At 39.0% G+C, this 116,388-nt stretch overlaps 2 protein-coding genes across 5 annotated transcripts; one reads left to right on the top strand and one right to left on the bottom strand.

Annotated features, from left to right (window-relative positions):
- Window positions 1-3,096: 3,096 nt before the first annotated feature.
- Window positions 3,097-20,731, top strand: CA4 (carbonic anhydrase 4). Its single transcript, XM_084299970.1, has 8 exons — window positions 3,097-3,220; window positions 13,585-13,638; window positions 14,247-14,417; window positions 16,124-16,281; window positions 16,801-16,893; window positions 17,145-17,208; window positions 17,707-17,870; window positions 19,248-20,731. Exons 1-8 carry the CDS (start codon window positions 3,163-3,165, stop codon window positions 19,434-19,436), a joined length of 951 nt encoding a protein of 316 aa, XP_084156096.1. The 5' UTR covers window positions 3,097-3,162; the 3' UTR covers window positions 19,437-20,731.
- Window positions 20,732-38,787: 18,056 nt separating this feature from the next.
- Window positions 38,788-115,868, bottom strand: USP32 (ubiquitin specific peptidase 32). Of its 4 annotated transcripts, none has more exons than XM_084299608.1 (34): window positions 115,715-115,868; window positions 94,630-94,757; window positions 88,961-89,066; window positions 87,674-87,792; window positions 83,883-84,042; window positions 74,177-74,308; window positions 73,184-73,291; window positions 72,392-72,507; window positions 71,915-71,977; window positions 70,056-70,139; window positions 67,368-67,429; window positions 67,147-67,249; window positions 65,042-65,234; window positions 63,662-63,837; window positions 62,759-62,899; window positions 59,955-60,114; window positions 57,488-57,642; window positions 56,691-56,772; window positions 55,773-55,847; window positions 55,043-55,181; window positions 54,679-54,784; window positions 53,886-54,059; window positions 53,133-53,307; window positions 52,304-52,455; window positions 51,448-51,559; window positions 50,674-50,885; window positions 49,067-49,251; window positions 47,822-47,908; window positions 47,192-47,312; window positions 46,322-46,513; window positions 45,423-45,717; window positions 44,657-45,090; window positions 43,947-44,039; window positions 38,788-43,407 (listed from the first exon to the last, which is right to left on the bottom strand). In XM_084299608.1, the coding sequence occupies exons 1-34, from the start codon at window positions 115,770-115,772 to the stop codon at window positions 43,234-43,236; spliced, it is 4,872 nt and encodes a 1,623-aa protein (XP_084155734.1). In that variant the 5' UTR covers window positions 115,773-115,868; the 3' UTR covers window positions 38,788-43,233. The 4 variants fall into 4 exon arrangements, with proteins under 4 accessions (XP_084155734.1, XP_084155735.1, XP_084155736.1 ...); XM_084299609.1 differs by having other exon boundaries at window positions 59,997-60,114; XM_084299610.1 differs by having other exon boundaries at window positions 65,189-65,234.
- Window positions 115,869-116,388: the final 520 nt, after the last annotated feature.

Genomic DNA, 116,388 nt, shown 5'->3' with positions numbered 1-116,388 from the left:
CCTTAAGGTGTCAGGTTCACCAACAGTTACTGCTCACAAAATTCCAGATTTCCTGTTCAGTGGTCACGGAACTAATGAAGAAAATTACGACACATGATCCAATGTAGAGTACTTAGTGTGTTTTCTCACTTGGGTGGGTTTCCCAATCACCCAGACACTAATCATGAAATTCATCTTTGTTTTAAATCTCTTGTTAGTACTTCCCTCTCCCACTGCAAGGACACTTCCTCTCAGGTCAGCTCGTCTATGAACAGGATTTGGACTCAAATCAGTCTCACCTTGGCAAGCCTGAGATCTTCCTTCTAGGAGCAATTGTTTAACCCAGCTCCCCGGCACACAGCTGTGCCACCACCTTGACTTTGGCTGGGACTCTAACGCATTTGGACCCTGGAGTCAGACCCAACCTGCTCTCATCCCCTCCTGTCTGCGCTGCAGGGGCACGGAGGGACTGCAGCCGCTCAGCTGGAAGGCTGTGTGCCGCTCTGGGCTTCCTCCCTTCAGCACATGGTAGGATCATTTGGCTCAGACACATGTGAGCCTCATTGATGTCACGTCAGTCCCTCCGAATGTCCTGTGAAACCCTTCTGGAGTAGCAGGCTATGGTCAGATCTCACGCGTTTCAGAAACCAGGCTGAGAACATCTCCAAAATCTTTGCTGCTGTGCTCCACAGCTAGGCTACAAAGTCAATGCAGGTTGTACTGTTTCTGACAATCCCTCCTGCTCTTATCTATCCTGTAGCTACAGCACAACTGCAATCATTACGTCCAAAAAATAAATAATAACCCTGGGTTTAATGATCTGTAATAGGCTTCCTTCAGAACTCTGTCTCTCAGCTTCTCTGACCCACATCCGCACATGTATTAAGGTCCAATGTCCAAAGGCCTTTGTGAAAACCCACCTACACTGCAACTCCTTGTCAAAATATTCATAGGTGCAAAGATGCCAGTGAGAATTGATAACCAGGCACTGGTCAGGTAGATTTTTTTAGATTAAAAATGGAGATCAAATTATGGTTGTCCTGTTTATTTAGATTATAAAATTTATAAGGAAAAGGAATATCTTTCACTGAGTCTAAATACACTTGCTAGCACAAATTAAACCTAAAGATTTAATTAAACATGACTGCAGTGCAAATTATTACCACTTTAATAATGACAGTCTGGAAGGTTTATAAAAGGGAAAAAAAGAATGAATCCTGAATTTCAAGATCAAAATGTTTAATCCTCAGATATTTCAGCCTTAAACAGAAGGGCTCTAGAAAGCTCTTAGCTTTCAGGCAGCTAAACACGGGTAGGGTGAAAACAATTCATGCAAGAGCTTTGGTTAAACTCCCTCACTGAAGACCACCCCTGGAAAAAAAAAATAAATAGAAAAGCCCAAGAATAAAACGCCTTGTACATGCCCTTGAAGGCTGGCACCTGACACTGCCGTGTTCACGCCCCCCTGTCTCTCTACGTGCTCAGCATGCACCTTGCTTAGATAGCTCCTCAGAGATTGCTGAACTAGGAAGTCCAAAAATGCAACAAATTCCCTTATTGTTCTCGTCAATGCAGTAACTATTTTTCTTAGCACCATGTGCTAGGCAAATCATCATGTGTTCACATTTTAATCTATCTCATCCAGCATGGAAAAACACTACCCAGCATATCTTCATTGTTGGAATGTTATTTATAGCCATCCTTTTTATGAATAAAGACCTGCTCCTAAGTCAGCTGTCAGATTTCCCATTGTTATTACAGTTGTGATCCTCTGCGACCCCACTACTGACGCTGTAGTAGCCTTCACCTGGGGGCCTGCAACTGTTGGTAAAGGCACGAGCATTTATTAGGCTCCTTTTTAACTTCATCCCTCTGCAGAGACCAGGCTTTGCTGGAGGATCAGGCTTGCTCAGGGCAGCCAACATAATGCCACTCCACAACATTTATACCCCTTCACGGAGGGGCACTGGGTCAAGCAGCCTGCTCCTCTTGCACCCAGTGCAGGATTTGGGTTGTATGCCCACGGACAGAGAAGTATCTGGGGGAAGGGGAGAAGCTGTACTTCCTCCTCAGCTGTATCGAAATCCAGCCCTGAATGAAAAATAGAAAATGTATATATAACAGAAACTGTAGAACAAAAAGCAGCCACAGCACTTTTCTGTGCACACCTTTGTTTGTTGAACATAAAGCCTGAATTGCAGTGAATCAGGCATGTGAAATCGAAGTGTTCAGATAGGAAGAGGGGACAGAAAAAAAAAAGTATCTGTACCTTATACTGTAGTACCAGAATCAGGAAAGTCAAGAAAAAGTGCTTAAAGTGGGAAAAAAGAAAAAGAAAAAGAAAAAGAGGAAAAGGAAAAGGAAAAAGGAAAAAAAAAAAAAAGGAAAAGGAAAAAGGAAAAGAGAAAAGGAAAAAAGAAAAAAAAAGAAAGAAAAAAAAAGAAAAAGAAAAAAAAAGAAAAAGAAAAAAAAAGAAAAAGAAAAAAAAAAGAGAAAGAAAAAGAAAAAAAAAAGAGAAAGAAAAAGAAAAAAAAAAAGAGAAAGAAAAAGAAAAAAAAAAGAGAGGGAGAGAGAGAAAGTGCAATCTCAGTTAATTCACTAAGTGCAAAATCCTGTGTAAGTAAAGTGCTGGCATGCCACCTAATAAACCTTTCCTGTTACTGCACGCAGAAATCACATTTTTCAGTCTCACCAATCTGGGCTTGAGGGTTGCTGGCTAGGGTTTTGCAGGGGGAGGGAGGATTTTTTATTTGTTTGTTTGTTTCATAGGCTTTTTTTGAAACAAAATGCTAACCTGAATATACAAATTCACAAATAATCTGAAAGTCATGTGGACTGTCAGAGAAAAAGCTGCCAGTAAATAAAAATGTAACATTTTACTAAAAGGTTTCTAGATGTGCATAGGTTGCAAAGTATTATCTATTTATTACAGGATAGTTGTTCAGAGCTAGAAAACCCTTTTCCTTTTGACATTCATTTTGGAGAAATGAATAAATTTAGGCAAATCAGGAGTAGGGTAAATCTGGAGAAATTACAAAGGGGAGGAGTTCACCTTCCTGGCTATGGCTTTCAGGTCTGTCCAGGACTACTTACTCCAGTATAAAACTGAGAGCAGAAATATGATCACATACTAAGGAGTCTAATCAATCCTGGTTTCAACACTGAGCCTATTTAAAATAGATAATGGAATTGCTGTTCCTTGTTCTATTCTCTGTGCACATTCTCAAGACAGAGGCAGTAGGTAAGTCCTTGCCTGTTCTTTCTAACCCCATATAACAAGGTTACTCTTATTTATGATTTATTTCTGAGTGTCAGTGCCTACAGGGCAAACTCTCTAGTCCTTCTATTTGAAAAATGAAGAATGTTTTATTTGTTTCTCTGCCTTTCTCATTTGTGGGAAAATATCAAATATAGATTTCTCTCATGAATGACTGAGTGTGTTTTTTTTTTCACCTTTAGAGATTCTAGTTGCCTTACTTGTCCAATAAAAATCAATGGGGTTTGACTTGATCTCTGTGGTTACTTATGTATGTAAATTCAAAACATTAACAAGTATAATATTTTTTTTTGTCCAAAAACTTCTTAAAATTTCAAATAGCTTGTTTTAGATTTCTACTCATATTGCTTTGCCATTTGTAAGATTAAATTCTCATAGTTGCCTACTGAGGGAGAAAGAACAGTATGTCTTTTGCTGCATTAGCCCAGCAGATCCATCTATTTTTGCACTCTGTGCACCATGTACATAAGTGCAGTATGCACTTATGATGACTAGATTAAATCACAATCAATAATTAGTATTGAAAAACACAGCAGGTATTTTTATGCTTCTATTAGGTCAGCAATATTGTAACATTGAATAAATAGTCTTTCCTATGTGAATATTAGCACACAGTCTCAAAATTAAAAATAAACACTGCAGTCCTTAATGGTAACGAAGGGTCTATTGTTTGCACTAAAATAGACTAGACTGCATTAAGGGAAAAAAAGAGATACAATATTATCAGAGGTATCAGAGGGAAGCACTGCACCAAGAGCCTGTTAAAGGGACATGGTTTTAAGGCATCTCAAGATTCAGCTGCCAGACTTAAAGTAACAGAGGTTTGAGGTGCTCAGAAAGTGCCTTGAACATCGCATAAGCACTGGGGTAAGAGGGGTGTTTCCCTCATTTTATTTCTCTGTTCTTAACTAATTCTCTAAATCCATGACTCGGTAATTTGGCTTTTCCAGATTCATACCTTACAGTTAAATATCCCCCTCTTCTTTAGTCCATATGTTTTAGATGTTCCGTCTCTGGAGGCTTCCCACATGTGTTACAGGTACACACAGACACAAAGAACCTTTGCTCTTCCAAAGTCTACAACTATTGTTTGCTTGATAGAAAATGATTACTGATTAATTAATACTTAGCTAAATTTACTGCTCTGTTAAGGCATTTATTACAGGATCCTAAAAGGCCACTTAGAAAACACATACAGGTTGTGTTAAATCAGTGTTAGTAATTAGAGTTTTAACGGAAGTAGTAATACAGGGAATGCATGAATCAATTTATTGATTTTTTTTCTAGCCACAATCACTTTCTTCCCTAAGTATAGAGGCAAACGGCACAGTCATTAATACTCCAGAAACTTGCTCTCCTCCCACCTTCCTTTTCAAACCTTTTCCCAATGTAGAAGCTTTACTGGGTACATTGCACTAAGTTAAAGGCTAGACATTTTAAGAAACCATGACTTTTGAGCATCAGCCCAAATTATTCTAAGTATCTGTTTTTCTATAAAAAGGAAAAATTTATTTCATTTCTATCTTTGAGTGATACCCACTTATCAGCTCATTTAACATATCTGCACCATACCTGCTTTCTCTGCTGAGTAGCCTGCCAATTCACCACACTTAGATAGTCAATATAGATCCTTGCTAGTCTTTTAAGTTGCTTTCAGCCTTGACCTGTCTTAATACCATAGCACCTATTTTTTTAATTTATTACTAGTAGTCCTTACAGGGCTTTATAAAGAAGCAAGCCTCATTATCCCTAGGCTACCAAATGGGAACAAGTGCACTGGTGCAGCCACCTGCCCTTTCTGTCTTGAAACTCTGTTCAGCATCTCATCCGCTGATTTATATGCATCTCAGCATATTCCATTAACAGGGCATCGATGCACCTCAGATGCCTGCTTGATTCCTCTGAGAGATCAATGACCCTCTGGAACTGCTATTAGACAGGCAGTAGTGAGGTGAAATGTCTGCAGTGTTCCAATGGGATCGTCCCAAACCTGAGAGAGAGGTTTTATTAATGGTAAATTCAGTCCAGTGCCATCCAGAGAACAGCAATTGTAGAGGACAGTAATATACTTCCGTCTAGAAGTTTTTTAGTGGAGTTACAGCCAGCTCCATGCATTACTGAAAAATAATCTGCTTTAACAGGAATGGAGTATGGCATTATCTCAAATTAGTCACCTTTCTGTCTCAGTACAGATTGACTTTTGATCTCAACTTATGACTGTTATGCAGGATATATTACTTAGAGCTTCCTTCTCTTTCTTCCTTTGACTTATTCAAACTTCCAAAATAGATTTAAAGCCTTATCTGTGTCTGCTTGCTCTTGCCCATACGTATCAGTGTATGCCATCATCGTCAGATCCACTTTGCAAGAAGAAACAAGAGGTCACATTTAGCAAGCTGCTGAGCGTGCACTGAGAGCAAAAGATGCCCATTAATGCTGCTGTCAGCTCTCCTCTCTCCACATAGCTACAAAAAACTGCACAGGCAGGCTTCAGATGGCAGAGAGCTCTCTAGCTCCATCATTTGTGCCGAACCAGTAACAGCACGTTGTGCTCACTATCTTCAAAACTGAAAAATATTTACTAACAAACTTTCCCATTAAACGTGAAACTTGGAATTAAATTTTAGCAGATGAGCTCTCTAAGAGGGATTGTTATGGTCAACAGAGGTGTAGCTTTAGATAAGATCATCCGCTGCCATGCTCACTGCTATATGTGGCTTATAATTGGAGGGGTTTTATGGATGAGAGAAGAATGGACATGAACTGCATGGCCAGGATATCTAAGGATGCAAATCCAGTAATCTCCGAGTACACCTATTTCCTTCCATGGTTTATGATAAAGGCACAAAGGGGTATAGCACTGCAGCAATTTCCTTCTTATTCCCTCTTTGACATTAAAATTCAGCAAAAGACAGAAAAGCATTTGTGGCAGAGCAGCATATGAGAAAGAAAACAGCTCTTAATTAGCTGTAACAGCCTGTTATGTTTTAGGGAGATGGAACTAAGCTCAGTGGGCAAAGAAGCAACATTGCATATTATGGGAAGACTCCTGAAAGGCAGCTACAAGACAACGTTAAGGCCATATATGGGATAAACCTTGAAATATTTTTAACTTTTTACCTTTCTGTAGCCAGACAGGTATGGCACCCAGGTATATCTGCATTGCACAGATTTGTGTGCAGATCTGTGCACAGGAATGCTTTGATTCTCTTCACATTAGTCTATGTGTGAAGTTATTCAGGAGCGTGTACTATGCAGTCATACCTTGCTGTAATTTAAATCAATCTGCACATCCTGACTTCCTCTTAAAGAATTACACATGTAAGTAAGATCGCCTCTGCTGTCTCCACTGCATATGAAAACAAAAACTGACCCTCAGCCCCATGCAAGACTGCCTGAACTGCTGAGGAGTAATTGCATGTAGCAAGTAGCAATGAATGACTGATACCCCACATGACACAAATCCTGCTTTGTTATATTTTATTGTGCTAAGTCAGTGGGAGCTGGAGTTCTCGAGCATCCAGCCTTTCTACTAGGTTGATGCTTCAAAGGGCATCACAGCTACAAGTCCAAATAACATTGGTCACTAGTTTGCAGCCTGGTTCTGGTGATACACAATGAATGGGCAATTTTCTATATACAAAGTGGACCCAGTCACATAATTAATGTTCAATTTAAGGATCAACCTGACCAGAGTGAGTATGCCACATTGTCACTGTTTGTATTAACTCACTATTTAGCTGATCCTCACACAGAACTGCAATGTGCTGCATCACCTGGTCCTTCTCCAGCATTCAAGCCAGGGTGCCTTCCTGCTGCTCTTCACTTCAGTTCCACGGGAAGGAAAGGAACGTGGTAGAAGCCATTCATAGGAGCCATTCACAGGTGGCAAGTGACATTACCTCAGCTTACAAATTATTCTTCTTTCTCCTACAGCAAAAGATATCAGCATAAGAATTGGAATATCCTTTATATGATGCGAGTTGTACAGTGATACCTAAAACTGGAATCATGGCTTCTCATAGACCTTACATTTAGATTTTGAAAACTGGAAGCAGTCGAGCATTTCCAGAGACAGGGCCTGCTGTGAGACACCTTCCTCTTAGCTGTCCAGGTAACCAGTACAAACCTTTTGGCCTCCAAGGCAAGCTGTGAGGTCCAGGTTCTCAGCTAGTTGTCTGTCTCCATACTGGTATGTTTTTTTCCCCTGTTTGTGGTATTGCAGGAGATGCTTTGTTAATAAGACACAGGATGTATCAAATGGCCTGGTATTAGATTACTACTCACTTTTCTACCCATAGGATCAGTCATCATAAACCCAGCATAGGAGACTACAACAAGAACAGTAAAGCCAGAAAGTAGTTTGTTTGAATTAAATTTTTAAAGTACTTTAAAAAGGGATTTCTTGAATTTTGTTTGACACTGCCTCTGCGGCAAAGCAAATACCCACAGAAGCAATTCACCTTAGCCCTGGACACCCTATTCTTGTTAAAAGCCAGCTTCCTTTTTTGATACAGCAAATTTATGAGGACAGATATATATGACAGAGGCTATGACAGTACCACAGGTCACAGCTGAAATTATTTTCCTCGCTCTTTGACACAAAGGAAGTAATTTGCAAGTGTTTATAGAGCAAATCTAGAATCTTCTCAAGCTCTTTAGATTCTTCCTTTAGCTTGTGTGTGTAACAGACTAAGACCTCATTGAGCATGTGATTTATGTATAAATGTGCAAATTATAAACACCATGCACAAAACAGATGTAGGTAGCGTGCAATGCTCCATTATTACAATAAAGTTTATCTTCAAGACTAAGTCCAATGGATTGGAAGGCACATACATATATTTTATGTATAGATAAAATATAAAATATATCTCTACAAAATATAGATAAAATTTCCAGGCAAAAGTGGATAGATCACAAACGTTTGTTTTTACAAGGTTAGAGATACGTGTACCTAAAGATAAACATTTGGAACTGATTTTGCCTGTCAAAGTGGTTGACCGGCACTTCCTAAGGATGTGTAATACTTAAAAATGTACAAATAGATGGACGTATACATGTTTAGTTTGTGTTCAGCAACCTCATTAATTAGGAAGACAGACTTAGATTCCACTTGCTCTTAAGTTGCTCAGTCTTTTGTACTAAAGATAATAAGCTTCACAAAGCCAGCTAAAAATAGAAGCCCAACACAAACCAATGCTAAAAATACACTGCATGCAAAACCAGCATTTGTAATTTACATAGAAAAGGCCAGCCTGACCTCCGCTGCAACACCAGTGTTTACAGCAGGCTTTAGGGATGAGTGTGGATCAGGTGGACAAGAGAGCAGCAATGGGAACTCTGGCATTCAGGGCAGCCTCGGCTTTCTGTGAAGCAGGAGAGCAGTGGGAGCATTATCAGCTGTATGTCTCAGAAAACAAGGAATTGTCAGAGAGAATGCGGCTGAAAGAGCGTGATGAGATCTAAAGAGGCAAACAAAGGAGTCAGTCAGTGAAAGAGAGAGAGATTTTACCTGAAGAGCAGCAGAGGATGTTGTTACTGTCTCAGTACTTTGGCTATTATTGGTGGCATAAAGGTTATCCAGGCTTCGAGAGATTAAATATGTTTACCAGAAACAGCGAACAGTCAGTATATAAAATTCTTAGATTTCCAAGCACTTTATTCAGAAGGTCAAAAACTGTTTTAGTAACTCTTCTGGAGATGGACAGATGAGAAGAGTGAATTTCAGTTATGCTGAGCACCACCTGTCTCACTGCCTGGGCTTCCAAGCAGCAGCTCAGCAGGTCCAAGTAGGGCAGTAAGCAGGGGACAAGTAGGACAAAGTAGATTTAGGAACTTTTACGGAATTCAAGCAATCTGACCGCGGTCCAAAGAGCTTAAGGGTCTTTTCCTAGATCACACAATAGCACATTAGCAAACTGCTAGCACCCTGGCTTCCAGCCAGAAGCAGTCCTCCATCCAGCTGCGTAAGTGAACAGAAGAGGGAGTTCTCAACTGAAGGAATTTTTCCCCCAGGCTTCCCAGCTAGGCTTGATAGCTAAAACAATTGAAAACATTTACAATAAAATGAAAACAATACGTAATTGTATTGTTTTGAAGCTGTTCTGGTGCCAAGAAACAGCTTCAGTCAGGAAACCAGTTGTAAATTTGACAAGGAAGAAGCAAAGATAAGTAGGATGGGTTACTTGCCAGGAGAGACTCCCTAAATTTAACTGTCTTGAACTTTGTGAAGGAAGAGGAGGCCTTCAGCTCAGCTCTGCCCTGCTCTAAATGAAAACCCAGCGAAGTCAAGGTGCCACCTATTATAAGGTGCATTGTGACTTAAAACATCCATAATACAGTACAAGAGTCAGATATGGATGATAACAGCAGTTTTAAGTCTAGGCGTGTTATGTATACTGAATGTTTATGTACACTGAATTTTATTCTGGTGACAACAACAAAAAAAAATCCCTACCTAATATCAATAAGCAAAGGAGCTTTTGGAAATTCTGGCTTGTATTGAATACTGTCTGAGTAAAGTATATACTTTACTGAGTAAAGTATGGATGCTCATGGCTTTGTGGGTCACAGGCTCATGTCACAAGCTAATTGTGAGCTCATGGCTCACAAGCTAATAAAATCTGTGACAGTAAGCTGTAACAACCTCCAGGGCAGCTGTTATCAGAGCAATGGTTTCAGCACTCAACTGCAAAAACACAAATGAAACCCACAAAACAAACAACAAAACAACATTCATCTGCATGCTTCTTAGCAATAAAATAAACCACATGAATGAAATTGGAGGGCTGAGGTTTGATTGAAAGAGGAAGGGGTCAGAGGAATGCAAGAAAGGACCTTCAGAGAAAGAGAGGGGAAAGGCTTTGCAGTGGAAAGGTGAAGGGGAGGTTGACATGAGATGGGACAAAGGATGGATGAAGCAAGAACAGGAATTACAGATTATGAAGGAATTATCTGAGTGCTGTAAACACCAGGGAGGGAAAAGAATTGTTTAGGGTGGTTCAGTGATATTTCTAGGAGTGATGGGATGCAGATAAGCAAGTGGAAAATGTAAATTATAAAACAGGAAACATTTCCTGACAGTGAAGTCTAATAGACTGTGGAAAGTCTCCTGCGGGAAGTGGCAGGGGCCGCTTAGACAATTAAAACTAGACTAGACAACATGCCTTAGGGCATAATCATACCTCAGAGCACAGACAACTGACTGGATGTGACAAGTATCTTTCCTACTTGCTTCAGAAATGAAGTCCAGAGGAAAAAAAGGACCATTGTAAACGCAAGGTCAGTATACATAGGGAGGAATCACACCTGAGTCAAACACAATACAAATACAAATTTTCCTTGTAAGTGACATAGGGTATGGCAGTTTGGTTTTTCCCGAGCCATATCTACACAAACATCCTGCTCTCTAATGTTACGCTACCACCACCCAAAAAAAATCTTATTTACAATAAACATTAATTCATTATTTGCTCAGGAATTCTGCAATGTTTAATTGACTCATTGTTTAAGTTTTAACAGCTTTAAGGACTTCTTTTTTTAAGGATTGTTGCATTTATGTCCTCATTTTGCTGATACCATCCAGCTTTCTAAACCACAGCTATGATAACTACTTGACAGAAAGCCACTATTTTCTTATTATTTTGTAGACGCTATGAGTTTTGCAAAAAGTCTGCAAAAATTAGACACTGTTTATTTGGTGTAGGATGTTGAATCTGTCAAACACCTACCAACTGGCTATCAGTTTTGTGGTTGCTTTACTCGAGAAGGGTTGGACTCAGACTTAGCCACGAAAGGCTCCCTAACCCACTCCCATTTCACTCCTCTGCTACAGAGGCACTGTATCAGGACCACTGACAGTACTACTTGATCACAGTTATCTTCACTCCGTGCTTCCCTTGGTCTCCTTTGATTTTCATGCTTCCACACTCACAGCCTAAAAGCTTCACAGCCTTGCACCCAATGAACAATGTACTTGCTGCACTTACTCCTGGGTGTGAATCATATTGACCGTAAAATTTAATTTGCACTGCGGTAATGCCTTGATGTCTAATTCATTGTACAAGGTAGTATACAATCCCAGAACAGCAAACCTTGTTCTGTGGTTTACAGTAAACAGCTTGGAATACCTCACATGACCTTGCTTTCTCACCTCACAACTTTCCTCTCTGCTCTAGCTCACACCCCAAAGAGTCTGAGGCAAGATCTTCGCCGGTGGTTAACTTCTCGTGCTGCATAAATGCTACCATCTTTGAACATTTGCAATCAGGTCATGTCCACAGTCCAGTGTTTTTACCCCTGAAGGCTCACACACATATAACTTGCAAAGAAAGCCCACTCCTGACACAGAGTGCTGGCACAGAGACTGTTAAAGCTTATAAATATACCTATATTGAAGCATATGCATATGCTTTTAACAATCTAGCCACTGGAATAAAGCGGAGTCCATAAACTTGTTTCCAGTCATTCATCTATGCAAACAGTAATCTAATCAAGCATTGCCAAGATTGGCTCACCCAGTATTTGCTAGGCATTTATTGATTAAAATATCAGTTAAAGCACTTGGTGACACTCTGTGCTTGGAACTTGTGGTTTTACTGTTTCCCAGTGAAGAAAAGAAATCACTCCGTGCCGCTGAAGGCTTGGCCATGGGATTGTGTACACAGGCCTGAAAAAATGCAACAATCAATTTTAGAAATGACAGGCTTAAAGTTAAGTCTTTTATATGTTTAGAAGTGTGTCAAAAAAAAAAAAAAAAAAAAAAAACTTTACTGAAACCATGTTTTTTATAATTACAAAATCTTAATGGAACGACAATGTAGAAATCAGTATCTTGCAGTATGAATGTAGCAGTATGCCTTGTTTTCTTGTCTTCTCAATATTACTAACCATTTGCTAAACTAGAACATGAGTCAACATTATTTGTAGTTTCCAGCACAAATTTAATTTTTGTGAGAGATGAACTTAAACAGCATAATTTTTTCAAGATTAAATTCTTTGCCACACGCTCATCCAAGATTCTGTCTCTGTTAGTACTGCTAGCCACACGTTACAGCCAGGTTCTATTTATAACTTTTCTAAATACTAAGTAGGAGAATGGCACTGCTATGCTATTGATGCGAAGATAAGGTGTTAAAAGCAGCTACGAGCCTTCTAGCAGATGTGTTATAAAAGGTCACAGATTACGGTAATTAGCAGTCTAACAACATGTAGGACTCCAAAACAACGCCTATAAATTGATTAGCCTACTTACTACGTTGTATGTCATTTACTAATAACAGACAAACAGAAATTATAATACTAATCATGATTATTATAGCTTTTGAATTGTTATTGATCAAAGGTAAATAGGCAAAGAAAACCATTCCCATTAAAATCCATTTACAATGTATTATTGTCATAAATAACCATTGAAGCATGCTGCTATAAACAAAACAGTCCTTATTTTCCCAAGCAGATCAACTCAGAGTTCATTTAAATCAGCTCTCTTCCTCTGAAATTCCCATTTCAGGTGACAATGAAAAAGCAAGATTAAGATGTTCTATTGAAAAATTCTGCAACCCTCTGTGGGGAATCACAGTTGTGTTAGAATGAGGACTACTAATTTTTTATGAAAAATGAGACCCTTTGTTTCTTAAAACTTCTCACTGCATGAGCTATCTTTAAAATTGTTTGTGGAACAGTGAGACACGTCATCTTACATAAGTGAATTTCCAAATAAATGAAACAATGACAAGTACAGATAAGATTATTTATTTTTTTTTTAACGCTACATAACTTCAGGTGTGGAACCTTTGCCTCAAGGATTTGCTGAAGCTCAGTTTTCAAAAACAGATTATTCAGAACCACAACCCATCCAGAGTTCTAATACTTCATGCTAGCACAGTTTTTGGAAGGAGTATCAACAGGTGTAAAGTGATTCATTTAAGACTAGAAGGAGATCTAAAGAGGACAGAGCTGCTGGCTGCAGGATTTTTATGGTCTCTTCTGCAGTATTTGATATTAGAAACCAGCTGGACTCACTGGATGGTGAGCTCCATATTGCTAAGAAATCTCTAGCAACATGTTAAAGATTTATTTACAAGCAAAGCACTCACCTCTTACCAGCCATTGACATTTTTATGTGTAAGAGATGAGACTGGGACTTCTTATCCTAATAAAATTGGTCAGACAAAACTAAAAAGTTGACAAAACTGCATGGCCAATCATAACTTCATCACTCCCAAAGGATCCCAAGTTGTGAATCCATTTCACATCTGCTTTTTGGAGGGACAATCTGTACAGTTTTCACTCATCTAATTCTGAATGTCTTTTTTTTTCTTCAGTAGGATACCACTGGTGCTATCAGTCTCAGAAGGATGAGCAGCCAACCTGTAAAGGTACTGATAAACCATTTATTCTTGTAACCACATTAGTGGTTGAACTCTTCTGTTTTGCAAAAGGACTCTATAGCAATAATGCAAAAATGCATCCAACTCAGCATTTGATGCTGCACAATCATATTGTATGTAAACAGAAGTGCAAATAGAATATCTAAAGAGGGGTATTTTGAAAAAGGCAGGGCTTGCTCTACTTGTTTCGTTTCAGCGCAGGATGATGTTGCAATTAGAAATATGTAATCCAGAGATAATCATTCCAGTGTGTTGGGTATAGACACCTGTTTAGATTCTTAAGGACAGAGTTACGAAAGTTTCTGATCAACCAGTTAACCTCAGTGATAGTTCACTTTTTATTTTACAGCCACTTGTATGTGCACATTCTCTTACTAAGAACATTCTTGAAGCATATTAATATTTTTCAAAACTACACAAATTATGTGCCAAGAAAGTTCCTTTTTTAAATTCCCACTACCCAAGGACCTTTCTTTTGAAGATATCTTTATTTTCCCAAGCAAGAATATATATCTGTTGGCTGTTTTGGCTTAATTGAGCATTTGCAGTCTAAAAAAAAAAAAAAAACACAACATATTTTCTTTGTATTTGAATAGATCCTCGACAATGGCATTTAATAGATGCCACCTGCAAAGGAAGATATCAGTCTCCTATCAATATTGTCACCAAAAATGTCATTTATGACAAGAGCCTGCAGCCACTGAATTTTGAAGGTTACGATGTGAAGGGGTCTTCCAAATGGAACATCGAGAACAACGGACACACAGGCAAGTACTGTCTAATACATCCTTACAGGACTTGTGCCTTCACTCTGAACCTTCCATTCATTTCTTCCATGTCTTGGGCAAGTTGTTAGATATCACTACTGCTATTTAGAAGAAAGAAAGAAGATGGTATCCCTATATTTCAAACAACTAGCTGAAATCTTTATAGATTGCCACCTGTTTTCTTCACGTGCAGCAGTAATGTAATGTGAGGTTGTTGATCAGCTATTTACTGATTCAGTAAACAGTGAATCTGTGAACAGCAAACCCCTGAACCCACTGATTCACTTCCTCTTCTTTGCTAGAGGCATTATTAATGATGATGCTTTATAATATTACACCAAATTACTTTAAAAACAGCAACAACAACATATGACAAAACACCAGTTGTCTTTTTTTAAGTTATCTATAGGCATTATTAAAATCTTAGATGCGTTGTTTCACCTGCCAAATTCTTAAAATGGGAAGTTGCAAGTGCTAAATATATTTGTAACTTAAAACTGAGGGGTAGGTACAGAGACAGCTGAATAGATTTTTCAAAACCAGATTCTAGTTTAAATCACCAGTATTTTGACAAACCACAAGAAAAATCCATGACTGATTTTTCACTAATGTACGGGTTAATGACTTTTGCATTACAGAATGATGTTTTAGAATCTCTCTATCAGGGTCACTGTGTACAGTAGTGTCTTTTACACACAAAACTGTATTCTTAAAGATAGGTCAGAATTTTCAGCTCAAAACACACAAAAGGATCAGGGTTTTCATCTCAGCTTTTTAGATTTCTTTCAAATGCAACCAATTCCTGTGCTACAACAAGAACAGTGACAGCGCTATTGCTTAAATTACAGCAGCAATTAGAAGCTCTCTGGGAGATTATCATTATGTTCACTGATGTGCAGATTGTAAAGGTCAGTCTCTCCAAGGTCTTACAATCTCAATAAACCAATCCAACAAAGATATGTTAACATGCATTTACAAATAAAAAAGTCAAGTAACTAAGTGACACAGAAGCTTCCAGCTCATTTGGAATTCAGAATCAAAATGAAATCTCCAGGGTTTTAATCCAGGTCAAAACAATCTTCCCTGGAGGGGGGGAAAAAAAAAAAAAAAGTACTGGACTCACTGTAGAGAACTTAGTCATATTTTAAAGCATAGCCCAGATGTCTCAAGCACATAATGTACTTTACACGTGATGGTGGTTTACAGATACAAAATATTTTCTTCTAAGAAAATTTTACTTTGCTGTTAACAAAGAAAGACATGAAAGTCAAAAAACACCTTCCCAAGCCACAGCACTGCTCTGCCTTTTTCCTCCATTTTACAGACAGAAACAAGGATCATCAAATGCATTTTCTTACAGCTGCAACCGAAGTCATGGGTCAGCCAGCTCTCCAGGTTCACAGAGCAAATCCTAGGTTGAAAAGGGAACAGAAGCTCCAAGTACTATTCCACAGATGAGGGATGCCCAAATGCTGTTGCATATTACTGGAAAGTGGGCCGTGATATTTCTCCTTTTCATCTCTAATTAATCTCAGCTAACATTTTTTAAGAATTCAGTTTCTGTAGGGTGAAACTTCTAGGAAACTTGGTATGAAAAACCAAGCCAGAACTTCAGGATAAATTTGAATCACGGGAACATGCATCTATTTAGTCAAGTAATGTATGACTTGGATATATTTTTTAAACTATTTATTTGTTTTCTCCAGTTAAAATAACATTGAGCACATCCCCTAAAATCGGAGGTGGAGGTCTGAGACGAAAATACAGAGCAATAGAACTTCACTTCCACTGGGGAGCCCCAGAAACGCTGTATTACCTTCCTGGGTCAGAGCACAGCATAGATGGAGAAAAACAAGCTATGGAGGTAGGTGGCACTATCTGTGGGTTTGGGCCATAACTCAAGAGCTCTACCTCTATATTTTCAAGATACTATTGGAAGAAAAGCATTGGCCAGTTCTCCTATGAATGCCCAGCAGTGGAAATAAAGAACTGATGACACATTGCTTACTAATCAGAGCACACAGGAAAACCTACTGGGTTCATACAGCAAAGGCACAAAAAGATAACTGATTTGCACTTTTATAGCCTTTTGGAATATTTTAAAGCCTGTGCAGCTTGAATACCCTCTCATGCTGCTTATTCAGACTACATATCCATTTCTGGGACTGTAACCATGAATTGACCTATACAACTGAGAAAAGAAGTATTTTCTCCAAGTTCAGTTGCAGGTGCTGGTAGGAATGGATGGGTAGGTTCAGAGCCTTGGACTGTCTCTCCCCAGCCCGCGGGCAACAAAGCAGCTCTGGTTCCACAGCCTAAGTACAGAGAAGCAGGCAGGTTACACTGAAATAACACATAATTGTCTTCAACTATTTTGTTACAGCTTCACATTGTCCACATAAGAGAAGATGCTTTGGATATAAATGATGCAAAGAAAATTTCAGATGGGATAGCTGTGTTAGGATTCTTCATAAAGGTAGGTGCCCAAAATTAAAATTCATTATCTCAACTGTACTGGTAAGTTGGCTGAGTTGTGTCAATGTTACATTATTCCTAAACCTTTTGCACTTCTACAGAAGTACAGTGGCAGCACCTAGCTCCTTTATCTTTTCCTCCATTCTGTTTGCTGCTGTTAGCTTTGTAGTTCTCGTCTGTTTTGTTCATTTTATTTAAAATAACCTGTTGCTGAGAAGTGCATGATATGGAGTAAAAATATTTCTATTTCAGGTTGATGAAGAAAATAAAAACTACGCTACTCTAATAAATGAATTAGATAATGTTCAATACAAAGGTAAGACATGGGCTGCTCAAAAAACAGTGTATATATACTTCGAGCACACATACTACAAAGTAATTCAACATCCAATCCTGTTCTAATTATAGTAGAGATTGTCACATGAAATTCAAAGCTGAAGGATAAAGTTTAGTCTGTCAGGTACTCAGAGCGTTACAGGCAGGAGGAAATCTGGTTCTTCCTATTTGCAGATGAAGAACACTGAAGCACCACAATGAGCATTTCTTCCTCTGCAGAAGGAAGCAAAGTGAGAAGAAAAATATGCAGAACATTTTAACAAAGATAAAATGTTTTTAACAGAAGAGGTGTTCAGAATCTTCAGCTGGTAGTCAGGGATTCCACAAGCAAGGCAGCGTGGCTGCCCCAGTCAGCCTGGGAAGAAAGCAGGGGATGTGGTTTTACATAGCCACTAGCTGCAGTCACATTTGCAGTCAGGTGTGAACAATACCTTCAGCTGCACATGTTAAAAGCAACGTTTCTGCATGCTTTGCCTAGGGAAAACATCACAGATGGACCCTTTGCCACTGAGTTCCCTTATTCCACCTGAAGACGATCTTAGAATTTACTATCGGTATGACGGCTCCCTCACCACTCCTGACTGCCACGAGGGTGTCATCTGGACAGTGTTTAAGAAGCCAATTGAACTCAGTATTTTCCAGGTAAGTTACAGAGGGATGTTCTGAAAGATTTCAGGTTAGAGGTTGGACTTGATGATCATGAGGTCTCTTCGAACCTAGACAATTCTGTGATTCTGTGATCTGGTTGCAGTGATTTTACCCTGTGCCTACCTGCTCTCTCAGATGATTTAAAATAGACCTGTTAGCTGCTCCACTGCTCAGAGAATCACAGCACAGAATACGACAGAGCATCCCGAGCTGGAAGGGACCCACAAGGCTCCAACTTCTTGCTCCACGCAGGACCAACCAAAAATCAACCCCTGTGTCTGAGAGCACTGTCCAAACACTTCTTGAACTCCGGCAGGGTTAGTGCTGTGACCACTGCCCTGGGGAGCCTGTTCCAGTGCCCAACTTTCCCCTTAGTGAAGAACCTTTTCCAGCGCTGTGTTGCTATGACAAACATACGTATGCTTGGCATTAATCTAAACCCACACACTCTCTAGTGCCAGTTATGACAACATCACTTTATAACCCTGTTAAATCATCTCAGAAAATGGCAGGAAAGGGGAAGGAAGGGGAAATGATGACATGAAAAGCAAACCAAATAACCCCATAGGTAAACACCTTGTTCAGTGCTTTGTCAAGAGCACTTCCCCTGTATTCATCTGCTTGCCCCAAATTTCACTGCCTTTCTTGTCTTATAAGTATTAGGATACCAGAAAAGTCCAAACTTTGAATCTATCAGCATCAGCTTTATGCAACCCATTTTTGTCCTACAAAGAGGAACAGGAGACTGAATCACGACTGCCTCTAAAATATAGATTTTTCAGCTGACAGAGTACACAGTCAAACAATTAAGATGTCCTGGAGTGGGTTCTGAGCAATACTATTTGGGCAAGAGCCAGCAATTTTAGTTTAGTTCCTTATTTGCAGTGTACTCACAGTCACTTCAGTCAAAGGGCAATGCTCAGCCATATACAATGCTAAGCCACATGGTACAGGAGTGAGCATCTGCTCACTCCGTGCCAACTTCTAAGCAGTTAGAAATTTGGAGCAAGGAAAGAAATGAGGCACGTAATCCTAGCCCTCTTACTTCGTGTCTCTGTGATGTGACGGACAAGGACAGGGCTGTGCGTCAGGAGGACTGCTCTAATGAAGTCCTTGAGCTGGACAAAGCATTCAGCTCACACAGAAAGGAAGCTCACGTTATTTCCGAGGTTAAAAGAAGTTGGTGGCTTCTGGCAGTAGCCTCCATCATGATGTTTCCTGCAAGATTTAATGCATCCATACAGGTCAAAACAATGCCACGAAGTAAGGCACAGCAGCTCTAAAACATCACAATTTTCACTGTTTCACAGGAAAACAATTTAACAATTTTTTTTTTATTTTTTTTTTTTCTCTTTCTTTCAATGTCTGCAGGTTTCTCAGTTCGCAACAGTTCACTTTGATGGGAAGAACTCAACATACATGATTGAAAATTTTCGGCCTACTCAGTTACTTAATGAACGATCTGTATATTGGTCCAGTGCCAGCACCCTCCTGCCTCCTGCTAAGGTTTTAATGTTGGTCCTGACCCTTACGTACATCCTGAGTTCTCTTTTCCAGTGAACACTTCTCCCTTTTTTTTTTGGCCAGTTGTTTTTTCTATCAAGTCTTCTCTTTAACTGCCAACTCCTGAATTAGACCTGAATACAGAATGTTACCTTTTTTCCTCCATACACTAAACAACAACCCCTGTTGCTGCTATCACATAAAAATTAAATCCATTGCACTAAATTGCAAGAATTCTAAGGAACTGTAAGAGAAAACTATGAAGAGTCTAATTTAAAAACCACTTAAAAAAATATTAGGATGGATTATCTTCTGTATATCCTGTAACACAACACTGGAAGGACACTTTACATCTCTATGGAGGACTTTCTGGAGGAATCTGTTCTTAAGTGCCTGTGAAGGTTTTTGTCTGGAGTACGTTTACATTCAACACTGCAAGTCAGGGGGACAAACATCTGGAGTAATTCTTATCATGCCTACATTGTCCTATGTGAAGGTACAATACAGAGCATAAAAATGCTCACACAGTTGAGCAACATTTGGGTCATTCTACCTAGCAATGTGGCAAATTTCATCTGTACTACCACATTTTTTCCACCTTCTTCTTTCAGAATATCTAAAGTTAACTCTTAGGTAAGGATACCGGATTCCTTGTATCTAAGCTACTGATTCTGGATTTCAATTTCTCTACTAAGCCTATTTATTCAGCCTAGTACTGCATCCTGTTTCAGGATGCCCATGGTAGATTGATGTGCCAGAAGGAAAAAGGGGAGCTCGTCCGCATATACCAATTGCACACCTGTGGAAATTCTCTCTTAGGAGGGCCATGGTTGAAGCCTGAGACTTTGATGCTCATTTACATTTTTCTTTTGCATAACAAAATGGGACAGCTCAAGTAAAGTCTCTTTCCCATATCACATTTTAGAAGCTTTTAAATTTCAGTTTGAACATTTCAGTGTGAATATTTCCACATGATTTGTTTTTAGAATAACAAGCCTGTAAAATATTTACATATGGTTAACATTCATAGTTTTTGCAAGAAGATTTTGATTTGAATTGATTTCTTCAGATCTCACCCAGTTACTTACAGAAAAGCTCAATATATTGGGAAATGGGATTTCCTTGTGCTATTCTAGTTACCTCTCTGAAAACAACTGTAACTGACTGTTTTCTTAGCTAATGCCATACAACATGTTGCAGCTACTTTGAGAATTCTAAGTTTTGGCTATGCCAAAATAGAATTTTATGCTAGTGGACTTGTACTATTTTCTTTAGAGCAATGTTTGCAGGGATGACTCTATGCTATGGCTATATAGTCATTTTCAGGAAAATCACGACAGTGTGACTAACCACAGCGCACCAAAGGAGAAAAAATATTTTCATATTTAACAATCAATAATATAAGCTTGAACAATGTAAAAGCAAATGCACCTTGTTACATTTAGAGGAATGGTTAGGACTAACTGTATTTTTAGATAACTGAAAACTTTTGAGAAGCAGACATAAAAGATTAAAACTGAACAGACCTACTATATTCTCATTGCCTTGAGTTTTTATTTATTTTGTCCATGCTGAAGAAGACCCCACACAACATGCATTGAGAAAAGGAATGTGACTTTTTTCGATTTTCTCCACAAGAATAAGGGTTGGGCTTCCTTTTTCTCAGGGTGGTTTGGGGGAAAGTAGGAATTTAAACTACAGTGGGATGCTATTGCTGTCAACAGGCTTCTGGAGCTTTTACTTCATAGTGGTCACCAGATTATCACTCTTCCCCTGACAAAATTGCTTCAAGTAGAGCACCTTGCTAACCAGACCTGGTGCACACTTCCAGCCCATTAGGTAGAGGTCAATCAAGTTTCTTTCAGGAAACAGTACCATGGATTTACCCAGTATAACTTCACCTCTGTACAACTTACCTACTTATCTCTCTTTGTTGAGCATCTCTATGATATCTATTTTCATTGCATTCTTCAACATCCTGCAAGTACAGAATGTGCCAAGAAATTAAGAGGGAAGACGTTTTGTTTTGAGGTTGGTTTCCAAGATGTAATAAAAAGACATATTCTGAAAGGCTCACATTTTATTGCTCTTTCAAGGTTTTAGAGCAACATCATATACACCATGATCACATACATTAAGTCCCATAGAACTGGGATCTCCTATTTTAAAAGCCAGAAATGTGAATACTGCTCAGGCCGCCGCCACTGAGAACAATACCTTTTGCATTAAACAAGCCCCCTGTATCTGCTAGGAGTACTGAGTAAGAGCCCATCATCCCTCTTCATTCAGATTATTTCCTAAATTCAATAAATAATTCTCATTTCACAGGCAGTTCCCTTAAGGTTGATCACAAAAACTAAAGAGCACCTGGGTCAATTGCCATTTATTGCCAGTAATTCACAGAGCAAATTCCCACTATTTTGAGCCTCAGTTTATGATGCGGATACTGAGGAGCAGTTACTTTACAGCACTTACTTACTACGAGGGAGGATCTTATTTGCTATGAAACATAATAAAAGATGACTAAGAGGAAGAAATGAAAAAAAAAAAAATCTGCTGAAAAGGTTAGTTCCCTGTAAGTACACTTCTGCATAAACCCCAGCATGAATAAAATCTAAATCAACAACCATTTTTACTGAGTGCATCTGAATTCTTTGACAATGAAGAAAAGGGAATGCAGGTTTTTGTTGTTGTTGCTTGTTTTTATATTGTCTAGCTGCAATTTCTTCCAAAAAGCAAATCCAAATCTTAAAAAAAGACAATCAAACAACATCAAAAGAAAAAAACTCTAGATATTTGTAAAAGTTCCTTGCAGATGGAGCATTAAAATTGCTCTCTCAAAATCACTTTTACCAAAAAAAAAAAAAAAAAGAAAAGAAAAAAAAAGTTTGTTTAAGCTCCCAGTCTATCTATGCAGATTCTGCATATCTTTACTGACTGCATACTCGGCAACGTCCTCTTCTCTTCCGGACAAAAGTTTTCTCATGTTTTTAGCATGATCCACATAGCTGTAGTATATGATATTTTTGTTTCATAAAGATTAAAGCATAGGGGTCCCATTCATTTCCATTTGTGCAATATAGATTATTAATCCCCTCTAACTGAGGGTTCTCTGACAACAGCTCCAGGTCCATATACCTAGACTTTTCAGACACTCACGTACATCTGTTTATCTCAGCTGTTACAGTAGTTCACGATGACAGAAGCCTTTAAGCAGTCTAAACCTCACAAGGCTTCACAAGTTCAAGCCAATCTGTGAACATCAACTGTGTTCAAACTGGAAATTGGTAAAATGCATGCAGCACAAACAGCAGTGGCCCACGGGAGCTACAATCTGCATCTGTGTCAATGATCTAGTTCAATTTGTTCTTTGTCAGAGGCTGCTCTTTGCAACCAGATAGACACATGCTGTTCTGGTTCTGAATATGACAATTACAGGGCTAGAATTAATGCAGTAAGTCAATACAAATTGACAGCAAAAGCTGTTCAATTAAAAGCAGTAAAAGACAAGAGGGACATTTGGTTTTCTTTTGTGAAGGTAGTTATGCAAAAGCAGTTTGTTATTCAGGTAACCTCAGGCACAGATTTTCAAGAACCGTATCAGCACTGAATTTGCCATGAACTATCTTCCATTGCAAATAAAATAGTTCTACTCCCGAAGAACTAATAGCCAAGCTGTGATATTATAGGAAAGGACTGGGGGATGAATACAGGTATTTAGCAAGACCCATACAGAATAGTATTTTTCCACTTAGAGAGACGTTAACACAAAACTATGCTAACACATTTTATACATACTGGGACCAGAGTTGAAGACCACTTAGCTTACGAGACTAAAAACTGGGGTATAATAGAAAATGAAACAATACTGAAAACTAAAATTTGCTAGAGTAGTGTATTTTAGGTTTAAAAGAAAACAGACAAGCAGAGGCTTTGTCAGTTTAGACTACCATTTGCATTTCAGAGCACTGGAGAAATGAATTTAGCATGTTCAACAGTGAAAAGTCCTCTCATAAAACATTCTGGGAGATTACAACAAGACTGGAAGTAGATTTGCTTATGAGAACTCTGTCCTTTGGAGGCAGCAGCATTATGGCTCATGGTTTGCCTGTAATGGCTTTCACGATTGAATCTATTTAACCATAAGCGTGAACAACAGTTAGGAACTCACCAGACTTCAGCAGGTCTTCTCCATTTCTAAAAGTCCAAAGCAGTCCTTCTCCAGTTTTGATCAGACTTTGATCTGGAGGAGGTCTGCCTTCTTCAGTCTGCCTTTGGAGGTCTGAGAGATGGAGAAACAGATCTGCCACATGAAAACAGGTCCAGCTTCACAACTCCGTGACAATCGGTGGAGAGAGGGCGGCTGCTAAAAATAAATAAATGAAAAAAATCCTAATACTGTACATTTTCAGCAAGGTATTTTCTCAGGAAGTATAAAGAGACAAGGAAACCTACTCATTGCTCATAAGAACCTTATTTACATGATCCACAACAAATTTTAACAAACTTGCCAGCTTCATAGTATGGTTACCTCTTCCCTGCTGACAATACAAAAGTTCAAAATGAACTTTAATTCTGTACAGAATTAATTTTCCAGGCTTTTTGCTTTTTTCTTTCCTCCCTCATCCATCTAGACGTGGACTTCACAGGAAGGACGACAACATTTGCCTGCACAGCTAGCAGCTTTTCATTTAAATGAATGCCATATAAAATATTCCTCCATCTGAACCCCCTCCCAAAAAAAATAAAATAAAAAGCTTAACTAACTTCACAGACTGATTCTAAATTTTAATAAATGCATTAGTATGAGGGGTAATATAAATCATCTCTGATCCAGAAATGAGGAGGCCCATTTTCTGCCACTGTACATTGCACCCGGGATAAAACTCTGTGCTGAAAAGGGTGACACTTGAAGACATAAGGCTCTATTGAACTGAGTTAAAAGTGTACTTGGTGATTTTCTTCCACTAAACACCACAAATGACATGGGATTTAGAGAAAATATAGTTACTGGGAAACAAATGCCACAATAGCTCCATCAAGCCAAAGACAGCTGTGAGAATAACTTCACGTAGGAGCAAATTATTTGTTTGTGCGCATGTGTACGTGTATTTGTGTAAAAGCCAAGAAGTTTCTAGTCAAGATGCACTAAAGAAATCCATGATGAACTTGAGAGCTGTAGAATCCCACCGTGTCACCCAGTCTGAGGGGCTGCACCCCACCAACATAGGGGGACTGACCAAGACCCTGAGGGGAGAAGCACCACACATGGAAACATGCCTCAAAAGGATCTGAAAACTGCCTCACTCTTATGCTGCATTTGCTGCTTGCTGCTTACAGTGTCTTACAAAAGAGGTGAGAGTCACTGTGGCTGTTTCAACACGAAAAGGTGTGCTGTGAGGAAGCAGCAAAAGGCACCAGGATGTCCATCTGGGAATGGGACACTCAGTCCCCGAGGCAGTGCTCTGCCTGACGTGTCTTTTTGAACCTTGTTTTTGTCAGTATTATTTCCCCATCTGTAATCTCCTTTGCTGACAGGAATGACTCACCATTTTGCCGGTCACAGGCTGTGGGAAGTGGTGGCACGGTCAGGCTGGGCTGTGCCTGGCGTGAGGTGGGCATGGCGGTGAGGCAGGCAGGTGGGCTGCAGTACCCACTGCCACCAAAGCTGGGATCAAAAGCCAGGTAGGGCAGCCCTGCCACTTACAAAATGAAGTGAAAGGGGAAAAAAAAAAAGGGGGGGGGAAAGAAAAATAAAGGAAATATCCTTTCAAAATGGCTGTGCAGGGGGTGGCACCAGCAGGCCTCAAGTACAGCCAGCAGCCATTTTCTGAGGGTCCCCTCCAGGCAGGCTGAGGGGAGACCCCGGCTGCATCCACACCAACCCCTCACTGCAGGCCTCAGCCGCGGCTTACCTCAGACAACAAAACCACCACGGCTTCTCCATCTCGTTTCAGGTATTGTAACCCCACAGCTTCGGGTGACAAAAACATGGCAGCAAACATCAAACATCAAAAATTCCCCCTGGAATAGCAAACATTGGCTCAGGCTGGGAGGCAAGCGATGGCTCTGGTAAAGGGAGGGGACATCTCCAGTGTACTTTTAGCACTGTGTTGCTGGAGGAGGCCAACACCTCAGGGATATGAATACCAGTGCCCACCACCATGGGCTGCCTCTTATTTTCACCCGTTTTCAAACTGCTTAGCACTAGGGCTGCTGCGTTACAGAAAACTTACCAGAGCCCCAAAGCAAACCGTGCTGCCAAGGGTCCTCTTCTTCCAAACTCCAAAACTAAATGGAGCTGTGAGAGACACTGACTCTATTAGAGATGCTCGTTGGGGATTTTGAACCTGAAACATTTGCAGGTTAAAAAGCAATCAAAAAAAAGTCTGGAGCAGTGAAAAGTCACCAGGAGTAAGAGGGCAGCATGAGCAGTGGGCATGGTGACCTTGGCAAGGCGGGTTAAAGCCGGGGTGGTTTGCCTGTTGTTGCCCTCCACACGTTTTCTGAACGCAGATATCATTCATCCAAGCCAACCACTGAGGATGGGAAAATGCAGTTTTCAATATAAAGTTTAAATTTCCTAAAAATAACCCCCTGGTTTGAGGCTTTTAATATCAGAAATAAATCCACTTATATCCATAAAACCTGATTATAATTAGTCGTACAAGTAAAATTATGAGTGTAATTAACTACAGCTATTAATTGAAATGCCTTCGGGACATTATTTCCCTTCTTGCAGTTGAATGCAATTTGCATTTAAAGTTATAATGTAAAGGATATAAGATTTTTAGAGATTGCGATAAATTCAGATTATTTTCTTATCTTTTACCTCTTAAAGTCTTCTGAAGTGATTTAGACCTTTAGTACTCAAACAAATCTGATATGAAAATAACAAACGGCTAACACTATTTTAATACCTGTGGTATTTGCTTCCTTATAATCTATTTCCATGTACTTAGGATTTCTCCACGCCTTTTCTTTTTTATTATGTGAAGGAAACCTCAAAAAAAAAATATTACTTTGCATCTACTGAAATTACCTTTATGACAACACCCATTCACTTTCCAGGTTACTGAGACTGCTCACTGTTCCCAGCACGTAGGAGAAATACCTTGATTAGTTTATAGCTATGTGTGGTTATGAGGAATTTATGTGAGAGAAAGACATTTTGCTGATTATGTTGATGTTGAGATTAAGGCTTTTATAAATCAGAATGTTGTTTTTTTTTCTATCAAGAAAGCTGTATCTTTGAAAACCTACAATCATCTGAGTTTGTTGCACATTACATAAAATGCTTTCTTACGTGCAGTAGGCACAATGTTGTGTGCCCTGGAATCCAACAGTCCCTGTTGAACCTAGGAATAATCCTAAGAGAAAAACAGTAACCTACCTAAGTTGAAGGAAAACTGTTGCTTAAAAAGGGAGGATGAAGGCATGAATTCAACCACCAAGATGCTGACATTTTCCTCCATCCTGTTCAGCTGAAACTCTCTGCAACTGACAGCTGCTAAGGTTTCTGTGCAGCACTTAGTTTCAAACACAAATAAACAAAAGGGAGGATTCAGTACTAACTCTCATGTCCTCAGAGAACTGCAGTGCCCCAAATCATTGATATAACTAAAACATTTTGGGGAACTGGATGTTATGACAGTCAGATGAAGACTATAAAGGAGGTTGTAAGCAGAAAACTTGCCAAAACTCCTTTTACTTCCCTAGCTTTACAGAAGTTGGAGCAGCAGAGAACACAGTGTCTTATCTAGCCGTGCAAAAAGGACTCCGGTGTCACTCATATAAAAGAAAAAAAATGAAATGGGTTTCTATTGTCCTGATTGTTATTATTGCAGTGCCAGAGCATAAATGGGATGCTAGGGTTTCTGATCCTACAGATATCAATGCACATGTGATAAAATGTATACTGATACTGATTTATTTTTAAAAACAGCTATTAAAGCTTATAAACAGCATACATTCCGGTCACATGGGAATACATTTAGAAAGTCTGTGCAATTTCTGTTGCAACCACAGAAATATTTCAAGATTGTGACAGATAAGAGCTTGTAGGATAACAGATAATGATTTACAAATGCCTCATATAAAGCCTATTTTTAAAAAAAAAAAAAAAAAAAAGCATGCCTGAGTGTTTCTCAGCAAGTACCGAATGACCTCAGTAGCAGATCCAGCTGTTAGATAGAGATGTCAGTTTGGTGAAACCTAGTGGCTTGTTTCAGTAACATGAGGCAATGCATGCAGAGGTTTGTAAAAGGGCTGTGCAACAGAAGCAGACACAGAAACAACTCTGACAGATAAATCTGTTTACGAGGGAAAAAGAGCACAAACACTAAGCTGCATGAGATGGAATTAAGTCTTCCAATAGCTCATTTTCTCCCTTTGACTAAGATATATATGGCTAAGTCAGCCTCAACTTCTCCAGAAGATAGACCTTACTAGAGTTTTCAACTTTCTGGTTAACCAGATTAAATAGAGGCTGAGAAAAAAAAAATAGTAAAGAAAGAAGACTGAGGTAGAAGTTGAGAGAGAGATAAAGTTTCTGTTACAAAAGTTATTTTGCAAAAGTTGCTCCCAGCAGGGCACATGAAAGTGGCAGAGTAATTTGCTTCTCCATTCAGAAAATCAGGAAGAACAGTACAATAATAAAACCTGCCGGTCGCATGGGCAATGGTAATAAAAACTTAAATATCCATGCCTGCCTTGCTGCAAGCAACTGCCAAGTTCCTGCCAAGAAAGCTGAAATGGAATGATTAACGCATCCTGTGCCCTCGTTACAGTGCATTCAATTATCCCAGGATACTCCATGGCAAATAGATCATTTTCAGTACAACATCGTATCACGCTCTCTGCATTGCACACTCCCTAAAAGCTTATCTAGCGACAGCCTGCTTATCTGCACCTGATCCTGATGCTAGGATGTTTGCTTGTTTTCTTTCTCTGCTTGTCTTCAAACTTCATTTAAAGGGAATTTAAGAAAAGGCAGTGCTCTTGTACCACTGATTTTAACACTCCTCAGTTACAATTTGTGCTCAGCAAGTTCTGAAAGAAGCTCCTGGCAGCATGTTCTAGATCTACATCACTATTTATTCTTATTAAGAGGAATTTGGTTGTAACTGATGACTTCTAAGAGTATTATACTATAGGTATACTAAGGTATTATGCTATAGGTAACATGATTTCTAACTTTAACTGGAAGAACAGTAGTTTCCTCTCTGCCTACCCCTTGCTCCCCCAACCTGTGTAAAACATCCCAGGATTACAGATGGCATCCAGCACCATGCAGCATTACCAGCCTTTAGTGTGGGTAAACCAGCTGTGCAACCCAATCCTTGACTCCTAAACGCATGCAAAGATGCAAATTGTAAATTGTAAATCAAGATCCTAGCAGCGTCCCACAATAGTAAAATAGGCTTTTAATTCAGTGAACTTTTTGAAACGTTAGTCTGAAGTTTGCTGTAAGGATTAAAAATAGTCTGTAAAGCAAAATCAGAAAATGAATTTGCATTTTTTTTAAACAAATGAAGTATATGGCAAAATTTAGCAGTCGTGTACCATGTCAGTAGGAACCCTTTATTCAACTCTTCATGTTAAGAAGAGTTAAGATTCGCTCAGCTGTGAATTTCCAAAAGGAGGAGAACATTTTTGCTCAAAAAGATGAAGTCAAATAGCAAGCCAGCCTGGAAGAAACTGGCCTCCACAAAAACTACCATAAAGGCAACTTTTAAAATTGATCTGCAACAATTTCCATTACAAATTATTTTAAGTTCATATTTAAGTTTTAATCTTTGTCATGGAAGAAGGCCAGGAGTGAGACTTGTTATTGTGATGGCAGTTTGCATTTTTCACTAGCACAGTGATGTGTGTTGGGTTCCTGAAGCTGAGTTCCTCACACCTACATCAGATGCTAGCAGAAAATCAAGAAATTTCATAGCTGGCTTTGTAAATCACAGGTTAGTGCCACTTCCTCTCAGACCATCCCTTGCTAGAAAGTCAGACATTCGGGCTCAAGGCATCGATACCACTTTAAACCCAATCAATGTGGAACACTGTTTGTTCAAGTGGGATGTTCTTTGCACATTAGATCAGGGTGATTTACTGTGTGAATCTGTAACCCAGACAGGATCATCTATGCAAAGTGCAAAAGTCCAGATCTGACAGACTGAAGCGCCCAGCCGGGGAATAACCTACATAAAGGTATCTCCAGCAGGTAAGTGCAAAGGCTGCACTGAAATACTAATATTCTGAAATAAAGCTTCAGTTATGGCCCTAACAGAAGAAAAAAAAAAAGTTCAGTGTCGCACCCAGAAGTTAGCACGAGCACGTAGTGCATGAAGGTTACGAGCTCCCTCAAAGCAGAGGGCAGAGCTTTACAGTCACCCTACTGGCACTTGCATCACGTGCTGTGACAAGCTGGAGTACCTAAGACATTTTTCAGAGTGACCTTATAACATTTATCAGAGTGCTGTGCCTTTGAGGAAACGCGCGCACAAAACACAAGGCTCGCTGTTAACTCCAAGAATAGACAGCAGCAACCATTTAAAGAACCACAGCAGAAAAAGAGGCTGCGAGGACACTCGACAACTGGTTCACCCTGGGTCTATTCATCCTGAGCCAGGGTGTGTAACTGTGGATGTGGAGAAACTACAAATAGTGCCTGTGACCTGCCCGTAACACACTCTTGTTTTGCTTTTGGTATCCCAGTTATCTGGGGGATTTAAGTAGTAAAATTACTTGAAAAAAAATCATATCTATTTCAAGTAGTTATCAGCATATTCAGTCCATTAACATGGATTTTCTACATTAAAAGTGTTTGTGGCAAAGGCACCTGTAAGCAGTTCGAAGCCCTCTGTAAATTGTACAGTGTTTTTTTAGCTGATAAACCAGAACGGACAACCAAAATAAAGCTGGCTTCTCTCTGCAAGTATTCTTCCTCAAATACCTTCCTTTGGAGTAATCTTTTGTTTTAAGCAAAATACATAAACAATAGAAAATAATGTCAGTGCTTTACTATTGTATACACAAACCCGAAATACCTTTTATAGCCATCACAAAAATACTGTACTGGTTTGAAATGGTGGGAAACTTACTTTTTTCTTTCATCGAGATGGAGAACTTTAACGTTTTGTAGTAAGACATTCCTCTGGAATAATATATATTTCATGGAATCAGGTAAAAGATATGATACATTTTTTCATATCAAGGCTATAGACATTAAATTTAATATTGTGGGAAACAGCAAAAGAGCCTGATCAGAATCCAAAGTTATTCTTTTTATGCAACAAAAAATGAACAAAGCAAATCCCAATGGCTCTTGCAAGCATCCCTTGAAACAACCAGCTTTCCACAAACACCTGAAAACAAAATTGCAGGTATTTGTGCAAAGAACCTTTTTTCACATTTAAGTGACTGTAGGCCTCTCTCAGTAGGCTAGTAACTCTGTGGCAGTTTACAGTTGAATTATAAGACAGATCCAGCTAAGAAAACACTCCCCTGACCCATTTTTTCCTCCTTTTTCCTTTTTTTTTTTTTTTCTTTTTTAAACCACAAAGCAAAGAAAAAGAAGTTTTGTTCAACAGACTGGAGCGATCTGAAAAAATCAGAGCTCAGGTTGCATACGTGTCAGCTTTTCCATTCCTGATACTGTTTCCTTCAGCTATTCTGCATTTATTTTTAAAAGGTCATTAAGCAAGATACAAAAGGTGAAGTGCAAAGTTACAGATTTATAACCTGCCCGAGCACTTGTTAGACAAAGGGTCAGTGCTGCCTCGAACACAAAAGCTGAGGTAAAGGAGGTGTCTGCTTTCTACCCTGAAACATCAAAACCCAGCTGTTAAAGGAAGCGAGACCAAGCCCAGCCATGAGTGAAACGTTAGGAGGGGATATTCACATCTGCATTCTATCCCTTACCCTCCTTTAATCAATTCCTGATATTTTTTATTAATTTATTTGAACCCTACCCCTCTTCACACTCAGCCTTTTGCTATATTGGCCTGCCTGTCATTCACATGAAAGAGGCTACTTTAAAATACAGCTAATGTTTTTTCCCCAGTTAAATGAAAATAGGTGAAACAACAAGTCAAGCTTCTTGTTCCTACAGATTCTGTGCTAAAAGCCAGTGATTCTTCAGGCCACTCTTAATTCTTACCACTTTAAACTGCTGCTTGTTTGCCTCATGGCTCACTGAGCAGTCAAAACTCTGGATTATGCTAAAAGCAGAATTTAATGACTTGGCTAACTGACTTACTACTTGAAAATATCACATACCCTAAAGGTAATAGCATGATAGCTTGTATTTCACTCAGTCATTTAAAGATATGTAACTAGGGGGAAAGGTAAGAAGTTTAAGGACCCAGTGTGGCATCTTTGTTCACATCTCATGGTCAAATTGGTCCTCTGATATGCTGCCAAAATTTTATCAAAAAGCTTCCACTGCAGTTCTCTTTGTTACAAGCACTGGGGCTGCCTAGGCTCAAAGAGGCCGTGGGCCCAACGGTTTATTCCCTTGTGTATGTCTTTTAAACAGGAACATTTTCATAATCAAAACCGAAGATAAAAAGGATAAAAAGGAAAGACCACATGGCAAGCAAACATTTCCAATTCACTTGCTCATGAGCAAGGTTGTAAACACGAGCATGCACTAACAGTCGATATGCATCACTCGGGCCTTCCTGTGTGGAATCCTTTCCTGTCCCTTGGACAGGCACACTCACGTAATGCGACTATTTTTGCTTAAAAAGTAGCCAAAGCAGTTTTATTACATATCAAAAGGAAAATGTAATCTAACAAAAATTCACCTAACTTTCTGTTCTGCTTGCTGGTGGATCTGAACGCAAAATAAAACACCCAGAATCCAGATGAAGGATTGGTTTAGATTGCGGCATAAACAGCTAAACATCAGAGCTTAAAACTCCAGCCAGTTCTACCCTTGTCAATTTGGAAATGCATTCAAATCATATGAAAATTCAGTCTGGAAGGGCTCTCGGAAGTCTCCGGCCCAGCACCCTGCTCAGAGCAGGCTCGGTGTGCGGTCAGACTGGGCTGCTGAGGGTTTGACCCAGGTGGGTGCTGAAACCTGCAGGGCTGGGGACTCACAGCCTGCCCCGCGGCTGCGCTGCCTCCTGGGGAGCGAGCTTCTCCTTTCCTATCAGCTCAGCACCACTCTTACTGAAACCGGTCTGCGTGCTCCTGCCTCGCACCACTTCAGAGGCTGGCTCCATCTTTGCAATTAGTTCCTTCTACGTCTCCAAGTGGAAGGGGTTTGGGGGAAGCGGACACCGTACTGGAGACATCTGGATGTGTTCATCCACTGCCCGCTGCTGAACTCTTCCTCCTAACTCGGGCAAGACTTCATGACCAAATTCTGCACGCTTTTTTCTCCTCATAGTACACTTCTGTGTGGCACTGGCACCACGAGCAGCACGCGGGGGCAATTGTCAGACTGTCAGTCGAGCACTTTGGAGGAGGGATCTAACAATATAAGGGCCCGACTTCTGTAATCACATTGTTCCTTGCATTGTCTCAGTGCTCCAAACATTGCAACACAAACATAATTTGTAAGACTTTCTTAATTAGGCACTGGTGGTGCTGGATCCTATTTCTGGCTCTGAAGCAGCAGTTTTCCTTTGTTGTTATCCAGTTATCAACATGAACTCTCTACTTTTCCTGCAGCTTCTCATTGGGAGGCCAAGGTTTATTTATAATGTGTAAATATTTTCTCCATCAAAATGCCGCACTAAATGAAGAGATAATTTTTAATCTGCAAACCATCTCAGCCACTGTATGCAAAACATAGAGGGCCTAAATGAATACTGGGCTTCCTATAACAAATATCAGCAAATTTTAAACGAGTAAAATTACCTGGCTGAGCTTCTCTCTGATGTTGCCCAGTAAGACTAAGTCAAGCCTGTTGTTTCAAACTATTTCTACGATTCAAATATAGCCAGCACATAACCCACCACCTTTCCAATTTATTTGCCAGTTTAGTTCATTTCTTCTACCTTAGTTTGACCAACCTGCCCTCAGCTGGATGTCGTAAATACAACAGAAGTCACAGGATACTTGGAAGAACTAAAAAGGCACAGAAGAATAAGCTAGAAGGGAGCTTGGACTAGCAGACAAGATCAGAAAGTCTGACCTGGCTGTGACAGAATACTGACAAACCAAAGTAAAAAGAAAGTACTTCAGACAAGAACGTCTTCATTTAACTTCTTATTAATACTTTTAAAATCAACCGTCTCTGGCAGTACTAGGCTATGCCTCAGCTCATTGCTGACGCAGCTTTGAGCAGAAGGCTCAATTAGATGTCCTGTCGAGGTTCTGGCCAACGTGAAACATTTATGATTCAATAGTTCTATGAAAAATAATAAAACACAGTTATTTCATTTGCATTAAGTCTACACTCACTGAAAACGTTCAAAGTGGCAATATGCAGAGCAGTTTGGCTCTGCTGTTTCTACAAACCAGAAAGCATCATCATCTCACATAAGAACTCTGTAAGCCATCTCCTTTGTACTTTGCACCCAATAAAAATCTGATGCTGAAAAATAATTTCAACAATACTAAGATAAATGACATTGCTTACTGAGTACAAGAAGACCTGTATTTTCAGGGATCAAACGTTTAACAAAGGCTGCGAAGCATCTGCTGCTCTATTTATTTATTTATTGCTGGGCTGGAACTACCTGAGCTCTGACAAACAAAAGCAGTATGTGACCCATCTTAGGACATCAGTTTGCTCTGTAGTCCTGAATTTTAAATGAAGTGTGAGAAGTTAGAATGCAAGGTTCAGAAAGCCAGGTAAAGGTACATTCTCTCAGCTCTGTTTTTATGATTTTATACTGGCAACAGACACGAAGAGCTGGAACCACTGTGGTGATGCTTGCACCCACAGACTAGAAGAATATCAGAATCAGAGAGTTCTCAAGGACTGCTGTTGTGTCATGCACGGTTCTATTACTGGCAAAAAAACACACGCTGCTTCTTCAAACCATGTGAATGCCACTTGTTTGACCATAAATATTGACCATGAAGTAAGTAATAACTTCCATGGAAGTTTACGCAATGTTAATCAGACCGAAAAGGTGCAGCAGGGTGCCAGCTTCAAATACATCTAAAAACATTTAACTGTTAGAGAGATCTGTTAGGCCTCAGAGCCTACTGCTACTGTTTGGACAGACAAAACTAACTTGCAAAAACTAGGGTATTTGGGTGCCTCTATCTTACCCATCTGCTTTATTTAATTTCTTTGTGAGCTACTGAGACTCATGCAGAGATAAACTGTCAGCAAGAGCAGCACTTCTCGATTCTACAAGCATGCTCAGAAAATACAGATTTAAATTAAATCTCAAAGTATCCTTAATATTATTTCTAGTTTGTGGCTGATTTTGCTGACCAGCCCTTATCAAACATTGCTTTTAATTTTCATTAACAGGAAATCTTTTACACATGAACAAGGAAGCTGGAGGCAGGTCCCAAACAAAAGGCGCGGTCTTCCAAGATTCTGTCAGGATTATTGTCATCAAACGATAAATCAGCAAGCATGGATGACTGCATTTTACTAACTTCTTGCTTCCATTTACTGGACCTAAGGGGAAAAAAGTATAACAAAAGCTGAAATTAATACATACGCTGATCCCGTGGGCGCTCAGCCAGCCGGGGGCAGCTGTGCCTGCGGTCCGTGCGCTTTCTCAGGACACTTCATGGCCCCAGCCTGCAGATAATGGACAAATGGTCTATACAGAGAAAATCAGTGACATAACCTCCTGTGCCAACCAAAGGGAGTGCAGGGACCAAGAGGATATGCTCCAGCCATAACTGGCAACTCCAGAACAGATGAAAGCAATTGAATAAAGGTAAAAATTACTTTTGGAGTTGGGCTTTTAAGATCTAGGGGGAAGTGACAGTGGTCAGCTGCTTTTGGCAGCAGGGCATTCGCAGCATTTGGTACCTCCGTGCTTCCCGTCAGGCTGTCAGCTTGAGGGAAACAGTATTTGCATACGAAGGTACTTCCCTTTCTGCTTCTTTCCCTCTCCCTCCCAGGAGAAAGACCAAACGCCCTTCAGCTCTTGGACTTGGCTCTTTGAAGAAAGGCTGTCTGCCTACCTTCAAGCCTAGGCCACGTATTTTTAGCTTGTCAGACACACATAGAGGGATCTGGGCAGAACTTCAGCACAGGTCACTTCACCACGGCAAGATGGGGTTTGGTGAATTCAGACTTCAAAATTGAATAGAGCTTTGTTACTGAAAATAGCACATCTGAACATCTTAGGTACCTAGATTATTTTTTCACTTTCAATACCTAAAAGCCTTAATAGGAGAAATTCACAACAGGAGCAACTAGAGATGCTATTCTTTGGTTCAAAGTAGTTTTTCAACACTGAAAACGCACAAATGACTCAAACATCACTGTGAATTTTTGCACTTGTGAAAAAGAATTGTTATGAATGCACCAGAAATGTATTACTAGGCAGTAAGGACAAGTGCATTGAGCAAGTGTCATCATTTAATGCTCCAATTGCACCTGATAAATAACAGCAAGAGACTGCTTCATTTCCACTGAGACGCTAACTTCTTAGGTACCATCCTCGGAAGATCCTCAGTGATACTGATGCACACTACTCCTTGGTTAAATATCCATTTAGCTCAAGGGCCATAAAATAAGAATAGTTCATTTCCAGCTAAACATGACCACAATATTGTTGGAAACATACAAAAAACAAACACACACCAAATGATATATGACTCCTGATAGGCCAGATTACTCTGGACTTTGGTCCAGTTGCCAGCTCAACCAGATTAACTTCCTTTTTGGAAAAAAACACATTATTTTAATTGCAGTATGTCTCATACTGCCAGTGTCTGCTCAGAGGAAATGTCTCAACATTATATATTGTCAAGAAAATACGTGAGCAAATGCTCATAGATGTGGAAGCAGTAGCTGGAACATAACAGTACGCCAAGACTGTACACCAAGTACTCAAAGCTCCTTGTTTCAGATGCTCCGTTTCCAAGAGCAAAACCTGTATGTACAAAAGAGATCATTTCACTTCTGAAATGGATTGTTGTCTAAGAATAAATGTAATTGCTATTAAACTGCACTACTGAACAAGGGATTGAGCTGAGAAAATACAGAGCCTACCTTTTGGAAACAACAGAACAGTTTAGGATGGAAATACAGTTCAGGTATAATCTGCTTATCAGAGCTATTAGAGTTATGGTTTCAGGGTGTTTTTTGTTTGTTTGTTTTGAGAAATTCCACAAACCAAGGACTGCATCCACATCCATCTGAAGTTTTATTCCACTTCTAAAGTGAAATCCATCTACAAATTCATATCCAAACAACACCAGGATGAATTCTGACCTCTTATTCCTGTAAGTTTGTCTCAGCATTGTTATCTCTCCAGTGATTAAACAAGACTTTTCCCTATGACTTTCCAGTAACTAATCTGAAGTCTTGCCTCATCTAAAACCCTACCAGTAGGGCACTGTGGCATGCATTAAAATAATAATAGTAAACAAGATTCTAGAGGAAATCTAATAATCGACCGAGTAAAAAGACCGCTATTTTCTCAAATATTCTTCATCTTTTCTTTGTAAATCTCTGTTATGGATCTGACACATGAAAGAAGTGCTTCCTCCAGCAGCAGCACATCAAACAAGCCAGCTCCCTGGTAGAATTTACCACATTAAGATCGTTTTGTATGCTGTGCATTTTTTCCCAAGGACTTTCTGCCATTAGCATTAACCTAGTAGTTAACTGGGATTCACGATGAAGTGCATGCTCCTAAAGAGCCATTCACAGCCTCTGTTTACCTGAAATTCCACTTTTTAGTACTACCTGAAGAAATAAGATGAGCTTCAGGATGGCTTCACGTTTTTTTTCCCTTTATAAATTGTTTGGAAAAGAAGGCAACCTACTGAGCTAGTGGTGCATAACAGCAAACACACTTGCTAAGACCCATAAAGGAAAGGAAAAGGTAACGGAAAACATCACCCTCTGTACTGACCACGTCCACAATACAGGGAGCTGGTACAATACCTGAAGCAAGGCCTACTTGTAACATTTGGAGGGAGCAGATGACCTCCTCTTTTCCAGACCAAGTTATTCTGTGATTTTACAGACGTAACAGGTTACAAAACAAAAGGAGAGGAAACTATGACTGCCTGTGCCACAGCATGTGACTCTCTTCCTTTAGCTACAGGAAAGAATTTCCTTTGCTGCAGCTTCATTCTCCACCTAGGCAAACTAATATCTGAAGAACAAACACCTACACAGCATAGTACAGACCTGTTATTTCTTGGCCTGTTCTTATGAACTGTATTTTTTTTTTTTAACTTGCTTCTTTCCTTTTGCTCGTATGTCTTTTGTACGAATTGTTTCCTTTTGCTTCTGTCTGATGGAAACTGGTACTCTGCTCAACCTGAAATGTCTATGATCAATTATACAAAAGTAATTAAATTAAGCACTAAGCAAGTAGGTACAAAGTTACTAAGCACCATTTACTTCAGGTTCTACCATAACACGAAGAGTTTTTTCAGAAATTGCTGGCTGGACAGGGCAGGCAGCGCTGCCACCCCGTGGAGCTGAGCACCACTGCATGGCCCCGGTGCCAACTGAAGGAAAAATTCAGCGTATGCCATTGAAAGCTGTGTCTCGACTTACTATCAAATTCACAAGTGATAGAAATCCTTGCATAATTGTCTTATAATTCTATTCTTTCCGGAACATTTTGAAGCAAAACCTTTATTTTATCTACTCTTTGTTAAAATCAAAAGGAGACATTACTGTATGAGACCCAGCAGATCCTTTACAGCTTGAGTTTTAATTGCCCAACTAAACCAACAAAAATAAAACAATATTAAAAAAGACTGATTTTCTTTTTTCTACTTTAATAACCTACACAGGGATTCTTAGGAGTAGGTAACTAGCATCTCCAGGTGCAGCCCCTGTGCTTTCAAGTCATCACTGATCTCATTTCAGGTCTACCAAAAATACAGCACAGAAAAATGAGGGAACCATTTCATTAAATGCAATTCAGTGTGCTGGTTCTTCAGACTTATTGCTAAGAAGGAGAGAGATGTCGTTCTCACTCTCTTTCTCTCACGTATACTGGCTTACATTTTAAATATGATTAAATGGACTAATTCTAAAAACCAATCAGAATGTCCTCAAAAAGAAAACTAAAATAAATTAAAATGTAGAAGTAACTGCAAAGATATTTCAGACCTGCTGAGAGCAATACTGGACAAATTGTGAAGACTTGCTGTATGCTTACACATTTCAACCTTTGGGATAGAAAAATACATTTAAGCTTAATGAAAACAGTACAGAAATTTCATAACAAAAAAATAGTAAAAAATTATCTGACAAGAAGTGACACTTTATCTGCATCCACAGTATTTAATTTGTTTGAATAATATAGTTACAGATAAACAGGTTCACTCCATATACAATTACCGATACCTTTTTTAATACAGCTCATATTCCAGTACATCAACACTATTTATTTACAAGGTATTTATGTACATTAACATCTTTCTAAAGTCAGTGCATTGTCAATAAGTTTTATACAATAATTTACAAAGTGAATATAGTTAATAGTTAACTTAATAAATTTACTACTAAATCATGAATTAATTTAATTTAAAAAATTAATTACAACCAATGTAACAAACACAAAAGATCAAATAACATTAGTAGATTGTGCTACCTGCTTAAATAAAACATTTTAAAGTAAAAATCAGATGAAAATCTTTCACTTTTCATGGAGTTTGCGCAGGGAGGAACAGACAAACGGGAACTGAAAAAAAACCTTCTAACCTAGAAACTCACAATTTGCGCCTTTCTTCTGTCTCAGTGTTTAGACCACTTTAAAGATAAAAGGGTGTATGGGTGTCCTGGTTTCAGCTGGGACAGAGGTAATGTTCCTCCTAGTAGCTGGCGTGGTGCTGCGGTTTGGATTTAGGATGAGAACAACCTGCTAAGCCCCCACGTTTAGGTGCTGCTGAGCAGTGCTTGCACAGGGCCAAGGACTCAGCTTCGTGCCTGGGGGTGCGTGAGGAGCAGGGAGGGGACGCGGCCGGGGGGGATATCCCGTACCAGGAGTGTCCTGCAAACATAAAACTGGGGGGGCTGGCCGGGGGGTACAGCCACTGCTTGGGGACGGGAGGTGAGCAATCGCATCACGTGTCACTTGTTTTACAGTCTTTTTTCTATTATTACTATTGTTTTCCCTTCCTTTTCTGTCCTATAAAACTGTCTTTATCTCAACCCATGAGCTTTTACCTTTTTTTTTTTTTCCCCTCAATTCCCACTCCCATCCCACTGTGGGGGGAGTGAGCAAACGGCTGCGTGGTGCTGAGCTGGCAGCTGGGTTAAACCACGGCCGTCCTTTTGGCACCCGACGTGGGGCATGAAGGGTTGAGGTAATGACAGAGCTGACCAGAGCACATTAAAACGAACTAACACAACGCTTATACCAATTTTAACAGCTGCTGGTCACACCATTGGAATTTTTGCTCTCAGAGCCGTGCTGTGTAACACCTCGCTTGCTGCCTACGCTCCCTGTCCCTGGGGAACATCCCTGGGGGCTGGTTTAAGGTTATCGCTTTGCTGTTCTGCGTAACAGTGGCTTAGGATGCGATAAAATTACTGGTTGTGAGATTAATCTGGTATTTGTACTCTACATTACCATCATCCTCATACTTCAGGAACCATCTCTCAGCAACTATAAATAATTACATTCTTTACCTTTTTTCCTAGAGAGACAATCTATGGGGGAGACGAGGGGGACACTTTCCCCACACTTCTTCCCCTTCCTTTTCTCCTTCATCTTCCCCTTTTCCTCCAGGCTAGTCACAATATCTCTTGAGAATTTCGAATAACCTTGGTATGTTCAAACCATCACGTTCCTATTGCTATGTCTCCTGAACACGTTTCTTGTTTTGTTCAAGGTTAAGCAGCTATTTAAGAATGCCACCCGGAGACAGCATAGTTAGGAGTGGCCGGCAGGTACGTGGGGCAGTGGGCACCTCCAGCGCTTTGGGACTTCACCCCTGAACAAGTGCAGAATCCTAAAAGCTAGGAAAATATTTGGAAAGAGCACGCTGTCACCTGGCGATTCCAGAGACACAGATTGCTGCCATGTGCTGGGACCTGGCCCGTGCCTACCAAGAGCCCTGTTCAACACGATTCAGCGCCCGCAAGGGGAAGGTCTCCGGATCTGACAACAAAACGCCAGACACTGCAGCTAATCCCACCCCACAACACGCACTGCAGCTGAAAACCGTGCCAGAATCAGCTGCTCCTCTTTTCAAGAAGCAGCAATGGACACAGGAGTTAGCTCGTTCACCAAGAGAAGAAACTCCCACTAAGAAGCGAAAGAAGCGGACGAGGCAAACTACTCCGAAGCAGGGCTACCACAGGAACACGAGGAAGAGGCAGACCTCACAAACAAGGCAGCAGACACCCAATTCCTACCCCTGAGTCAGCTGCAACTACCTCCCAAAGGGTTTCAGCCATCATCCAGGCAAGCACATCAACACCTGGCTGCTCTGACACTGGGAGAGCAGGACCTGTAGCCTGCAATCAGAGGGCAGGGAAGCCACTCAGCTATTAGGAGTAAGCGTTGCTCTGCTTAAGTGGGGGATATAGAGGGTGACACACCACGTGTCCCCCTGGTTTTACCTGCACAACCACGGAGAGGACATGAGGAATTTGGATGGAAAATCTACCTCGGCCCTAGTGGCTTGGGTATATGACTCGCAAAGAAGTGAGTGATGAATACTCTGATCAGGACCGGAGGGGCCCTCGGGGAGAACGGCCCCACCTGGAGCCTCTGGCAAAAAGAGCCCAGGGAGACCCGAGGCCAAGCCCTAGGGTTTTGGAGTTGGGGATTCTGAGGCCTAACTTCAGCTGAAAGAGCTACTGGCAGTGTATGAAGGGGTTCGAGCTGCGTCTGAAATGGCTGGTACTGAAACACAGCTCCTCCTGGCACAGCTCCTCCCCTTCCTTTTCTGTCCTATTAAACTGTCTTTATCTCAACCCATGAGCTTTTAACCATTTTTCAGATTCTCTCCCCCATCCCAGTGTGGGGGGAGCGAGCAAAAGGCTGCATGGTGCTGAGTTGCCTGCGGGATCAAACCACAACAACGGGACAGGGAGCAACACCTCACAAGTAAGACAATACTTAGGTGGGAACTCATCTGCTGTCCTGACAGAGACACAACCTCCAACAAAGACAGGGAAGTTCTTGCCAGAGTACAGACAGCAAGATCAGCTGATATAATTTTTTTTTAATGGAAATAAAACCCAGATCCTTCTGGAAATCATACAGTTACTGGTAGGCTTGGCATTCTTGTAAAACACATTAAAAAGAAGCCAAACGTTTATCTCAGAGATCAATGACATAAGTATCAATTGTTAGTGAAGCTACGAAATCTAAAGAATTTGGAAGATGACACATGGAATTAGTAAGCTTCTTAGACTCAGCTGAAGAACAAAAGGTGAAACATTTATCTTCATTCATATATGCAAACAATTTAACACTGAAAATGTTTAAAGAAATGCCTACTCAAAAAATAACCATCTCTTTCCCAGTCTCTGCTAAGACTTGCTCAGGCTTTCCTTCATGCAGTAAGCCCATTGACTCCAAAGAGCATCTTGCAAGGGCACGGAAAGCAATTTTGTTTTAATTGCAAGTATAAGCATAACCTGTTACAAGAAAGAAAATTTGAAAGGCAACCAACGTTTGAAAAGAGAAACCCTATTAAATTAAGAAATCAATAAAAAAATAATACAAATCCATGAATGCTACGATAGCTACCTGACAACCACAGCTTCTTATTTGTTTGAAATACACAGTGGATAATTCACAGCCATTCACTCCAGAGCCCTTACAACAACAAAAACAAACTATGTTTTTGAATTTAATTATACGAATTTTTAAAAGTGCAAATTTAAAAGCAACACCAGTTATGAAACATAAGCTCAAGCATCTTTCCTTCCAAAAGCTGGGAACATTTTGTGCAATGTGCACATTTTAAGACACCATGCGTGTAATCACAGCTACTCTCTTCAACCTGAAGTTTCTTAATGAGGCATCTCAAAAGTTTAAGATAGCACACTTCAGGCAGAAAAGCCATTCCTGAAACTTGTTGATCTGCACAGCCAACACGTGGAGAAAACACAGTTATAATAAACCATTTAAGAGTAGAAATTAATCTCACCTCAAATTATAATTTGGTTGTGCTCCCAACATACAGAAAGAAAGCAACTGACACGTTAGTGGCGGCAAAACTGGAAACTTTTCCTACTCACGATGTTCATTCTTTAAATTTGTGCACTTTCCATTCTCTTACTTTCCCTGTTTTGCCAATAAAATGCAATAAAACTGCAGGAAAAAGGAGGTAGCAATATCATGTTGTCCAAAGACAACACTACATTTTTTTCCCCATTATCTTAAATCTAAAGAGAGCTTTAGGGGGTTGTTAGAATAGTTGGTAAACTCTACACTACTTTGTTTAGCTCTTATTTGGACTATTAAATTTACCTCTTATTTGGTCCTAGTTGGCTTTTCTCAAACCATTTTATTTAAAGGCCAAATGGCAGTCTCAGCCTGATGTCTAACATCAGAAATGTTTAGAGCATGTAGTGAGATAACAGAACAAAACAATACTATCTTTATATTAACTGCTATTTAATTAGGGTTTTCTTTTTGTGCTTTCAGACCACAGGGTACGATAACTACACTTAGCTTATCTGTTTCAATAACATTTTTGCCAAATGTAAGTTTCAGGGTGTTATCCCTCACATTCTCAAAACAGTCCATGGAAGATCATCTGCTTACTGTAAAACACAGTACTTCTTATAGTCTGACTCAAAGTCTTCATCCATGCTGCTTGTGTCTGCCATCTTTTTGCCATCAATCTTTGGCAGAAATTGTGCATAGTCTACCCCCTGCTGCTCATAGAAAAGAATGTAGGCAGAGTCGGTGTCGATTTCATCAGGATGCAATTCCTGGAAAAAAAAAAACACAACAGAAAAACACGTTCTGAAATAGGCAGTGGTACAATTGTGTTACTGTCACTGAACTCAAAATGTACGCAATTGCCCTAGAAACGGTATTTTTAAGTGGCTGTTTACAAGAAGGATCAAGTTTTCTGTCTTCCTTATTACAGCTATCAGGTTCCATTATTTACTTGAAAAGTATGACATTTTAAAGTGTTAAATGCAAACACTTTGAAATATTGGAACTTAATTATTCAGTAATTGAATACAAAACAGCCAGTATCATGAAAAAATATTTTTGGACTTCCATTTTTAGTAACACTTCCATTTTGTACAAAACAAGCATCTTAACCACATTACAGCAGCTGATGAACAGATGTTAACTTGAAAAAAATCTCATGTACACTTTAGATTAAAAATGTAATATTTGTCTGAAATACTTTTGAAACGTTCATGATTTTTAAAAGAACGGTTCTCACAAAATGTAAGTTTCTTTGGCTCTAGGTACCCAAGGTAGTAATTATTTGATACAAAAACAAATGATTTACCTTACAGCTACTGTCGTTGTAGCAGTACCACTTGTTGTTTGGGTTTTTGGCATAAGTGACATAATGACCCCCTCCCATAATTCCTGAATGGCACTGAAGAAAATGAAGAAGAAAATTTTGGATCAAACATCAAAGCTGAGAATTCATGGAGCAGTATAAGAAATTCATGATTTTTAACTGAGCGACAATGGTCTGTGACAATCTATACATGCCGAAGATGCTTAAATGTTGCAGACTCTCTTAAACAAAACCTCTTTCCTCTGAAGTAACAGCACATTAAATATGACAAAAACATCTCATGCATGCTGAGCTTGGCAGTTCAACATGCCCGGTCCAAATGCAGCCTCCCTTTCACACCTCTTTCTGCCTTTTTCCTTTACCACCAAATTTTACTTAATTGTTTTCTAATCTCAGAAAAGCTAAAATGGTCACACAATCGATGTTGGTGCTAATTCTGACTGCGCTTCACTTTTTTCTTTCCTTTTAAAATACCTGGAGCTTGCTAAGCTTACATGCTCAAGAAGAAAAAACACACAGATACTTTTGAGCTGCATTCAGTTTTATACTAAATTGACTTTGCTGACAGTGGCTCTACTTTGTTCTTTTTTTTTTTTTTGATAAATCTCTACTTTTTTAATGTAAACAATAAAAAAATTTAGTCAAATTAATGCCACACAAAGATAGTTTACTCGCATAAAAAGCCAACTTACCGAAATTGCATATAGATTGTAAATAGGGTTAACACAAACGTCTTCTCTTTGGTCATCTGTAATATCATCCTCACTGTGGTTATCAATTTGACCGTTGATACTGCCATTACTATATGCATTCTGTTCACAAATATATCCGTTGGCTAGAGTCATCTCATTGTCCTGAGCAGTATACAGTTCACTCTGGCTACCACCCAAAATCTGCCCTCTGGTAAGAGCATCACTTCGATCAGAAGTAAATTTCTGTTCCTGGTCAGTACCATTCTCTTTACTTGCATCCAAATTTTCTTTGCTACTCGATAGTTTGTTTTTACCCAGTTGTGGTAGCCGCAAACGCCCTTTGCCTCTTCCTAAAGTCCTTGGGCTACTATTTGGGCTACTGTTTTTACTTGAAGGACAGCTGGTTCCACTTTTCCTCCCCAAAGATGGAGATGCTAGAATAGAAAATATGTGGACTATTAAGGTAAGTAAATACATGGTCTAGAATTTTTATTAAAAATTTTTGTTGAAAATTCCTCAGTCTTAATCCAGACCACTACCCTGAAGTAGACAGTCCCAATATTTGTTGTCGCTAATTTTTTAATTATTATTGTTTTTTTAAGTGGTGGAGTTTCACTAAGCTTTCCAGAGCAAACAACAACAGAAATGATCATTTTAGAGTAAGTGCAGAGCTTTGGCAAACAAGCAAACAAAAAAAGTCATAAAACTATTTTTTTTTTTCCCCAAGTAGCAGCATTTACTGGAATCTTCCCTAATTATTACCTACCTTTGATATTATTCAAGACATTAGTAGTGTTAAGGGACGATGGACTTCTGTTCAGTGCATCTCCTTCTGCTGTGTAAGTAATCTGCAGATCTACTTTTTTAGACTCCCCTTGGAGAGGGGTCCGTGGTTCAGGAAGGTCATCAAGTTGAGGAGTTAACTGCTTTCTTTGAAAATGACTTGGATCCCTTTGTACCAAAAAGGCACTTGGGTCAAAATTTTCTCGGGGAAACTTAACAATTTTCTGAGATTTTATCCAGCGGCCATTTACAAACTGAAATCTTTTCAGGTGAATGATCTAAAAACAAATATGTTAGAGAAAAATAAAGAATTATATCACAGTGAGTAGATTTAACTGTTAAAATATTTTTTTTCCTGAAGCATACACATTTTATCACATATTAATAAAAGGAGTAACCACATCGTATGTGACAATTTAGATTGTAGGATCAAGCTGGTAAAATATGGAACTAATGTTTTCATGGGGAAATGATGGAAAAGTTTGCTTCACTTCAGTGATCCATATTGTAGTGTTCTGAATAACCTACCAAGTTTCAAACCCAACAACAGCAGGTGTTACACAACTAGACAAAAGATCACATTGCCAGAAACACTGCCAAAGTGTGAACTCTGTCAGAACAGACAAAACCGAATGCAAAATGCCTCTTTTGCTGTATTAGCTAAAAAGATAAAAAAAAAAAAAAAAAAAAAAAAAAAAGCTTTTGAGGTTTGCTATTTTCCTGCAGTACAGAAATGCATGATGTGAACTAAGTCAATGCCCCTCCTGAGACTGTGAACAAAAGCAAATCTTATTCAGAACACGAAGAGGTAGTTAGCAATTCGAATTTGTAACCAATGCAGCTTGATTCTGCTGCTGTAGAGGAGTCAAAACAATATCATACCAAAATAGGAGGAAGCCTCCAAAGATCTAGTTTTTTTGTAGCCAGGCAATGGGTCTTGCATTTGGAACAGTAGTACATCTCATCCTCCCCCAGTTCTTCCTCACTGGTGAAGGCTCGAAGACAGCTATCCAGATTGATGGGCTCTGCTTGAGCTCGTCGGCTTTGTTCAACACTTTCATGTTCTTCTACAATCTGAAGTGAGATAGAACTGTTTCTGACTTGGAAACATACAAACTGCTCAGAGGAAGACTGTTCACAGTATTGTACAAATAACATCATATAGTTATATTTAGGATTAAGCTAAATGCACTAAGTTTTAGCAGATTTTTTCAGTTATGAAGAGGGAGACATACAAATAACGCAGTCCTTATTCTTGGGTTTTGTTTACAGAATCATCCATGAAGCACAAGGTTATAGATTCTGCTCGTAAATCTGAATAGCTATTCCAGTTGAACTCGGCCATGTATTTACCTTTAGATCTGTTTTGTAGACTCAATGAATCAAATGGATTTACTCATATGGATAACTGTTTATGGCACTGGCATCCTTAGAAAATCTATCAAATTAACATATTTTGTAAAATATTGTGGCTAGAACCAACACAACGGGCAATAAATACACTGCTGTGGCTTTTTAAAAGCTTCCCTTGCACATTATCGCTACGTAAGAGGTGTAACATTAAGAAATTAATTTATTCACAGAATATACTGTTCTACGATTACTGCTTTTAGTTTAACAGAAAATTGATACAGTAAGAATCAAATGCCTAATGAAAAAGAAAAAGGAGTGCCTTCGTAATTTAGTCTTAGTGAAAAAGGTTTTACTCCAGAACTATTAACAAACAATGAAGGGTTTGTGTAGCAATTTTACCCGTTCCTGTGATGTCTGGTAGCGTAGATGGAGTGCTGTTGGATCCCAGTCTACAGCAATGTAAGCATTACCAACAGAAGCTCTGTCCTCTGTGCACTCAATTTTACAGCCACGGCAAAATCTAAGACAAAAAGTTAGATGCAGTAAGTGAACTGTCCAAACCCTTTTTCGCTTTACCTTACTTCACGCTTTGGAAAAATTCCAAGCGCACTCTTAGGGTCCACTTTAGTTCTTACTCTCCAAATGGCAGAGAAACTAGTGAGGAGAGATGACCTACATCTAAAAATGTTTAGTTTTGTATGAAATCCCCACAAATCATCCAAATATGTACATGTACGTGCCTGCATGTAGGCACATATGCACACAGAAAATTGTAAGGGGTTAAGAGTTTTTTTGATAATCTCCTGTCTATCTCCTAATTTAAGGTTTCTGTCAGCGGGGCTTTCAGCTCTCCAAGTCATAAAAGCTATTCTGCAGTGAAAGTCTGCCATGTGAGGGTTTTGGTTAAATTAGATTCTAGATCCTTATTGATATTACCTCTGAAGTCTGAAACGTATCAAAAACCCATTACCATAAATTACATTTCTGCTGAAGTGATTCCTTTCCTTAAATCTAAAAAGGACAATTTACCTGTACCATGGACACCAAGCACAAGAATTTCCATCCTTCTGAACTACTCTTAGAGTGAATGGATACTGATATCCCATGCTATCATCACTGAAACAGAAGAAAACACAACATGAAACATAGGTATTCATTCAGACTGCCAATTAATTTTCACCTTCCTTCACTCTATTTGCTAAAACACCTAAAAAATCCAAATGATAATGAATATTAAGCATAAGATATTGAAATAAGACCTGCCTTTATGTCACCTAAATTCCAAGTACACATATCATAGCATTAGCTTTAAGTCTACTCATCAGGATCACCACTGAGCTATTAAAAAAAAAAAGGATATTTAAAGCTTTAGCAGGCACAGTCACACATTTTCATACTACCATCAGTACTACTTCATTTTATTAGCACACTAATATGACTGCAGAGGAATAGAAATGGAAATCCATTAAACAACTGCAGTTCCTCCTGCTTTGGAAATGAACTTTTTCATACAACCTTCTGAAAACTAAAATAATTGAAACACGTATAGTATCTGACCCTTGCCTCATGCCTTCTGAAGGCGTTCAAAAAATTGCCACATGCAGTGGCAATTACAGAAAATGAACAGTAATGCACTCACTGATTTTGAAAGAAACAGGACAACATCCTACCCTGTATCTCTTTTCTAGCCCAGTTAACTTGGACACAGGCTCGCTGGTTTAAATTGACTACATAAAATCAGTTAGTCTAGAGTCACGCTCACAGCTACTAATAATTGTCAAAATTCCCTGGCATACTGATGAATGAACAATGTAGTAATTCATTGTTAAATACATGAAATGTTATCATAGGACAGACTGTTCAATTATTTTTCCATTTGACGGATATAATGAGTTATCAATCAATGCATGAGAATGAGCCAATTAATTTGGGTAAAACCTATCTTTAAGCGCACCTGGAAGGAATACTATATTTAACTATACTAAAAGGCATTAAAAGGTATTTTTAATTATTGTCATTATAAAATTTTAGGACTCTAAAGTCACTTCTTAGAAAAAGAACCCACTAGATAGAATCTGCAGACAGAAAGCATTTGAGGAAAAACTGCACAAAATTGTTCCTAAAATTGCTGACATTTAAAAGCATATCTCCATTCAATAGAGCTATTATGAGAAGTTAAAATCAATGAAGTAATGAGTATTTTTAAAATTCTGTAAACAAGTCTAAGCTATTGTATTATGTAGTTCAAATCAACGGTTGGCCTGCCAAACTCACCAGTCTTGTGCATGATTACTAGCTTCCTGAGGTGGGAGAGGGCTTGCCAGCCTGGAAACCTGGATCCATACTGCATCATACAGGTCTTTTTTCCGTGTATGAACTGTACAAGGAACAATCAGTGGCATTCCAAAGAGGCTGGGGCGATTCTTCTGAGATGAAAGAAAATACAGTTCTGTCCGCATCTGCGAGTGTGAAATAAAAGAATGACTCAGATGCAAGTATGAATTAATTCACATTACCATAATTACTCGGATGCTGACCTTGGTTTATATTCTAGGTTTCAACAATTAAAACAAAAATTAATTCTATTCAAAGTATTTTATTTCAACATTTTTTTGATATAAAAAGCAGTAAAGTTTGATAACTGATTTGAAACTACCTGAAAACTTTCTTTTTGTATTTTCACAGCAATGTTGTTTAAGCCCTAGACTATATCAGCATAAATCTATTTCAACCATGTTCAATTTTTTGTATTTCATGATGGATATTTCTTACTTTTCCCACCAAATGGTAATGTTGTATTGCAGAAAGGCACCTAGTGATGTTACTACCTGTCCCCAAATGACCTCTATGCTTGGCAAGCTTACATTCTCTCCAGAAAGAAAACCTTCACATTTAAGGAGGCACTGCAGACTTGTACACAACTTACTCCAAGCAGACAAATTGGTCTTGTGCTACATCTCTCATTTATAAGTAAGATTTAACACAGTGACTGAATGACACTTAGGTACAGTAAACCACTACTGCCTTGCAAAAGTTTATTACAAATGAGCCTTTCCATCAATAAGCTTTTTGACAATGACAAGCACGGATTGCTGGAATTGCTTCCACACAACTCGTACTGTGAGCTGTAGAACTAGCAGACTGTAACAGCCCACAAGCATTGTACCGATCACATATGAAATTCTACCCAGCTTGAATCAAGATGGCAATGATAGAGGTGGTTAATGGCCACGATATGAGAGAATAAAGCAAAGCAGCCTCATACCAACACCCAGTGAAGAGGGAACTTAAAGAGCCTCCCAGCCCACATTCCCTAGGTTCTAAATGTCAGCAGAGTCTGAAGTCAGGAGACAGTGCATACTGAACACATGGCTATTTGAGGTGTTCAGTCACTCAACTTTGACATTTAGAGTGCAACACAACTACAGGTGCTTTTATCAAGAGCAGTTCATGCTAACAGAACGATCCACTAATGTACTATCTATCTTTACTCTGGTTCTGTGTAAGAAATGATGCTGTTCCACAGGCTGGGGAAGAAACGCATTTCAAGTAGTTCCTCTAATTAGATTTTTTTTTTCTGCTCAAAGAATCCTGGAACATTTAATCAGGGAGCTAGTGAGTGCCCAAGCATGCATCTCAGCGTTAAAGGACTGGGAAGCATGCCAATACTAAGGAAAGAAAAATATACCAACGTTAGACACTATAATTTAAATCTACATGAGCCGTGTGTCCGTATAACTTGGTGCATACATAATAGTGAAACATATTCATGTTCCCTCATAAGAAATACAGCTTAATTTATCATATGGACATAAAAAATACCCTCACTGACTTTCTCAGCGTTATGCGAATAATTTATAACAAATGCAAAATCCACGAACCATTTTTCTATGGACCGCAATTATATACCCTGTACACGGACTGTCAGAAATCAAGGGCACGTGACCGTTCAGAGTCCAGTTGGCAAGGTTCCGCTCTGTTCCACATGGCACTACAGTATTTGGCATTCCGTTGGGAATCAGGGTTGGTTTGGGAAGGTCCCCATTCATCATTATGTTGGGTGCTCCGTTAGTTGATGATCCAGTCGAGGTATCTGTAGACAGAAAATTACATTCTCACTTTTATCTACAGCATCTATAACTTATCACAAGTTCTTCATGCCTTCTGCTCTGTTCAATGCATTTCATGAAATATCTGCTACTCTCCTTCAGACCAATACATAATCTTTTATTTGCCTAAAACTTTGGAAAATCAGAGTATGCAAGAACAAGGAATAATAGAGGTGTTTACAATCCATACGTGAAAACACAGACAACAAAACAGAAGCCAAAACTGAACACCATACTTCCAGTATTTATACATCCTACTTTACAGCCAATCCACAAGCAAGAAAATATTTTGCATGTTTCTAACTAAAATGAGTATACAGTGATCTTTAGACTACTGCCCTGGGCACAACCCTAAAAAGAATCACAGGGCACCAGCAGGCACTGAGACTGTTCACAGCTTCTCTGTGCATCAAACTTGGACTTATCTGGCTTTTCTTTATGCCTGACTTTTTCAGTTGTATTTAGTAGTAAGGTTTTTCTCCTGAATTTCTGCAGTACCCAAGCACTGTACGTTTTAAGTGAACAGGAAAAAAAGTGTTCTTTTACCTGTCTGCACAGGACTTGATGCTGATGTAGGTGATCCTGGAATGGGTATTTCAAATGCACACAAAAACCCACTCACTGATAACCGGACTTTCTGGTTGTCTTGAGGAAAGTTCTTCATTGCAAACAGGGAAAAAGTTAGTCAGATATGTACATGCTTTTATCTGCAACTCCTTATATGCTTTGTTCTTTTGAAAAATCAGTACGCCTATCAGATCATCTCTTCCTTCCCATCTGCTTTTTTACTCCTTTCTTGATAAAGGAGAGCCAACAAGCACAAGACTTTGCAGACCGCCGCAGCAAGACCTGAGAGGCATTACTGGTTCTACACTGTAAGCCCCTAGCTTAAATCCTATTCAATAACAGCAAACAAAAATACAGATGTAAACACATACATAGCCAGTATACAGAACTAAGCCAGGTATCATTTATGTCTCCAACCTCTTGACGGTGTTTAAAGCTCATCATAGCACTCTACCTTGAGATTTATTATCTCAAGATGATTTTCTCATGTTTTCGTTAAATATCATTATTAATCAATTCAACTTCTGTGGGCTTCCACATCATTTTTCATTTTATTTACAGTTGAATTATTTTGGCTCAGTTTACTTGGTTTTAAAACTATTTGAAGTAAGCCAAATTACAGCTTAAAAGTGAAACATGAATTAAATAAAGTTCATATAGAGATAAAACCAAGCTCACTTTTTTAATCACACGTTCAGTTAAATTACTTCACATTTCTTGTGAGCAAAGCTTAATGTCAAAAAGCATGAAGACACTGCAGATATGTCAAAGAATAATCAGAAATGTGAGAAGTATTTTACAGCTTTTTTTTTTTTTTTTTTTTTTTTCTTTTTACCTTTATATTGGAGCTATGGACTTCTGCAAGGAGTATCTGTTCTGGTTTCAGCCCACAGAGTTCACTTAACTGTTTTTTCAAACCCGTATACTTTTCATCCATGTTCAATCTCAGGCCGTATCGAACAGGTGTAGTACCATCCAATTTGATTACTTTAAAGGGGAAAAAGAAACACACTGGTCAGCAAACCAGGAAAGATTCAATGAGAATAACACATTACACCTACTTACTTATTAGAAAGTATTTTTTTCCCACTCAAATCTGATTTTTATATTTTTTAATTTTATATATATATATTTTTTTATCATCAGGCAATTTTCAAGATCTGCAGACAAATGTCAGAAAATCCCTTGCTGCACCGGCAGTAGAAAATGGATTCAAATTTTCTTTATCTTTTTATCATTTTTCCTTTTGCCTGTTTTCCAACAATATATTGGTTGCTCATAGTGTAGTTCACAAACTGTGAAGTATTTTTGTTTGTCCACTCTCTTTTTCACCCTACACAGTTTTAGGACAATGTCCACAACACAGATTTTCAGTGAAAAGAAGTGAAGTTCTCAAAACCTCAATTTTACATGTTTCTGTTTTAAGTTTTTTAGTCAGGATAGGAAATGTATGGACCGTGTATGCTCTGTTTTTAAAGCTTTTATTTTAGTTTAACCAATGAGAATTCTTATTTCTTTTACATTAAAACAATGCTACTATTTTTAAAGTACAAATATTGACACAGAATTTGGATGTTTTAGAGCTGTTCCTTGAAAATCTGTTCTATATGCAGTTTTTAACTCCCTATAAACTTGTGTGTGCTACAACAAATACCATCACTCACCTGTAATTTCTAGGTGCATGTAGCTATCCATTGGCAAAGGCAAGGATAAAAAATTGAAAGGGTCAAACCTAACACTTATATGTCCACACGTTTTACACTTTACTTGTGACTTCAGCTGCCCATGAAATAAATCTACGACAATGGATCTGTTTCTTCTCAGATGGTTTTCCCAGGCCTAAAACAAATTGCAGGAAAACAACACAAAGTTAGAAACTGGACTACTTGCTTGAACTACAGGAAAGAGGATGCATTGGAAGACCAGCAAGTTTTGTCAACCTATGGAACTCAAATACTTTTCCACAGATGTGTCTTACTGATTTATAATAAAGAGTAAGTATTTAGTTTCAACAAGAATAAAGAAAATTTATTTTCCTTAACACAATAATCAAGGTATGACATCATTTCAAGTACTTCTGAAAGGATCATTACCTTGAAAAATTTTTGAAATTCATTACTTTGAATCATTCAAAATGATTGAAAGATTTTATCTTTATACGTTTATCATAATATTTAAACAAGCTCATTTTCAGATCAATGATGAAACTGACTCCTTAAATCATAATCTAACAAGTTTCAAAAGATGGTCCATTCCTTCAAGAGTATTGTCACATACTTGCTCAACAATAACTTCGGATTTCCTGAGAAACAAAGTTATTTCTAGCAACTTGGTGTTATGAGGGGGAAACAGAAACAAACAAACCAAACCAACAAACAAAAATCCAAAACAACAACAATAAAAGCTTTACCCCATACCTCAGCTGCTACTTCCCAGTCTGGTCGACCATCACTATCTTTCAGTTCAACATATGGTTTATCATGAACTCTATTCAAATCCTCATGAAGACCATCCAAAAGAAAAGCTAGAAGCTCCTGTGAGTCTTGCTGTTGAAAGCCATTAAACCTTGGAGCATATTTCGCTATTGTCCACTACAAAAAGGACAGAAAGTTACTTAACGTTACATGACAAAAGCTGTAAAAATAAATCAAAATATTGAAGAGAAGATGCACGCTGTCAACAAGCAGAAATGTAATTGCCAAGAGTTAGAGACAACTCCCTATGCTTTCAGAACAAAAGATCATTTACAGGTAAATGCATTATCTTCTGTTCCTAACAAGGGCTATAAAAATCCACATCTTACGCCACAACCTCTGATTCATATCAGTTAACTCTTTTGAGCTTACACCTGCTGAACCATGATTACATTCAACAGAAAGCTGTTCAAGTCCTGACCACCAGGACGCACACACCCTGACCTCCTCCACATGGGCATTTTGTCCTGACACAGCCCTTTCCTGAAAGATTAAATTCTGTGACCAGTTTGGAGCAATGCACATGATGACTGTCTTCCTAGCACATGCTTGTGGTTTCACAGCCAACTTCTAACACACAGAATGTGTGTCCATGTTTCCTTCTCCTCCTCTAGGGAGATAGCAACCTGAGTCCCAGAACCAATACAGCTAACATCAGGAAAAATTGCATTAAAAGATTTCCACTATTCAAAGAAATTCTTGCTTTCTACCTGTAAATAATACACATTGCACTTACCCGTAACTTTAATGGTGCTATATTCTTCTGAGTCCCACTCCACAACTCCTGAACCAAATCCCCATAGCACTTGGCCATGTGTCCTTTCATTCCTATTGGATTTGTCCTAGAATTTATGAAGTAATTAATACCATAAGCATGAGTTTTAAACAAGGAAGCACAAAGGCTTCATGCTGAACTGTTTCACCTCTTCCAGAAACAAAAGAGTTTATAGTTTCACGTATCCAAGCTAGTACCTGTTGTATAGCTGATAGTTGATAATACTAAACTTTAAAGAATTTATTCATATTGTCTACTTCTGAAAGTTGAAACTGATCTTAAATCAGCTACGATATCTAAATGCCAAAGGTCTCAAACAGATTACCTGTTAAGTTCATAAAGATGTCTTCCTGAGATGAAATACCGTGTCAGAGGTTGTGTATTACTGACACACTGGATACTGGAGTTCATGAAACATGTGTTACCCAGATTGCTTAATCCAGTTGCACCCTTTTCAGTAGGAACTGAGAAGAAGGAAACATAACTATGTCACTTCTGCAGATGTGAAAAATTAGTGAGGAATGGTATATCAGTGAAGCTGAGAATGTGACCTTTTCACTGCAACCATAACAATTTAACATGCTCCCACTTAGACTACAACTAGCACAGATGCTACAGAGGATCAGGCTGTTCAAAATATCTGCTCTCTCAACTCAAGTCAACAGAAATTGAGGTAATTGAGTATTTTGTTGGATTCCATCCACCATGAATATCAGTACAAGCCAGACAAACGACTGTCAGCTAAATAATTATGGTACTGCAACTTCTGGAGTCATTTATTAAAATCTTAACTATTCCTCACTTTAAAACAAAATAAAAATAAAAAATATAACAAACACTGAATCCAGAATTTGCTACTGCTGCATCTGAATATTCATCTATCTATACATCCAACCCTCACACTTTTTAGCAGCTATGTTAATAAACAGAAAGAACAAGCAAAGCTGCAAAGGCATAAAAGACCTCTTCCAATGTTAACAGCAATTTGATTAAAAAGACTTTCAACATAATACACCCTCTTGGATTTCTCTTCTCACCATACCTCAAGTACTTACCTTTATGTCTGTCTATTTTACTGCTGTTTGCTATAAAAGACATCTCTTCAGGCCAGCTCATGTCTTTGTTTCGAACTAGAAAGAGACATGGTATAAGATTTTTGTTTACTACTTATTCCAGAGAACTTATACAGCTAAAGAGACTTAAGTAAAATTTGCAAATATTTAAATTTAGATCATAAAATTATTTTCAGTAGGCACACTTTTGTTTCTCGAAATAAGAGTAGACAAGAAGTCAGGTCAAGCTAGTTAAAAAGTCAGCTGATCCATGCACCTCCAGCAAAGGCCTGATTCATTTGTGACTGAAACTACTCTGCCAGGCACAGTGTTGCATGGCAGAAGGATAAGATGCAACAGAAATTGAAAAAAGAAAGGTATTGATTGATTCTAAGGCATTTTCACCATGAGGACAGTCAGTCAAGCAGCCAAGTCCAAATGTGTTAGGTTCTTTCCAGACGAGAAAATAAAAGCAGCTTATAATGAATGAAATTCTTAGAAATGAACCTGGTATGGACTGCAACGTGCAGTTTTCTTCATCATTTGCTTTGTATGAATGCATTCGTGTAAAATCGGGGGGGGAGGGGGAGGGAACACAACAAAAAGCATCAGGTGCATCACACAGGTTTTGCTTTATCTCTGGTGTTCTAGTTACTACTATAGATATAGTACATTATTTGTAGCTTTGGTACTTCTTCCTATATTTTTCTCAGTATAAACAGACAGACAGAAATGTACACATACTATTCCTTCCCAAAATATTTCCAAAGATTAAATATTTGGGCACTAGGCTAACGTATTCGTATAGCAGTTTGGACAATTTCACAACTATGTACTTACACAGTCTATTAAGAATATATAGACTCATAAAAAAACTATTTGCTCTTAGTGTGTAAACAACTTTACATGCTCTTTTTATACCTTCTATTACTAAATGCTGCTCATCTTGGATTTTAAGGTACTCCAATCTGTGATCTTCATCATCGAGCAAAGTAAGATAGTTCTGCAAGAGAAAAATACTTCATATAGTTATTACTTCTAGATCGAAAATTCTCTAAGGATGTTTTAATCTCAAAGCAATGAAATTAAAATAGTATTAATATTTTTTTCACATAAATAAGAGTACTAGTTCCCTAATTAATTAAGCAAAATTAATTAAATACAGCAGTTCACTGATCTCCACAAGGATTTATTTCAGTGCTGTAGTTTTACATGGCATTCCTTTAGCATGACAAAACTATACACACTTCAGGGTTTGGAGGAATACATTCTACTTGCTCATTTGATTTCTTCACATACGCGTGTGAAGAGATCCTGAATGGCTGCTGGCTATGTCAACAGAAGCCTACAGCATCATGCAGGCCAATGAAAGCACAGATTTTTACTTTGATCTAAACCAGTTTCTATTAAACTCTATAGCAAGAGTATTATTCAGTAAGCCAACTGCCATTTTATAAACATATCACAGGATAAATTGATGTTTATCAGGCTAATGACGCAAAAACCTAAATTTCACTGCTTGGAGCACACAAAAATTAAAAACTGGCATGAGTAAAACCTTTACACATTTTGGCCCAAGTTTTCCAACCTGGGTGGTTAAATCTCAAAGAAAACTTATGTTTGTTTTTTTTTTCTGTGCATGTGTTTAATAGTATCTACAAAAGAATATGATATACAATATTCAAAAGATGTTAAAAACTAAAAAGACTGACATTTACCTCGCTGTTGTATAACCAGAGGCGCATATCTTCTTCTTTTATACGTAGCCTCTGAGAGAGGTATTCGTGTATCTCTTTAATCGTTTGCATTCGACTAAAGCAGCCAGTGTAAGCCAAGACTCTCTTTAAAGGAGCATTTGGTGAAGGTACATTCCCTGGATTTGCAACCATAAGAAAAGAGCAAGAGATAACATATATACCCATATGCACACTGAAATAAAACCCAGGTAAATAACAACTTACACACTATGCGGACTCTAAGTTGTTGGTTTTTTGGTGAAAAAGAAGTACACAGTTCTGCTTTTGTTTTCGGATAAAGTAATGAAATGAAAGCTAGCTGTTACCAACACTCGGGGATGTCTCACATCGGCACAGAACAAACTTGCTATTGCAAAGACAATAGACTCATCTCCCTTATTACCCAACCCTATTAGAAAACCGCTCCATTAAGATTCTCACAGGAAATAATTGAAAAGAAATTTTTAAATGTCTGGATTACTCTTTTTTTTTTCCTCTTAAAGACAAAGTATTGAAGAGGATAGTAATTTTCAAAATAAAGGGCTTAAAATATGTCACTGATATTTTCTTTTGAGAGCAAACTGTCAGTTAAAAATAAGGTTAAAATGCAATAAAAATCAGGCTGACTACTCTTGGGAGTAGCATGACTTTGCTCCAGCTCTTCTGTGGGATGAACTCTGACCTGCGAAGATGAAATCAGCCTGGCAGTTTGACAATAAAAGTACTCTTTGTAACTAAGAGCCTCAAATCATGTTCTATGAAGATGCCTATGATTTTCACCAGCATTCCTAAACAATCTCATCTTTGGAACACAAATAAATTCCATCAGTCAAGATTGTTGCTGTTTTCTATAAAACGAGCTCACCTTTAAACAAAACATTTAAAAAAATGCAGTTTGAAACAGATGAGACCAAATTTGTTTTATTTTCTGAGCTTCTTTAGTATAACCTAAGGGAGGGGAAGGAAGTTCCCCACTCCTACAAAGCCAGGTCCGTAGCGTGTTAATAAGAAGCTTGTGTTATAGAGCCTGGCTGGGCAATTGCTTTACTTCAATAATTACAGATTTGGCATTGTTCTATTTTCATCATTAAAAGAGTACAATGAAGTAGTACCGTATGAAAAGATGCAGTTATACATGCAATTTGACAAGAGAGTAAAACTATACTGTAATTGTAAGTCAGCAAAGCATCAGTTCTGTTTCAGGCTACGAGGCAAAATACTAATTTATTTATTTTTTAAAGGAACACAAAAAAGCATTTTCTGAGATTAAGGATCAGAGGATTAGTCGTAAGATTACAGCAAGAAAGCACATTTGAAAACTCAAAAAGATTAATAATTGATTGGGCAAATGAATTAGTGAAGAGCAAAATAATTGCAAATCAAGATCAAATTTGTCATGTCAGAAAGTTCCCTCTCTTTGACTTTCAGTCTTTTAGGAAGTCCAAACAAAACAATTTCTATTTTATTAGGTCAATACGAAAAATGAATTTGGTAGCAGGCAGTTTCTGTAGCGGAACTTGATCAAACAGGCAGCCACCATTTACAGGTTAAGTTTGAGATTCTATCAAAGCAGTGAAAAACTGAGCATCTGCATGAGATTTTTAAACATACACCAACAGTAATAAGGCAGAAGGATTTAGTTTTCAGTAGTCAGGTGAGCCCACTTCTGGATATATGTTACTGTGCATGCCCAATTTGTGTGTATCCAAATGCACGTAATATGTGGAAATAAGGTATTTCTTCAGACCTTTTGTATAAACCACGTATGTAACGACACACACAAACCAATTACTGAATATAAATCCCTGTAACACTTGCCAGCAGAGACATGCAAAGCTACAAGATAAAGACTATTCTTATAGCTTATTACTTGGACAATCTTTTGGTGAGCATTAACACCACAATTACGGTATTTTAGTGGGATGTTTACTTTCTTTTGAATGTCTTTCCAAACTGTATCAAGCAATTGTCTCCGTATTCCATTAACTAAGCCCCTTTTTAAAGGGTACTAAATAATTTTGGGCATTAAAGTCTAGCTGCCTGAGTAACTCAGAACCAGTTGGCTGAATAATGATTTACTTTATTATATACTATCAGAAACACACCCCAATGCACAGGTGCATGTACCCTGGCTACATAATTAACTGCCAGAGGAAATTACCAGATCTTAGCTCTGTATTTCATGCAGTGCTCATTTCTCACTTTCAATTCACCGATCTATTTGCAGTAACTACACAACTTAACTGACTGCACTGGAAACGCTCCCTCAAGCCTCTTCCTTTCAAAAGGAGACAGAAGGAAAGCCTTGAAATTTTTACCAAACGCTGATTGTGCCTTACAGTTGATTAGCTGGTGTGCAAGCACAGTGGCAGCAAGCTCGCTTCTACAGCTGTGGGTCTCGCTTTCTTAGAAACTGCGCGCTTGTATTCTTGCTGCATTCTTAAGTTACCTCTAGGTAAATGCTGAGGAAACATTCTCAGGCTCATCATACCCATATTCACCCAGATGTTTGACTGCTGTGTTCGAGTGGCAGGCTGCTGTCTCAGAAAGAGCAGATAGCGAGGAAATAACTCTAGTTCAGGCACATTTGTTTTGCTGTTTTTGATCACCTAGTAAAGACATTTAAAACACAGTTCAGAGACTCCTGTTCCAAACACGTAGGAAATCCTATTAGGAACAGGAAGTAATGATTAAAGTGGAGGGATAGAAAATAATTATGTTTTACTAGGAGACAAGAAATCCTCTGAACTTCTTACAGGGTATTAGGCAAACATCCACAGCGATAAAAATTTACTGATTTCTAAGTACTTTTGGAAGCTTATTAGTTTCAGACTAGCAGAAGCAAACATCTTATGTAGTGGAAGCATAGTTTCCTGTACAATACTATGGAAAGAACATTCTTACCATTCCTGAAATATACTTGAATTTACAATGAACCTCATTAACTCCACTCAGTCTATACTTCAACACAAAAGGTTCACAACTGTTAAAAAAAATCACTACATTAAGACATTTGTTCTTTTTGAACTAGAGTACTGAATTCACAACTTCATACTGTAGGGATATATTAAAACTTACTTTGCATTTTGATACACCAACAGAAATAGCTGAAAGTTCCCCGGAACGTGACTTGTGGCTTTCTACTCAACATTCCTACAAAGATTTTGCTACCTAGATCTGCCCGATGCCGATGTACATAAATAACAGGACAACTATTTTTGTGAAAATGACAATCAGAAGAAAACACTCAGCTTAAGCTGTGAGAAGCAACATAATGCACTGAAGTGTCATGGTATTAAACTTCAGCTACAACAGAAACATCTTCTGGAAAGAAGCTCCCTGATGGTCCCTGCTGCAGGCAGGAGCCTGCACTCCCCATATACATGGCCACATGTAACCCAGTTCCCTCCATAAATTCAAGAGTTCAGATAACTGCATCTCAAAATATTCTTTAATTATGAACCGAAAAGCTGAAGTTTATACATCCACTATTGACATTTTTACAGACAAGATATCTAAACTCATTTTTGTTCCATTCTGAATAGAAGTCTTGTTTCTAATGGCACTATCGTAAAAATCTTAAGCACATTAGTTTGTGCTGTGCATAAAGTGATGTGCCCTTTCTGGATCATGAAAGGTGTTTGTTTCCATGGAGAACGTGTGGGAGGAGGGTAGCAGAAGCCAGTGATTTTTCACTGTAAAATCCTTGTCAATACTATGGCTAACAGATCAAATCATCAAAAATCATACAGCAAATTCTCCCCATTTCTAACACGAAACACAAAACTAATACAAAAAAAAAAAATCAAGAAAAACATAACTTAAAATCTGTTTGGAATCAAAACATTTTAAAATGAGGCCTGCCTTATATAAACATTTTCATCTAGCAGGCTTAAAAATGCTTCACACCTTATTAAGAGTATTTTAAATACAGCCAGTCCTGTATATTAACCAATGCCTCTATTTGTGAGCAAATTATTATAATTTTCTTAGCTTTAAGATCAGTCTACTTTTTGACACGTTGAATATTAATAACTCAAGGCATGCCTGCTTTGGTTCCACATGATTATGACCGGTTAATCATTTTGCAATAATACATACAAAGAAACAGAGATAGCCCAATAAGCTGTGAGTAAATTATATGATTTAACACTGTTTCCATATAATTAGTGCTTCTCTTTCAGAAATATTGTTTTAACTGCAACCAAAAAGTATCTCATTGGGATAACGCAGAGTAATTATTAGTCCACTTAGTCAATTCCATTTAACATAGAACACTTTCACACATTCAAAAATTAAATTCAGCATTGTGCCCCCAAATTAATCTTTAATTAAGAATATTACAACCTTAATATAGAAAATACTAGTATTAGTTACAAAAACTCAATTTTTCAAAGGTTTTTAAGAAAACTTTTATACAAACAAGTACAAATGTCACCTTAAGTTTCATAGGCTTTCACTAAATAGTTTCTTTGTAAGGTTCTAAGTGACTACAGGCAATTAAATAATTGTTGATATAAAACCTCAACATTACCAATTTGGAAATACATTTTTTATTACACAATGAATATACTTATGTTAATTGTATATCTATTTCACAATGTTACTGCAATTCGTTGGTTTTTCTGCTTACTGTAAAAATACAATAAATGTATTAATTCACTACATATGAATTATTTGCTGGCAAATGAGTAAATGAGTATTCCATAAGTTTGGAGGAGTGTTACTGAGTTTGTGCTGAAGAAAAAGAATGATAATTGCTTGCCTCAGCAGCAGGATTTTTATTTACTCTTAAAAAAAAAAAAAAAAGAGCAATTATCAGAATACTAGAAAAATAATGATACAAAAGAACTACTTATTTTAAATGTATGATCTCAAAATAACAATTGGTAGTGCTTGTAGGCAATCATTTCAACAAAGAATAGTCCTTGACTGCTTTCTTTATTGGGCTCATATTGGTATCTATTCTTCTAGAACTCCACCAAGTCATGTACATTGTGTTTTCTATAGTACTGTGACTGAAGGACAGCCTTTGTTCCCTTCTCCCCATTTTCATGAAATTCAGATAAGAAATGCCATTTCAAAGCAACAGGTGTCCCAGTTTTAACTTTACTGTTGTGGTGTTGGTTTTTTTTTTTGTTTGTTTGTTTGTTTTTTCTATTTTTCCTTGCAAAATAGTTGAAATATTATCTAGTAAGTTAAATGCATTTAAGTTTTTATGGCAAGAAAACAGTGCCTATACTCACAACTTACCGGCCTGGGCAAGGACAGATTTGCTCCATACCAATGGTAAAGTGCTCTCCAAACGGGTTCCGGTACCATTATGTAGTCCTTCCCTTCAATCAATTGCGGTGATCGCTTTAATCTTCCACCCTCCATTGTTAATGATGCAGCCTTTTACACAAAAAAGGATTTTGTCAAATCTCAAGTGCAAAAAATAGTGTACAGCTACAACAATTTTAGTTCATGAACACAGAACCCTTTTTAATTTTTAAAGTACTTTGAAATTGTAATTAGCAACTGCTTTTCATACCACAGTTTGTAAATTCAATACTATAACTAATACAATAATACAATAACTAATGGTAATGTTTCACTATTTACCGTTTCTCTAAAAGACTGTCGATTATAAAAGCCATATTATGTTTTTCTTTTGTGTCACCTACTCCAACAGCTTCAAGTATAGCATAGAAAAATACAATCTATACTCATAGAGTATAGTGCTGATCTGTGATTTATGTTTTGTTTGCATGAATACAGAAAAAACTTTTTCAATTTAGTTACTTATTTTCTGTTTCCATGCAATAGGAATAAACTATTATATTTAAATTGAAATCAACGAAGTTATAAATCATAAAAGCATTTTATAGTTAATGTTTAAAGTTGTATTTATAACAGCCTTCTTTAATTGCAAGTTTTGTGAAGCTATTTAAGAACAGTTTAAATGTTTCTCTTCTAACCAAACACTCAATAGGTACCCTCATAAGAATATCACATTTTTTTCCTCTTAAGAATTAAAAATGAAATTTCTTCTATAACAAAGAGTTTAAATTTAGAATTAAGCCACTAGCTGAAAAAAAGAAACACACAAAAAGCTGTGATAAAAGTATGTTAAAACATACTTTTCCTATATTTGCCTGAGTCAGGTGTATTTACCTTCACTGGTTCTTGCGTTACAAGGGGTTGGTTATCAATAGCTCCTGGTTTCTGAGGATTAAGTTGTAGCAAAGAATTCCCATTGGTTCCAAGGAAACACTGGTTATTGTTGTCTGAAGTATTATGCTGCCTAGCGAAACATACATCAGTCCCTGGTGTGCCAGGGTAAAGAGCATCTGTGGCAGAATGTGAAAAAAAAATCTCTGTTTCAGTTAGTGACTCCACCCACACAACATTAATGGATCAGTTAAACTGTGATATCCTTTTTTACATTTTTTTAAAGGCCATTGAAGCAGTCTCCTATCCTTCATACTTCAGTAAAATATGCAACTCTTCCTAATTATGGAGTAACAAATACACTAGCGCTCTCAGAAAAGGTGAAAAACTGGCTATATGAATTCTACTTAGCAAAGCAGATACTTACATAAATGCTGGTTTCAAAACAGCCTAACTAGGTTTGCGTGAGCAAATGTTTTTGGCATTTGCTTGTTTTCTAGATGTTTGAATATCAAACTTGAAAATATCATATACGAAATTGAAAACATAAGCAATAATGCTTTATTTTTACTTTTTCTCCTTAAGAAGGCTTTTTTTCTTATAGAACACGCTCTAGTTATTCAGACGATAAATCTAAATTTCAAGTTAAAGAAAAAAAATAAAGAACCTTTAATCTAAAACTTGTCTCCCTTCCTGATCCTTCTCCTATTCCTCACCCTCAAAAGGGTCATGGTAAGACAGATCTGAAAACACCAGGTGTGATATTCAGCTGTCTTATAAGGGAAAAAAAAAAAAGAGACATCTCAAATTCTCACAAGAACTGATTGAAAATCATCACTAAAATCTCTTTTTCTTTCACAAAGGTGGCTCCTAGAACCTATACAAGCTCAATAAATGACATGCGCTGTAAAATTAAAGATTGTTTTGCCTATTTTTTTTTATTTTTTTATTTTTTTTTTACCTCATTTACTGTGAAGATGAGAAGAAATCTCATTGCAAGACATACAATACCAACTAGAGATAAGCCAGAAATAACTTAATGTGAATAGGAGAAAAATATCACTCGGAACATGTGATATTTCAGTTAAATGAAAAAATTTGATTTCAGTTAAATGAAATGATTTCAGTTAAATGAAAAAATTATCTTGAAAATAATTCTGGAAACTGCTCATAGGACAAAAGATGAATTGCTGTGTAAATGTGACTGCCTATTGTTTCTATACAAGAGGCTAAAAATTCCTAGCAATCCATTGACATCCACACGTAGGACATTTCTGCAACCTAAACTTTGTTATCTTTTTGTCTGGAGGAATCCATGCAGCATGTAGTTTCTCAAAACTTGTTCTACATTAAACCTCCAAGGAAATAAGATGTTATGCTTACTGCTGCTAGTAGTCTCTGAGGCTTCTGATGCAGTAGAAATATTATCTGAAAACTTTTCTTCTGTTGCACTGAAGTAATTAAGACCTCCCATTTTGTCTTCTCCCTGTTCTGAAGTATTGGCTGCAGCAGCTATGAGTGAATTCTTACCTCCACTCAAGACAGATGAAGGCTCTATCACAACAGGGTTTGCATCCTAGAATTGGTAGGCAAGTAGAAAAGTTATTTGTAAGCTAGTATCAAAGACTTCACGACAACAACCAAACCCATTACCAAAATTTGCGTAACCACTTTCACGTATCATGAGCTTCACAGAAAAAAAAACACACAACTTTCTACATCTACAGATGAAAACTTGTCAGAGAAAAAACTATTAAAATTGTTAAAGCAGTGGAATACTCTTCGGCACAACATAAAAATGGTGAAAGATCAGAATTACTTTCTCTACCTAGATACATAAAAAGGGAACCATTTTAGATAACTATTATAACAGGCTATAAATATTTGAAGATTGGTCCCTGTTGAATTTTGTATGGTTAAACAAGAGCAGCATGCAGAAGAGCAAAACACCTTCTTCTCTCAAACCTGCATCAATTTAGTTTTCCCTGATTTTCTGTTTTGATCAGTCACAGAAACACCTTCGTATCAGAAGAGGATGAGAAATATAAACTGATGAAACTACAGACCACAATTATCTTGTTATTAACAGATTTATTACTAATTGGGATTACCATGATTAAAGGTTTCCTGTGCTATGCAGGATGTAAAAGAGTTCTTATTTTATTCCTTTGGAGAAGCAGCATTGTGCAAGCAATCTGGCTCACACTTTGGCAAAAACAAAGGTGGAGAATGAAATTTGTGTCCCCTATAAGCAAAACTTGCCTGCCCAGTACAGAAAAAACGTAAGAAGAATCCTGTCCAATTTAGCATACTAGTCACAACAAGAAGCTTCAATAAATGAGAGAAGAAGAAAAATGGGATTAACTGAACTTTAGAGGGAAACAAATAACGTCCATGCAACGGACACCATTGTAACAACAGTGGAAAAAGGGGCATTCGCTGTTTTATACTGTCCCCTATTTATCACATCATTAAACACAGCATCTTGTCAACTAACAAAGCTGTGCAGTAAGGCTAGAAGTATAAAAATAAGACTAAAATTGGAATAATAAGACTGGCATTTTAATACCAGTAATCATTTATACAGTTCCATGAAAATTCTGAGTGCTCTCTTTGCTCAAGAGGCAGACAGAGTGACTAATGGCATTTTGCTATTATGCAAAGTAGTAGGTATGAAGTCACATGCACATCTGAGTACTCCTAGTATAACAAGAATCAAATTGCCTACTATTTCAGTCATTTAAGCCATCATTTGTCCAACTAATTGTACACAAAGAATAACTGTAATTATATTATTTAACGCATACATTGCAATTTCTAAACCTTTTTAGTTATTTGATTTTTTTTAAATCAAATACTTATGTGACACCTTATAACTACATAAACCTCTTCTAAGAAATAGTTTATATTCTAACATTCTTGGTTGCGTCACCTGCAAAGAGTATTAATCTCAATCTTAAATCAATTTTATTAAGCATGCTTTCCTTGGCATGGACATAAAATTCACATAGAAGTTTTAACTTGAATATTTTAGTTGGAAGGTCTTAAAGAGCACCATGTAACGTAAGGTTTTAGCAGGACTCCTTTGATCATTATCAGGTATTGGACTACTTTCATCATTGCCTGCAAGTCAGATTATATCAATACCCTCCTTTGCCTGTCCAAAAAACATTATGCATTTGTGGCACAGGAACCTTGCCATGGCCCTAAAGTGCAAAGTCAAAACCAAAACAAGTAGTTTTGTTATCAAACAGGAAAAAATACTTTAGGGAAGTACTATTGGGAGAGTACGTTTTTACTTCAAACGTGTTTTGACAATCAGGAATGCTGAAACAAAACAGAAAGGTGACAGTTCAATGAAATTATAGTGAAAAGTTCACTGTGACACAATGACTCAGCAAAACAATTCTCTTCCACTCTTTTTTCATGAACACATTTATACATACGAAGAATTCCCTTATTCAAGTATACATTGCTATTGTACTTACATATTTGACATATTCCTTCCACTGGTGCCACCATGGCATTGCAATAAGAAACCAGTTGTGCCCTGGCTGAAGGCCGTATCTGCTTTCTCTTTCTAACCAGCCTCTGCAAACAGAGAACAACATGAAGGATTAGTTGAAAAAGGGAAGTTACAATCCTTCTTTTGAAAATATTAAAAGGTGATTCTGAATCACCTGTTAAGGATTCAGAGCAAAAAACGCACCTAATAATCTGTCCTTCTTCTTCTGGAGTGGCAGGTCGTAGCCCCAAAACTATATGACACACCTGGAAAAAGAAAGGCAATTTTTATTAAGAGTTGCACCAGTGTGAAACAAGCATTAGATAAATGAAAGGAAAGAATAACTTTAATGGGACTTTTCAGAAAATTCTTTTTTTTTTTTTTTTTTTTTTTAGCTATGTAGCAAGATAAGCTATAATCAAACAAATCACTAAACAGAAACATTTGGAGCTTTGAGATTCACAACCCGTTTCCATTGTTAAACAAAGATGCAGAGAATATCAAATGCTCCAAGGCAAATTAATGTGATTACAAAATGAATTTTCATTACTTTCGTGTCTGAAGAAAGGCACACAGTATGAAAGATCACAGTAACTGACAAGGACTGGATATACAAAAGGTTAAGACACATTTATGTACTGGGCAGAGGAAAGGAAAAACGAAGAGAATGCAAGATGGTGGAAAAGGATAAGCTAAAGGTGAACACTGAAAGGGGAAAAATGGAAAGAAGTGGTTGCAAAAGGGACTGAAAGGAAAACTAGCACATGAAGAGACCAACAGAGAAGCTTATAGCAGTCCAACCAACGTGTCACCATGGAAAATTTGGTAAAAGCTGCTCTCTAACAATCGTTTTCTTTGCTCTTTTCTTTCTTAAAAAAATACGTGAAGAAAAAGGCACCACCCTCTAAGCCAGCTCCCCATTTGGGCAGGCTTTCACTCTGAGTGCAGGACAGCAGTCCCAGACAATATTTTCCTCCCCTCTTCCTAGAGGAGCTGCCCCTGCCTTGGCTGCAGCCCCGTGTGTGGCTGGTTTTCCCCAGCAGCTCCCAGCCGCAGGGCGTGCAGCAGGGAGCCAAGAGCGCAGGGACACAGGCTGCAGGGGTCTTTGTTTCCCAGGGCAGGGAGGAGGGTCAGCTGTCTCATCTCCAAGACATTTGTCAAATTGGTTGCTACTCATAACATGATTTATCGTCTTTCCCTTACATCTCTTTTGAGGCTACCAATTTGCATCTCAGCTGGAGCTTTCTAATGACTGGTGTGATATCTTATTTAAATTTATATTAGAGTGTGAGAGACCATTTCTCATTCTGAATAAAACAAAGGCCATTAGCTGCTGGGAAGCAACAGATTTTCCAGCACACACAACACAGCTGGCTCTGATGTTTCCTTTTAAGTCATGTTACACTGGGCTAATATCAGATTCTTCATATAAACTCCCCCTGCTGCAAACAAACCAATTTGTTGAAAAGCTTTCCAAGGCACTCCACTCAGACTACTTAGCTTTTCTGTCTGCAGATGAGACACAGAAGCTCATGACAGTTCAAATAAATGCCCAGACAAATCAATGGCAGGCTGTCCTGTGTGAGTATGCTCTTCAGCCTGCAGCATGAGATGAGGGTGCCTTGTGTGATAAAGGTATCAAAGGAAGTAACAATAAATGAAACCTACGATGTCTAAAAAGAAAATGTGGCAACTGACAGAAGAAAAAATACTGTAAATGCAAACTGCAACAAGAAATGTGTAACAAAAATTGCAACAAATCATCATGTAAATGCATTAAAGGTTTGCTCGTTCTACCCCTGACATCGCATACCTATTTGTCAGTTCACCAGCTTTAAGTTGTGGTAGGATAGTTGATTTTAGATATTTCTAAAAGACAGCCATTCTGGAGAAGGTTGCAGTGTAAGCAAAAGCTGATGCTATCAGAGAAAAAAAAAAAAAGCAGAACTTTCTGATTTTATTCTTTCCAGCTGTGGTGTGGCCACAGAATGCTCTCACCCAGCCAGAAGTTCTAAGAAAAGTATAGTTCCAAATATGATTTTAAAAGTATTCTAGGGCTATACACCAGAGAATCAGTAGTGTACTATTCAGTATTAACTTAAAAAAATAAATAAATCACAGCCTCTTTCTGATGAAACACTTTCCTGGTAAACCTCCTGATAAAAAAGTGGGCTGAAGTGAATACTAATAGGGTAAATCTCAAGGCTCCATTATTATTATTATTTGAATTCAAAGTATCTAGTTCTGTGGAATACAGGTAAGGAACAAACTGCACTGAATGAAAATACTCTTATTTTCTGCACAAAGTGAGCAAGCACTAGAATGTGACTATTTTAAGGATTTTTTTAAAATCCCATTCAAGCTCAAGTAAAGGCAAATTCAGCGCACAATTAATCCTCATCTTGTGCAACACAATAGTGATATGATATTGCAGCTTTCAAGGAGTGCTCCATTAAGAAAGCAATGAAAGGCTCCTCAGACAGCTTTGACAGAAAACGTAAAGGGAAAGCGGTTGTAAAGAGTTAGCAATACCTCTGTTCATTTCCTGTGTCCCTTGGCAAAGATTTGGAAGAACAACCATTTAAAAACACAGCTTTTTTCTAATGGAAAATCTAACTGCTGGTTCACTTGAAATTTTTCATTTCATGAACAGTGCACTACATTCACTTTAACAAATTATGCTGTAGGCATCTCCATACACTGAAAAGAATAATAATCAAATAGAGAATCATCCCGTCAAGGTAATGTGCACTTGCAGAAACACACAGCATATTGCAATAGACAACACTGCAAGCATGTTGACACAAACGCTGATGCTGCAATTCAAGGCCATGCAAAAAGCTGGGAAGTTAATCACTGCGTTTTTCAAGTTTAAATTTCGTCTAAACATACCTGAAAAAGTAGATTTAAAAATTCATTGGCAAGAGCACTCTTCACACTCCATATCTGGTAGTCCTCCAGAGTGAGGTGTCCAAGCTTAGTTAAAAGAAGAAATGGGAAAGAGTAAACCAAAGGATAAGCAAGGATAAACCAAACCATTAATATGGTTTCTATAAAAATGCCAATTAAATGTACCACACAAGGCAAAGATAGCGTTTTGAGAAAAATTAGCATCTACCACTCTTAAAATAAACCTCGATCAAATAAAAGAAGAAAGATGCAGTTTTCATATTATTTTCAACCTGGAAAATCAAAAAGCCTGGAGATTACTCAGGTGAAACTCTGCACAGCATGTAACCTTTGCTCCTGCTCCACATCATTCACATTGCGTTATTCATGCTCAACTGCAGTTGTACTTCCTCAAACCATGAAAGCAGAAGCAGCAGAACATGGCAGGTCAGTATAATGACTTGGTAGGAAAGAAAACTCTCAGGCTTTGATCTTCTATAGGAGTTGCACACATGAGTACTGGCCTATACACAGAAAACCCACTGTCTTCCTCTGAGAATTGGGCAAAACAATTGCAGGTCAAATCCTCACGATCTTAACTTACAACACAAGTCTTATTAATTAGCAATCACCTGTAAAGTTATACTAGCATAACACTGGCCAGTACCTGAATCAATTACTTTCTGATTTTCCATAACTCAGCGACAGTAACAATCTGAGCTTTTAGTATAATTCATAGCCATTTTTACAGCCCTGCCCGTTAGCCCACCTCTTCTCACACACCATTTCTGCAGAGTTCACAGATTAAAGCTAACGTATGTAGAGAGGTTAAGTAAAGTAATTTATGTAATTACTGCATCATCAGCTCTTTTCAGCGCTACATTCATGATGCTCTATGAAAGATATTTCAGTCTTTTTTTTTTTTTTTAAATTTTTTAACTCTTTGTGGAGATGAGGCTGCTATTAAATTACTCTTTATTAAAAGGGCAAAAAGCCTCAAAGGATGAAAAGAGCTCAGTGAAGATGTATTTTCTACTGCTTTGGTAATAAAAGAATTCAATAAAATATTTGCCTTCCACTTTGTAGAAGTATAAGCAGGCAAGAGAACTATTGAAGAAGTAACTAAGCATTTCTAGCCATTCTTTACAGCTTTTCTCAAACTATGTACAGTTTTCAGATATTCTTCCTCTAATAATTAGTGAAGCAAAGGATATTGTTTGCAGATAATGGTGCCCATCTCAAAAAAACATAATTAAAGATTTACACACAGTGAACTATAAAGCACAATATAAACTATTAAGATTTGTTGCTTTGTCATGACAAATGCCTCCATAGTTTCACAGATACTTAGCTCTGAAACAATACTGTGAAATATAGTTCATTGATTAGATATAATATTATTTACCAAAAACAGTTTGGTAGTGATAATGCTTAAGTAACCTTTGAATTACTGCAGTTGTTCCAGCATGAAAGGATAATGTGCCTTTTCACATAGTATGAAACATGAGATATATTAATGCACTAACCCCCTTTTTTGTTTTTAACATGAAACAAAAAACATTCTTCAGAAAAAGTCAACCAGCAGACTTAAGTGGTATTATGCATAGCGAAGCCTTAAAAACAGTATATGCTTCAAATTAATTTCAGCTGGTTTAGTTTTGTATATTAAAATGGCTTACAAAACTGAACATTTTCCACAATAGTTACAAAATAACATGTTAATGGAAGACAGATATTTCTTGAAAAATTCTTCTATTGACACATGTCTACTTTAAAGAAAGCAGAAGATTTAATTATTATTATTATTTTATAAACTGAAGATACCAAGACGTAAAAATAACAAGAAAACAGCAAATTCCTACCTTTGTGTTATCATGCATATTCAAAATATCTTCTACAATTTCAGACAAATCCATGTCCAATTCCTTGGCAAACAAAAGGATTAGAAAACAGATTTAAATTCTCAAAGCACTCTCTGGAGCTGTATGTGTTCAGAATAAAAATATAACCATCAGAAATGTTGATGATACCACTATGTAATTCACAATTGAGTGCTTTCAGACAGTTGCACTTTTCTACCTAAGGTTTCTTTAAATGAAACAGGATACATTACAGTCAAATAACTCTACTTTGGTTAATGGCAGGGTGAAGTTATGCAAGGTAAGTTACATCCAGTTATCAATACTCCTCTGTTAAGATAGTTTAAGGATGCCTGTATTTCACTGAAACAGTGTTCAAACATCATTCACATCTGAAACATGACATTTATTCCTACTTTAGAAGGATAACTTTAGGAAACAGAAGCAAGTGACTAAGAAAAATATATAAATGTAACTTACAGGTATTTTATCGGTACGGTTATCCTTCCAGACTTCTAAAAGTGCAACCACCATTTCTTTAAGTTCCGTGCGAGACAGCACACCATCCCGGTCAATGTCAAAAACCTTGAAGCAAACTGAGGGAAAAAAGGAAATTACGCCTGTATGTTAGAACTACTCAACAACTTTTTTTTTTTCTTACAGAATATAAGTCTGCAGAGTCACAAGAACATGATTTAGTGCTGACAGTTTTGATGAGGCAGGATGCATGTGTGTTAGTGAGGAAATGGAGCAGCTGTGTTTAATAAACTGAAATCTAGATTCCTGCAATTTTGTGCTATGTTTTCTGATGTGACTTAGCAGGGAACATATGTGCATACAGAAACTTCCAGTGAATGCCTTTAAGTTCCAGCAATATGGCTTTGGAAAGGCGTGGAATGAAGGTATTTCAAAACTGAAGAACCTTGCAGGGAAACAGCTGAAAACTGGACAGTAAACAAGACAAAATATACTATTTAACCACAGAACACTGCAAAATAACTTCTGAAGTATGCTTTTTTTCTCCCAACAGGCTTATAATTATATGAAGCCATTGATGAGTTATGAAAATATAGAGAATTCAGTTTAGTTGTGCTTTATAAAAGGAAGCCTTCATACTTAAACATATATAGTTTTAAACTTCTGAAGTCTGTCACCTTTCACAGATGCACACTTATGTGAAAGAAATTTCTAAAAAAGGTGGAAACAACTCAACTTACTTGTTCAAACTAAAAAAGATCTCTAAAATTAATAGTTAACATTCTGCATACTTACATTTTTGTCTTTCTGCCAAGGGTCCCCTGCAACATGCTGAGAGCCCACAGGAAATTTCCTTAAAATCTATGTGATTGTCTCGGTTTTCATCAAAGGCATTAAACAAACCTGCAAACCACAAAAGCATCTCCTGTTACAGCATCTGACTGAAACAGTTGACAATAATCCTTAGAATTTATGTGAAGTGTTAATGGTTTACATTTGCAAGGAGAAGTACAAACATTTATGATTGTACCATTCTTAGCAAGTGTAATAAGGATAATGAATCACTACTACGACCATTTTAAAGATGAATTAGATCACTAGTGTGGCTAGACAAATGGAAACAGAGTTAAGGAATCCTAAACAGATGCCTTACTCTTTCACCTTACGTGTAATGGCTAATTTATAGAAATGTGCATTTAAACCAGTGTGGTTAGAATAAGCATTTTTCACAAAAGCTACATGATCAGAAGAGTAAAGGTACTCAGATGCCAATAATGACTTTTCCAAAACACAACAAGCTCATTTTGAAAATCACTGAATACCTTGGCAAATTTGGCCCTAAGTGAGTTAGGAGTTTCCATTACACTGGCCTTCAAATGATTTGAGTTTATTCATTCCACACATACAACATTTTTGATCCCATAAAAAGTTAATGACTCATTCAGAAAACATAGAGAATGTGCAGAAACGATTCAAGTTTCCTCATAACAGCTGTGTAAATTTGTATTACTTAACATATAAAACACACTCACTAGCAACAGGATATGGCAATATATCCCTACTGAACTGAACATAAGTTCTGGTGTTCCAACAGCTTGCATCTACTGAACATGAATTATCCTGAACATGAATTATCCGTTTCCTACTTACTACTGAGACTCATCAGTACAGCTGACCATTTGGTGATAAAAGAAAATGCCACTCTAAGACTGGAGAGAAGACTAATATGGAAGATGCCAAACACCACAGCAACATCACTTCCTTGCATGTTTTATCGAAGTTCCATACCTTCACTCAGAGATGGATGAATAGGAGGCGAAACCAAGGGGGCAAATGTTTCTAAATCGAAACGTCCAGTTCTTGATTGAGCTTTTAGCAGCCAGTATCGTTTTTCAAGATCAATGATGTCAGATTCTTCCACTGTATAACCAACACAAATAAAAGAAAGTTTTGGTAACATCTGGACTGTGTTAGAATTCGGCACTAAATAAAAAGGCAGCTTTATTTTGTCACAAAGAGAATGGTGCTACATTTTTGTGCTTGATTTCTGTGTTTAAAAAATAAAAATACAAGCTGTAGAGAAAAGGTTTTGTTATTACGTTGCTTACCTAAAGAATCATCTTAACTATTCAATATCTAAGAGCTCGACATCAATAATACATAGAAGTAATTAGAAGTGCAGAAATGAATTTCGCCTACTGCTAAAGGTTCCAGAGATCTCTTCTCTTTCATATATTTCTTCTTGATGAACTGAACAGGTAGATTATATGTGCAATATCAGTTTGCAAAGCTAAACAATATTTAGATTTCTAAAATGCATGTAAAGTAGCATTCAAAAAAAAGAAAAAAGCTCAGAACTCTTATGGGAAGAAAAAAGATTAGTACTTAGGTTATCTTAAATAATTCCCATTTAAAATTTTTATTCTACTTATACAATAATAGTGTCTGTCACATTAAAATTTAGCTTTATCTTAGCATTATATCAAAATATATATTTTATTTTACTTTGTTATTTATACTATAGATGAACCTAGAAACCCAGTCAACCTTGCAGAGTGATTATACAAACCTAGAAGAAACTTTATATTGAGGAATTTATAATCTAATATAAACTGGGGGAGGGAGGGAGGTTAGTAAAACGAGGTGTTAGGCAAAGGGAAGTAAAAAGTAGACAGAGGAAGAAACGTTTTCTTTCCAAACATACAAAGGTCTTTTTTTTTTTCCCAAGTTTTAGGGGCTTGTCAGTTTTATCTTTAAAATTAAATGTATATAGAAAACACAGTTTCTGCTCCACAATACTTTTAATCTTTTTACATATGCAAGTGTGTCACAACAATGCTTTAGGTCAGTGTAAATTAATTGGTTCTCTAATAGATATGTAATGACAAAGCTGTCTATATTAAGCACCACTACGTGTGATCCCATTCCCAGATGGTTCTGAGCCTTTAAATCCTTGCCAGCTTTCTAATAGGTTTAACTTGAGCTATTTGGCCTGGTTTAGTCTACAGAAACAATAATAATCCTGTAAGGCTTAAGAAAAGATAAAACAAGTCACATGTCAAATTAAAATTATATTGATTTTTTCCTATATCTGTCATTAAGAATAGTAATTTAATCAGAATAGTAACTTAGGGAACATACAAGGAGCACGAACTAGTTGTAACTACCCAATGGGCACATAAAACTATACATCACAAACTATGCAGTGCTGTACCCTCATCAGCAGAAAGTTTGGAAAATTTTTACCAAAAATTAGTTTCTGATGTGGGGCTGGAGGAGTGGGAAGGGATTGCATCTTCCTGTAAAGTATTTTTAGACAGCAGCTAGCAAAGTAACACCAGCGAAAATATGCCCTCCTTTTGGGCTGTACACTCAGCACAAGGCAGAGACAGACCTGACACTAGCCTGCAGAACACCCACACTACAGCTGCAGTTCAAGGGTCACATATTTCTAACATAACTCAGAGAAGACTTACCTTCCACTGAACCCCAGGCACATGCTGCAGCATCCTCACTATTGTGCATTTACATGGTGAGTGAGATAAAGGAACGGATATAGCAGGAAAACCAAACTGATTTCCTTTCTCCTCTCCCTCCTTTCCAGCTGGATCAATTCCCTTATCTGGCTTACCATCTGCTGGCTCTTGGTTGTGTTGTAATACATATGGAAAGAGTAATCTAAACATATAAAGGAATCCTACTCAACTACAAATCAAGAAGCAGTAATAGAATAGTTATTTCTTTGAAGATCAGCATACAGAAATATTGCAGATGCTTAGGACTGTGCCCAGATGCAGGCAGTTTCATGAGCCTGGGTAGCACACTCAGGTGTGTTCCAGGAAATGCAGGAGTGCTGTGATGACTTCACGACATACCTGTCCCACAATGGTTTGCATCTCAACAGATGAGAGAAAATCTGCCAGATAAAATACACTTTCCCTCAATGTTGTTGTTCAGCAGGGCGCAGCATGCTGCAGCACTGCCAAGGCAGAGCCTGCAGGACACCACGCTAGGACTGCAGCACCTGCATTCTGCAGGGGATGCAAAAAAAAAAAAAAAAAAAAAAAAGCACATTCATGGAGTTTCAAGGACAGAAATAATCAAAAAGTAAAATAACAAGAGAAAGGTAAAAAATACTTTGTGAGACAGAATCTTAAGTGCATAAAGAGAACTACAGAAGTATTACACTGCCCAAACACAGCCTATGAAGGGCAGGTTTGTAGTGCCATTCAGAACTGCACACCCGTTATCGCTCTCATTAGCAAATACAAAGGCATTATGCTAATGTTCCTGAGGGTGAGCATACAAATCAGTTTGTTTCCTTTTAATCTATCTTTGACTAGGAAGAACAACAGACATGCCAGTTGCACTTCATTCCTGAAATGATGCCACACTAAGAATATCCAAAAACCATGAGGAAGCTCACGTTGTCTTTACGGAAGAGTAACCCTGCAGAAACCTGTTTTGCTGGCAGGTGTGGTATTTACCTTTAGTAAGTAAGAACTGAAAAAAAAAGTTTTCTGACAGGGTAAAATATTCTCAAATGCCTACAGTAGAAGCTACTTGCACTCCACTTACTAAATTTGATAGTTTCTACAGTGCTACCTTTGCTGCATTATCAAGTTAATCTGACAAAATAAAGGTTATCCCAGAAAGCATCTTATTTGCATTTATGCAATTAATATTATGTTGTCTTTTAAAAGACAAATTTTCAAATCATCACCTTCAAAATAATAACTGATAAATATTAACATAAGAAGTGCTACATTGATATAGCCAGGGTAAATCTAGCGTATTGATTTTACTTTTCCATGGAAGAGCCAAACATTTTAGAAAGTAAAACTGGTGAAGCAGGAAAGAACATCCTTCGCATTGAATAGACTTGCACAATTTAGGCTGAAGAGAAGTAAGAATATAACAAAAGAATATGACTCTCGGTAACAATAAATTGTAGCCTATTGAAATAGTTTCATTTACATAAAATACAGAAAGATTTACTGGATGCAAATGTTTAAGTCTGAAGTTGCAAAGCCAGCTGTTAGATAATTTGATTTCTCCAGAGTGATTTTTTGCACATAATCTCGTAAATTGCTCTCCGAATACGCAGTGCGCCATACGTTCCTCGTTACATCTAAACTGCCAGGAATCTTTTGCCATTTAGGATATACACATACAATCATATTTGTTACTGAAGTTTAAATGAAGCGTGATAGAAGCAGACTGTACTTATCATCCTAATGTGTCTGCACCTACCCTACTACTGCATATGAAAAAGTGCCATCTTCCTCTAAAGAGGCTTATATTCAAGTATTTTAACTTCTCAAAGTATAAAATTATTTTGTTCCTAATACCTGGTCAAATCACATCAGGTGGTGTGAACTAGGCTTTCATTTAGTGGGTCAAGTTTTGAATAACTTAAGAAAAATTAAAAATTTATCTTATAAATACAACAGATTCCAAAACATCAGAACAGACTGGTTTTCTAGGCAACTAATTATTCATTTTTGCCAGTTAAACACGTGATTATTTGAGGTCACACAGGCATTATGCACCTGTGAAATTTAAGCAGATACTACCCACTTACTATTCTATTTTATCTCTCCTGCCATCATTTGTCCATTAAAATCACCAAAAAAATCAGATCTGTAGAATTAATGACAGTGTTTTATAGTTCAATTCTCTAGCAGTTAGACAAGCGCAATGGGAGGAATGATAACGTCAAGTACGCACCAAACTGGAGTCTTTGTATAGTAAAGGAAGAACAGGTAAATAACAGGTTTTCAGCAAAAACTGTAAAAATGAGTTAATTTAAAACCAGCCACTACACTGCGATTGACAAGCCGCAATAACAACAATAAACACTAAAAAAAGCACCCTTCATTTTAATGCCATTTTCATGAAATAACTCCCTTCTTAAATACTACACAGGTAGCAAGCCATGAATATTCTTCTCTCATAGAAAAAAAAAAGTAAGAACAGGTTTCCATTTCAGGCCTGATGTATTACAATTCGTCGTAACACCGGAATTAAGCAAAGATTTGAGTATATTTTATAAACAACCTAATTTTTACCTACCTAATGGCACAATCCTCTCTGGCTCACAGCAGTAGAAGCATACCATATTCCCAACATTTTAACTGCAACTTGCTTCGTTTCACTCCTCACCATGATACCCTCCAGGCAAAACCCCGTCCCCGGTCACCACGAGCTCTCCATTGCCAGGGAGCCAGCTCAGGACCAGAGGCGGATGGGCTGGACCACGACCAGGGTTTCTGCCTAACCACGGCCGTGGGGCACTTGCAAACGAACGCATCGAAGGTTCTGGGAGCTGGGCACAGAGCTGCTTTGCAGGACATAAAATAACCTGGGAACTAAGAGGATCACAAAGTGGCAAGCTGCAGATTAAGTGACACTGAGGCTTCTTCTTACTGGCCTACTGTGCTGGAATAGTTCCATCTTTTTTTTTTTTTTTTTTTATTATTTCTTTAAGTTAAAAAGAAGGGAATACATTTACACCCAGACAGCCTCTCAGGATGGGCAAAGTTAAGCGATTGCTTCATTTTTCTTTCTTTTTACAGACTTGACCCTACCACAAAGCTCTACAGGTTTCTAAACCTGAGAGAAGAGGTTCCTTCCACAACGTTCAGTTTCAGCTTCATACTGTTTCATCAACTCACTCCTGCATTTCAACCATGACATCTGGTTATCCAGGGCGTCTCTCATTTATTACGACAAATTAGCAATAACTATGTTCTAAAATATAATTATTATACTGATTAAACACTGTCTTGCTGAACCTCAGGAGGAGCTGTCAGAAAAGCAGGAAGATTTTGACAATTTTTTTCCTGACGACAGAAGATAGTCACTTCAAAGGAGAATTAGGATGCTATTTAGTAAGAACTAAGTGACACAAGAATGGGGTAATGGAGAAGCACAAATTACATGGCCTGTCAGTTTGAAACCAGCAACCTCTCACAAGTGGGAGCATTCCCCCTATGGATCAGGACAGAAAACCCGAGTCTGTAAGCCCATCAAGTGACACTGAGGAACACCAAAAAGACCCAGCTGTAGAGAAGTTCACCACCACCTGTGTTTCACCTGAAGAACTGTGTCCAGCCAAGCGAAGGAAACCAGCAGGATCTCACCCTTCGGTGAGATCCTCTTCCTCTTCCTCTACATCCATCAGCTAAACTAAGCAACAGAAAGCTCTGCTTTGCACCTAGTTGGGACTCAGATCTGCTCTGATACTTAAAAGAGTACAAACCTGCAGGGTAGGCTCCAAAATGACATCTTCCAGCTGCCAAGAGCTCTTGTATTATTGAATTACTGTATTTGAACTTGAGAGTACCAGAGGAGATTAGGCGTTTAATTTGTAATTACTAAGGACAAATAATGATTTGCTGGAAATATTCTCCTGCAGAGAAATTCAGTGTTAGTAGTAGTCCTTGACAGGATTATCTCTGACTTCCACGTTCCACTACACTGCTGTTCAGTATGATGACTAAACAGATAAAAAACAAAAGTACCCAATTGTACCAGAAAACTGAGAAAATCCAGACTAGTGTTACTGGTCACTGCTGGGATGGAGGTGAGACATGTATCCTTTTAACTACTTTTTGGGAACACAGGTCCAAGAGAAACTGACGTTATTCTGGTAGCTTTCAAATAAAATGACTCCTATTTATGATTTAAGCGAAATGGAACAAAATTTGATTAAAAGCAGCGAGCACATGCAACTTCCTGTAACTTCAAAGTTTAATTTCTAATTATGTATTGAGAAATAATAATTGAAGTCATCTGCATTGCGAAACAAATGTTATTTACAACTGAAAAATTAGAATTCCTTTGTTTTGCTGATAGCTCGGCTCATTAAACAAACATAAATGGAGTCACTGGTGCCTTGCAATAAAACGTTCGCTGTCTCTCCTACATCAACGTTAATAACTTTCACTATTTTCATCACCACAATTTTTCACGTCTCTGACATATTATTTAAGATGTTTAATGGAAAGCACGATGAGAGGAGGTAAGGCTTGAAAAGGGTCTGAAGCTTGAGCAAAGCCCTGCTCCAGGAGAGGGCGTGCTGCGACCTGGCCACAGTCCTGCAGCCAGGGGATGGATCTGTGCATGCCCTGGGAGGGGAGCTCTACTCATCAGATTTCATTTGACAGTAGAAGAAATTCTAAAAACTCTCACTCTTTCACTATATTCTGCTAGCAGCATTTTCCTGGGTTTACTAAACATTATTTCAGTTCCATTTTCTCCCAAAAGGTAACTATTATCCTAGTTAAATGTACTAAAACCAAGCCTCACTTTAGAGAAAAGGAGCTGTCATAACAGCTCGTGCTGCTTTGTACATGCAGCTACGGTAAAATTACTTTCTTACTCTTTAGATTGACTTGACTAGGCTGTAAATATTAGACTTAAAGCAAACCAGCAAGGCCCCAAGCATTCATATTTCACTGCAATTACTTCCAAGTGACCAAGCACTCTGATTTTCCTTACTTTTTGCATTTATTGTATAAGATTCCTCTACCGCCTCAAATCACAAGGGAAATCATCAGACACATCATAAAAAGAAGCATTTGTCCAGACGTGGGGGAGGCTGGTTAGTTCACCAGTTTGTCTTCTTCCTACCTAAAATTGCTGTCGGTTTTCCACATCTGTCCTTTGAAAGGTATCAAGCTGCATACATTCTAACACAGTACTGAATACATTGTGCTTTTTTGTTTGTTTGTTTTTTCCTTTTTTATTGTAACAATATTTAGCTGGAAGATAACAAAAGTACAATAAAGTTTAATTTTATCTAGTGGTCCAAACACACCCCAGAACATAAGCTTTCCAAATGTGGCTCAGTATACCAAACCTGCAGATACCATACTGTTTGAAACATTTTACTGACGCAAAGATAAATGTAAGCTACATGAGTTTCCTGCATAAAATGAAAAGCTTTCTGACGCGTACCTGAAGATTCAATGATCACTTCAAACATTCTCAAATATTTAATTTTATTTCAGCATTTTAATGCCAACAATGGCTTAAGTTTTCATTTATCCCCACCTTCTTGACTGCTTATGAAAGTAAGCTTCTGGCAAAGAAACACAAACACTATCGGCTGCCAGAATAGACTGAATTTCTCCATAGTCTAGTCTAATATTATAGCAACACTTTTTTTTTTTTCCCCAGAACACAAGTGTTGTTGTTTTTGTTTGTTTGTTTGTTTTTTCCTTTGATGGTGATGTTGTTTGGTTGTGTTTTTTTTTTTCTCCTGAATACATAGTTTGTGTTGAATCACCCAGCAGAGACCTGAAATTCTGCGAACACTGTTCATGAGGCTTTAAAACTCTGCGAACTTCTCCAAGAGAACACGTAGCTATACAAATAGCACGTGTAGAGGAGCAACCACGCATGCATGCTTCCCAGAAAGGAGACTAAACACTTCCTCTTGTAACATGATTTACAAAATCAGATGCTGCAATACACAGGAGTGTTATGAAATTATTCTTAACTAACTTAAGAGATTAAAACCAAATACATGAGCATTACTTGAATTTCTAAACCTTAAAATTCAAGGAATTACAAAAATACTCCTTTCAGAGCAGCAGTGAGCTGGTTTCAAGGTTGCCATTCTCAGCGATGACGCTGACAGTGTTGAGGGAGGGTCGCTGAGTCTACTAAAAAAATTAAACAGAGCAAGCCAGTTGCTTCATGAAGGAGGTGATTCATGTAAGAGCAATTAAGCAAGATTTGAGGCTGTACAGTTGAAGACATCAAAGAGGTAAGTGGAAGTTAGAGGTGACGAGTCATTACATGGAAGATAGAGACTACTGTTCCTGCCGAAAGCGTGCTCAGACAATAATTAGATGGCTGAAATGCTAACAGTCACCGTGATTAGTGGAAGGTCCCTGCAATCACAAAAGCTCAAATGTAAACGGAAGCACCTGAGACAATTTCATCTGACAGAGACTGACCAAATAATTGGGATTCTGTCAAGACAAGGGTCGAAAAGTTTGCAATAAAAAAGTGAAAATACTCTATATGAAATTAAAAGAAAAAAAAATCAAAATTACTACAGCAGAAACAAATGTAACATGGAGCCACCCAAACAATTATTTTCTAAGAATCAGATTTATTTATTTATTTTTACTACAAACCTCGGTTTCAGTATAAATAAACTTTCTGTGAAAAGCTTAGTAAAAATTGTACAGAAAAACATTCAATTTCATGTGAAAAAAAATCTAAGCAAGCTCCAAGGTAACATTCAGAGGCACAGGGTAAAGCTCTCTTTGAATACCAAGGGTAAGGCAGACTTGACAAGGCTGGAAGTGTGGCGAGTCTCAGTTTGATACAGATTGAGAGATTTTTCTGATGGCTGAAATCTGTAGAATTCAAGAATGTGTTTTCTTTCTTTCTTTCTTTCTTTCCTCCTTTTTCCTTTAAGCAAACCTCTTTCTCTAACCCTGTCTGTTAGACCTTGGCATGGTTTTCTGAAACCTCCATGTCTACTGCAATCTCTCCTGTAACCCTAATAAATTACTAGCCTATAAACTTCTAATTTAATCATGCATTTTCATTTCAGATGTTCTAAACAGAAATTCAATCCGTATTTAAAAACAAAAGAAAACTATAAAAATTATACATAATTTTAAAGTAATCCACCTATTGAAGGGAGAAAATGCCATGCTCACATCAACAGAAAAATCTATGTGTGCATAAAGTACACGCAGATTGTTTGAATCACTGACATCTCAACAGCAAAGACCCTTCTCCTAAGGGACACCGAGTCCCTCAGATGCTTTCCTGTAATGTATGCTCACATTACACTTGCACATCAAGTATAATTTGTCAGCTCTTTGTTTTTACATTTAATCTACAAAACAGCTGCTCCTCCTTTCGCAATAATATAGACATAAGGAAGCATTTGTTCTTGGGAGATCGTTCCTATATGCAAATCCTGAGGAGGCTTCTCTTTAGTTAATTTAGTTCCCTGACTACATCACATGCCAGGAATATTACTTATTTGACTGTAGAAAACAACCTAAGATGTAACACTTAGTTTTGAAACAAGCATTGTTATCAAAACCATCTCAATAGTTTTATGATCCACTACACCAGAAAAAGCAAATACAAAACCTGTATTACCATCAAGTCTCTTTAGATTAACATATTTGTCAGAGAAGACATTTTGCTTTTTTTATTTTTTTAATTTGCCTGGTAGTCAACGTCTACTATAAGAAATGCTGTAATCTCAATGCTGTTCTCTCAAAATAATGCCCCACTGTGTCCTTGTACATAACAATGTTTTACTTGTCACAGCACAAAAAGCAGAGAACAAATTAGCATGGAGAAGAAATGTATCTCGCTGAACAGAACTGCATGCATCTAATCAGAGCAGTAAGATTTAATGAACAACTGCAGCAAGGCAACAGTTTAAGTTTGTGAACTCTGAAATAGTTTTATGAAACGCACATAAGAAGAAGCATCTTTTACTTACAGTGTGTGACTCCAGCCAGTGTTTGATAGAAGGTAGGAGTATCACTATCATCAGTGAGTGTCACATACACACCTCCAGACAGCAGCCAACGGGAAAATGTGAAAGCATCTTTGTTGTGCAATAGCCAAACCCTGAACTTCTCATAGTTTACCTTTTCACCCTATTAGAAAATAAGAAAACATGACTGGTTTTCTCTCCTTTCTCAGTATCCGTAAACAGGAACCATCTAGCTGCAAGAACAAGAATTAGGACAATCTCCTATAAAAACAAGTACTGAAATAATTTTTTGGAGCCATGCCTGTTTTTCTATTTCATTCTGAAATACAGCACAAGGAGGGAAATTAGACTCCTCAGCTCTCTGCATTTCAACCTCCTACTCAACGTGGCCTTTGGAAAGGCATTTACTCTGAACCTCAGGTTATGGGGATTAGAAGAAAAATGGTTTCTTACAACTCAGAACAACAGGGGTTATTTTTATGAATTTGAAGTTGTTATGACAGATAAAAGCTCTTTCGTGCTGACTAACAGGTGCTATAAAATCATAAGCATTGTGTTACATCTGTGCAAGCACACAAACACCTAGCATAATTAGATTTGTGAATAACTAACAGTATGAGAAATCACTGCGGCAGCATAAGAAATTATGCTGCTGATGACCAAAGAACACCTTGCAGCATGCAGGTAAACATGACATTCACAGCATCTCCTAACTCAGGTTTCTCTTGCTGGATGTCTCATGGAACTGCCTCTTCAGGAATATGTAAAACCTACGGATTCACAGAGTTTAACTGCTGAAGAGGCTGTTTAAACCATTTAGCTGAACGGTTTTCAAGCTGTGGGTATGAAGCCATAGGGATCAGCAGACTTACTTCTTCACTGCCTAGAAAACTAACTACAATAAATGCCAACCTATTATCAGTAGACAAACTCATTATATGGAGGCCCTAATCTCCATGGTAAATAAACAGAGGTCTGGAAACTGGAAGAGGTTTCAAGCCATTGACTAGTTAAACTTCCCTAATATCACAGGCCATTAAGCTTCACTGAATTACACCTCTACAGCATCCAACAATTTGCACCAGGGCGTGGACTATCCGCAAACGCCAATTGAAGAAAATGGTTAATCACCATTGCTGCTAAATCATTTGCTTCGTATTCCAGTTGTAATGGATTATTTCGGATTCCAGATAGTGGCTCTTTTTATGCCTCTCTTCCCCACATTAGTGTTAGATTTTTCTCCTATAAACGCATGCAGATACCGTGATCAAATCGCCTTCTGACTCTCCTTTTACTAATAAACAGGGGGAAAAATGTGCTTGTTGCTAGCTTTACAGCCCTGCATCGCTTTGTGGAATTTTACCTGCACTTCCCTGTATAACAAATCTAGTACAAAAGTCAACCTAAGCATGTCAGAAATAAATGGAACTATCACAGAAGACTGAAAAAAATTGTAAGGAGGGAAGAGTGGCAATCTTTGTTGGTAATTCATAGAGGAGAAAGATTCTCTAACCTTAACACAGAAGAAAGGTACAACTTAGGACCATATTTCATTTGTTTCTCTGCTGGAAAACCTGAGCGCTGTGCTACTCAACCGCCTTGAACTGAACTGAACTTGATAGCAGAATAGACTGCAAATTTATCCACAGGATTTAGAGGAGGGGAACAAAGAAATACCCCAACACTTACAGGCACTGTCATAGACTTCCACATGACAATGATTCAAGGAAGTCAGGATGCTACATTGCTATTCCATCATCTGTTTAATCAGTACATATCCACAGGACTGACCGACAGCAGGGATCCTAACCTTCCTCCTACAGGCACCAAGCCTTTTCTTTTGCAACAGCAGTCACAGTAGCTACAGAAAAAGGGGTTACTTCTCAGCCAGATCAGTTTCTCAATCCACCTCATCAAGGCAGCATAAAATTACCTGAGCCAGCACAAGGGTAGGGGGATGAACAACTGCCAGGAAAAGGGTAAGTCAACAACTTGGATTTTGCAGGATTTAGCTGATTACGGAACCACTTGCTTAAGCAAAAGCAGATTTGCTGTCAAACAGAGGAGGAAAATGCAGCCCACAACATGGTGATTTTTTGTTTTGTTTTTCAAATTTCTTTAGCAGTTTGAATCAGACTGAAGATCATTTTCTTTCTACCTCTTCCACTCTACTTTCCTACTACTTTTTTTCCACTGCTGTCTGTAAATGGAGCAAGAGCTGTGCCATGTTTCACCAAGACTCCTGTGTCGTTCTAATTGATTAGAGCAACAAGACACGGGAGAGGAAAAAGCTTTGGAAAAAACGCATTTGAGGCATGTAAGGTTTACAGCTGAGCCATCATGGAACTCAACAACTAGAGCAATGCAGATATCACTGAATTTCTTTCTTTTTTTTTTTTTCCAAAAGCAAGGATGAGGAAAACATAGATATGCTTCAAAGCTCTTATTTTTAGATGAGCACATGCAGTAATTCTGAAGGGAAGAATGAAAGTACCTATAAACATCATCCTGGAAAGCATAAACTCATCCGCCATACGGCAGGAAGGCAGACCCACAGCAGGAACATTAAACTTTCTCGCTCTCCAGCAATGACCTAGTATGATTAACAGGCCAGTAAATCCTGCTGAGTGGGTTATTACACTATTTTCCTTTTAAAAGAAAATCGATATAGAGCATTTTCTTGAACAGGAAAACGGTATCAAGCCAGATGGATACTTCTTTCCCTGCAAGATCTTCATAAAGTATTTCTAGATTTCTTGGACAGTATGCAATTAACTTTTAGGGTATAATTCATCACACCATATTGATGGGGAATTATAAGTAGGAAATATCGAAGTGGTCAGCTCCAGAAACTGGACTGCAGTATACATATGATTTATGATCCCAGGCAAGAACGAATGTAATTGTTGCCCACAAAGCCAACATGACACCACTGCCAGATTAAGAGGGTTTGCCTCTGCCAATGCTGGTAACAAGCATACCAAAGTTATTGCAAACACAGTACAAGAATTTGTAAGGAAATTAAGTAATCTGAAATCCACAAATAAAACTTCTCCTCAACCAGTTTTTCAGCAGAATGTATAATGACAACTAGATTTTGCTGGTCAATAACTAAAAGGAAACAACCAAATCAAACAAACCTGACAGTTCAGTAGGATGACTAGGGCCTAGGAAGTATCTGTGAATATCTATAAGTAACAACAGCCTGTTTTAGGGGAGGACTTGAATAAGCTTCAAAAAGATTACATCTCTCAAACAACCTAATGCATAAATAAATGGTGTAGCTCCTGGCAGGCACAGTGAGACAGCGGTAATATTCTAATACTATTATTTTAAGCAACCACTGCTGGTAGGCCTTTTTTTTTTTTTTTTTTTTTTTTTTTTTTTTTTTTTTTTAAATCCAAGGGGCAGATTTTTTTTCCTCTCTCAGATCAGTGTTCTAGATTTCTTTCCCAACTGCAACAAAATATCCACACTAATCAATGAAATTCCACTGGCAATATTCATACTTAAATTTACTTGATTACATGACTACCTTTTGGAAATGGTATCTTTCAAACTAGCACAGCAAGTAAAATAGCATGGAGAATGCCTGCACATACCAAACTGCTACTTACATCAATGCAAATCATATGTAATATTATAAGATTTAAAAAAACATTATGAACCTTTCCTCTCTTTAACCAATGTTAATTTATTGCCACACATCCACATGAATTTATACAGCAGAAGAAAAACTGCCTAATGTAATATTCACTTTTTTTTTGTGAAGATAAAACTTGTACAAAATGTACCTCAGAAAAACATTTCTTGAGAGATTCTGGCACTTTTCCATCAACCACCTGCAGCATCTTCTCCATCTCTTCACGAACAACATAACTCCCAGATTCATTAGAGAAGAGACTGAAAATGTCTGAGGAAGAAGAAAAATATTTAAACAACTACCGTAGTTACATTTTTCCAAATACTAGGTTTAAAACTGGCTAAGAATGCCAAAAGCAGTGCAATAATTTGATTCAATCACAGTATAGCTTAATAGGGTTTAGATCAAGAAATATTTTCTTTCACCACTGCCCACTTATCAAAAAAAAATAAATACTATCAAGTCAGATTAACAAGAAAGACAAAACAACAGAAGTCAGTAGGCAGATGCTTTAGTTTGTTTTGAAAAATACCAGCACTGTCCTCCTTTCTCTGCCTACATACAGCACTCAGCAGTCTTTCTGTAGGATCCTAACATCCACAAACATGAGAATTTATCAAATATTTCACTTTGTTAGTGTCCTGGTTTCAGTTAGCACAGAATTAATTTTCTTCCTAGTAGCTGGTGGAATGCTGTGTTTTGGCTTAGAATGAGAAGAGTGCTGATAACACCCCGATGCTTTAATTGTTGCAGAGCAGTGCTTATACTAAGCCAAGGACATCTCAGCCTTTGCTCTGTCCTGCCAACGGGCAGGCTGGGGGGTGCAGTAAGAGCTGGGAGGGGACAGACCCAGGACAGGTGACCCAAACTAGCCAAAGGGGTATTCCATACCATCTGACGTCATGCTAAACAATATATAGGGGTGGCTAGCCGGGGGGAGGGGGCCGGACTGCTCGGGGTTAGGCTGGGCATCGGTCAGCGGGTGGTGAGCAATTGCATTGTGCATCACTTGTTTGTACATACTATTATTACTTTCGTATTATCCCCATTGTATCATCATTATTATTATTGTTATTATTATTTTTGTTATTTTTTTTTTTTCCTGTCTTATTAAACTGTCTTTATCTCAACTCACGGGCTTCACTTTCCATTTCTCTCCCCCGTCCCAGAGAGGGAGGGGGGAGGGTGAGCGAACGGCTGCGTGGTGTTTAGCTGCCGGTCGGGTTAAACCACGACAGTTAGGTATAGAAAACTGAAATATATTGAATTTCAAAATATGCAGCTAAAAATGTCTAAAAATATACTATCTTTATTGGCAAATGTATTCCCACTTACATACAACAACGGTGACTTAATACAGCATGATTTATGGTTCCTTTACAGAAGTGTATTCTACATGCATGATACTGTTATTACTTTTTAAAGTTGTATTACTTACATTTTGCTTTCTCTTCTTCTCTGCCTCTTGTAAGTAGAACTAATCCAACTATCAAGTTATTGAAGTGCAGCCCTTTGGACATTCCTCCAAACGAACAGTAGATAACCTGAGAGAATATACCAGAAGTAAACCAAAACATTAAGAGCAGGAACAGAGACATCACAACTAACAGCAACAAGTTACACCAGGGCCCTAAAAATACTGTGTACATTTTAAATACTATTTTCCTTGCTTGCTACTGAATTACTTACTAAGTAAACAAGATTACAAACAGGATGTATACATGTAATTATGTTCTGGCTTCTTCATTTTTCTCCAGTAAAGCCTTGAGAGTATTCGTTATACGGCAGCTTAGCCAAAGAGCCCCAGCAGAGTTCAGAGGTCAGTGGGGCTTCCACGTTACTGCAGGCAGACTCACTATTTTGTGAATTACCCAACAGAGCAGAGCCAATCATTAGCAAACCACTGGATGAAACCCACAGGTCATAATGGCTGCTACATCTGCATCCCTTCCCTGCCTTTTGGTTGGTTTTAAATACATGAACCACAACCAAACATCTCTAAACAGCAAAAGCAACATCATTTTTAACTTTTTTTTTTTTCTGACTTCCTAACCTCTATTAAAAAAAAAAATCTTTGAAAATACAAGAGTTTGCACAATTCATTTTAACCTTTTAAATTTAACCAGTTTAATCAAGACTAAAAAAGAGCCCATGACCCTTTGGGACACACAGACCAAAATCCACCAGTCTAAAGAACGAATACACATTTTAGGTTGGTTTGTTTGTTTGTTTTTAAAATCCACCATAACCATCGGGAAACATTTACACCCACGAGTGACAAGAAAATGAAAGTGAGGGATGACATGTGTGATTGGAGTGACACTTCTCTTCTACACTACCAGCAGTTCCAGAAAAAGGTACATGGCCCTAACAGTCTTATGTGTGACATCCTGAGAATCTACCCAACAACATCAAAACAATCTACCTCTAATTCATCAAAAAGTAAAATGACTACATAAAAGTATGAATTCTCGTATTAATTAGAAGATTGCAGACACGCTGCCTATGATAGTAGGATAAGCGTTCATGTAGCACAACTATGAGTGAAACCAGGCAGGGAACCACGTTGGATTTGAAATAACCATTTTTGTTACCAGGTTTCACTTATCCAGTGCACTCAAAGTGGGTGACCTCAGGCTGTCAGTAAGTAGCCAGAATGAAGCTGCCCATGAAACTGGCACGAATTAAAGTACATAAATCACATTTCAAATATTACAAGAACTTCTATATACTACTACTGTAACTACGTAGGGCATTCAGTGTAATCAAGTGCAATCTATTATCAGTTGTGCCTTCTAAAGGAGCCAGACAGCATGTTATGATGAAGAGTATTAAGGAGAAAAATCAATTTTTAACAGACTGAAATCCCTGTGCAGAATGTGAGTGCCATGTCTTCCAAAACAAGACCAACAAACATTTCCGTCTCGCTCACACAGGTCTACGTGCCAGGAAACTGTTTACCCAGGAGCTGACAAGCATCAGAATGGGTTACGCTAACTGGAAGCCAAAAAATCAGCTAAATACTTCAACAGAACTTGCCTCTTTTAGACTGGGAAAGCAAAATTTAACCAATTTTGTTACCAACAACTTTGTCTTGAACAACTCAGCACTGGAAAAAGGCTTCAGAGAAAGCAAAATCTTCCTGAATCACTTAAATAGTTTCGTATTAAAGTACTTGTAAATCACTGTGATGGTAACGTGAACGCCTCCCAGAGCCTTCTGAGCAGCAGGTAAACACGCTGACAGAAGCCAGAGGGAACTGGTAAGGGAGGTGCAAGAGGACCACAGCGAGGCTTTGAAAATTCCCCAAAATCTAAAGATGTCCGAGGGCAGGTACATTTAAGTGAACTCAAAAGCACAGAAGGATCTCATTCCATGGAGGATGTTATGCAGAACCTGCCATTTCCTTCTGCTGGAAGACAGCCCCATGCACACACACTAACAGCCCAGAGCACACTCAGGTCATCTTCTACTAGTAAAGTTTAATCCATTTGCAGATGCTTGAGGAGTTCAAATTATTAAAACTGAATTTGTGCTCTGTTTGGACACAGCGTATGCTTCACGGACTATGTCATGGCAGAGATCTGAATTCCACACTTTCTACTTCTAATCATTCTGATTTCACAAGATGCCTTCAGGGCTACACTGCATACATAAGTGATTTACTTCTATATTACACTGGAGCCATTACTTTTTTTTTTTTTTTTAAATAAGCAGTTAGCTCTGCTGAATACTGTACTTAAGTCTTAATATAGCTCCTTTAGATGCAGGAAAAAAACATGAAAGCACACTAAGTATAAAAAGGGAGAGAATTCTTACATTTCAGATTAACAGGACTTTCAAAGACCATATACATGTATATGTAAATACAGCCAAATGAAAGAGAAATCACTGTTTTTCCTTCACAACACTGATTAAAAGATTATCTTTTTTTTTTATTCTTCTGTCACTCAAATTTCAACTTTCTGTGCTCTTAGACTTTTTAAAGCACACTTATCTCATAAATCACCTTGAATACAGCTGTCTCCTCTCCTCATCCATCTGAAAACATATTTCAAATTCATATCCATCTCTGAACTTTCCACCCACTTCAGTTGAACTTTGCGCATCTCCATTTCAGTATCATTTGAATGCCAGCTATTACATTTATGTATTATCTTAACACAACATATTGTTCAAGATTTAAGAAAAAGGAATTCTGTGGATAATATCCAAGGTATTAGTATCTAACACACGTTTGAAGTAGAACAATCAGCAGCTGGTATTACCTTTACCTCAGTCACTTAATCATTTTTTGGTGAGAGTTTACAAACACTGAGTAAGTTGCACACAATATACAACCAGGATTAGTTCACATTTCTAAAGAAGTAGCCCCACAAGTTTTCACATTAATTTTATTTGGAAAACTTTTTCTAATAAAATGCACTGTCAAAAATAAGAAGCAATTTTGTGTCCCTGTGCCCACAGCTTCTAGTAAGCCTTTTGGAAGGGTAGGAGAGGATGTTCAAAGCATTATTTTGGCTTCTTTCTCTAGCGTATAAAACCTGCTGGATTCTTCCCTGATTCTATTCTTATGACCTGTCTTCTCTTTCAGTCCTTGAGAAGTCTCCATTCTCATTCTTTTGGCAGCTCCCCCTACATGTCCTTCGTGTCTTCATTAGCATCCCTCTTCTACTTACATTACAGTCACATTTGGAGAAAAACTAGCACAGGTGCTTCTCACAATCATAATATATGTAGGAAGAAATGAACAAGAAAAAATCACTGCTTATTTCTTTTTTAAGAAGGTTGATATGCAACTCCCTCTAAATTAAGCTGATAAAGGTATAATCTAATTAGTCATGGACAGGACTGCACAGGAAAAAGTTAGGAGGTCCTTCTCAGCATTCTTCCTCTCCTAAGACTAACATACAAAGCTACTAAAAATGCTTTCTTGAGATATTACCATTCCTTCTTTCTACTTCCTCTGAACAGTACTTTTTCTGTCAAGGTACCTATAACTGCAGAACATAATTGTCTTATTTCCCTAGATTTAAAAATAATTGCTGTGTTCATGCATCTCAGCCCTTGACCGGCTTTCCTGCAGTTAAGGCAATGCAGACACAGCCCATGCTGTTTCATTTTATTAATATTTTCAATTCCATTTTTCTAAGAGATCCTTTCAGAACATAACCACCCAGAACATTTAAGTGTTTCGTGTGCATGACGATCATGTAAATTGATTGAAGTTCTACAGACTTCATTTCCCTCTTTTGCATGCCTGCTCTATCAGTGTTTTTAATTTAATGAATTCCTGAAGGTCTATCACTCCTCAGATACAACAAACCATTACTCAAAGCATGCAGAGAAAACAGCCCAGCAATCTCAGGCTAAAAATAATCCATTTCAATGACTGAAAGGCTGAAAACTCAGAACAAGGCTTTAGCTGTCTAATGAGTGTGCTTGCCTTTCCACACTGAATTACAAAGAATGCCATTACAATATGAGCGGAGTCAAGTCCAAGTTTTGTCCGGATTTTCAATATTCAAGCTCAGAGATATGAATATTGCATTGCCCAAATACGAATGCTAGAAGTACACAGTAATTCAGTGCACAGTAATTTGTACTGGAATTTTGAGATGCTTATATCCCACTTCTGATGAAATCACATCAGAAACTGTCATGATTTTTCCACTAACTTTACTTCACCAAATGGGAACCAGGAACTGCAGTAGAACTGCAATGTTAAGAGACACAATTATGATCAAAATTGTGTCTTTAAGGTTAGATTGAAAAAAAAGAAAAGCAGAGGGTAACAGAAGACATTTGAAAACCCAAAGTATCTATTTGTGAAAATTTATCTCATCCAAATCAATAATTTCACCATTAATACTGGCATAAAAGGGATATGAAAGTACAAATTAATTCACAATGTGAATATTTAATATTTCACATTATTTCAAAAAAATAATGAACCGTTTAAGATTTTTATTTTATTTTATTTTATTTTTTTCTATTAACAATGTATTCACACAAAATATACCAAATCTAGTACTGAAGACACTTGCCTTAAGCTACAAGAAATCTCATACTTTCATTCAATTTGACAGTGCTAACACACATTACAGTATTTCCTGTTAAGTGCTTGAATACACACATAAAAATAAAACTGCCAAATATACTGAAGAAGCAAGTAATATCCTCTTTGTCAATACTTAGAGAAAAAAATTAAAAAGAACAGAGAAAACATTAAGCTTAGAAAAAAGAAACCCTCTAATACAATGTTAAACCTTTTGCAACACACACCTCACTATGCACATTACCTAAATAAAACTGAGAGACTTGCACGCTGCCTGTGAGGTCAATAACACTGAGGATACCAGAAATAGAAGCTGTGATTAGAAATGACACGGAGCAAAATATCATTTGAAAGGTCTGGCTAATCTTATTCTTCCCTGAACAATATTTTAATTTCTCTCTCAAAATATAGACAACTCTATGAAAAGTGTTTTTTTTTTTTTTTTTTTCAAAGCACATGTGCAGGATGGTATCACTATTTTTATTTTATATATATACACATGTATTTATACACACATATATATATATACACACACACATTATTTATACTTATGTAGCATATTTTGGTTCTGGTTACCGTCCAGTTCATTTATATATCTTTAAAATACACAAAATTATTTCTGAGAGCTTGTAAAGATTAATCTGCACTTTAGAAAACATAGTAAAAGCCTCTGGAATCTCAGAGAAACCAACAGCATGCTCGGCTCCAGAGTAAATAAAATCCTCTACTATAATAGTTTCATAGAGAGAGTTAAAACTTCCCAATTTTTCACTTCCCCAAATCTACATCTGGATACCTAGATTTACTTTGAAGTCATTTGCCACCTATTAGATGAGTCTCAAGCAATGACACAATCAAGCACACATCAGTGACAGCCCATGATCCAAGTCTGGAACGTTACCTTCATTTAGAGAACACACACTGTAATATTGGATGAAAAATGGAAAGAAATTAAATCTGCTTGTTTCTGCACAGGCATATCTGTGTGTGCACGTCTAAGGTATAGAGTATCAACCACATACATCTCTCCAGAAAAGTTTATAGATTACCTCAGCAACTTTTGGAGGGACTCCATCACCAAGAACTTCCCTGATGAAGCATTGTTGGGTCATATAGTATGAGAGTCCACAAGTTCTCTTGAAAGCATCTTTCAGTCGCTTCAGCTCTATGTCCGTAACTGTATTGAGTAAGAGGAAAAAAAGATTTGGTCAATAAAGATGTCACAGAAATGTAACACCTCAAGGACTCTCAATCCCCTACATGTTATATTTATAGTAAAAATAAAAGATCAGACGAATTAAATGCATGAGCTCACCCAGATAGTGGAAAAATTCGACTACTGGAAAATGAGATCTAATGATCTGCCCCCAAAAAAAGAGAATTGGGGTAGAACTAAAGTTAACATCAACTACTGCAACAGTTCACTGCCTGTTTTCTTTGACTACAATAATGTATTATAATTTGTTCTAAATTAAGCACCGTTATTGTCACACAGAAGGAAAATAAGCTAGCTTTATGATCAATTTTATGTTGCATGTAAGCCAGAGAAATGATCTGTAACCAACTGTAGTGAATATTATGAAGAGCACCTCCAGCAGCATGCTTCAAACAGCCTCATCTAGCAACCAGTCAGTCTTTCTGTAGAAAAAATAAGTAATCACCATTTACAGGCTTACGAGATAGTACAGCAAAGCCTGAATTGAACAGCAGTGCTAGTTTGGACTAAATGTAGTTCTCCACCTAAGACTTCCTTGCACAGTCAAAGTCTGATTACCAGCTAAAATCCATTCAAACGTCTTCACAAACTAAAGGTGGAAAGTTTGAAAAGATGCCCTTTATACTTGCATGACTGTCCTGAAAAGCAGTCCCTGCCTTCCTACTTTCCGAGCACAAAGCGACTTTCTAACAACCTGGTTAAGCAGCTCTGAGCCAGGCAAAGAATGACTCTAGGTCCACAAGCGTGCTGTATACTTGAGAGGTATCTCACTGAACAAAACAAGTACTTCATCAAAATCAGGCTGCAGAGCATGACACGCCACGGCCTGGATCCCACAATGGTTCCCACGTACTGCAGAAGAGCATTTAGCAGCCCGAAGGCAACGCAGCGATGCTGCCCGTGACAGCCCCTGCGCTGTATTTATAGCAAGGCATTTTCCTTCCCTTGATATAACCAGCCAGACGGGGCAACTCCGACACAGCCAGAAGCTTGTCCGGCTTTTTGCCAGCCAAAATAAAACAGAGCGCTTCAGGACTTAATCCAGAGTTCCCTTCAAAACGTCCGCATTTCAATTAATTCATTCATCAAAAGGAAAACCCTTCCGTAAGAAGCAAACTATGTTGGAACATTCCTCCTTGATTTTAACCCCCATCGACACTGAAACAGAGTGGGGTCTTGCCTTTACGGTAGTGTGTAAAAACAGAGTTTGGGGCATGTTTCTTCTCAAATTTTATTTGGTATTCTGGGTACCTTTTACCAGGAAAGAAAAAAAAAAAAAAAAACACAAACAAACAAGGATCTAAGAAATAAGCCTCAAGCCTAACCCACAGTTACTATTACATCTTGTTTTAGGAAAATAAACATACTTTACTTACATGGGAAAAGAAGGTTGGTATACTACTGCTACCTGGCATGTATGGTATTTGACTTTCTCCATTTCACATTACTGTGTCCATGGAATCATTTATTTTCTTTATTTCTCCAAGTATGATGTTTTAACGAATGCTCAAACACTTTGGTAGGCATGCCAGTTAAAGCCTTCTTCCAGGGCTTTCCTCCCTAATTGGAAGCAGACTCCCCGATATGCTATTTACAACCTGAAGTGATGCCCTCCACACCCCCCGGCTCTTCTGAATTGAGGAGACGGACAGCAAAACAACAATTCTGCCAAAAAAAAAAACAACCTCGCGGAGCAGCTCTGTCCCAAACCTGTGCAAGGAATTACCAGAAGTGCTCCACAGCACAGGGCTGGATCCTGCGCCCCATCTCACACCCTTACGCACAGCCTCTCACCACGTTATCTTTAGGAACAAAAGCTGCCGTGTTTCTAGGGGGACAAAACGAGAGGGAGAAGCTCCAGTGCTGCAGCAAGGTAAAGCAAACAAAGCTCCTGGATACAACCTGGCAGCACTTCCATGAAGGTGCACTCGCACTTAATGCGGACAGACTTTGTATTCCCTGTCCCTTCTCCCTTTATTTTTTGAGCTCCTTACCAGTTAATCCAATCTGTTTGCTGGTCATTCAGCAAAAAGAAAAGAAGAAAAAAAAAATATATATATATACACACATACACACACACAAAGCCTTAACTAAGCAAATGCTTACGGCTTTACACATATTATAGTGGACTTTCAAGTAACCTAATTATTGCTTACTGCCAGATCAAGTTTGAAGCCTACACAACAAACATAGCTACTTAATAAAGCATCATGCCATTATCAATGTTCTTATATAACGTGGCTATATAAATTTTAGGTTTACTTTCCTGGCTGCATAGAAAATCTTCATTAAAATTACTCGTATTTTATACTATATTGGTGCCCCTGAATACTAAGGCCTTGGGGTTGTTTGTTTGTTTAAATAAAATAAGGCTTTCCATACCTCCTGTTACTGGTGACAGTTTAGAATTTCATTAAAACTGGAGTTTTGTAGAAACTTTCTCTGGGACATCTATCACTGACTTCTCAGTTATCTCAAGAAACACTGAACAGGCCTTTTGGTAGTGAAGCCTCAAGCAATACACCAACAGTACACAACTCCAGAGCAATTTTAGAATTTTTCATAATATAGCAGGTTGTAGTAAAAAAAAAATAAAATAAAAAAAATGGGTTTTAGTTCTGTTTCCACTTGCCCATGTAGCTGTAGGACTATGCTCTGATTAAAGTCACAGTATGTAGCCTTCTGATAAAGAAGGTAACAAGAATCCCCTCCCACCCCAAAATTTCATTTATTTTTTCTCATGAATGCAATCCTAACACTAGCAAAATATATTTCAAGTTGGAGCTGCAGTTTCCTTCCACTAGCAGTCAAAACCAACTGCAGCATTTGCCCTATTGCATTCGTATTAGGGGAGGATTTTTTTTTCCTCTTAGTACATGCAGTTTTGCATACACTTGTGCACTACTTTTTTGCCAGCATTAATTATATTAATCCTGGAAATGTAGAAATACAACAGCCCATAACCAATTAAAACTTCCAATAACTGTTTGAATAGAAAATTTTATTTATGCAATAAATGTGAACTGCCTATATGTAATGGGCTAGAATATTAAGCTGTTTCAGTCAGTCCTGTACTTTCATAATCACACAATTTACCTGTATTAACAGAAACCAAAGCGATTAGCACCAAACAGCCCCATGAGCAGACCACGTAGTGCTCCGGTGAGGTTCTGCGTGTCGCCTTATGGCCCTGAGCAGAGGAAGGAAGCCACATCTCCCTGGGAGTCACGGCCGTGCAAGCACCCCCCTGCTGCAAGCATCTCCCTGGGCGGTGCTGGCAGGTTGCAGAGTCCATCCCATACCCACCTGCCTCAAAACCCACACATGCCTTGAGTCCCACTGGTGGATGGCTTGGCCAAAGGAAGGCTGAGAAGATGAATGTTACCCAACGCTGCTAGCATCTTCAGCAAGGACTGCCAGCACACCATTTAATAGGAGATGCTAAATTGATACTGCTACTCTGTGCTACATCTCAAAAGCAAACTGCTAGCGCTAGAGATCACTTAATATTATTGTTTGCACGCAGAAAATACAGAGCAGGTCATGGAATTACAGAAAAGATAATCATTTCCATTCCCTCCCTGGGACACATTAAAATGATTGATGCAGGCCATCTACAATCATCTGCAAAGCTCTGCAAAAACAAGTTCATTATACATTTAGAGCCAGGCACACGAAAGTACGACTCAAACAGAGCTGAGTAGAAAGCAAAGATATTATCAATGGTTACTTTAAGTCTGGAAGACAAATAAAATACATGAATACAAAACTTCCAATTATTTGACACAGAGGTAGAACATGATAGCCTGTAGAGAAGAAATAACAATAGGTCTTAAATTATGAAGGTAAGATTTCCAGAAGCAATACATTTATTACTGTAATAAAAATGAGAGTGCTCATGGCTGCAGGCTCTCTTTTCTCTCTCAGTTGCACAAATCCCATGCTGAATAGACGGTCCAACCGAGGTCAGAGGTGTTATGTATGTAAAATGAATATTATTAAGAGGTCAATGTCAAACACTGCCCTCCACTTCCACACAGCAGCCTTTAATAGCACTTCAGTGTATTCGCTGGAGACTTTTTTATTTAAGTTTTTGTGGAGTGGGGGAAGGGAGAAATAAAAAGAATAAGAAGTACAAGGAAGAGTTTTAAGACTATTTTCTCTTGTCTTTCACAACTCAAGACTTGAGAGGCTTACAGAAAGGCATTCAAACATTTGCTCAAGAACTCTGCAAATGTGTTCAATCAGCGCCTGTTAAAAACAACGCACAACAGATAAAAAGGTGGCTGAGCAGCAGCAAGCATCACAGACCACAGAGATATTTTTAAACCAACATTTAGATGTAAACACAATTAACAACCTCACTTCATCCACTGACTTAAGGTCCTGAATTGAGCAGACTCACTTTTTCCAAAGGCAGCCTCACCAGGATGGAGCCGTCCCTACAAACAGGCCATTGAGCAGCCCCATCCCCTGCACACACACAGACACTGCTGCTGCTTTCACAGCCTGACAGGGAAAAACAGGACATGTAAGACTTCCTAAAATAACTTTACGATAGTCAACACAGCAAAAAAAAAACCTTCTCATCGTTCCTACCAATAACAGGTGGCTCGGCCTCAGTGTTGCTGCAGAGGAAGCAAGGCAGCTATTAATTGGGACTGCACGCCTAGCTCTTCACTCCTCATGACTACAGAAGCTAACTTCTTATTCTAAGGTTTGAATTTAAAATAAGAAAAGCAAGTTTCAATAGTAACATACCGCATTCTGATTCTTAAAATTGTATCTGAGTCAGTCAGCCTGCTCCCAAAGCTCCTCGCAGAAGCAAACTGCCTCTTCCACAACAGAAGTCAGCGCCTGTCGCTCCATCCAGGCAACTTTGCAAATACAAACCTCCTTAACGCTACCTTGGCTGGATGCTTTCCAACAATGCTGAAGACAATTTAACAGAAGATTAGTGTTGCATCCAGCTCTCCAGGGAATACTCGAGCTCCAGTTTGTTTAATAAAGTTTAAATGAAACCGCGCAACCTCAGCTAAAAATGCCACCGCAACTTACAGTAATTGTAGCAGACCTTCAGCTCACCCAATTGCCGAGGTTATTTTTAGTTTAATGGTGTTAAACGTAATGCCATTTGTATGGATTTACAACTCTAGTATTATTTTGTTTAAACCAACAACTGTCTAGCTAAAAATGTGTATAGCACCTTACAAAAACAGCTACAGAATAAGGCAGTCCCGTGTTGGAGCCGCCCCTTTCTTTCCAACGCTTTCACTCTATGTAGTTATTACTAAGTCATCTTGGAATTTTCCTTTTAGAATTAAAAAAAAATAAAATGCAATGTGAGTACTGCATAGTTCAACTTGCAGCACAGTCTCTGTCACTTCAGGACAAAGGTGAGACTGAAGAGGCCTGCTTTAGACAACAAACGCCTGCGGAAAACTTAGCAAGCTGGGAAAGAAATAGCTACCTCAGCAAAAAGTGCGCTGCCTTTATAGAGCTACTAGTAAAATCTTATTGAGTCATCATAAAAATCTGACTGTTAGAACCAAATGCACCTCATATCGATACTTCGTGCTTGTTCATTGCCTGTCTTGGAAAGAGAGAGAAGGAAATGGTTGTATCAAAGTCAGGTCTCACTACTGGAAGCACAAACACCGCAAACGCTATAGGACGTCCTCAGAGGCAAACAAACCTAGCTTAAAGTTCTTCCAGATTACTTCAATAGTATGTTTTATTCGAATACTGCAGGAAAGTCATTAAAATCTGCCTAAAATCTGAATTTTTTAAACAAAAAAGACAACTCTAGGAACACTACAGAGGTCATGAACACAAGGGCCATGCAGCAGCACCTCTCCTTGGCCCCAGTAAGCAACCTGCACCCAACGCGACAGCCGCTGGAAGTCACCCACCTGCCTCTCAGCACACGGCCACTCTCCACCGCCCTTACAAAGTTTAAAGATTTACAAAGGCACCAAAGAGAAGGGACACCAAAGTTTATGAGCAAGCACTGCTGCTTAGGATGCAACAGTTCACACGTGAACCTCAAACATTATAAGAAACTAATATTAATGTTGAAGGGAGCTTGTCTGAAGGTTAAAAGTAGTGGCTAGTCAAGCTTAATGGTTTTATTATAGCTTATATGAGGTAATTACTAGATACCTTGCTTGTGATGTGTGACGAGAGTGAGCACAATGCATGGGTTTTAAATTCTTGTGTTACAAATGCGCCTTCCCCTCATCTTCAAAATCCAAGCAGAATTATAGAAAATGCTGTAAATGCTGTGATAGAGAATGAGATATAAAACGCAGCTTTTTAGAGCATAAGAAGTTGGTTGTTGTAGCAGAAGAGGAATAAAAGCATCGCGCTGGAGCTCTTTAATGCTGAGACATTCAGGCAAGAGGCACTTAACCTCTCCTTGCCTTAATTGTCTCAGCGCTAAAATCGCACAGTCACAGCACAGCTCGGGCGGGGAGGGACCTTAAAGATCATCTAGATCCAACAGAATGCATGGAGATGACAAAAGGAATAAAAATCCTAGTCTACATCAGACAGTTGCTTTATAAGTGATCTCAGCCGGTCTGTAAAAGTCCTGCACCAAGGAGCTGCTTCCATCTGTAAGAAGGACAGGAGCCCGGTTGTTGAACCAAGAGGAGGTGGAGTTAATCTGCAAGGGCTGCTATCAGCCAAGAGCCAATTAACCTAATCTGTAACAAGCTGGGCACAGAAACAACACACCGAGCTGTTTTCTTTACTTTCTTCTTTACAAGAGAAAGGAGTGGCTGCTAGAAATGAGTGGTGAGTTGGTCACCTCTGCTCACACCAACACGCAGAGCACCACGGGCACCAGCAGAGGTGGCAGCAACAGCACCAAGGAGCTGGTGGGATCTTGAGGTATCAAAAGCAGAACATATTTCATTTGGCTACATGAAAGGAAATTGTATATTCTAGTTTACAAGTGAGCAGGAAAAAAAAAAAAAGTCAGACAGCAAACCACAAGGTATTGACAGTGCTGGAAATGAAACCAGGAAACAAATCACTCCATGATCAGGAGGAAAAAAAACACAGAGGATAAAAAGTTCAGGTAAGGGGAAGATAAAGACACGCTGAGCTCATCTGGCTAATGCACCTTACAAAATACCTAGTAGGGATGGCGCTTTTTCCCAGAATGTGAAGCATCGATATGTCCACGATACACTACGAACAGGAAACAGAAGGGGAATTCCTACCACTTCCCCAGTCACTACTGGATAAAAGACAGCTCGCTACATCAGTGCCTTTATTAAAAAAAAAAAAAAAAAGCCCCAAAGTCCTGCAGATCTCAAGCACACAAGGCAAGCAACAATTTGCAGCCATACAGCAGCCTAACGCTGCATTTATTCTTTACTAAAAATAAGCGAAACTCGGTTAAAAACCCAACAGCAGACCACTCGATCATTCTTCAGAAAGCAAGCAAAATGCACCTACCTCAAGCTCTGACTTCCATCTCTGCTTTTAATAATTCTAATATTTTGATTTTTAAGTGACAATTTTACAGGTTCAATATCAAACTCACAGGGCATATAATTCTCTAACCAGACAATTATCTTCCCTGTAATCACTTGCTCAATATTTCCCTCAGGAATCTTCTTCCTAGTTATACATGGAAATTTTATTACTTTTTTCATTAGTCTTTATTGTGACTCAATGGCTGCGGTTATGAAGTTGTCAAGAACCAAAGCAATTACTAAAAAGCTTCAAAGAGGTAAGATGTACAAGCGAACAGAAAACATGTTTGGGAAAAAGCCCAAACTGCAAAACACAATTGAAATAAATGAACCAGCCATTCCTACTTAAAAGGCAAAGTCCACACCCACCCATTCCTGCAGAAAAAAAAAGGAGCCCACTTGAGAACATTTGGGGTGGGCAGACACAAAAGGCTGCCCCCAACAAAACCACCAACCCCCTCGTAAGGAATGGTTCCCAACCAGAACATTACAAATCTCATTGTTCCTATTACTCAGCGTGTCTCAACGAAGACTTGACACTCTTAGCATGACACTTACCAGTGACAGGATGCAACAGGAATTAAGGACAATAGCAGTAGAGTTTGGATATTAAAAAAAAATCATGTTATTCAATCCATTTTTTCCCCTCATACCTGTTCTTTGTTTTTTGGTAGTAGTGGCTCACGGTGGGGATAAAGCTTTTCTTGGTGCTATTAGAGCTAACCACAATGCATATCAAAGGTTTAACATCTTGTGCGTGGAGGGCGGCGGAAGATTTAGTTATTACAATAGGATTTGCCAATTTTCTGTAACAAGAATACTTAGCATTTATGTGACACTTTTAATCTTCAAAGAGCTTACTTCTCACAGTTACCATCCTCCAAAAGAATGCCATTAAGTATTATTAGCCTGTTTTATCCATCTGCAAAGTATCTCCATCAGGGCACACACTGTCACATTGCTATTTGGATTATGTTTGCTTCAAGCAAAGCTAATCAGTACAGGTTCTGTGACAACCTTCCCCATCAGACGAGCAGGGATAGGAATTGCTCCGTAATAGCCCCAGCAGTGAAATAATCCTCCCACCATCTGAGCACTTCAATCTTATTGGCTATATTTTATATCCTCAGGAATTAGAGGAGCTTGGTTTTATACGCTCCCCAGCCCAACCCCATAAGCCACAGAAGAAGGCTGAAAGAACCTGAAAATTCAGAAACCTCTGCGGATCATTACAATAACTTTTACCATATGTATTACTACGAATTTAGGCGCAACTGACTGCCGGCTTGGAGACAAAATAATGACTTAGCAATTAAAGAAGTGGCAAACTCCTCCTCAGCGGCAGAACAAAGCCGCTTCCAGCCCAACTTCATCCCGGGGTGCTACCCCCTGGCACGGGGTGCTTCCCACAAGGTGAGGGGCTGCCACGGCTTCTGAGGAACGATTGCTGGCCCTACCAAAAGCCAAGGGCATTAAAATGGCTAGCTGTTCCCATTTAAGTAAGAAACAAACCTGCTTTCTGGGCTGTCCCTTGGCCAGCTTTCCTGGCAGCTCACTGTCGGCTGACGTTCCCCTGGGCGAGCAGAGCAGCTTCTGTCGCAACTCGGAAAAGCTGCTTCCACTTTATTACCATCATGAAAATCATCTAGATGTTTATGCTTGGTAAGATATACAAAATTACACTACACAGCTCCTTTCCAAGAAATAAACAGCACATTAAAATCAAAGGCAAAAGCACTCCCGAGGAGAGCCCTGCCGTCTGCAGGTACAGGCCGTCTGAAGGCAGGTTTAAGGCAAATGCCAACCGTGCAAGGGCAAACACCACGTAAGAACCCTGCTAAAAAATACGCTTTGATAGAACAAATGTTTCATATTCTCTCTTTCAACAGTGCCAAAGACTCTAAGCGCATCTATACTATAAAGTGGCACTTCCTTAAAACACAAACCAACAAAAACCTGAGCCTGAAAGTTAAACAGAATCTGCAACTCGTGCACATGAGGGCAGTGTTTTGTTTAGCCTTCAGTGAAGGTTAAAGGCAAGGAGTTATGATTTGCAGTTGCTGGTATAGTTTTAATCAAGTATTTAACTCAGATGTTTGGCAGTTAGAAGAGCCAACTCCAGTAAAGCCCAGCAGTTGGTGCTACAACAAGTAACCAATGCTAAAAGATTCAGACTGTGCCCTGCTCCGTTTTTGTTTCTCAACAATTAGAAGAAAAACACCGTTCACCTGGAAGCCACACGTTTGGCCCCGACCACGTCACACGTTCACGCACACATTCAGCCGACGGACAGCAGAAGGCTCTGTGCTTTAATCCTTCCTATCCTCAACTGCTGGGGAAACAACCGTGGAACAAAACCTCAGACGCAAACTGCGCTATTTTAGTGCCTGGTCACAAAATTATCTATGCCTTCTGTTACACTGCTATGGATGCGTAACAAGTTTTTTTTATGCAAATCTGCGCCAGGCTGAAAAACAAAACCCAAATCACCAACAGAGACAGGAGCCAAGGCAGTCAAGCAGTAAAACAAAAACAAACACGTGGCCAGTGCTGGGGCCCTACTACACACCTGTAGCATGACACCAGGAGTCGAATCGGAGGCAGTTTTTAACTGACAGCAGCAAAAAAATCAGCCTCACCGCTTCCAAACTCCATCCCCACTGTGGTGTCCCTTGTTAAGAATTCCCCACACACACCTGAGGACTCATTTTGAAGAACTATCCTGAAAGATGCCACACTAGTTTTAAGTAGATTTGGTAGCAGAGTGCAGATGTATCTCTAGAAGTATTCACTGCCAGATATATTCTATTCCTAAGGCGCTACATTCACAAGAATGGAAGAAACGACATACTTAGATATCCCAGGTAACAGCTGCACAGGTTTCTTTCTGCAACTTTGCAGCCAGTGACCACTTTAGACTGATGTGATAAGTCAGGAACCCCCCCACAGCATCCATTATTTCACCAAAGTAGAGGCTAATCATAAATAATTTATTAATAAAATAATTGTAAGTAAGAATAACTTAATACAAAGTAGCTACGATGCCCAGAATAGCTTCAGCAGTTGGAGACTCTCCCTGAATCTCTGCCGAGACTCTCAAGACATCCCCAAGGACACAGCTGCCTCTGCTCGAAGCAGCACATTTACATAATAAACTGTGAACACTTTATATGAAGAGATATTTATCAAATGCTTTATATTCTGCCTTTTAAATCTATATTCTTATAATACTCTGTGGCTTCTGCAGGTATTTACCCAGTGTTTTATACTAGAATTTGTACGTTGTTTCCTTCCTTATTTAACCCATCTGCTTCACAATCTACTCATTACTTAGGAAATGAATTAATTATTAGCACCATGTATTTATACAGCCATTCTTTAACTAAGGCAATGAGAAGACAGAGCTGCAGGTAACACACAAAAAAAAAGGTGGTGAATTAGTCAGTGGCAAAAAGATTGACTATAATTCCTTAAGGAAAAGGAAAATCATGTTGTTAGCTGTAAGACTGGCAAACAGGGAGCAAGCAGACTTTGCATTCCTTTTCCCCTGCTATCACCTTCGTTAACACCCTGGCAGGACGGAGAGCAGGCTGTGCCGACCACACTCACTGCTGGCAATCACTTTTCTTAGGCAAATGCTGCTTCAGCTGTAGGAAGTACAAATTCACTTTGCTAATTTCTAAACTAAGATCCAGTATTTAACTCTATCGCACTTAGCTAGAACATGGTGAAAATGTTCTTCACGAGAATAGGAAATTTCCAGCGCCGAAAAAATCTTATTTCTGGACAACACCAAACCACTAGAACCATGGATTGAAAGGAAGCACTTCTTCGCCCAAAATAGATTCGTGTTCAAATTGAATTCAAAATAGAATCCAAGTTCATTTATAGACCGAAACTAAAGCTCTCGTAATTATTCCAACACTTCCAGCTCTTTTTATGCATGTACACAGCCCATCTAAATGGGGCACTTCCTGCTCTGCTTGGGTTTCTGAGCTTCTTCCAATTTTTGTTTTCTTTCAAGGTTTCAGATTTTCAAAGGAACAATGTTGAAAACTAACACAGTAACACTGATCATTTAAAATGATCACCAAAAACCCAATTAAACCAGCCTTAGGATCTTTGCAGAGTTACACTGTGACAGCACCATACACCCGTTAAAGTGTTTCCGTCCATGACCGAAGCAGCCTGCTGCAGGACAAAACCTGACCGTGGCCATTACCTCTATGAATTAAAATAAAGAATATCAATTCCAAACAGAATGGAAACCTAAGAGTATGTTCCATACTAAATACCTGTATTCTAAGAGGGGATGAAAACTGAAATACCAAGTGAAAAAAAAAGATCAATGCAACGTGAATAAAAACACAGCTTGTGTGAGGAAGAATCAAAAGGGGTTGTAGTAAGTGTTATGAAGTGTGAGGATATTTTTATGCAGAATGCAATTACCTCCTGCTTTGGCCTGGTGACATTACCTCCCAGAACGACGGGATCCAACTCTGACTAAACAATTGTAACATTATTCTTGAAGCATCAAGTCTTGCTTCTAAAGATTTCTCTCTAAGACTGCTAAGCACTGAGTAATTTTTTTCCTCTTTCTCTACCATCTAAAATCTGATGTTGCATGACCATCACAGTTATTTGCTCAGAATTAGAAAAAGGTTAATGCTTTACACTAAAATTAACTCAGAGCCAAGCTGCACATTTCTCTTTACCCTTGCATTGGTCCAAGAAGCCAACTATTACCTCCAGGACTAAGGGAAACAGCTTCAAAGGTCTTCAACATAGAAAAATTACCATCAAAATAAATGTTATGTAAGACCCTGGCAAGCACAGCTCCGTTCTCTCTTGGCAGGAGGTAGCAAGGGCCCCGCTACGACACTGGGATGATAGATACAGCCTCACCCCAGAGCATCGCCCGCTGCCCTGCTGCACTGCTCGTGACCGCGGCTGCAGAGAACCTGAGTGAAGACAAGAAGCCAACCCCCTTTTTAACGCAGAATGTACCACTAATGGGTTAAGAATGTCCTTAAAGTCAGAACTGAAGTACATGGCAAGGTGTAAAACCAGATGATATTTCCACCCCCTTCCTCCCCCTTTGTCCCAGCCAGCCCAGGGCATCCTTTTCCCAGGAGCTCCGATGGGTTGCAGCACCTTCCACCTGAATGCGCAGGTGAAGGCTCTTATCCTCCACAGCTTCCCAGCACCATTCCAAAGAAATATCACTGTTTTGCCCCAAATCCACCAGCTCACAAGCTCAGTGAGCTGTTAGCCTCATCAGCACGTGGCGCTGTGCTCGGGGCAGCTTGCTATGTGCTCTGACGGGCTGCAAGGGGACAGAGAGCAGGGCTTAAGGACCCTGGAGATCACAGCACTCCATACACCCAGCCACCCTGCCTGCTGCCAGCTATCACTCTGGCAGTGTTAACGAACTCCGTGCTTGGTTGGCTGTTTTTACATCAAGTTAGATACATAACGGAGAATGAACCCTGCTCACTGCAGCCCACCTGGATTATAAACCACCCAAACCTTTCTCAGGCATCTTCTGTTTTGCAAATGAAGGCCTTGTTACAAATGTTAGTCTATTTAAAAAAAAAAAAAAAGTATTGTTTTTTTTTCCAACTACCAGATTATTTAGCACACGTCTTTACCTCTCAGAGCTCAGCCGCCTGTCAGGATTACACTAAACTACTGAAGGACTTCTGTTTTTATTGCCATTATGATGAGTGACCTAACTGTCTACACAGAAGAACGCTGTGATTGATTATAACTGGCACCAGTTTTTAAATAGATTTAGTTGAAACCCTACAAAAATTCTACGCAGACACATTTCGTTACAAACCAAGATCCGAGCCCAGCTTATGCCCATTAAGAATCAGAAACCCAGAAGGGCTTTTACATCCATTTAATAGAACTGCAATTAAAAGACACGCGCTCCTTCCAAGCATGCCCTTACCTACGACAAGGCCAATGCCAACCGTGCTCAGTTGTAAACGCAGGCTAGCAATAAACCCACTCCTCAGAGGTGTTAAGATTCATTACATAAAAAAAAGAAACGCGAAGTATCATTACACAGCTAAGCTGAAAAGACTAAAGCTATTCAGGAACAGTCACCGCTAACAAAAGCGAGATGTCCCTTAAGAAAGCACAAAACAGAACGTGCATTAGGATTTTGCCACTCGTTAGGCAAGCAGGGTATTTTTATTCTGGTAAGTGCTAGCAATAATACAGTATTCAAACTTCGGTGAATTAGGTCCTTTCAAACTCTTAGGCAGATTCTACATTAATGGATTTTTCCTTCTACATTCATCTTTGCCCAAAGGCTTCATTGTCTCATTATGTAAATGACCTTTTCATGTGAAAATTAAATGTTAAAGATGCTTTTTGTATTTCTTCAATACTGCAAATATCACACCGATATTCACAGTAATTTAGATTAAGTATAACTTAAACAGAAAGCAAGTGCTTCAAGCAATATAACAAATTAAGAAGTAACTTGTTTTAAAAATACTGAAAAATTGAAAGTCTTATTTAGAATGAACCTCCCAAACTTACTTTCCTATACAGGAACCTAAAACGGAAAACAACAGGTTTATTATGAGGATTCCTAAAGAATAGGTTGTATAATGCAGTTCTGAAAGCATGTGGGCAGAGCCTGAAGACTCGCAGAGATGCCCTCAGCACACTTCCCATCCCACCCAACGTGCCTCGCTTAGCCCAGCTGTCCATCACTGCCTCACTGGAGCTCACCTCGAGAGAAATAGGGCACCCCAAATCAAATGCCACGTGCTGCAACGTAGCCTCCACTGAGCCCCACGTGTTGGTCAAAGTAATGCCATCGGTTACGACCAGCAGCTGGTGCTGCAATCCCTGGGGTGCAGTAAGGAAGAGGACAGCAAACACACCCCTCGTTGCAAGGGTGAAGAATCACCGGTCAAGGACAGGCAGAACAACTCACACCGCTTCTGCTCATTGAGGACACAACTTCACTTCCCTAAGTACCTGCTCTGTGAGGTCCCAAACACCTCTTGGTGCACTTGGAGCACCGCAGTCCTCAGTGAGCAGCAGTGAGGCAGCAGAACAGCTCCCCTGGGAGCTCAGCGCCTGCCCAGCCCAGCAGGGCCGGGTGGATGCTCAGCTCCCAGCTCGGCACATCTTTGGAAACTAGCAGACTATTGCTAAAGCACCGGGGAGGAAATAAAAAGGAAACACACACCGCCTTCCAGTATTTGGAAACACAACGCTTATTCTACACTTCCTCCATTCCTTTCTGTATGTTCACTGTATCTGGGATTTCTTCCTGGACCAAAATCCAAGAAGAAATAGAAGCAGGATTATTTTACAAATAACTGCTGTGCCATAAGACCTCTAGGATATAGCGCTCATTAGACCTACCTGACACTCGCCATATACCAAATTATTTAGAATGAATTAATGAATTCACATTCTAACAATATATATATATATACACTCAATTTTCAGATGTTCTGTCATTTAAAAATGACAGATACTAGTAATGTCTGCTGCTTCTTTCAATTACAGAAAAATCAAAATCAGTCCTATCGTAAAGTAGCAGTTGTTTAATCTTAATTTATAGAATTAAACAGACAGACCATGTCTCACCTGATCACAACTTGCTAATGCTGTGTTCTCTTTTACTCTCACAAAGCTTGTCATACCTTCACAGGCCCGCTTTTTGAATGTGATTCCATTTTTTTGAGTACTAAGGAACTGAACGCCACACTTATTTTATGAAATGAGACAGTAAGCTGGCTTCCTTTTGAGAAGGAGTAAGGGAATGTGGGTTGTTTTACTGATTTCTTGCAGAGTGCCAGCAGCCAGGGAGCCTGACACTGGTACAGGTCAAGTACAGCAGGACTCAAGTAGTGTCCCCCTCCACTTTTCTTTTGGTCTTTCACATTTCATTAGAAATGCTTCGTGTCATTTTGAAAAGGTTCTTAGTTTCTATTTTTGTCTTATTTTATCATCTCTCTAGGACACTGTCAGGTAGATTCAGGACCCTGAATTTATATTGCATAAAAACAAGGCTTTAGAAAATTCAAAATGAACAGAAATATTTCACTGAATCTACCAGGTTGGGAAGCATCTCAGAGGTCACCTGGTTCAGCCTGGTGCTTAAAACCAAGTCAACACTCAACTCAGCGCAGACTGCAGAAGGCTTTGTCCAGGCAGGTCTTGAAAACCTGAAAGGATGAAAGTTCAACAGTCTCTCTGGGCTTGCCTTAAAAAAAAAACGAACCTCCGCTGTTACTCAAGAAAGTTACAACCAGAAACTGACAAGGAAGAGCTGACCGTGAATAACCTGATTTCATTGATCAAAACGTAAGACAATGCAGAATAACCCAGAGCTGTACGAACGATGAGATATAGGCATGTGTTCTATAAAACAAACCAAAAATGTTTCCAGTGCTCCATTTTAATTGACAGTGTCAATGTAAGAAAATACATTATGGCTATAATTTTCTGATAGCAAACTTTTAGCTTATACCAAGCTGTTCAACACTCAAAACGTGGATTTGTCCAGCTTATCCCTCAGCTCCCAGCCACCATGGCTGAAATGATATTATCTATTTACGTTCATTTGGCAGCCTTCCTGACCGCTTTGATTTGAGTCTCTAGTAACATGCTGACAGGATCTATGCAATGCAGCTGATATTATGAGACTGCTATTATTTAGAGGCACATTTCATCCGTTAAAGTGTGAAACTAGAGAACTCCCAACACGTACTGAATCAAAATTAAAAGTTTTGAGGGCTTTTTCCTTAACGATGTTCAACCACTTCTTGTTTATGAAATGCCTGCACTCTTAAATCCTATTTTATCAGCCTTCATTGCTGTGTGCACACCCAGCCCCTGAGCGTTTACTCTCCAGGTTGCTGCCACCATGCTTGGGAACCATCAGAGAACAAGCAAAGTCCTACAAAGAAGGTACACATGTCAGCTCCTTCAGGACCGCAGCATTCACTCTAATGAATTACATTCTGATATTTCGTAAATTCTCCTAAAGACCACAAAAGGCATCCCAGGAAAGGAAACACTGTTAGTTGCCTGAAGTTCAATGCACAAATGTTCCTCATTTCCAGAAGTACGTAACCTGGGTACACGTTTAAGACGAGGCTGAAAACCACTCTCAACTTGGAAGCTGAAATAAGGAAGAAAGTAAAGAGGTCACTGCAACTTAGCTGAAGAATTACAGGTAAAAAAAACTCACTTCTGGTAACAACTTGTGGAAGTTTAAGTCAAATTCCTCAAGTCACCTGTGCATCTCATTATACGTTCAGCTAAGACTACTGAGGTACCCTCCCAAAAGAAGCATCAGAGCTGAATGCCGGAGCCGTGAAATAATTACTGCTCTGGGGATGGAGCAGCTCCTCGCAGATTTATAAACAGGAAGCGTGAAGCTGTGCGCTCATACCTGCCTTAATCATACAGCAGAGCCCTAAAGCCAGCAGATGCTGGCTGACACAAGTCTCCCTGAATCTAGGCAGGCTCAGCAGTGGATCCCATTAATTCTGATAGCTAAAAGGAGGAAAGGAAGGAAGCTGAAAGGGATCTAGGCATCTTCATCACAAGTACCTGAAAACTCAAAGCTCCTCAAACAGGACACAGGTTTATACCCCCTGAGCATGGTGTGTCCTGGAAAACAGCAGAATGCCTGCCTACCTGTGCTGCTCAAGCACTGTTTTTCAGATATGGGAGAAAAGAAAGAACAACACCTGCCTTCATGGAATACAGAAAAAGAAGAGAATAAACCACAAGAACAGTTCTCTCTTAATTTTTCCTAAAAATGCATCTGGGATTTTAAAAGATCGTTTCAAAGTCAGGAGTAATAAAAAGCCCCATTTCGTTACCAGAGGCAAACCCTGTGAAGCTGACACACCTGGCAGTCCTGCCCCAGTCTGAATGGGCACACGAAGTGCATGCACTCTTCTGGACTATGAGGCTATTTGTTTTCTTTTTCTCAGGGATCATTGTGCACAAAACTCAAAGCACAATGGAACAGACCTATCCACAGCCATTCGTTTCTCCCAGTGCTACACTCCTTGGCCACGCTGCTGTCGTTGCAGTTCCCCCTTCCTCCATCCCAGCATACACCCAACAGCAGTTTTACCTTGCTTTGAGCAGAAGGAAAAATCCAGCCCTCCTTCCCAGCACAAATCTTACAGATCCATGACTATTCATTGACACTTCTTTTGTTTAAGTGGTTACCTGACTGAATATTTAGCATACATAAGCTGAAAATAGCCCGAGTTAGCATGACCTGCTTTCTCGAAGCAGCATTCACAGAAACTTTGATTTCTATCATCTCATAATTTTCAAATACCTTCATAAATGTATGGTCTGAGTCTGTGATTATATTTTAAAAGTTACCTAAGCAAGATGTGTTAACAGTGACTGGAGAATGCAGTCCTCAGGGATCCGGCATAAACCAGCCATCAGTTAGTACCACGTACCCACCTCTTTCCTGAGGAATCCTTATTAAAGCATTGTATATACAACGCAGCAGACCTGCTGCACTGTAGCTACAGCAATAAAGTTCCTTTATAAAGTCGCATTTCCCAAACACAGCCCTTTAAGGCTGCCAGCAGAACAAGTGGAAGATAAGGCAGGCTTCGGAGAACTACCTCCTCCGTGTAAGATAAGGCCTCGCGCTGGGCAATCTCAGGAGGAACGAGCAGCCAGACAGCCTGGTGAAAGAAGCGGGGGCAGAAACGAGAGGCACGCGCTGGAGAAGGCTCCGAACCAAAAGGGATACTGACCAAGCTGACGTGAGCACCGCCCCAGGAAAAAAAGATGCTCTTGGACCTTGGGCTAAGAAAAAAGCAACAAAGCCATGAGCCAGGTTGACAGTTTATGCCATTACAAACTGAGTTTGATGAAATAACCGATTACCTTATGCATGACTTGGAACAAAGCACTTACTTCACCTCTAACAACCTGTCCGTGAATTTCATCTCCTTACAAAGAAGTGAGCCTCAGCCAGAGGTCTGAGGGCCAGGCAGAGCTCCAAACAGGGATCAGAACAAGCTCAAAACCTTTATCTTCCCCACAACAAGAGGCAAAGCTGTGCCCCTAGCAACTGTAAATAAGATGATGATAACTCAGCAATATTCGTAAGAAGAGATGTCCAAATAGTCGCCCTTACGTTTCACTCCCAAGCTACACAACCAGACAAAGATTTTACAGGGCAGGAGAGAAAAAGGAGACCAGCAGCAGGAGCTGCCCTGGGGGGACACAAGACAACTTCATCGGGCGCATCCACACGGCTGCATCATCCACACTGCAGTCAGCTGTCTGTGATGATGGGCAAAAAATAACAACAGTGATGAAAAAAATCACAGCACTATCTCATGCTCCAGGGTGAACAAGGCCAATAATACCAGGCTGCCCTCATGTTTTCATCTCTTTGAACAGAAGTTATGTTCTAGCTAGTCATTTATATTGTGAGTGTTTAACCACAAAAACCCTCCTCACCTTCACTCCCTTGGGTTATTCTCGAAATTATGGTAAAATTGCTTCCATTCAGAACTTAAAGTGTCAGCCTTAATTCCTGAAGCTTACAGAACCAGCCTTGCATTTTGTTATTCTGAACAACTGAAAGCATCTCAAAAAAGGAGCACAGCATTCTGAATGAACACTGCTTCTATAAACACAGGTAACCACCACTCATTCCACGGGGTGAATTTGTGTATCACTTAATAGAAAACTTGTCAGCATTTAATAACCGGGACACAATGTCAGAAAAGCTCCATCCATCTAATGGGATGTAAATATACAGAGCTTTGTTTTTGCTTTAATAATGTGTACGTTTATCTATTATAATCATTTGCTGCTTGTGTCCACAGAAGTACCACAAGCACCAGCACAGTTCTGTGCGAGCAAGAATGGCCCCAACAAACAACGCTTTGATAACCAGCCTGTTTTATATGTACAACAATTCACTGGTTAAGTAAACAACGCTGTTATTTAGTAAAACATCAATTTATACCAGGGCCTAAACCAACCTTTCTGCTCTCCTACAGAAAAACAGTATGAAAAGCTTCACAGAGACAGAAAAACACTAAAGAGAAATAACATTCACTGTGCAAGAAAATTATAAATAACTTCAAAATCAATCTTACTTTGATGTCAAGTAAAGTCTTCCCTATGAAAGCTTCCAAATTAGCTTCCTAGAGGCAGAATATGAGTTTAAATCTAACTTTAAATTCCAGGCATTTAATTTTTCTTATTTATGAACTTCGGAATATGAAACTTGACTGAATGACTGCATTCAATTTCACGTCTCTCCCAAACTATGTTTATGACTCCAGCTCCTCTAAAAACACACGTCTATGTTTTTTGAAACTTCATGTGCTTTCTCTAGAAGCGAAATTCTTTGGGGCTGCTATGGCTGAAACCTGCAATGAAAAGGAGTTTGAACCACATTTGTTTCCTCTGCTTGACAGCGTTTAGAATACGTTGTTCCATTTCCTACTTGACATGGCATCCCTCGCTGCCTCCACCATTTAAGAAAACATTGAAATAAAAAATAATAATAATAATAATAAAAAAAAACCAACAGATCACCATCCCATGTCACACCACTCCGTTTCTCTCCCAGTTATCGCTGGGTGTTTCCTCCCAGCTCTCCCTCGGCAGCCCCCAGACGCTTCTGGGGTGCCCGCAGCCCCCCGAGGTGCCGCTCCCCCATCCCACGGGCGCTCCGACCCCGGCCCAGGTGAGCTGCCGGAGCGCTCCGCACCGCCCCACAGGCCGAGAACGATGAAAAAAAAAACCCCTCCTGGCATCCAAGCTCCCCGGGCCCTCTTTGTCCTTGGCTCCCGGCACCGGGCGCAGCTCGGGGCTCGGCCCCGCGCTTGTTTACGGCCCCCCCCCCCACCCCCCCCCCCCCGGTTCCTCCCGGCTCGGGGAGCACCGCGCACGGGAACCGCGGCTCCCTCCCAGCCGGCGGCCGCAGGGGCGCGCTCCTCGCCGCGGCCAAACGCAAGGAGCCCGGTACGGCCCGGTACAGCCCCGTACGGCCCGGTACAGCCCCGTACGGCCCGGTACGGCTCGGTACAGCCCGGTACGGCCCGGCCCCCGGCGGCTGACAGGCGGAGGCGAGGCCGCGGGGCCCGGCCGGTGCCAGCGGAGCCCCCGCCCGGCTGCAAGGAGACCCTGGGGGGGGTCCTCCCGGTGGCGGCTGCTCCCTCACCGGTCCCCAGTACCTCCCCCCTAATAAAATAAAAATAAAAATAAAATAAAGGGGCGCGGAGGGAGCGCGAGGCGCAGCGCCGGCTCCGGCGGCTCTGTCACGGCGCCGCTGACAGCCCCGGCCCCCCCCCCCCCGCCCCTTCCCCGTCCCCTCAGGCCCCGGCCCGCCGCCGCCGCCCCCCCCCCCACACGTCTCCGGTTGCCGTTCGCCCTCACCCCTCCGCAAGGCCTCGTCGTAGCTGAGGAAGCCGATGCGGGACTCCTTGGCGCCCATGGTGCCGCTCAGTCCATGGCTTTTCCCCCCCCCCCGCCTCCGCCGGCCGGCTGGGGCGCCGCGGAGCCCGGGCTGCGCCGCCGCCGCCTCAGGAGCGCAGGGAGCGGGCGGGGGGGGGGGCGGGGGCGGGGGCGGGCTCGGGGGGGAGGAGGCGGCCTCGCGCCCTCCCCGCCCCCGCCTCCATGGCGGTCACGTGCCGGGGGGGGAGCCCGGCCCCTCCGCCGCGTCACGTGACGGGGGGGAGAGGGGAGGGCAGCGGCGCGTCCGGCCCTCTAAGGGGGGGGTCACGTGACGCGGAGCCGCCCGCCAACGGCTGTGGGGAGCGCAGCCCGCGCTTTAAGGGGGGGGGGGGGGAAGTGTGGTGGCCCTGAGGGGTGGGAGCACCCCGCTGGAAAAGGGGTTTCAGGGCATAAAACACACACATGGGATGAGCTGGGAAAGGAGTAGGGATTGGCCTCGTCCTTCCCAGCTCTTCAAGGGGTTTGGGTTTAGGATTCAGTGCAGTGCTTGCCCAGAATGAGAGGTTTGAGGATTTCCCCCATGGCTGCGTTTACAGCATTAAGGGAGGTGGCGTGCCCTGGGTCACTCACCAGCAGAAAATGAGGAGAGTGAAATA

Source organism: Netta rufina (genome assembly GCF_964035555.1).
Source record: "Netta rufina genome assembly, chromosome: 21".
NCBI lineage: Eukaryota > Metazoa > Chordata > Aves > Anseriformes > Anatidae > Netta > Netta rufina.
This window is presented reverse-complemented; position numbering and strand designations above follow the sequence as displayed.

Coding starts and splice junctions, on each gene's coding strand:
- CA4 (XM_084299970.1), top strand. CDS start 3,163: ATGGAATTGCTGTTCCTTGTTCTATTCTCTGTGCACATTCTCAAGACA. Junction 3,221..13,584: donor TCTCAAGACAGAGGCAGTAG/GTAAGTCCTTGC, acceptor TTTTTTCTTCAG/TAGGATACCACTGGTGCTAT. Junction 17,209..17,706: donor AGATAATGTTCAATACAAAG/GTAAGACATGGG, acceptor TGCTTTGCCTAG/GGAAAACATCACAGATGGAC.
- USP32 (XM_084299608.1), bottom strand. CDS start 115,772: ATGGGCGCCAAGGAGTCCCGCATCGGCTTCCTCAGCTACGACGAGGCC. Junction 94,758..115,714: donor CGACGAGGCCTTGCGGAGGG/GTGAGGGCGAAC, acceptor TACTCAATACAG/TTACGGACATAGAGCTGAAG. Junction 44,040..44,656: donor ACAATCTATATGCAATTTCG/GTAAGTTGGCTT, acceptor CATTTTCTTCAG/TGCCATTCAGGAATTATGGG.